Genomic DNA, 143759 nt, shown 5'->3' on the forward strand with positions numbered 1-143759 from the left:
TTAAAGACTATTAATTACACTGTCATCTTTAGACTGAGTGCAGTACCACAGACTAAAAACACGGCAGACCTCAAACAACAGTGAATAAGTTGGATAAACATGAGTAACTATAACGTTGCGTTTGCTCGTTTCATAAGCAAACATCCGTCCTTCGTGACAGCAGACTTGTTCCAAACAAAGTCTTTCCTTTACTGATGTCACGCTGAGCGGAGGAACAATTCAAAATTGAGCAGTGTTTTGTATGAATACTGGAACAGCAGGAACTGTCACTATCAAGGTCATTTTCTCTAGTTTCATTTGATACAGACTCTCTCTGTAAATGCTGCGCTAGGCATCAGCAGTGTTGATGGTGTGTCTGGTAATTTTATCACAAGCAGCTTATTCTTAGTGTTAGTGTGTAACGTCATCAACATTTCAATATCAGGTTAAAGCAATACAGTTGAGAGAAGAAAAAAGCACTGCCTCGGTCAAGTAATTATATTGGTTATAATTTTGCTTCTCCACCATCCTAATAAACTGTATTTTGTTTAGATTTGGCGTTAGATTGTGTTTGGTCAAACTTGCTTTGTAATGTTTGTCCTTGGTTATATTCCTTGGTGGAATGCGACTAGTACTGAACATTAAGTACAATTTTGATGTACTTGTACTTCACCTTTTATAGTGCTTCTACTCCACTACATTTTGGAGGAAAATATTGTACTTTGTATACTACTTTACATTTTTTTTAAAACTTCCGTTACTAGTTACTTCACAGATGGAATTATTAATACAAAATGTTAAATTGCTGTATAAATGATGTTATATTATTATAGGTTAAGCTACCCAGCAGTAAATAAAGTAATTAAAATGAACCCCGCCTTCACCAGCTGCAACATTATTTAACACCTAAAGGCATCTATAATTATAATCCAGTAACATAATATAGGTCATTCAGTATAATGAGATTTACTTCAAGTATAGTTTGTGCATTTTGACTTGAGTATGATTTTGGATACAGGACATTTGCCTGTAACTGAGTATTCTTACACTGTGGTATTGCTACTTATACTTAAGTTAAAGATCAGAGCACTTCCACCGCTGGTTAATGGAGACTTATGTAGCTGCCTGTGATGATAATGTTGTTACTCGTATTACAAGTCATTTCAAATTGATTTGTTCTACGGTTCAAATGTGTTCAATGTTTTATTGATACTAATAAATTGGTCAGAGTCTTAAAGCCAGAGATTATTAAATGACTGAGCTCCTTTGGCTAAATTGAGTCGTCAGAGCGACTGACGAGCTTGTGAAGTCACTGCGTCTGATCACATGAACCCGGGCATGCAGTCTGTGTGTCTTTGTTCGCAGCTTGGCGAACCATGTGATTACTCTGGTGGGAAGGAAAACGGTCATACTGGAGACTGAGGCATCTTTATTTCGCAGTCATTTTTCTGCTGATTTGGAGGTTGGCAGACAAAAGCCCTCGCTGTGAAGAGTTCATCTAACTTTGGCATCAGCATATATCCCCCTCCTAATGCTACTAATACACAGACACACGCGATCCGTCCCTCCTGCTGTCTCACGGTGCCGCAGGGGATATTACGACTGTGCTGGCCCTTTCCCCCATGAAAGATTAAAAAGTGCATTCTCCATCGAAGGTTGTCTGTTTGTTTTTTTTGCTCAGCTTTCTTGCTCTCTCGTGGCAGCTCTTCTCCTTTTGATCTGGCTCCGGTCTACTACACAGCGAGTGGGATGAAAGGAAACGGGTGAACAAAAACAAATGTTTATTTATTGTCAGCACACGGACTTTGACAGGAGGTGGCATGGCTCGAGTTCTTTTGTCGAACATGGCTCACAAAGTTCCTGTGTCCTGAATTATTTCTATGCAAATTAGCTGGAAACAGAATAATAAAGCTAATCTGGGGATTAAAAAAAAGTAACTTTTATGGAGTGGTTGAATAGAGTGCTGTCAGCAGTAGCTTCAGTGTGTGCACTGAGTCACTGTGGCCGTTCTCCCCCCCCCCCCCCCCCCCCCTCCATGCATCTTCCTGTGACATGTTAAGGAAAGGCAGCAATACAACCATGTAAAAATGTACCCATCATGCAGAAAACATAACATTCATTTGGAGCCGTGTTTCTGGCCACCTGTCGAATGTAAGACCAATATTCATTCTACATTTAGCTCTGTTTGTGGCCTCCACCACCTCCTTAATGAAAATATGTGGCTATCTAGCTGCTAAAGCTAAATGCTAAGCTATAATAACCAGCCGCCAACTGTGTCTGTGTGCCGTTTGATGCTAGGCAGGGTGTGGCTACAGTGGGCTTAGAGCTTATGTATAAACATCTTTGCATTGTTTTAATGATGCAGCAGCTTGAGGGATTTAACATAAAAAACGTATTTTATTAGCTTACCATATGTCTGAAAAATACGAATCTGCTGAGTCTCTCAAATAATTGTGGTGAGTAAAATGTAACTCAAAAGGACTGCTGTGTAGTATTTAGGGGGATTTGTTGGCAGAAATGGAATATAATCATAACTTTGCATTACTGTATAAACACCTGAAACTAACTAAATCGTTTTCGTTAACTTAAAATGAGCCCATACACATAGGAAGCGGGTCCTTGTCCACAGCGTCCGCCATGATGCACCAACATGTTTCTACAGTAGCCCAGAAGGTACAAACCAAACACGGGCTCTAGAGAAGGACCATCACGTTGTTCATCACCTGAAGGCCACCGTAGTTCTCCGGCACGCTTGGAAAAAGGAGGGTTCAGCAGAGGGGTATTCAGTGGGTTGCAATCTGCAACCTCACCACTAGATGCCACTAAATACTACACAATGCTCCTTTAAATGTACAGCAGTACAGTAGCAGGACTGTTCACTCAGTTTACCTTTTATTGCATAACTTTCACTTGTGGCCAAAGTGGCTGCTTTTAGGGGGAGGAGTGAAAGTCCAGTGAAGTAGCAGGGACAAAGCAATAAAAAGTGTCAGCTCTCTCTCTCTCTCTCACACACACACACACACACACACACACACACACACACACACACACACACACACACACACACACACACACAGACAGCAAACTTATCTTTTTCTCTAAATCCCTCTAAAAAGAATGAACACATTTCCCACGGTGTATTCATTTGGTATTCTTGGACCAGGCACTCAAACAATCTCGTCCAGTTGTTGCACGTTATTAAAAGACAGAACACCTCGATTCTTTTACACACACAGGCATGCTTCTTTGGATGTGAGAATAATTATTCCGCTGTTAGTGAATACTGTCCTCTGTTGTAACCTGATTCGGCCTGTTCAAAGACTCTGAGCGGGTCTCCTCTGGACAAAAGAAACTTTAATTTTAATTACGGATGCTGCAAAGTCACAGGCAGCCAGGGATGATAACGTTAGCAGGATGAATAATGTTAATAAGTACTACAGTGCTGGTGCAGGCACATTTCTGCTGTGTAAATGAAGATAAGACGAAAAACAAAACTGCAAATAACAAGCAAACCAAAACATGTCCTACACTAATATCAATGTCAGACAACAGTAGGCCATAGCATAAGCTCCACAAAGGATCTTGTGTAACAATATGCCAAGAAAAAGCCTTTGATATCTTTCTGGCATTTCTTTTTAAAGTATACACCGACAATTACATTAGAGAAAGACAATTACATTAGAGAAAGTGCTTCTTTGAAAACCTTTACTTATATAATGTACACAAAGTATCAACATTTGATCCAATAATACATTTCTGGATTCAATCTTGAATAAAATAACCTTGGGCTAAATTCATACTGAGTGACAGAAGGGGACTGTGTTTGCACATTTCTCCCAAATCAGGAATTGAGTCATCTGATTTGGCACCGCTGATTAGCAGATTGTATCAAAAAGGCTGTCAGATTGCTGCCAGTTGCTTTATTAAGATGGTAAAGAGAGGGAGCTGCACACATGAGCCCTCAAACCTATTAGTCATTATTTCAGCAGATTATATTCATGAATCAAAGTTTAAAAGTGGCCTTGGCTTTTTAAAAGTGGCCTTGGCATTAGTGATTTAATGGCAAGGTCCAGTAAGTCGTAACTCATTTACCACAGCACCAGCGTTATCCGTTGACAGTGCTGTAAATGCTTTTCAGCGTGGTCATTTTTGGCATCGAGTCCTCTACAGGCCATTTAGAGTCCTATTTGGCTTAAGTATGAGGACGTAGTGCTCAAACACTAACGCTAAAGTATGATAAAGCAACAATTACGTTTGGCTGGAGGCTTATTGAGATTTAATTTTAATGGGACTAAATTATTCCTCTGTTGTGTTAATTTCGGCTCAATGAGAAGACACAGAAAAGATATTAAACTCAAGGATGGAGACTCCTGGCGAAAAGCATTTCTTTTTGTAAGTTCACCGAGTTAGAAATTGTAGTTAAAACAAATTGTTCCTTAAGTGTGTGCCATAAAATAGGCCCATGTATGCTGAATCAAATGATGAAAGTGGATGCAAATGGACACATTGTCCCCCTGCTGACTGAGTGAAGTTTTAATTTTCCAATATTGTTATTGTCCACACTTGACGCTGCTTCACAGTTGACGAAACGAGCTGTTAATTGAGCATATGAAACAAAAAGTAACACACTAATAATTCCCGTATGACCATTGCTTGTGTTCGACCAAAACATATCATCACCTTGGCTATGGGTTCACATCCTGTCCACATTGCGTAACAACCTGATTCTTAACCGGGAAACTGCTTTGACTCATCCTCGTGGTTTTACTTTAACGTCAGCACCATTTCAGATCTTGTCTAAAACATTGTGTTTGTTCTTTTGGTAGAAACATTCCTGAGAACAAAGCTGACCTTCGAACAGCGTCTCCTCTTGTCAGCCCCTGTGCGCCCAAGGTGTGTGTCTGACCTCGTGTCTGTGTCGAATTTCACTTCTCAATAAATCTTGACACCGTGAAATTTGGTTGACAGACAACAGTGGATTTTGTGCCGCAATGACTGGATTGTGTCGGCACGACATTTGCCCAATTAGCCAATAATCAATTCCATTCCAGTCGCTGCATAACTCTGCTTCAGGTTTTGGCACAAACGGGCTCCAGGAGTCTCTTGTGGATGAGAGCAGGGAGCAGCGCTGGAGATGCTGTAGCTCACACAACCGCTAGAAGACAAACGCCGTGGTCCTCCCGCCTGCCCAAAAGCTCCGGAGCGCAGCCTAAGGAACAGGAACTATTTTTAATAAACCCGATGAATGGGACCTTGCCCTGCGCTGGATCCCGAGCTTGACTCTGTGCTGTGGAAGTGGGGCACATTTGCGGACAGAGGGACAGTATTTTCTTTCGGTGAGACCCGAGGTGGAAAAGACGCAGCAATGACAGAGCAGCAGTCGTGCGCAGCGGCGAGATAGACCAACTATTGTGGGGACGGAAGATTGATAACACGACTGGGCGAGCAGTGGCAGCGGCAGATGTAATTTCCAAACGTTGCAGCTGGTTTTGGTGCCGGTGGTGTGCTGGACGGGCTGTTACTGCGTTCTCCTTTTCATCATTCACGGCGTTTCCAGATCACTCGGGGGGGATCTCGGACGGCTGTCCGCGAGGGAGTATTGCTGCAGAGACTAACGGGGAATGCCATGTGTCTTTGCGCGACATAGAAGCTCTTTGTGGGCTGTTTTGTACCGGGGACAGGTGGTGCCGCGTTTGTGTGTGTGTGTGTGTGTGTGTGTGTGTGTGTTTTGAAACTAGCAGGGGGGGCACGGACACACAACCCCTGAGACAGTTGTCCTAGGGATGTCAGGCCGGCGTACGGGATCAGTTTTTTCCAGAGACAGGTGCGACAGGGAGGAGTAGTTTACAAAGCCCTACACAGGATCTGGTAGCGCACTAACGAGCCTCCTCTCCCCTCTTGATCACTCTCGGATTTTTTTTGGGGGGATCCAGCGGGACTCACAACCGACTCGTACTGCTGTTTGCTCGGTGGCACCGTCCCCCCCCCTCCTCCCCGATTATCAGAGGTAAGTGACCCGAGCTGTCCGGTGTGGAGGTCTGAGGTGGGTGGGAGGGTGGTGGTGGCGCGCTCTGGGGGCTCTATAGGCTCCGTCGCGCCTTAAAGCTTGGGATCAATTGTATCTGACTGTATCTGACAATTGTTTCTCTGATGACATGAAGGATTGAAGTTGTGCGATCTGGTTAAGACGAACAATTGCGAGCTGATCTGTAATCCATTCGCATCTTGGCTTTACTGTATAGGTTTTATTGTATAATTCTCAATTTCATACTGCGTAGCTCGCAGCCACGCACAAACAAGCAGCCCTCAGCTGTCCGGAGCAAGAGGCGCTTCACCATCCATCCATTGATTGGATATTGACAAGGCTCAGATCGTGTGATTAAAATCATGGCTGGCAGTTTATGTATAGTGTATTGGCCAAGATCATTTGCTACTGTACATTCTGGTGACTATAGTACTGTCATCAGTGTCACTCACCCACTTTAATCAAACCGGGTTTGCACAAGAAGCTGTTTTATTTGAGACATTTGGGACTTTCCTTGTTGTATCAGGAGGAATTTTGCCTTTTTGACATTACAATTGTTTTAAAGGGTAATTAGACAAATCTAATTTTCTAATCCAGTGAGTTTCAGAACTGTAGAGGCAGAGACTGCATAGTATGTTCACCATGCATGGGATTGGTAAAAAAATGTGCCCCTCTCCTAATGTCTTTCTCACTGTTGTTTGCATCGTGTGTTGTGTGATTGCATGTTACCTGCTAGCGGTTGTGTACGTTCACAGTCCTACCCGCTGGGCCCCTGGTGTCCAATGCTCCTGCCTTCAGGCTCTGCCGTCCCTCCCTCCCCTCTCCCTCTGCAGTAGCTGCTATCTTTACAGTACATTGAGCTAGTTGGCTGGATAATGTCAGAGTTACATTTTTTTTTGCTTTTCCTGCGCGGACCGCTGACTCTCAATAGCTGCCTCCGAGTCTTCTATAGTTTCTCCATTTTGGAGCTGCGTGTTTTTGTTGTGGCCCCTGTTTCAAATTCAAATTTCCTTTCAGCTGCCTTTTGTCCATCGGCGAGGTTTGTGGACTGGAAAGAGAGACAGAGAAGTAAGTGAAGTCCCTGAGGGTCAGAGCATTCCTATAATGAGCCCGAGTGTGTGTGTGTGTGGGTCGGGGGGGGGGGAGGAGAGGAGAGCAGGAGGACAGTGAAAGACACATCCAAAGAAAGTGAGACGCTGCTCCTTGTCCAGTGCCAAGGTAGAGACAGCCAAGGGGAACACCAGCCCCTCCACTAACCTATCTGTCGCTCTGACTGTGTCAATCAGCCTTGGAGGACAAGAGCCTCTTTAATTCCCCTTCCTCTGCGCTGTCACCCACTCTGACAGCCAGAGCTCAGGGGTGCTGCCACAGGTTACACATAGATCCTTCCACCCTGCTGCTCAGATGCTACCACAGCGGGTGATGTACTGCACCAGGCTCTTCTTCTTCTTCTTTTTTTTTTACGGAAACAATAGTGCAAACAAGGGATAGAAAGTATAGATGGTGGAGGGGAACAAGTTAAGATGAAACATGAAGGGATAGATGATCACACTAATCATCTGAGTGTTGCAGCTTCTTCGGCACGACAGAGGAACAGTGGTGCCCTCTTCTCTCATGTGCTGACATGCTCTTGTAGACCCATCACGTCACCAGTAATTACCGGAGAAGTGCTATCATAGAGAATTAATTAATAGACAACAGAGGAAATACCTGTCTGATACGATCTCTGATCTTGTTCTTGCACTGGATCTAGTTTTTGTTTGTTCCGGGGCAAAACACTTTGTGCGGAGTCGAGAATAGAATAGTTTGGCTGGTGCTTCACGTGTTGAAGGGAAAATCGACACAGAAATAAATCGTGTCTGTATTCTTCTCACCGAGTGCAACGTAAGATTGTGAATAAGACCCCGGCAAGAAACAAAATGAACAAAAGGCAGACCTTGGAGCTGCTGCGCTCTAATTTTACCTTAAGACACATTCTGTAACCACTACAGAAATATTAGCACTTAGTCAAGGTTTAACCCTGTAACAGTGTTGTTATAGTTACTATAGCTGAAGGATTTTATAGTAGGCTTGCTCAAAAGAGTTGAATTTCTCCCTGCAAGCAGAGGGGAAGGGATAAATGTTTTCTCAGTTATAATATAAATAACCAGACTGTAGGAAGCCTTACTCCTGCCAAAAGAAATGACTCAGTTGGGGGGGGGGGGGGGGGGGGGGGGCAGGATTGCACAGACATGCAAGGCAAACATAAGGAAAGCAATCGAAGGAACGGTGTACCCGATGTTAGAGCTGATGTCCTGAACACTAAATGTGATTAGTGGAGAAACCCCAACAGGGGGAAAAAAAGCAATAATTGCAAGTACAATTTTAATATAGGAGCCGGGTTTTATGTCACCGGAGAACTCCGATAACAAGGCTAAATGTGTGCCCATGAAACCAGGCAGGGGGTTCGTACCGCTCCAAGGTCCCCAGTGCTGATGTCAGTTTTTGGCGACGTTTTCCCCCGTCCCCAGTGCTTCTCCTCGCAGCTTAACAAACTGCTCGCTGGAGCTTGGCTAATCCCTGGCTATAGCAGTGCCCAGTGATTTATCATAAAGTTAGTTAATTCGGGGGAGATCTGCAACATCCCACCGTACATACATGCCTTTGACAGATCCCCGCTGTCCTTAACTGCGAAGTCTGAATCGCCAATTAGCTTGAAGAATAGTTTGTGTGTGTGTGTCTAAGTGTGTGTGCAGGCCATTAAGAAATGAGGGAAGACAGAGTGAGAGTTTGCCTATGTCTATCAGAGAGAAACACAGGCACACTGTTCATCACATTGTGTCTGTTTGCCATCCTGTCTCGTATGGACTTTGTGTGTGTGTGTGTGTGTGTGTGTGTGCGCATGTGTGTGAGTCAGTCCGTCTGTCTGTGCCCCCATACAAGTGTGATTCAACACTGTCCGGCCTCGCTTGAATGGGCGCCCTGTTTGTGCCCCGCTTCTGATGCCAACAGCCGCTCTGCACCCCTCGCCTCTGCGCAAGTGTTGCGCCCTATGTGCTGAAACAACAGGTGCGCTTTTACACAATGACTTAATCCCTCTTTCCCACCTCCCCCGCTGCACCCCGCTGGTAGCTGCTGCGTCACCTGTGTGCCCGGGGCTGCTCCACCGTGGAAATAAAAATCATGCATTAGTCAGACACGGCTTGTTTTTTTCCAGACAAGATCACACATACGTCGACAAATTGGGGCTTTTGTTCTCATAGCAGAACATTTGTAGAAGCCTGGATCCAACACTAAAGCCAAGGTGGAGTGGGGGAGAGTTTTCTAATCACTCTCTTATTAGAAAATAACTTCCTCAACCCCATTTATTGTCTAATTTGTGGCCCCTTTGCTATCTTGTACCTAGAGTTAAAGGGGCACTCCACCAATTCTGTCCTGAGGAGTACTCTTCTGTGCCTCTGGAGGGAGCTGTCTAAAGTTTGAAAGAACAACCCTGATGATGTCATCTGGGTTGTCTTTGATTTAACAGAAAGCCTGCGTTACAAACTGAAGCAGTGGAGTTTGAAAGACGTGGGCATTGAAGAGGGTCAGCTGGTGTTTAATGAAAGAGTTGAATTGCATAATGGGAAATGTGGGATCCAGTGTTTTTGAAGATTGACCCATCCTGTTCTAGGGATATCAGGATATCTTGGCCTCTGCTGCTTCTATCTTGATCTGTCTCTCGGGAGAAACAGAAACAGTGACGCCCTCAACAGGTTTCATCAGGACTATTTTGTTGGTAGTTAGTTTTTTCAATGAATACCTCTAGAGGTAAGTGAGAAAGTATGATTTCCTGGAGTTTTAGTGAACAGACCCTTTGAGGTCCTGTTGGCTGACCTTTCTCCGAGGCACAAATGAGTCCTCCAGGTAAACATTTGACTCTAATTACATTTCAACATTGCACCAAACACATGTGCATGAGCACCTGTGTTTCCTTAGAAGTGTTCTATGAGGGAGCAGATCTGTCGCCATCTGCATCAGTCTCGTCTGAGACTGACAGGCTGGTAGGAAATACTATTGAGCTGTCGAGTCTGGGTGTTAAACTTGGCACCCCGGCCTCCTTTTCTTTTTCTCTGTCATTCTTTCCTCGCATTCCCACCCTCTAGTTTCCTTTGCACTTTCTGCCTCCATACCGCTGCTCCCCTTATTACCTCTCTCCTCCTGTCCCCCCCCCCCCCCGTCCTTCGCTATACTCTCCTTCGCTTTCTCCCCCCCCCCCCCCCTCCTCCCTCTCTCCGTCTCCTCTGGACCTTGATGTCAAGGCCTCTCAGGCAGTGTGGTCTCTGTCTGCAGGCTGTCAGGGCAGGGACACTGCCCACTGGGACCCTGAATGGGACAAATTGACCGTAACAATGTTCCCACTTAGCATGTGGAGCCGGGAGAAAGAGAAGGTGAAAAGGAGGGCCTGATGATTGAGGGCCAGGCCAGCCACATTGAGGGAGATTGGTGGAGAGGGAGAGAGCAGGACAGCTCTTTGAAATGTATGAATTGAAGACTTACATTAAATCTTACACCGCGCCTTTTTCAATCCTCTCCTCACACGTTCTCTCCGCACATTTTATTGTTGTTTTTTGCCCAAGGCTAGTGCTGGGGTTGCCATAGCAGCAGGATAAATATGTTTGCCCGTGACCCTGCGGGCCGTTACACACACACACACACACACACATCACTCTCAAGGCCCTTCCAGGGGGGTTCGTCAAGGTGCTACCGCTGCCTCACAAAGGGTCAAGGATCATACAGCCCCCCATTACGATGCAATAAGGGCTATAGCCCAACGGGACCACCTCCGCCATTTAATTACACACCGCTGCCACCCCCCCCCCCCCCCCCCCCATCATCTGGCTCTCTCGCTTTTATCTTTTAATCACTTGTTTTTCCCAGTCCTGTCTTCCTTTCACTCTCATCTCTCCGCCTGCTTCATACATCCAGTGCAATGCCAAGGCAGCCAGAATAGATGAGAGAGTTCAAAGGAGGAAGCCTGATATAGTCAATAATAAGCACTCTTTCATTTTTCTTTCAAAAATTCTCTTTCTCATGGTTGCTCTCATTGGCAGCCACAGGCTAGTCTCTCCTCGGAGTTTGTAAAGTCTATGATTTCAATATTTTCTTGTCTATGCCCTTTAACTGTGACAGAATGTCTTGGAGAAGTTGGAGGGATATCATGTTGTGTAAGCCTGAGGTGGCACAGTATGACAGGAACAAAGAATGCAGCTGCTACCACCAAAGGCCAAGTGGCTGTTGAATAAAGATGCTTCCCGTTGGTAAAAACTGGCATTCCATGTAGGCTTATTGTACCTCCACGGGGGGAGTGTGTTCTTGCGCGTGTGTCTCTCCTATATCTGAATAAGGTAGACACCGGGGATTCTTTCATTCTCTGCAGCAGTGAAAAAGAGACATTTCCATGAGTATAAACTCAAACTGGCAGCGGACCATGAGCGATACTGTGGGAGACAGGGATGAAAAGACGGGCAGACATGACGGAGACGGACAACAACTTTTGCTTCCTGGACACGGATAAACAGTGTGTGAACCGAATTTTTTTCACGGCCTGTTTGCTAGCCGTGATAAAAAAAATCTACCCCCCCCCTCCACATTTCTCTTTCTTTCTCTCACACACACACACACACGCACACACCGTCGTGTCTCTGCCGCTCACACTCTTATGAGGTCTCGGTGTTAGCAGAGCCTCAGTTTGTTAACAAGAGACGAGACTAATGAGGGCCCATGGTCAGGAAGGGAGTGGACAGGACGGTCCCATATACCACCCAGAATACATGAATACACACTAAGGCACATTAAGGCACACACTTGCATATTCCCACACAAATAAACACACTCACATCTAAGTAATAAGCCACCACAAGCCCAAAGCCGGGAGTAACATATTCAGCGCCAGCAGCCATACCGCAGTTATATTATTGTTTTGATAAAAATAGCAACACTTATTTCTGTTATAGCATTCTCAGACACACTCTGCGCACCTCCACAGTTTTCTTTCCCATGCCAGGTTGCTACGATCGCTAAGCAGATAACTATTAAGACTCAGTTTAACTGCTGTATGGTGGGAGACATTGCGTGGAGGATGCTGGTCACACACATCCTGAATCATTTCCCGCATCAGCGCAGCGTGAATCTGAAGAAACCATGCCCTCTGGACCAGACCGGTATTATCCTGCTTCTGTTTTATAGCTGATTCATTTCTTAGGGGAACTTCCAGCCCAAATGGCTCTTTCCTGTAGTTTTATGGTCGCAGAGAAGCTGCAAAAATAAAATGAGAATGTTCTCATTGGCTTTGTCTGTTGTGGACAGAATTGTTTACTACTTCAGCTGCAGCTTTTGCGATTGCTGCTGTGGTCTCTGCTTGTCTCAGTGGCGTTCTGGTTTAAGTTTGTGACTATACTCTTGGAAAAAAAAAGAAAGTCTGCTCATTTTTCTGCCAAGCAACCACTTGTTTTGTGCTTCAAGGTAATTAACAGCTTAATGCGTTCATTGACCTGGGCGAGTCGGTCATGCTGAAACCCCCCCCCCCCCCCCCCAAAAAAGAAAACTGGCTTGTTGGCACCGGTTGCGGGGCAGTTGGCAAAGTGGTGGGACGGAGCCGAGACTGCGACCTGCTCTCCCGCTTCACTCTGCGATGGCCGAAGTGAAGAGAGAGAGAACGGGGAAGGGCTGCGGCAAGAAGGGGCAGCGACATGTTGACGGTTGATGGGTGAAGCTGAACTGTAAGGTAATGGTGTGTGTGTGTGTGGGGGGGAGGTGAGAGAAGGGAAGAGAGGTGGAAAATAGTGGAGGAGTCTTGAGGGGATGCTTGCTCAGCCTCTGTTGCCGTTGGAAAGTGGAAGCAAAGTGGGTCCTCGAATGTACGCGCCTAAATTAACGGCTCAGAAGCAGCAATTAATGTACAGCCTCGCTGTGGGTCTCTGCTGCGCCGAATCAAAGGGGTCTTGCTGTGCAGTGCGTCTGCTCATCTCCTAGGCCCCCTCCCCACCCCACACACACACACACACAGAGGGGATTTTAGCCAAGGAAGTCGAGCCAATGAGTGAGAGATGGGATGAAAGTGTTGCATGGAGCTTAAAGCTGAATGTCAAGGTTAAAGAACAAAAGGATGATGAGTTTGGCTCTGTGTGAGTGGCGAGAGGATGAAGGGAAGGTGACGTTTGACGCTGGGATGAGAAGAAGACGAGATGAAATAAGGAGTGGAGGAGGAAGAGGAGGACAGAGTGTGTTCTCCGAGGGCGGGAATCACAGAACCAGACCCAGGACCCATCTGGAGGCAACAGGTCTGGTGACAGCAGGCAGGTTCCCAGTCCAAGTATCCCAGCCTTGTGTGACAGCCAGGACCGGAGCCAGGGCCCCCCCGGAGACCCAGCCAATCTACCAGCAATCTGTCCCGTGGTACTAACCACTTCACTATGACGGAGAGGCACGTTTGTTCTGTTCAAATTGAAAGTGGATGGCTGATATTAGCGCTGCTAACAGAAATGAGTGGACTCTATGAGAACGGTAGACGGTCTGCATACTGAGGAGTTATGTGGAACTGATAGAAAGGATTTAAGCTCCTTCACAGCAAATCTGTTATTGCTGTACTACATTATGTCCCGGCCTGAATTCATTAACATTAATTTTCACTTGATACAAGGAGCGGTAACAATAGCAGTCACAAACCAATAAACCAGAAAAGCAAAAAGAATTGATATCCTACACACATAACAGCTACTTCTAAAGCCTGCGTGCTGCTACAATAGAGCCGTTGATTGGCAAGTCTTCTGTGCCGGGGGTTTTCTGTCGGTTGCTGTGCATTCAGAATACCATAGCTAGCGTGCTCACAGTAGCTAGTGGGTCATTCGTATTTGCATGTAAATGTTTTTCACCCCTTGGCTTGACTGGTGGGGCAATCAGAATGGCTCTCTGTCTGCATCACTAAGAGGGAGGCTGCAATGACTGACTGTGACATTCAGAGCTCAGGCCAGCCTTCACCCTTTGCTTTCATTGGCTTGTTCGCTCACACGTTTGTTTCTGTGGGAAGGAGAAGGCAAAGGACAGGAAAGGGTGTTTTTTTTTTTTGTGTCGATGTGATATCTCGTCAGTCGATCCTTTAGTGTGCATTCACGCTTCCTTTCTTTAGCGGCTTGATTTGCTCTAAACACGAGAATCAGACCATGTCATCCCACGTCCTCCTACCTCATCATCCAGCTCCCGGTGCCCTCAGCTTGGCCACCTCCAGCGTCCCATGGCGCCACCGCGATTGGGCACTTTGCGAGGCTTTTTCCTTGCTCGGACCAGCGTGACACACACAGACGCTGGCACACACAGATAACACACACACACACCTCCCACATGGCGATGATGGATACATGTGCAATGCGTATCTGTACGACGGAGGAGTGTTTGTACTTGACTCATGTAGCACATCCCATGGTTTGGCAGTCTGTCAGGCATTAATCAGCCTCTGCTATCAGATGAAACATGGTCCTTTTGGTCTCTGAGCTTCACTAGCTGGGTTTCTCTGCTCGCTGAGCGAGGCGGGCAGAGGGGACATTAGGGGACGAGGAAACTCAGGAGGGATTGAATGTTTTGAGTGAATAAGTTCAGTGAGGAAACGGGCGAATGAGTGAGTGAGTCAACGAGGACATAATGAATCGAAATACTCTGTTACTGTTGGAATGTGTGTTTATTCTATGAATATATCCGTTGAACTGACATTATTTCAAACATGTCTGTTTCGGCAACCACAACGCTCCACTAATTCTACTCCGTTTGGTGCTCGTATTTGCTGTGTTCTTCCCAACGCTGATGTAGGTGCATCGTCTTTGTCTGAGTATGTGAGTACGTCTCTGCCAATGTAGGAAGTTGTGTGTGTATTTACAGTCTAAATAAACAGAAAAATTATTTTTAAAAGTTTCCCCTTTCCAGTTTGTGCTTGTGTGTGTTTGATGTGACTGAACTTCAAACATTGCTCTAATCCTCCTCCTTGACATTTGAGCGCTCAGTTGTTTTATCCCCAATCATAGGATGTTACTGTACGGTTTGTCCGCTGCTAAACGGAAACATTGGTTTGTTGCTGTCATTATGTGGTCTTTGCTGTCGCTGTGTACTGGCTGCTCTTGTAAATACAGTCTGAGAAGCTAAGGCACCTTATGGGCTTAAAATGCCGGCGTATTGGCCTTTTAATCATGCAAAAATGTTTGGTTCTAGTTAGCTTGTCTCTGGTCTCGCGGCGCTCTGATTTTGACACCTCATCAGCTACATGTCTCTCAACGACGCGACTCTTGTGGCCACTCCATTTGACCCCGTCCTTACCTGGCTACGTCACGTGTCCGCCTCGACACCGGGTTGTGCACATCAACGCGCGGCTCGCTTGTTACCTGCTGTGGCTGCTCTAACCTTTTCAACAATTATCCGCTTGCTCCGTATAAATAGCCTCGCTTGTTCTGTCTGTTTCATTTCAAAACCAGCCACTCTCTCCGCTGGCTCTCTGCGGCAGCAGCATGTACAGAGAAACTCGATCCCCGAGTCTAAACTCAAGTAATAAACAAGACAGAAAATGCCTGAGAGCCCGCTCTTGCAGGCCTGAGATATGTCATGTACCATGGAGCTTTATAGGGGGCTGTCACAAAGGGAAAGCACTTACTGTTTTTTTTTTATTTATTTTTTTACTTATGCATGTTGGAGACGAAGAGCAATAAAAGCCATCTTGTTGCTGTAGTACGAAGTAAACAGAGGCCCTGGCCAAAATAACCCAAATCATCACAGAAATATGCAGCCAATCAACAAGCTTTCAGATTGGCCTCCTGCCTTCCCAGCATGCTGCGAACTCGTGATGGAGCATTTTCTTTCTGCAACATTTTTAAATTATTGACGACTCTTAGTGAGCGTGTTTTTAATTGTACTATCCTGAGGGGGCGAGCTGAGCTCTCAGTTACAGAAATACTGGTGTGCACTACTCCTGCCAAATGTTAAAGATGGCAGTTATTCTTGAATTCTTTTTTTTTAATTACATTTGTTTAGACACTCCTGTGGTGGACAGTGTTCATTTATTTATTTATTTTCACTCTCTTTCTCTCAGTTTTTTTGGGACTCGGGCCTATTCACCTGGCATAGAGATCCTCTCTGCTGTCATCAGCACCATTAACGGCCACAACAAAGTAGCTTTGAAGCTCGGCAGGGCTTAGGCCGTAATAGGAGGACAGCTCCAGGCGCACACCATAATGGAAGGGAAAGCTCAGTGGCACCACTGTTTGCTCCTTAGTTCAGATTTCTGCCCCTTTTCATAAGATACGGCGCTAAAGACATCTGCACCAATTACTCTGTCTTTGTGTTCGTCCACCTTTCGTACGGCCTCTCATCTCAGTTTTACCAGCCTCTGACATTAAAGCGGAAGTCGACAAATGCAGCGACGCGGATCATAGCTGAACGGGAGCGATGACACTAATGTGGCGAATGCACGACGGTAAAATCGTCGCTCTCTGGAGCTATTTTCAAGACAGAGGTAGAAACTGCTGGAAGCTCAGTATTTATTGCTGTCTCTTCTCTTAATTGGATGCATTATGTTCATTTCCTTTGCCGCTTTTCAAATCTTAATCAGATGGTTAATTTGCAGTCTTGCAGGGTTTTACCAGCTGGCTCCGAAACATCTTCATCTCTTCGTCTCTTGTCTCATCCTGATTTCCTCGGTTTCTTTAGTCGTCAAGCGTCAGAGTGTATGTGTGCCCCTGCCTGTGTGTGAAGGTAGGTGGGTTAACATAACAGACAGTGTCTTCTGCCTGGTCTGGCATTAATTCAATGAGGCCAGTAAAAAATGTGACGGGATTATTTGTCTGCCAGTCAGTCCACAGAAGAAAAGACGAAAGCCGCCGACAGGAGCCTTCATTAATATAATAACCCTCCTCGGTTAGAACAGCTAGCATGCTCTACACACATAGACACCGAATGGCAGCCCCGCTAATCTCTCCACAGCCACCTCTCCTTCTTATTTATGTGTTTGTCACTTTCGCAGAAATTCACAAAATGCAAAGACGGGAAGCTGATTATGCTTCTCCTTGTGTTTACGGGCCATGAGATCAGCATTTCCTCGCCATTCTCAAGTCGGTTCCCTGACGCTGATAAGGAGTAATTGCCAGTGTGTTAGTTGGTTTGCTTCTTCCTTGAGAGTTGCCATCCAGGCTGAAGCAGGCTTTGAGACTCTCTTTGTTCCCGTGAAAAGTCTACATCAATATCTTTGTCTGGAGGTGGGGAGATTTCGTTTGCATCAGATAATCCCTTTTCACTCCTGAAATTAGTTTCTCTCTCTTGAGGCTAATGCGCAGAAGCAAAATTACAAATGAGCCAGGATTACAAATGTAGAAGTGTGAAACAGAACAGATAGGGGAATGAGTGGAACAAGTGTGTGTGTGTGTGGGTGTGTGTGAGTGTGAGTGTGTGGGTGTGGGTGTGGGTGTGGGTGTGGGTGTGGAGGAGGCCTCTCTGCTAGCAGTCAAGGACTCTTGCTGGGATACTCACCTGATTGAATTGAATAGATTCCTGGATAGTGGATGCAGGAGGAGGGGGGTGTGTGGAGTGGCAGCCTGAGGGCTCATCAGTCATCACACACACACACACACACACCTACACACACACACACACGCACACACAGAGCCTGGCTCAGTGGCTCATTAATGCACTTTAGCACCACTGGCTACACCAGGCAGCAGGCCAAGCTAAGAAGTGATGCTCACGACGGGCCACCCTGGGCTGGGTAGAGGGGTGAAGCTGAGTTTTAGGTGTCAGGATCCATGCACGAACTAATGAAGAGCCGGGAGAGAGAGAGAGAGAGAGAGAGAGAGAGAGAGAGAGAGAGAGAGAGAGAGAGAGAGAGAGAGAGAGAGAGAGAATGAGGCTTTAATCAAACTGAATAAAGAAACAAAAAGCTTCAGCATGAGCACTTGCATGCACACGGGCGAGCTCAGCTAACAACCGCTGTTTTTCACCGAGGAGCTGATATTTAGTTAGACTCGAGGCTTAGGAGTGTCTTTGTAAGTGGATGTAGTGATAAATCTTAAAGCAGAACACTCTCCCTGAGCCATCGCTGTGTTTTGGTGAACTAGTTCTCCTTCATCTGAGCGTCGGGGGACAGAGACACACAGGGGAGACGAGGTATTGGAATAGAGTTTTCCTTCACAGACACAACTACTGCCTCATTGAAACATACTCTTTGAGTGTGTGTGTGTGTGTGTGTTTCTAGTTGTGGACGAGAGCACTTTTTCAACCCCCCCCCATGACAGCTTCCATCAGCACGATTATCAGGAGAGCAATATTGCTTTTGTCAAAGCGGTTTCAGGGGCGAAATATTGTTATTTAGTCTGTGTATACGTCAGGACATTTTGTTATTGTTGTCAGGCGAAGCAGTAGCCGCGCTCAGGAGAGCTCAGAGTGGGGTTGCTTATTTTTTAAAGCTCAGCAAGTCTGCAGCCAAGGCAGCTAGTTTCTCTTCCAAGGCCTCCTGAGAGTCAACCCGGAGGACCTGGACTAATTCTTCTGCATCACATTACCATTCTCATTAATGTGACTGATTATGCACTTGGAGAGAGTGGGCCACAGTCGTGAGCCAACCGGCCAAAGTGTTCACTGGCACACAAGTGTGAAAAATCCGAATGCCCACTCGTGTTGCGTCATTTGTGTCTTAGATCATTCCGACGGCTGCGAACAGACCTCTGACATCTCATTCTCCGTCTGAAATGGATTTCCATCTTATTTAGATGGTGGTTTAGTGCACGAGGCTGTGTTTCTGCGTGTTCCTGTGCTTATGAAAGAGAGATTTTGCCGAAGTTAGCTTTAACTTCTTGTTTTGATCACACAATGAATTAACCTTCCTTGGCTTGCTGTTGTAAGTGAAGGACGTTATGTAAAAAGGTTTCCATGGAGGGAAATATATTTTGCTAACACGCGGATCCAATTTTGTAAAGCGGTCGTTGTTTTCATAGTGTATAATGTCTCCTCTTGTGTTTATTGTTCGAGAGAAATCACGACAATGACCAAAGTAGCTTTGCCTCAGGAACGAAAACAAGGCAATGCGTAAACTAGAAAAAAAAGCTGTCTTGGTCCTCTCAGTGCACTAAGTGGTGTCCCTGAATGGGTGAAAAAAGTAATGACACTTAATGCATGAGCCCTTTTTGTGATAATTAGATGTTGTGCAGAGACTGTTTAAAATGCAGACAGACTTCAGACGATAGGAAAACACAAAACCCCAGAGCCATCACGCTGTCCCGACTACATCCATTATTAGTTTCATTGCAACTGGAGCACAACATAAATACCCTGTTATTTCAGACAAGTGTGATTTCCTTCGCTCCCATCAGAATAGAAAAATGGAAATAGCTCTGGCTCTGACTGGACTTCTAAACAGTATGCTCCTTAATCTAAATCGCCCACCACATTATATGTACTGCAGGCTCAGTATAGAACAGAGATCCCATCTGCTTGATTTATGCAAGTCAATCTTTATTTATAGTGCAGGGACACATTCAGCTTTACAGTCAAGTTTAGAATTTAAAAACAAGAAACCCTCCAGGCCTTCAAAAATCACTTAACAATAAAGGAAAAAACGAGCTGAGTGCAGTCAAACATGATGCTAGTAGCAATAGCATAATCATGCCCAGAATAAGTTTTCTGAAACTAGAGATGCCACCAAGAGTATTGGACTTCAAAGATCTGTCATTCCAGGAGAAGGAAGCGAATGGCCCGGGATCCCCATCTCATGTAATGGTGTGTGTCAGCTTGTGAAATGCAGACTGGCACTTTAACTGGGCAATAAGAAAGTCTTTATGTTTTATGAGACATAGATATGATCAGATAAGGCTCGACCACCGTAAGGCTTCACTTCCTTTAGTCGCTGCAGACGTACATACGTGGAGAGTAAATGCCCTGAATCTCCACCGAGATTAGCCACTGATGTCATGCAACATTATGTAAATGCTCAGTGGGACATTCAACTCAACCTGCATTTAATTCGCAATACAATAAACAAATAATATTCTGATAACCAGAAACTGACTTGAATTGAAAATGACATTTATTTGTTTTCATTAAGTTCATGACAAATTTTAACTTTTTGCCATGAGTGTTAGGTAAAGTATTATTCATGTTACATGCTACAGACTACACTGAAATGTAAATAATCATGATGTGAATTTCTTATAAGGTATCCCCAAACTCTTATTTGGCTATGTCCCTGATAGGATCAAAGAGTAAAGTTACATAAAGTAACTCCAGCAATAGACAGATGCACTGTTAACTTCTCCTCCGGTCTTCTCTACAGTGAGATTAGCGTTGTCTTCCTGTCCCACCTCCTGTCAATGCTGGGATGCCATTGGATGGATGCGTGCTATGGATGTTTTGTTCCACAAATTTGCTTCAATTTAACAGAACTCTGACCTAAAAATCCTGCTTAAAAATCAGATTGGAAATTTAAATATTGCATCAAAACGATTGCCCTTGCTCTACGCAATGTTGCAGTTGGGTGTTTGGTGCGAAAGCAGGGTAAGAATCAGCCCCAGTCCTGCACACTGGCCCGGAGTCCTTCCTCTTATGTCGCAGTATCACTGCCCTCTGTCTTTCCCGCCATTGACCTGGCTGTAGCCGCGGGCTATCAGAAACAATTATCTAGATTGTATCAATAAAGTCAGTGGAGCAGGTGAAGGCATCAGTATCCCAGTGTAAGTCTCAGGTCAGTGACAGCGGATGAGGGGTAATGGTAATACTACAGTGTGTGAGTTCAGCTGGAAGGAAACCGGCTCGGGCCAAGAGAAGCTATGTGCCTCTCCACGGGGACCTTTGTATCCAGCTGAGCAGAGTGGTGCTTTCAGAAGAAACAAGGCACACTGTTTGTCTCTGTTTGTGTGCATATGGGTTTGTGTTTCTGTAGCGTTTTCTACCCCACTGTCCAGCTGACCTGGAGCTTGTCCAAAGGCCGTACGACAGCAAGCCTCTCCCCTGCTCTCCTTTCCTCGTCCCCTCGCGTGCCTCTGTGGGCGTCGGCTGGGGCACAAAAAGATGGTGAGCCTGGGTCACTTCCAAAATGATTTCCATTGCTGCATAAGTGCCTCTGGAAGAATGCAACTTGGTACACGCCAGGAAAGGAAAGGAATAAATGACCCTGGAGTGAGAGCTTGAAGTGGGCCAATCGACTTTTTTCCCCCTTTTTTTTTTTTTAGGAAGACTGCGGTTGCATCTTGCCAAGGCCCAGCCGAGCAAATTGAAGAATTTGGAGCAGTGTAGAGAACAGCATGGGGTGGAGAAGGAGAATAAGCCAGAGTAAATGAGAAAGATTGCTGGAGTTTGGAGGAAGGTTGTTGCTACTCTCCATGGCCAAGCCCGGGATATAGTGGGGCTTTTGAGAGGAGGAGAGGCTACACGATCGAGGCAGACAAGGAGATAGGCTTTAAAACCTCCATTTAATTGGAATAAGCCGCTGAAGAATTGAGAAGACAGCAAAACGAGTGGGCGTGAGGATGGAGAAAACACAAGCTAAGGGGAAAGCAATGTTCCCCCTTTGCATGTTTGTAATTGTTTCGGCGTGTGCATGTTCTCCCCCCCCCCAGCCCCCCCCCCACCCCTGTTGATTTTGCAATTATCCTGAGACCAGGGGCGGTCTCCCTGAAGTTAGAGTGCTTGAGACACTTGGGTGGCTTGATGGAGTTTGGCAAATAGCGGCGCGAGGCCTAGAAACACCGCTTAGTTAATTAACCAAAAAGACTAAAAACTGGCTCTCCAGGCGCTGACAAACAGGAATGAGGTGGACGTCTTCTTTCCTCTTACCCTCATGAGAGGAACTCTAGAGAGAGACATCTTCCAGGTAGTTTCAGGCCATTTGCTTTTCTCGCATCAACAAAGGCTGGGATTCCTATCGACCGAGGGAGGGGAGTCATTTTTCGTATCATTCAAGTTTCTTTGTTGCGGAGGGATGAGAAATCGGCCTTATCATAAGCCACCGCATTTACTTTACGTCTACTCACTCTTTGATACACGCTCAGCGTATTTTCTGTCATTTATGGGGCATTTTTCCTCCCATGCTGTGCATTTATAAGAGACCCCCGGCGGCCTCGGTCTGTCGAATTTCCACCTCCAGAATGTGACTGCACCTTGACCCATACCTGTGTGTATGTGTGTTACCACGTTGTTTTGCACATGTTTCTTCCTGTGCGTGCGTGTGTGTGGGTGAAGGAGTTTTTTTGCAGCAGAGGGGGAATGTTGATGAGCGCGGATAAATAAACGTTGGCAGACAAAGCATGCTGGGTTCTTGTAAACCAGTGGTGGAAATGATTAACATCCGCACCGTCCCCAAACGAACCCCGACCGCTTCCCCACCGCCTCATTTGTTCTCACTGTCAGTCCGGGGGCCTCATTTTCACTCGCGAAAGGCAGGCGGTGTATAATTGTTTTAAAGGAAACACTTTGTCTCAATCTACATTTTCTTTTTACATTTTGCCATCTTAATTACTATTTTAATCTTTCATAGTGATTACCTCAAATTCACGTCCTCTCCTTCCCGTCGTGCCACAGTGCCGGCGAATCATGAAATGCCAAAAGGTCTCTCGCTGTCTGGCTGTGTGTCTCCTCCTCCTGTTAGTGTTTTCCAAACAGCGTCCTGCGGTTTTGTCAGATTATGTCGTGTCCGCTGTGTGGCGAGTGACTGCTCGGCCACTGCTGATTCCAGCACACAACCTGCAGAGTTTGCAGACATCCTGTGACCCTTCATCCCTCCGCGGACGTACACAATTTGCCACGGCGGCCCTGTCTATCGCCTGTGCCCTGACATTTTAGCTTTGCCCTCCCATTTGCCCTGTCCCTTCTCATTATGAGACTGCATTCATTGCTGTCACAATGGCTCTTTCAGGTGGTCTAGCCTGCTTACAGCTGTGCTCCGGCTTCACTCTGTGTGTGTGTTTGTGTGTGTGTGTGTGTGTATGCTCTCAACTGTTTTTAATCACATATATTTGTTCTCCCCCTTTTTTTCTCCCCATCCTGCCCCTTTGCTTTTCCACACTCGTGCATCTTTGCCACATTGACCTCACAATCTGTTCTAAAACCGCCACTTTGCTCTTCAGATGTTCAGCTCCTGCCTACGTGACATTGGTCTGTGTCTGCGGATCTAAACATTTCCCTTCATTATCCCGGGTCTCTGCAAATTAGCCTGATGGTAAAGCAGGCTGTGTTGTTCATTGAGCTGCCATGTCAGTAATAGTTGCCTGGCACCAGCTTCTGTTCCCCTCAGAGGTAATTGCTGCCGAGGGGGTTTAAGTAATGATATGTGACATGGGTGAGAGCATGGGCGTGCCAGCCGTCATCCATCTGAGTGTATCAGTCCACAAAAATCTCCTGTGAAGTGAGTGGTGTCGTTTTCTTGACATTTCCTAAGTTAAGACCGCGGGGCTTTAGTGTTAACAACCTGCAGAGTGAGACTGAATGAAAATGATATTCATATCAGGTGCAGTTGAACTCTGCAGTAGTTTTGGTGTTTTGCAGGCGCGGCTGTCGGTCCCTGCCGTCTTTTCCTTCGCTCACATCTTGCCTCTGCACTACTTGTGTTTCGTCTTTCTGAATTTAAAAATGTCAGCGATGCAGTTGGGCAGTAAAACTCTTTATCCCGGGCTTTGCTTGACTTGAATTTAAAAAAAAACTAACAGTGACATTATTCTAGCTTTCAAAACAAGAGCGACATTGAAAAGAAAAAGGAAAAAAAAAGGAGATTGCGTCGCAAAGAATCACAGCCACCACCTCCCACGGACGACTAGACCCGGCTTCCTCCTCTCACAAAGTTCTCTTCTTCTCCGTCCTTGGCTTTTCTCTCCCTCAGCTGTACATTAAAGTGGCATAAAACAGAGGACAAAAGTGGGCCCTCAGTGTCTCTGCACTTGAATGGCTTGATTTCCATTCCGGTGGAGACGGAGTGTCTCGGCCTGCCAAGTTGTGTGCCGACAGATCACGGCCCGGGCCCGGCTTCTATAAAGAAATGTACTGTACACAGTGTCGACTGATAATGAGATATACTCGGCACCCAACAGATCTGAGTCTTTTCGCTTCTCCTCTGTCACTGTGCGGTGACTCCCTTTAGAGACCAGCTCTAAAAAAAAACACATTTAAAAGGTGCCATGTCTCTCTTTCACAAACTCACTGACACACTCACACCCAAAGAGGCATATATCTGCTTACCAGAGCCCTCGGTGAATTATCGCCCCACAGTGAGGCGCTGGAATACGCTGTTGGACTATTTGACTCTCTGATCTCATTTAAGTGCATGTCTCCTGACAAACACGTCGCAGCATCTTGCCCTCTCAGTGGGAGATGAGAGAGGCTGGTATAGAGGGCGCTTCACTACGGGACTGCTTTCTACTCACCAAGCACCCATCGCATACACACATACACGCTCGCCGCCACTTAAGTCCCAGTGCAATTTACAGTGGAAATGAAAACACTCCAATGGCAGAGTTTGACAGGTTGTGAGTGCTTTTAAATATGGGCCCTTTTCTTTATTAGATGTTACTCAGGTGACAAGAAGACATAAACAACCCTTCATAGCGTTGAGATAACTTGAGTTTAGGGTGTTTATAGAATGACATTTTGCTCCTCTATTTCAGCTTATTCACGGCTGGACGACTCATGTTCATGTGTTCCATTGGGCTCCATTAGCCACCCAGCTAGTTACTGAAAAAGCTGCTAACAATAGATGATCTGTTGCCGTGTGTGTTTATAGTTGAACCCGGAGCTTGAATTGATTTGATGTATGCAGTGATGTAGACTCTTCCTGATTGAGTTACAGTAATTGGATTGGAGATAAGATCAGGCATTTACAGCACGTCTAACTCCGACAATTAGGAAGTCTCGACTCAGAAAATCAGATTGACTGAATGCAGCGAGATTGTAAAAGACGTCTTTGAATTAAAAAGCGCCTCCCGATACGATGCTAAATGGGGGGGGCCTCTTTTCCTACAGGCCTCAGCCGTCCTAATCGACCTTTCAAGCGCCACCCTGGGTCCAAATCTGCTCATTTAAACCGACAACTGCCTTCTGCACTGCAGTCCATCGCGTTTCTGCTGCTCTTTATGTTGAACCGCTCTGCATGCATGTGAGCTGTTTCGACGCCGGCAGGCAAGCAGTTCTTCAGTTCTTTTTTTCTTTTTTGTTGCATTTGAAGCAACTAGCTGTTCACATGTTACTCTGAATCTCTGAGACTTGATGCAACAGATAAATGGAGACAGCGTGTGCTTCCTGGAAATGCAGCATAGAAACAACAATGCAGCCGGTAGAGGTAGGGTAACAGCAGGTCAGTTTCGGCTCCATGGGTTTTAGGATTGTGTTGTTTGGCCAGCAGACAAGGATCAGAGGGGCGGGGACCGATGCCAAAGAAATACCAGAGAACATTTAGAGAACTGCCAAAGGACGGAGAACGATTGTTTCACAAAGTTCCCTAACACGTGTTTTGATTGGCCACACAGCCCAACGATACATATGACTCACATTTGTCCTGTTAACTTAATCTCCCTCCTTCTCTCCTCACTTCCTTCCTTTTCTCTCCTTCTCCCTCGCACAAAGTTATAATCACGCCCTACGGCCAGAGTAGTTTCTGATTAAGGAAACTGAATCAATCCCAAACCTCCAGGGCTACAATAGGGATCAGACGATAATACAGGGCTTCAGGAGGGCACACCTTTTCCCGGCCTTCCTCCACCGGCTTTTTTAAGTAAGGTCGTGACTGAAATTTTGGGACTAAGGCAAAGCCTTTCCACTTCCTATCGCCTCCAAAGATAAATAGATTTGGAAGCGCATGAGGATCCAGTCGTCTCCGAGGAGTTGGCCCCAGCAGATGGCTCGTCGTCTCACAGCCATCAGGAATGTTTTATTTAGCTGTTTGTCACACTGTAAGACATGGGAGACCTCAATCTCTTCCCTCCTCCATCTACCGTGAACCCACCAGACCTCCAGCCTGAGATGGCCAAATGGAAACTCTCCTGTTCATGCCGCAAGTTTAAGGGGGGGGGTGTAGGGGGCCGCCCGACTGTCATTCAGATGGAATATTGGATAAACAGGGGTGAAAGGTCATGTTTACGCAGCAAATCCTCCATTTCCTTCACGTCATGCAAGAGATATTTGGCAGCCGGGGGAAGGAGAAAAAGGAAGCCCGACCTGACGCGGCATCACATCGACTTTCACTCTTTTTCTCTGGCTATCAATCAATCCCCCCCCCCCCCCCCCCTCTCTCTGTATGCGTCTAACATACATTTCACACGCATGCAGAGACAGGTCGGGCTTGCAGTGTGACATTGGCACAGTTTGTCACCTGCTAACTACTCTGTCTGTCATACCATTTTGCATAACACCCAAGCTAACCTTAATATTAGCATTTAAATTGAGTAGCCATCGGAGCGGGGAGGGAGGGGGGGGGGGGGGCAATATTTCTGGCCAAACACTTTTTCACTTTGCCTTCTCAAAGACGTATCTTGGCAAGGGGAGAAGTACCATAACCAATAATACCTCTGATATGATAAAGAGCTGTCATGATTGATTTCCGTGCTGCCTCGACTCTGTACCCTGAATTAATTGGGATCTGTCTTCATCCTCCAATTCTGTCGCTCCTTCCCTTTTTCCCCCTTTCTCTTTTCTCGCTTTGGCTCCGCACCGCTCCCAGAGCTCATTTCAAATACCTCAATGCTGTTGGCCGCTGTCCGTGGCCCGCTGGTGGCGTTTTGGCACAAGCAGATGTTTGGATTTCGGCTGCCTCCCAGATGAATGCAAAAAATGTGCGCGCGGTTTCGGGCAGGCGCTCACAGCAGTGGCTTTTGAGGAGTCAAAAAAGGGGGGAACTTTTTTTTGCAGAGAAGTTGCAGTGAAGTACTCTTTTGACGCCGCAAATCCTCAACTTGACTGAGCTCAGCACAGGAGATTATGGAGAAGAATTATTTTTTTTACCCTTTTAATCCCTCTTTCAGGTTAAGAAGGGGAAGAGCTTTATCTTTGCGTGTGAGTCAAAGCGAGAATATAAAGAGAGGAGAACAGTGGAGGTGATGCCTGAGGTGATTGGCCAAAGTGGTCTGTGTGAGTCGTGCAGATCAAGGTCGCATCACTGATTCCCCCGGCTGTTAGGGTGAGAGCGGGTGACCTCTGCTTCATTAACTCCGTAATTCGCTTTTAGCCCCCCCTCTGTGTGTGTGTGTGTGTGCAGAGTGTGTTTGTTTATCTGTCTACAGGCTGATAGAAGGTTTTGTTAATGAGGGAGACAGCATCAGGACAGATTTGAGCGAGAAGAGCAAAGTGAGTAAGAAAAAGTAAAGTTTCTCCAGTCAGCTTCTTGATGCAGACCCCCTCCTCCCTCCTACCGTCATATTCCCTTCCACCAAACCGAAGAGGAGGGCTGCAGGCAGAACAAGCAGACAGGCCTTTGATGCTCAAGTTGATGGTTACCAAGCCCTCTCTTCCTCTATCCCTCTCTCTCTCTCTCTTTCTCTCCATCTCTGCCTCGCTCGCTCTCTGTCTTGACAACCACACCACGTCCTCAACAGAAATGCGCCTAATCACAGTCTAGCCGAGGAGTGACACACCCAGCACCTTTCTCCTCTTTCTTGTCACCGTTTATGCTCCTCCGCCCCGTCTCCTCACGTCGTCTCCTCCCCTCCGTCTTCCTCCACGCCGCGATCGGAGGAGTGGAGCAAACACGAGTTGTCACACACTTCATCCCCGGCTCGTCTCGGTGTAGCCGAAGAAATGCTGCGTCCCGTCGACACGCTCAGAAGCGAGGCGTCGGGCGTGAGGGGCGGTTGGCATGCGGGTGGAATCTTGGGTAATTAACAAAGAGGATTTGGCATCTCTGAAAACAATGCCTGCACTCAAAATCGCTTTAGGGCGTATATATATTGCGGTGTAATATCCCTTTTATTTGTTCAGCCGCTCGGCATAATGGGAGAGTTTCTCCCAAAGTCATGCGCGGTTTTGTCTTTAATTCGTAAAAATCAAACCTGGACTTACAGGTCAGTGCAACTTTGTTTAATTGGCTTAGATGAGGATTTGAGCCGAATGATCACATTAAAGAGTGAGACCTTGCTAACTGGTGGTGGAGTCACACGCTTTAATCACAATTCTCTCTGCAATTTCAAAGGCAGTAGCATTGCTTAGTGAACCCCTAATTTGCCTATTGATTTGAATTAAATGTATCTCTCCCCAAATTCAACCGGCCCCAGGAGGCCTGTTAGTAGATAATGTATTTAATGTAGCAATCATCTGTAAGTAAGCAAGTGTTTGGATGGCTCCCCTCCCAATGAGCGCTATTTCATGTGTGTGTGTGTGAGTGTGAGTGTGTGTGTGTGTGTGCGTGTGTGTGACAGAGAGGAAGGCTTAAAAACAACTGAACCGAAAATGTCACTTGTCACGATTACGGAGGGCTGGAGGCTATTCTGAAACTAATGACTCCATAATTGTAACGGGTCGCACAATGACAAACTTCATTACAAAGACTATTCCTCTGAAGTTGATGAAAACGTCTCGCGCCACCCACTACAGACAGAAACTGACTTAAAAAAATGAGGCGGCGAGAGGAGATTCAACTGTTGATATTTTGCCACGTGCCTTTCTTTCACAGAGCAGTTCACAGTTGATCGATTTTGTGCTCATGTTGACAAAGAAGCATGTGCACCTTCCAGCAGCGACTCACAGCAGTGCGGTTAAGTGCTCAGCGCATAGGTGCGTTTTTCATTGGTATTCTGCCCATTCGCTGCAATAAAAGCAGGTTAGTGCTGTCAGGATTCAAGTGGGCAAGCACAGGGATTATATGGTAGGATGGCGTCTTTTCCTCTCGGCTCTCTCGCTCTCACTGCGCGTACCTCTCTCTACCCCGACTGTCCTCTGCCTCCTCTTCCCTCTGTTCCTCTGTATGCTGTGGGAGTGTTGTTTAGACCTTACAAAGCCCCCGATTAGGGGGACCGCACTGTGGCGCGGCAGATAGCTCTGTTTTTCTTCTTTCTCCGTGGATTGAGACGGACAGAGAGGTGGACGGCCAGACCGACCGCAAAAAAAGAAGGCGGTGGAGGAGACGACGACAGCAGCAGGAAGGGTAACTGGATGAGGTGTGCAAGAGGAGCTGGAGATTCTTTGCTCATCTGCCAAGAAGTGGTGCACTGTGGAGGTGGAAACAACGTTGCCTCTATTGTTTTTGAGTATAATCAAAGTTATTTGCACCTCATCAATAACAACACAAATAGCCTGAGCCAAGTTCATCTTGCTCTCCATAAAATCAAATGCATTCCTTTTTCAAGGAGGCTTGTGGAGTATTTGAAAGCAAACTCGTAATAACTAAACATCAGGAATAGTATGGGACCTCCAAAACCTGCTGCCTCACTTCAAACAAGCGATGAAGCGTGTAATTCATAATGAAAATCACAAGAGCATCTCAAAGCCTACACAAACACACAAACGCTGTCAAAGGTTTTTATTTTTTTATTTTAATATTAATTCCCAGCTGACCGTGGGCAAGTTAAAGAGGCGTTTAACAATGTTGGACTTTATTTTTTAATCAATTAGCTTTTTACTATCGGGAAAGTGAGGTGAGAGGAGGAAAAGTTCACTGAGGTTTACACTGTCTCTTTAATACGGAGCCATTGATTCGCTGAAATTTCATTTGCTCACAGTCAATAGGGAGTGCACAGCGGTCAGCATGGATAAAGTGTAACAACATGAAAGGACCAGCATATTCAAATGTCATTGTCTCAATCAGCCCTTATTGATCGACTGCATCTGCTAAAGAGTGAGTGGAACTTTGGCACCTGCTTCACAGCAGCCCACTGCTCCTGACATGCTATAGGATGGGTTCAATGCTCAGGTCAAATTCCATGTATGTACTTGTATTCATGACCTTCACCATTTATATTTAAGTGTACACGGGTGCCAAATAGATGCAGAAATTGTATATGTAGTTTGAGAAAGCGACCTGGTTTTGGGGATAAGAGACAGCAGGTGAAGTGATGGGTTAGTGAATATGACACAGTGAAGTGAGAGAGAGCGGGGGGGGGGGGGGGCAGATAGTCGAGTGCGGAGTAGTTATGAGGGGCAGACTAGCTACATGCACTAGATATGGAAGTAATGTATCAGACAAAGTGACATGTAGACTGGGAGCTAAGAAACAGATAGGTGTTCATTAGTAAGAGCCGGTGTCTCTGTCTCCCTCCACACACACACACACACACACACACACACACACACACACACACACACACACACACACACACACACACACACACACACACACACACACACACACACACACACACACACAAGGTTTACACACAACACCCTTCAATTTAAAGTTAAAGATAATATCTCCAGAGAGGAGGCTGTGCGATCGTGAAGGTGCTGATTTACCACAATCTAGTTTCACCTTCTCACAGATGAAGCCCATTCTCTCTCTCTCTCTCTCTCTCTCTCTCTCTCTCTCTCTCTCTCTCTCTCTCGCTTGTCTCTTTCTCTCTCTGTCTTTATTCCTTTGTCTCTCCCCGTATGTAACCTTTCCACGTCTTCTCTCTCGGTCTGTCTAAATCATTACTAGTGTTTTTTTTTGCTCTTTCTCAGAAATTTCCTAACTCTGAAAAACTTTGGCAGAGGGCTTTTCCATTCTCTCACAAACAGAGTGCAGTCCAGATAACTGCAGCAGCACATGAACAAAGCATTATATCCGAGTGCAGGGTTTGGTTATGGAACACTTTGTTCGTTTTCTTAGGATAATGTTGTGCTGATAGGGGACAGACAAAGTAGAAGATTACTCTGTGAAAGCAGTAAAACAAGTTTAACCTTGTTTAAGAGAAAACAATCCCCAAACCCGCTGTGAGCCAATTTAACCTCTATAGTGGACCCCAAACTTTCTAAAACCATGAAGAACGCCTTCGTAGTGTGTAGTTTTGCAGATGAATATTAAACTTAAACAATTCAGATATACTAATTGATTTATTGCCTTTCTTTCATTCCTGTTCAAAACTCAAATGAGCTTGCAATTTAGGTTTTTAAGTTCAAAATATTTTCATTAACTTCTTTCAGTGTCTCAGCAGCACCTGTCCTCGAGTGTGTCTCACGCTGTCTCACGCTGACCAAACAAATGTAGAATGAAGTCTCCTTTTCTTTGACTTTATTAAATAACCGCCTGTGGCCATCAAACAGCAGCGGGATTGATACGCGTGTCTCCAAATTGAAAAAGTCAAAATATAATTTCCTCTCGAGAATTGCAATATTGTTTTCTGGCACGTCAAGTGGATTATTAAAGGGAGTTTTCATTTTTTTCCAATGCCCAAGGCCCAGGTATCTGCATCGGGTATGAAAACGTCGGATCAGTGCATCCCTATCTGAAAGTATATTAAATGCAAGACTTCCTGAAAAAAAAACTGAGATAGCAGCGTTTCAAAAACACATCTTAGGTCTAAAAGGTAAGCAACTCAGAGCTGTAAGTATTTTAAAGTAATCTGAATACTTAATCCTTTTCTGAGTAGTTTGGTGCTTTGAGGTTAGACAGTCAGAAACCTAACCTGCACTGTTCGTGATCTGGCAGACAAAAGAAGACTGAATCAAATTTCTGTAAAAAAAAAAAATCTTTAAAAAAAACACATTCCTAAGCAGGTTTGAGGATCCAGACAGGTGGGTGTGTTTAAGGCCTCGGGACTCACTCACTTGTGTTTCCATTTGTGCAACTTACAGTTGATCACACAAAAGCACTGAAATGGATTTGGGAGAGTAATTTGACCCCTGTCAGACGGTGTAGCCCTGGGCTGCGATGCTTTACCAGCTAGCGTAGTTTACCTAAGAACAAAGTAAGCCGGGCCTTAGCCGGCCGGCAACATGGTCCGCCCTGCAATGATTCCCAGGCATGTGGGGGTCACGCACACGAACAACTCTCTCAAAGGCGATGTCACATCGAAGAGGACCATTCCCTTGGCTGAAGAAGAGAAACCTGATACGCGCACATACAAACGCACACTCTCACTCCCCCCTCTGATGGCCGTGAGAGTGTGAAAGGGACAAGGCTGAGTTAAGTGTAAAGCCCCAGTGAGAGAGAGTGTGTGTGCTCAGTATCGATTAGTATTTGATCCCTGCCAGTCGCGCCTCTCCTGTGTCTCCCCGCAGGCTCCACGCTGACCTTCTCTGACTGTCTGTCTCCACACGCACACACACACACACACACAGACCGAGCACGAGTATTGCGTCTTGCCACGAGCGTGATAACTTACCCTTAATGGAGGTGGTGTGAGACGGTGTGGAGGCGTTAGGGGCTGGGACAAAAAAAAAAAAGGGTATGAAAAAAGAAAGAAAGAATAAAGGCACGGGATGCCTTTGGGCATGTGATGGAAGACAAATGGAGTGACTCAATAGGTCCATTATGAGTCTTGGAGGGAGGGGGGGTGAGAGATGGATGGCAAAGACGAGGCTTTGAGAGGATGTGAATAGATGTAGGGAAGCAGAGTTAGATCAGGCAATCTGCTTAACCAGCTCACAGATCCTGGCCCCGTTCCCGACTCTCCATCCTCTCTCACACTTTCTGTATGTCATCAGACGTTCTTCGATAGCAGTTATCATCGTAGCTCTGCCAAGTGGGCTTTAGCAGTCTCCTCTGATATCTTTATTAAGCAAATTCTTCAGTCGTCTTACATTTCTATGTACATCTGTGACTCGGGGGGGGTCAGCGGATTGGAAGTAATCTTTAATACGTTTAGCTGGTCTCCGTACTTCTGCACGTTCCCTCCACTTCTGAACTTCCACTTTATCTCCGCCAACCCCGCCGCACCGTTCTTCTTTTAATCTATGTTCATCTCTTGCCCTTGTCGTCCCCCCCCCCCCCCGTGTCCCCTTTCCCTCTCCTTCTCTGCATTTCCTTAGCCCTCTTCATCTTCGCTTCCTCTCGGCCTTTATAACTGTTAAGTCATGTTTTATAGTTCTATTTGCTGGCTGGCCCTGCTGCTGTAATAGAATCGCTCCTTCCTACATAGACAACAGTTTCCAGGGTAACAGAGACGGGGGAAGAGGAGGCCACGGAGTGCACTGTGGTGTAGTCAGTGTTTTTTTTTTCACCACCAATGTTTTGGCCCATTTCTGATACACTCTGCCTGCATCGCTGGCAACCTGAGGTGTGGAGATGAAGATGTAGGACAGCAATGTGTTTATCAGCCAAAAGCATTACTGCGGTTTTCAATTTATGTGATTGCATTTACTTTTTCCAGAACAAGTGTTTGCTGCTGTGGCTTGTTGTAGAGGGTTGAGCAGGTTGATGCATTGTCCTTTGTTAGGAGGTAACCCTGACTGGCATGTGTAAGGAGGAGGAGGAGGACAGAGCTGGAATGCCTCGCAGACATTCACTGGCATTTCCCTAATCACTCCGTCTCATCTTTTATTACCTCGGAAAGTCATTCTCCTCTTGGGTGCTGGCACTGCAGATGTTTCTACCGCCTGCAGTATTGGACATTTTTGTCAGTGGCAGAATAGAGTAGAGGAGACACACCGTAATATGACTGTCGGTAATATCCTCACTTTTGCTCCCGGGAATTAATATTTGCGCGCAGAATTGCAACAAACTCTCGCAGGTCTGCAAAACACATTAAGAAAATACTCCTCTCGTCAAATTGTTATGTTGCCTTTGGGATTGTGACCGGCTATTCTCCTCTAATCCACATTATTAGTGTTCTCTGAGCAACCTCTCTGATATTCAGGAAAACAAACATCAATCAAAGCAATGGACCATGACATCTCATGCGTGTCACTGACTTAAAAACAGCAAAAAGAGAAGCCATAATCATATTTTCAATAACTGCAGCGTATTAGTTGTTGACTGGGTCAAAAGTGTGGGAGTATTTTACTGTCAGAATGATCTGGTTCTTGGTCTACATGTTCTTTACTTTAAATAATTTAAAGATTTCATGTTTATATGGAGCATTATTTGTTTAACCAAAAGTGCACACACTGTTCCTTGCAGCTTCCAGTAGTCAAGGTCTTCTTGCTGTGAGCGATGTATTAGAATATGCTTCATGCAATAGAAACTGAAAGGGGAAAACTCAAATAGACTGTTGTTTGTGAAAGAATCCATAACAAAAAAAAATCTATTAAAAAAGTGTTTGTCCAAAGCAATGTGTTTTGGAATCTGGCTTTCACTTAGGTTGATTGAATTTGTGATTACATTTCTTTCTCACATCGCCAGATTGAAAGAAAAGTAATAGCCAGGAATAATTAGCCTGCGCTTGATATGGAGTTGGAATCATTTTTTAAAAATGGCCAGCTTAATAATGACCCTCCACTCTGGGATGACTGTTTTGCAGCGGTCCAAAGATAGACATATACATGCAGACATCGCCACTTTAATCAGAGTGGATAATGTGTAATGGCCACCTCTCTGGTGCCAATAGATCTCTGTTTGTCACTCCTGCCCACTGTAATGTCATCGTGTTTCTATAAAAAGGGGGTGAGATGAGGGATAGTGTAACTGTTCAGGCCCTGCCTGGCCGCTGAACCTAGTTTGCTCCGAATGAAGAGGTGGAAAAGAGGGGTGTGTTGATGGGGGGAGGGGGGTGGGGGGTAGTTCGGGGTAGTTCTGCAGAGTGGTGCAGTGTGAGGCAACAGAGAGAGAGACAAAGAGGGAGCACGGCTATATTTAGTCTGACCTGAGTGCCCGTGTGTGGACTGGAGCGGGCCGTGGCAGAGAGACAGGTGCAGCGGCTGGTCATTATGGAAGAACACTAGAGCCTCACAGTCCGAGGCTGATAATGGGGCCTCATTTGACAACTACCTATAGCCCTACTTCACCGCCTATATTTAGCTCCGATTCGAGACCAGTGGTCGCGGCTTAGAGCCGCACATGTCTACGTGCGAGTGTGAAAACGCGTGCTGGGACTGTGGGTGTGTAGCTGTGGATTGGACACTGGCGTGGGCTGTCTCTGGGGAGACTGGCATCTGTTTGAAGACGACATACTGCGTTCAGAGTGTTTGCTCAGGCGACGCAGCCAATCATAAAGGTGCTTCTGACCTGCAGGGTAATGCGTCTCAGGATTACACTAATATGAGCCGCCTTGCAGTTTGTCACATCTCTGTAACATCTGCCGCTCCGTGCAAGTGTGAACTACTTGGTTCTTATTTGCATTTTAAACCTCAGCGATACTGTTTTACAGTCAGACAAATATGTAAAAGTTAACATCAAAACAATTTAGCCAAAGTGTTTTTATTGAAATCCACTTGTGTCAAGAGATTGCATAGAGGACACTGAATGTGTATTTCTTTCCTATCTTTTCCCGTATTTTTTTGCCCCACACTGCTTGTCACTCAACACAAAACAAATATTGGATTGTCTGCCATGTATCAAGTGGAGTCCATCATTTCTCTCTATCCTTTGTCTGTCTGTCTGTGAGGACACAATACTCAGAGGGAGAGACCGAAGAAAATACTATTCTATTCAACCTTGCACCGCTCTCTGGAACAAAAATGCTGTGTCACCATACTGTACCTTATACAAATTACATGGCTTTTAAGTTTTCTCAAGTTAAAGTAGTGCATTTACAAACTGCCTCTTGTCTTTGTAAGGAATATTTCTTAAAGGAATAGTATGCCATTTTGGAAGTTAGGTGAGAAGATTGACACCTACATGTATCATGTTAATATGAAGCTATACCATCAGAAGTCAATTAGCTTAGCTTAGCATAAATTCTGTTAACAAGGGGAAACAGCCAGCCAGGCTCTGTCCAAAGGTAACAATAACAACCTACCAGCACCTCTAAAGCTATCTAATCAACACATTGTATCACCTTTGTGTAAACTGTGCAAAAATGTGTAGTAAAGTGTAAAAGGCATGTGTTTTGGTTTTACAGGGGGTTCATTTGTAGCTCTATTTTTTTGGCCGGGCACTTCCTGGAGTCTTGTCACAACCCTGATGTTGCCAGGCAAACTGATAGCCCCCCCCATGTTGTTTTTATATTCAGTAACAACATGGAGACCTCGACATGAGAGTGGTATCAATCCTTCTTTCTTCGAAACTATTGCCTATCATTTTACAGTATAAGGTTCTGTTGTGGGACTTGTGTGTGGGTAGTGAAGTGGCTACCACTGTACGTCACAGCTAGAGTGACCCGGGTTAGGACCCGGATTAGAACCCGGCCCCTTCTGTGTGGAGTTTGCATGTTCTCCCCATGTCAGCGTGGGTTGCTGTAGGTTCTCCGGTAGCTTAGATCAATTGATGTCTGTAAATTGCCCGTAGGTGTGAATATGAGCGTGAATGTCTCTCTGTCGCTATGTATCGGCCCTGCGATAGTCTGGCGACCTGTCCAGGGTGTTCACTGTCAGCTGGGATCGGCTCCAGCCCCACTCGATGCGACCCTGAGAAGGATAAGCGGTTTTACGGATAATGGATGGAACAATTGTGCTATTGTCTGTGTCATGCATTTTAATGTTTGATATGACTAAACCAAATCAAACTGAAATGGACTATAGCGCCATAGCCTGACTATTCATCTGCATTTTACTGCACTTAAAGTGAAATGAATGATACAGTTAGATCAAGCTGAAAGGTACACTGACCATTCATCTAAGGGCCGCTGCTTCAGTCGTGCCATTGAGACCAACATGAATGAAAGTCAGTCAGGTTACAGGTTGGCACCAGAGTGTGACAGAACGAGTGTCCCGCTCACTATGGTAATCCAAGGCGGGGGGGAGCAGATAGCCGCTGAAAATGATAACATATTGGCTCTGTCGTAATGAAATAGCACCACACGCTCCAATTGCAAACACCCCGTGGAGCAGAAGGAGAAGGTAAACTCCAACTTTGGCTCTTTCAATTTCACAGAGAAAGAGCACTGTTTTTACAGCATAGTTTAGAAGATGAGTTTTTCATGCACTCGCTGGGTTCATTTGTGCATTTTTATGTTTCTATTTTGTTGCCAAACAGTGAATGAGTCAGTAGGGAATACAGCATGTCATTGGAGATACCATTTTATCTGGCCCTGCCTGTTGGCTGCAGATTGCAACAGACGAATAATTTTTCCCTGTTTGATGTCTATGGCAGCGTTTCGAAAACTTGTCTTCGTGGCCGTGAGGGAGGAAGTTGTTGGAATAGATTTGATTAAACTGACGCACCAGTTGTGCTGTGTTTACCGTTGCTTAGTGAAACTTAATAATTGAGGTGCAGGATTTACCGATGACCTTTAGTTGACTCATAAATTGTCAGCTGGACCCTTCACCCCGGCCCCAGCCCGCCCTAGATCTCATGGGGAGCGCACCATTTAAACCATTACAGTGTAATTTGAGAGTAAGGGGCAGGCTGTATGGGGTGTGGGGGGGGGGCCCACACCCCATATTGGGAGGCTGGTCAGTGATTTTTTTTTAATCCGTCTTCTATTTCTGTTCAGAAAGCCAAGGTCACAGTCACTTGAGGGGTTTGAGTGAAGACACGTTGCATTCTGGGTAAATAGAGCTAGTGAAAATAACAGGGGGGCAGTGACGGCCCCTGGTTGAGGGGAAGGCACGGTGGAAGGGTGGGGTGGGGGGTGGTTATGATGTCAGACAGTGAAGGAGATGGAGGTTGGAGGCTGTGGTGGAGGACTTTGGGGATGTGGAGGCCAGTTGAGGTCCAACCTGCCTGAGGCAAAGAAAGAGATGGAACAGAGCCAAGATGACAGAGGGAAGAAGAGGTGTGTCTGTGAGGGGCTGTAATTTAATCTCTGGTCACTGAACTGAAAGTGGGAGTGCTATGGCTGCCAAGCCTGAGTGAGTGAAAAGACAATTGTTCCGTCCAGGGAGTCAATTAAAACCGCTGATAAAAATGTACAAAATTGCATCTGGTTTGGGGCACATTTCTTCTTCTTCCCGATGATTTCCTTTTTGTCTATCTCATGAGAGATGAGAATGGGTCAAATTCGGGATAGGGGAGTTTGGGTTAGGCGTGGTCCCGTGGCCCCAGGGGGCCGTACAATGAGGGGCGAACTCCCAAAGAATGGATTGCAGTCGCTGATAGCACCGTTAATTGCGCTTCACTTGCAACCACCATCTGTCCCGTATTAAGGTCCAATTCACAAAAGATATTGCGCTAATGATATTATAGCGCAAAAACACACCCATAAAGTTTTGCAGCTGTCTACGTTTACCCTTTTTTTGCACTTGATTGCAGTTATGTGATAAACATGGCCATCAGAACCCAACGGGACCCCGACATGCTGAGTCGATTCAGGTTGGTCTCGGGCCATATAGACCGAGCTCGGGTTAGAATCAGGCTCATTTAATTTCTCTCCTTTCAAATGTGCTCATATGCGGGTGGGTGAAATAATACATCATTTTAACCCTCTGAACCCCGAGCAGTGTCAGGGCGTTGTTTTGCTCCCGTGGCCTCGTTTTTCACTGCAATGTATTCTTGCATATTCTTGCATTACTTATTCAATGTAAGTCTTGCAGCTTTATGGAAACAACTAATTCATGGCAGGAATAGCAAGGAAATCAAAAGTGACTTGTGCAGCCAGCATATCGTGGGTTTCAGAGGGTTTATGAGGAAAAGTTTTTTGAGACATTTTTTTGATAAACACGCCTCCTCGTTAAGAGAGCCGCTGTGCGCTTTTAGGCACGAGGCACTGCAGCGTAACTTCATTTATTATTTAATTCTCTTTTTTTCTCGTGTATTTCCAAAACTTGCATAGGATGGGGCTGATTTTACACAACTAACCTAAGTCTGCATATTACCTTTTTATAAGTGCAAATTACACAAGAGCACCGAGACTCTATTTAATTTATAGTGCAGTTGTGGGTGCATTTCACTCTTTGCTGTTCCTTTGAGACTTACACGTTTTTTTATTGTCTCATTTGCACAATCCTCTTGTGAATTTGCCCCTCAGTGGTATCGAACAGTAGTGATAGATGGTTTAATTTCCCTCCGTAAATGTTTTGATTTAACAACGTCACAGCTATGCGTCATAACGTTACCTCGTGGTCCTTTTATCAATTTGCGTCACTACAGTTCACGGCAAACAAAAAACCTGCAACTACCCAACTATTAACACAGCTTGTGTGCCATTTGAGCGGATGATGTACGAGTTGAGTAGTTCCAATGAGCTTGCTTCCCATCACATTAGCTCATTCCTCTCCTAAAAAATCGTTTCTTTCTGAGAAAGGGAACTTGGAGCTAAAAGAAGAGATGGAGTAAAGGCTGCAGGCAAGAGCGGTTATGAAGGAGGAAGGATATGACTAAAGCCTGGTGTGAATAGTAAAAGGAATAAGACTTGGTGCTGAGAGCTGTGTGCAAATGCTCAAAGCATCTCAAGATCTAACTTAATAATAATGTATTTTAGCTTGTTAAAAATTATCCTGAAGTTAAGGCTTTTTTTTTTAAAGAGTTTTATTTTTCAGGAGGAAAACAAGTAAATCCAATCATTTGTTTGCGGGCAGCCAAAATACTCTATAAGAGTTGCCTTAAATTAGATAAATAGATACATCTGTTGATTTAACAGACATAAGAGACCAATTAATGAAGTGAAGTGCTGGAGTTTATTCAGTCTGTGCGTGTGAGTGAGTTAGTGCTGGTGTTTGTTTCCGCTTACTATATTGATTTAAAGCCCCTACAGTGCAGGCAATCAAGATTTCTAAGCTCGCCATAGATTTCTTTATGTAAATCTCTTCACTCACGCACATAAATACACAAGTCAAGCTCCCGCCTCCCTCCTCCCCTCACACCCCGTTCCAGATGTGCCCCCCAGCAGTGGTGAACGGCAGCAGTGACTCGGGTTCTGTATCCAAACTGCCTGCGGCCTCTCCTCAGCCACAGCCAGCACACATCTCCTCCCATTTATCAATCGGTATTAGGCTGTGGTAGGTAGGCAGACAGGTCAATCCACCTCCAGATGGACCCTTATTAGAGACAGCCGCTCCATCCATCTGAGCCCAAACTACCCTCCCTCTGCCAGGGAGCTCACGCGCTCCACTTTAAGAACCCTCATCGGGGGTTCGGAAACACTTTCTGAACATTTCAGAAGTTAATACTGAAGAGAAGAGCTTTTGGCATGGAGATACATGTGAGGATAAATAAATATATAAGCCTCTAATGCATTATTCCTTCTCAAATCAATCACATTTTCTCTCACTATCGTCGGCCTGTCTTTGCAGCCACCTCCTCTTTTCTCTCCCTCTCTGTTTTCCCAAAGCCCATAAAAGTTGGAGCACTTTAATAAGAAGATGAAACGAGGTAGAGGAAGTGTGTGATGTGATGGAGATGAGAGAGATGATGAAATGGAGATAGATTGGATGGGGATGAGAGCCACAGGTGACAGGTCTCATCCTCTCCTCCCTTTCGCCCCAAAAACTGTCTGTGTTCTGTCTCTTGCAAATCCCACATCTCCACTCTGTCTCTCATTCCAGCCATTTTTCCTCTTTGCTGTCTCTTTTTCATCTCTTTCCCCCCCCGCCCCCCGCCGTCTCTTTCCCCTCTCTCTTCCTCCCTTCATATATAGGACGCGCATGGTGTGGCGCAGCGCTTGGATAATTAGCATTAGTTTATTAATTATGAATGAGAGCGGGTTCTGTGGGAGCCAGTGAGTGGGCCTCTCACAGAGACTCATCAATTAAACAACAGAGTTTCCCAGCCTTTTGATTAAAGATAAAGAGGAAATAAGATGATCAATAGAGACCTGTTAGAGACTGGCAGAACATAAGAACAAAATGCAAGGAAGCTAAGACGGAAAAAAGATAGACGGAAAAAACAGTGGAGGAAGGAGCCCCTCTGACGCACAACGACTCCCCTGCTTTGAGGTTACATGTGACAGCTTTGAGAAAAAGCGACTGGAAGGATGGAAAATTGTGGGATGTGTGTGCATGAGACACTGGTGCGTGCGTCGGCGTGTGAAGATTTCATGTGACATTGGCGCATTTCATGTGACATCGGCAGCGCGGTGGGAAAGCCTCGCGATCAGTCTGCATCAATCGTTACTCTGCCCACACAGACCAACGCTTGGATCGATGCCACGGTGCCAGCGCCGGCAGAGTGCCAAACCCTGCTGTCTGTTCTCGCCCTCCTTTTTTCCCTCTGCCTTCCCTTTTCCCTCTCCCACCCTCGCCTGACTCTCCTCTGCCTTCTCTCTTTTGTTCTCTCTCCTTCCTCCTCCTCTTTCCCTTCTGTTGCTCCTCATCTTTTCTCACCTCCAGCCTCCCACTCCCTCTGCCACCGCTCCTCGCTGCGGTCAGTTGTTCGACGTGTCTCCCCCGTCAGCGGGGTCCTGTGTCTCATTTTTTGCCCCCCCCTGAGGAGATTTAGAGGTCTTAAACCTCTTTCAAGTCATTTTATTTTTTTTTGTTAATTTATTCGAGAGTGAAGCTGGAAGTGAAAAGGGTCTGATTTGACAGCAGGGCAGGAATCGCTTTTGAGCTTGAATACTGTTGTTTCAGGTTGATGTCGCCACCAGAACACCCCCCATACAACCAAGGAATTACACACACACACACACACACACCTACTGTCTCTGTCTCTGAGCATATGGGCTTCTCGCACAGTTTCCCACATGTTCCCCCCTCTCAGAGGCCTTGAAGTTCGGGCCAAGTGTGCAGTGAAAGGCCTTGTGATGGACTGCCGGTGCTGGTACTGTTAATTGACGCCATGTCTGATTACGCTTTTACACCGTGCACAGGAGGCTGCTCGGCTTGTTGCTAGGCTCCTGTCCAATAAGTGGCTATAAAAGTGGGCGGACGGTTCTGTCATGCTCATCACAAACACACACACTCACACTCTCCGATGCGCACACTCTCAGATTAAAAACTCACAGCCCGTTTCTCCATCCATGTGAAGGATGAAAGGAAATTAACTTTCGCCCTTATTTCCAGTTCAATTACTTTGACTTGCTTTTGAAAATGACTTGCAAGCACACATCAACTGGGGCTGGTGGTAGAGATGTGTTGGACCAATCTATGAGGTGTGAGGCCAGTAGTGAGTTAGACAAGAAAAGATTTGTAAATGTGAAGGTTAATAAGAAACAAAGCAAAACACCTGAAGGTTTTTTTTAATCTATATGTAGATCATGCCTCAGTTCACCATATTCTCACAGCTGTTTCCCCCGTCTAATATATAGACATTATATAAGAAGTGGACATAGTCACTGTGATGTCACTCATTGGTTTGTGAACTGCCGTTTTGAAGCTTCAAGTTTGATTTTGGCTGTCGCCATCTTGGATTTTGGCCATCGCCATCTTGGCTTTTTGCAAACAGAAATGACACAAGAAGGTGGAGCTGAGTACATCCAAACACTGAATAAGACTTTTTTAGATGACCAAAAAGGTAATAACTAACTTTGACGCAATGAAAACACGGACATGGACCTTACGATGCCGTGGTAGCGACCTGTCAATCACAAGGTAGCCACGCCCTAAAGCATACCCTGTTTTATCATCTAGTTTACTCTAAATGGGACCATAATTGATTAAATCAACATCATGCTGTATTGAAGAAGACTTGTAACTAGAGATTCAGACAATATACTACAATGTTTACTGAGGTAATACATCAAGTGAGAAGTAGGCTAATTTTCTCAGATTTCTATCCAACCTGACTTCTTTTTGCAACCAGAGGAGTCGCCCCCTGCTGGTCATTAGAAAGAATGCAAGTTTAAGGTAATTCCACATTGGCTTCACTTTTCAACCTAACATAAGATGGGTTCTGATTGGGCAGGGAAGATGCCTATTTCACATCTCTTGCTCACTGTGTGTCACTTGCTTCTATTTTGCGCTTTGATATTAATCAAATCAAAAGAAAATCTGAGCCCAACCTGGCTCCTTGTCTCGTTTCTATTTCGCCATCTTTGATCACTATAAACAGCATCTGGTGCCTTTGGACTAACCAGATCCCCTCCCACTTACAGCCAGACCAGCTAATAGCAAATTCATCCCAACATCTGGTCAGCCCTACACTTTCTGCAGCAACTGCATATTAACATCACTGCAGGCTAAAACCAAACATATTTTGGTATCATGCGAGCACATATTTTGTGCATTTTTAAGGTTCCAAGTGCATCCTCTGCCCTCACTGTCTCCCCCCCAAGGAAGCAGCTCTGTTCTCTTGGCTTCCTCTTGTGTAGCAACTTGCCAGGTTACATAGCATTACCCTCATTACTCAAACCCCCTTCAAAGCGCTTCACTCATTGTGGCTTGAGGATAAAAGAGGCAGCCTCCCTGGCCTCTTTAGGGAGCTGAAGCGCAGCCCGACGAGTCAACCAGCCACTGCAGCAAAGAGCAACTTCAGTCGGAGCCAAACTTCCTGGTTTACTTGTGATTGGTTATGGATTTTGGCCCTTAGTGCTTTGCCGTCTTTAGAGGCGCACAGCCTCTGCTTACTCAACATCGAAATCAAAGAGTTCTGACTTTTGGCTTTTTTTGTGCCTTAAGATAAAGACTTTGTTTGTTTTCACATCCTCTCAGATAAGTTTTAATGTATCTTGAGCGCTCTCGCAACTTCTGTGTGGGAAGTTTGCTATCATTAGCATCTACACTACTTTATGAGTGGATGCATTCACAGTGAAACATGGCCTCAGGCGGACACCAGCACTGGCCAGACCATGCTTTGTAATAGAAAACAAAGAGCTGAATATACGAAGGTTTACAACTTATTTTGTTTTGACTTTCTGCTTGTTTTGAATAAAAGATGAAAATATTTTTTTCAAAGTTTTTATCTTTAATGAAGTCCCTTGTGTAGCAGTAAATATAAAGGTTGATGAATCCTGAATCATACATGTTAATAAGGCAAACAGACACTAATATACACAACAATCAAGTCATTTTCCTGACTATATTATCATATCATGATTTTGTAGCTGTGAATGTGGTAACTATGCTGTAAAACACAAATGTAGAAATATAAACTATATGTATAGATTAATCTACCTCAAAATAATGGCCTGGTCACAGACCAGCATTAAAAAAAATTTGGTGAAATTTATTTAAATTGAATCGCCATGATTCACTTATGGAGACAAGGTAAAGAACATTTCTTTCACAATCAACTTTGACGTGTATATTTTTGCCATTGACGAATAGCAAGCCGCCTTGTCAGTGCCCAGTCCAATATGAAATAAGCTATAGTTGTGGCATAAAACGTGTTGTTTTTATACAGTTATTTGATTGGAATTGATGGTACAAATATGTAATATTTCAACAAACGTAAACTCATTGTCATTAGCAATTGAGCGAACAAGTTCATTAGCTGTGCTGCATGAGCCGGGTTTATAACCCGCTCCACAGAAGAGGAATGCTTTTAGACATTTATGAGACAAGAATCAATGACACAAATATGTATTGGGAATAAACTGTATTAGCTTTCTGGACCCTGTTACCAACCGAGCTAACAGGTTTGTTAACTTGCAGTTAGCCCCGCCCCCCCCCCCAAAAAAAAATGCCAAAGGGAATAACCAGCACAGTACAGAGGAAAATAGAAAGGACGTAGCTCGAAAAGGTATTATGTCTAAATCGCTTGGTTGCCGGTTATATTTACTACATCACCAAGCCTCTGGCACAGTATATTTCACGGGGACAATCAAGATTCATTTCGCTGTGCTACTTTCTGTTGTCAATGTCTCTTAATCCCTGAATATAAGGCGGCAGATATGCATGAATATATTCAAAGAGATAGACACACACACACACACACACACACACACTCACATGTTGATTCCCGCATTCGCTGCGACTCTGCCGGAGTCAATGTCTTGTTGCCATAGCGCCCGTTGGCATTGAGGGACACAGCAAGGCCCGAGTGTGGAAGGAGAAGAGAAGCGAGAGCAAGCCATGAAGTAGAGGAAATACAACAGGAAAGGAATGAGCGAGAGTACAGCGAGGGGTGAATGTCGAGGTTAACGAACAACCATATAGCTGAATGTTTGCTGCTTCCTTCGCCCCTTTGTCCGTCGCCGCCTTCACTCTTCTTTATCTCTCTGACAGATTTCCCACAGCATGACTCACTCTGATTAGCATTGGGCAGCCATCTCAAAGCTCACAGAGGCGTTGACATATAGCCTAAAACAGGAGCCCTCTCTGCAATGTAAGAGGAGAGAGTAAAGAAAGAGAAAAAGAAGCAGCCATTACGGCCTCAGACTCATAAAGCCGGCGGCGGCCTAATTCAGGAGCACACAAGTTGATGAACTGTGTCTGTCCTTTCGCGACGGTCTTTAAATTCCATTTAATGCCGCTGTAACAGCTAATCATTTGTGTCCCTCTGTGATTGTGTGAGTTTGTGCGCGCTTTTTAAACAATAGCAGCTGCTGATAAGGGATATAGGGGGGTGGGGGGAGTGTTATTCAGCCACCACTCGGGATGAGTAAAAATGGAGGCTCAGGTTGTGATGGCTGTCCTTATCTTGTCATGAGCCAAACTGTTTCAGCGAGAGAGCACGGCATTACCACACTGCTGGCGAGGCTGCCTTTCTGCTATCTTTCCATTTGTCTCCAGCCGATCCAATCCAACCCTCTATTTTCATCTTTATCTCCCCGTGTCATCTCACTCTGACTCTAAAATTCATTTATGCGCTCTTTCTTTACCTCTCTCTCTCTCTCTCTCTCTCCCCACTCTCTGTCTTTGTTCACTCTCTCCACTTCCTTCTCTTACTTCCCCATCCTCACCTCTAGATTGATATCAATTTTTTCTCTCTTTTTCTTTTTTCCCCCTTTTTTCAATAAGGGCTGCCAGGCTTGACAGCTGTCCTTCAGCTGTACGTGGTGTTTCCGCAGCCATGTCGGCTGCAGATGGAGAACGGTTAGCGATGTAAGAGTTGAGCCCAGAGTAAACAGAGCTACTGCATGCCGTCATCACAGCTTCATCAGTGCACATTTGGTATGCTGGCAGTCCTAGCGTGATACCACTGCGCTGTAGCTTTGAAATGATTTGTTATCAAGCATTCAACGTATAATTGCACTGTTAATACAATTTGGATCTTATTGTCGTGAGGTTTTGACAATTGTTTCTACAGATATTGGTATTTATTCCAAGATATTGGTTGCTGAGATCTGGGAACATGGGGACACATGCAGCTAAAATGTCTGTTGGGGAAAGGACGAGGGTTGTCACTGTTTTAAAAATGTTAGGATTACATCTAACATGTTGTGTCATTTCATTGAGATGAACTGAAACACAAAGGATGTAGCCTAACCTTGAATCATGCTGTACAATGGAAGTTGTCGTTACTTTGAGGCATTGACATTTTACTACATAAGAAAATTGCCCCATGTTTCTTCCTTCCAAAAACGCTTACACACATTGTTTCATGTTAAGATAGTAAAGAGAAATACGGTAGCCTAGTTTACTGATAGGATTCAAATCTCAAATCTCAAAGTAATAGTCTTAGAAGATAATTATACAGGTTTTAAACAAACTGTTGGGTTTATTTATTTATCAGAGAAATCTTTGGTGAACTGGCCCTTCAACTTTGAGTTGCCGTGTTTGTCTTCGTTGTGTGCTGTTTTCCTGTGAAATTAGAGATAACTGACGGATTATCTGGTAAAACTGTATGATTATCTGACTGCTCGTCGCCCAGATGTCTATATAATTGATGATAATTGCTACGTATTTGGAATACGCATTGCATATTTTATTGTGTTTGTGTCAGAAATACAATTTTCCCATCACAAATAATACACAAAGTTATTTTCAGACTTTGTATTGAATTAATGTCAAGCAAGGGTAATCAAATTCATACAGTAGAAGCCACGGTAGACTTTTATCAAACTGCTATACCAGTGCATAATTAAATAATAACATGCTTTGAGGCTGGACTTCTTTGTTAATAGGAAAACCAGGCCTGACATTAGCGAGGCAATATTGAATAGTTCTCTTTCTCACATGGTCACAAAGAACAGGGAGCATGGGAGGGAGAGACAGAGAGCCGGGGCCCAACAAAGTGGCCTCGGGGCATCTGTGCAGCAGTGAAACCCAGGAGATCAGTCAATAAACAGGCAGGTTGTTGTTGCAGGATCAATCCAGGCCTGGAGCATTGCTTCACTTCTAATTGCCATGTGCACCGACAAGCCCATGGTCTCTACGTTCATGTGTGCCAAAATCTTTACGGTACTTCTCACAGTGTTAACGCCGTCTGACATTACTTCTTGTTTTTAGGCAGTGCATGAGGAATCATTAAGAACCACATCCTACAGTACTGTATTCTTTCTCTGAGCTTTTACTTGGAAACATCTATTTTAACTGGACAGCTGCCACTTTGTAGTTTTTTTTTTTTGTGGATCTATTTTCATATGAAGCAGATAAATGATCAACCAACAAAACCATACATGTTAAATATCACCTTGTGGCACATGTTCAAGCCGGAAGGAGAACGTGTGCAGCGCAGATCAGCTGATCATCAGCTGCTACCTTCTGTTAGCTGAAAAGGAACCCACAGTTATTCAATTTATCTGTGGCTTTTTTGTTGCCATTTTCACTTAAATACATGGTATCGGGCATTTGCGCCATCGTATTGTGTGTTGTCATGTGACCAGCTAGCAACGGATGAGATGCCTCGGCCCCATTAACTCCGTTCCCACAGGGTGGATGTTTCTGCTCAGCATGACATGGCTGTCTGAGTGACTATTGGTTTTCCTCAGTAACAAACAATGACGAGACTGTTTCGAACTGAATTTGTGTCAATCGCAATCAAACAGCAAGGAGTTCCTAGAAGTCTGATATACAGGAATACTTTGTGAAACAAGGCCGTTTCTCCGCTGACAGTGGCCACTATAGTCCAGTCAGAAGTGCGGCCTGAGGCCATGTTATGTTGTCGGGGGGGGTTAGTTAGTGTACTACAGCCTTTGCCGTGTCCACCTACATGTCTCAGTGTATCATACTTTCATCCACTGAGGGCTCTTCAGAGTCAGTCTGGAAATTGTAGGAAACTTCAGCAGAAGTAGAGCAAGTGGGCAAAATCGTCGCTTGATGACAAAAAACAGCTCCTGGAACTCATTGAGCATCACAGATTGAGGATATACAACTCTGTAAGAGTATCCAAAGGAGGACTGTTCCTTTCATGCAAAATTGGACAACACATTCCCTTAAGCATTCCTGTCTTATCTTTTTTTGGGGCACACTTAAAACTTTCAGAGTTCTTGTGTGGATATTCCAGCTGGATGAGAGAGTTGTAGGAAAAGCTCTGGTGAAACCAAGCCGGGCAATTTTCCTCAACGCCTTGTTGTTTGTCCTCCTCTCAGTGTTTTTAAATGGCAGCCTCTGTCAACAGCCGCAGCGGGGGGGGGGGGGATTTAGTCTACTGTCTGTTTGGCACCGCTGCGTTATACCCTGTTGCTCAAAAGCCTGGAGAAAGACCAATCAATGAACCAGCCACTTACCCTGTTATTCAGAGAACAAAATAATGTCTGTAGCTACCAATCTGTCGCTGTGGAAGGAGCACAAAGAACCTGTGTACTAGACCAGTGCTTTAATGGGGAGATGAGAGAGAGGGCTGATTGAGCTGTGTGTTGGACTCCTGTTATTGTTATAGGGAATTAAAAAAAAGGCCCAGATGAGCTGCTTCATTCCTCTCGACTGATTTCGTGACAGGTAACGCGGAGAGAAAGGCTCCACTGTAGAGTCCTTCGGCCCTCACATATCCTTGAGCCTGTACAGTACTACGGCCGTCACAATCAATACTACCAGTGTCCTGCACGCTTTACCTGAGCTGCTCCTCTGCACCGTAAATGCTTTTCTCGGGTTAGTTCCGTGTCATATAAGTGAGAGCTCACCAACACATCTCCCTGGGCTCCTTGTTTTCGTCTCTGGATTTTATTGAATTAACTTGACAACCAGAGCGGGAGCTATTGACTTCCTAGGGAAATGGTTTTATATTGATTTGATCCGCTCCATGAGATGCCAGGTACTCAAAGGCATTGTTGAACATCCCTGTGCAATCGTAGAGCGACGAGGATACTCTAGCTCGTTTTATGCAATTAGGACCCGATGGCACTGGGTGACTGAGCAGAGGAAAACCCCATTGAGATGTCATCTCCGAAGTGTGTCATGTGAACGCATTTATTTTTAAAGTGAGATGCGACGGATGAAGGACGGGCCCCGAGAGCCTTGTGGGGTACAATAAAGAAAAGAGGCTGTTAAACATAACGCATCCTCTTCGACCGTCTGCCTGAGTTATTCAGGTCAAGGAAGCAACATCTCTTTTAATTTGTGTCGTGGCCTTGCACCATTGTTTAAGAAAGCTAAAAGGCCTCTTTTGTGCTGCACATGTGGAGCCGTTGAATGGGCCCGCTCTTCTCTCTAAATTGACTGCACTCACCACACTTCATGTTCTCTTTCTCTTCTAATTTCCCCTTTTTTCCGTCCCTCCTTTGCTCTACTCCCTCGTCATCTGTCTCACCATTGTTATCGCTGTCAGCACGGAGGTGACCACCTCCCTTCACTCCCCCACCTCATGACTTAGAACTGAGTGCTTGAGTGGAAATCTCCTTAGGAACCGCCGCTGTAAACACACGATTGCTGTATCTCTCCCCGCACAACTGTCTCTCCTCTCACCATCCTCCCTTCCTCTGCCTCTCTGCCCTTCAGCTCTCAAAGCTCGTACTTTCAAACCCGTCCTGTGAAACCCATCCAGCAAACCCACTGCCACCCACCCTGATCCATTCACCATAACCAAATCCACTTTAAGACCGGCACAAACAGATCCCAAAGCCTCGTAGTGGAGGGCCTGGATAGGAGGGGGAGGGTGACAAGAGGGAGGGGGGAAGGAGAGGGCAATGAAATGGTGAGATGTCTTCAGCGAGCTCTTCTAAATAAACCTTCCTGTCTTAAGTGTTTTAAATCCCATCTGTCTAACCCAGGAAAGCGATGCATTAATATGCAGTGGCAAGAAGAAAAAAAAAAAAAAAGACATGATTTGCTGTGATGTGATGAGAGCTGGAGCAAGAACAGGGGGAGAATGAGAGGAATGTGAGATAAATACAATGAGGTAGAGGAGGAGAAACGGGGTTTGACAAGAGCGAAGACAGATTGGAGAGACTAGATGCAGATAGAGGCAGAGAGACAGAGATGCAGGGAGTGAGAGCAAGAAAGATAGAGACGTATATGGCTGAGCTGGCAGCCTCTTTCGCTGATTAACATGCCTCTCAGACACGGTGAGAGGGATCAAACTTGCACACGGCACAGGCCTGGAAGTTATGCCTGCAATGCAACGATAGAGTGTGTGTGTGTGTGTGTGTTTATTTCTGTTTGTTTGTTTTGAGTTTGGATCTACTGCTCGGCACATATGCAGGCATGTGTCTTTGTTCACAGCTGCCTTGTGTGCACAGTTGTCAACCGGAGACAGCTGTTGATTGACACCTCAGTGTGTGTGAGTGTGTTTGTGTGTGTGTGTGTGTGTGTGTGTGTGTCTGTACACCACATGAGATGTGACATCCAAAGCAACGGGGACAGATAAAGTAGAGACGGGACCCCCAGAGTCGCTGTAACGCGTGAACTCGTTCTCCAAATCGATACATTGGAATGGAATTTATCTGATCGAATTGGACGAGCAGGTGGCTGATTTGTGGTGAGAGAAGACAGAGTGGGAGGGGAAAAGGAAGGTGAGAGGAGATGGTGAGAAGAGGAAGGGTAGAGAGATGCATGTCTGCGTCCAGGATGCTGCTTGCACAGAGTTTGAGTGTGTTTGTGTGTTTGTGTGTGTGTGTGTGTGTGTGTGTGTGTGTGTGTGTGTGTGTGTGTGTGTGAAACGGGGACTTGCAGGTTCACGTTTCTATCTTTGCCAGTTGCCAGCCCTGCACAGTCGGCCTTCCTCTGGGAGAACATACCGTGCCTTCTTGTCTCTGTCGTGAAAGAGAAAATTGCTTTTAGATACTGTTCGTGATGGGGGCTGCTCACAGTGGAGCGTTTGGCGAGATGATTTTCCTGTGAAATTTGCCATTATCAATAAATAATCTGGACACAGCTGTGGGACATAATATCCCTGAATCTGATCGCGTTCATAGAGATTCTGCACAGTAAATTATTTCACCATCAACTATTGAATATGTTGATCTTGACACCAAGCGGTGGCTTCATTTGGCAGAGTTTCATGCACTGTGCAGGAGTAAAGGAAGCGATGGTAAACACCATTAGCACACAGAGATGTTGTCTGTAAAGCCTGAAATGTACAGACCTCCATGTTCCTACTTCTCTCTCCTCTTCGCCTGATGGCTCTGTCTGCTGTTACGGAATCACTTAGACAATTTCATGGTGCCCTTTCACACATTGCGTTATCCAAACGTATCTGTGTGTTGTACTATCTGACTTTCAGGCTTTGTTCAACCACTCTGTGTTGTGTTTTTGGACCAGATCACTTTTTTTAGACAACTTGTCATCAATCGAGATATATGCTGACACTTAGAAGATTGGTTCTGCATTTTGGGAAACACGGTTAAGCACCTTCTGCCTGAGAGTTACATGAGAAGACCTATACTACTGTCATATCTGTCTGATAAGGTATGAAGCTACATGCAGCAGCCAGTTAGCTTAGCCTAGCATAAACTGAACTTCACCAAGAAAAAAAGCATGAAATCATCCTTCCAGCGCCACTAAATCTGACAAATTGACACTTTGTTTCTCGTAGGAGGGGTCACCTCGCAAACTATATCTTGGTCCGGGCAAAGTGACATCCTGAAGTCTCTGCTGGTTGCCTGGCAACCTCATGGTCACGACAAAGTCTCCAGGAAGTATACTGCTCCCGGCCAAGAAACAGTCCGGCACATCACTCCTCGTAAAACCACAATGTGCTGTTTTTACATTCCGGGTTTTGTAGGGATTAAACAAACGAGAGATAGAATTGATTTTTTTTGTGTCACTTTTGACACAGAGCCAGCTGTTCAACCCTTTCCAGTCTTTCTTCAAGGCTTGGCTGACTGTCTCTTGGCTGTTGCGTTGTATTTACCGTGGCCTCATCTGTATTTGCTAATTGAGCTACTCAAATTAAATATCTGCGAAAAGGAATCATCTGGAAATGGGTGGTACTAAAAAAAAATCAAATATAACATGTTTTTTTCCCATGCAGGTTGAGGTATTGTTACAGCACTACATTGTTAGTAATGACTCACTCTGGTCTAAGCACGCTTTTTCCCCATTACGGCTCATTATTGTCAATGCTTTTTACATAAAGAAGAGAGAAAGAATCTCTTTGCAGTTGAACCATTTGTTGCCGTTATTTACTCATTCGAAATGATTTTTCTTGAGACCTTCTATTACCAGAAACGTACATTAAACTATGAGTAGCAGTGCCCTTGAGCAAAGATGGGAAGTAAAGTCTGCAGAGTGTTTTCGTTTTCCCCCAAATGTTCTATTTTTGCCCGCCACCTGACCTCACGCCCCAACTGACAGTCACTTGTTGCCACTACAGTAAATCCACCTCTCCTCCTGATTCACAAGCTAAAAGGGCAAACAGTCTCTGGAAGGGAACATATTGCCCTATTGAGTTACTCCTGAGTATTTACGCAAGATAATACATGTCCTTGGGGGAATTTTAGCCGAATAATCACATCATGAGGGATTCTGTCATGCTGCAGAACGTCTTATTGCCATTAGCAAGGTTTCTGTATTATTTATAACCATGCTAGAGATTATCGCCTTGTGTGTTTTCTTCTGCTGGCTTTATGGAGCCTCCAGCCAGTGATGGATGGATTTGCTTTTGGTCTCCCGTCAGTCTCAGAGTGTGTTTTCTTTTCATTTGTTACTGCAGTGGAGCTGGTTTCCCTCCTACATGGATGGTTTGAGCGTGATTTATGGCTTTGGCCCTTGATCCCTGCCCTGCTAATGATGGTTGTAAAATGGTGGGAAGCCAAAGGTCAGGCCTATCTCCTCTGTTGTGATGTGAGATGAGGTTTCTCCTTGTCTCGTGAAGCATATTGAAGCTTAAAAGATAAAAGAAGCGAGGAGAAGTGGCGTGGAGCGTAGAGAAATAAAAGATATGTGTGGTACAGAGAAAAAAAGATTCATCTCAGCGCTCCTTCTTGGAGAATCTTCCTCCGGAAACACAGACCTATAATTAACCTGCAGACGATGCAAAATCTTTGTTCTACTCCGTCTATATTGCGAGTACTGTTCCTCTGTCTCCTGGTGTCTCAGCCGCTGTAATTTGGAGGACTGTGAAGGTTAATGACAGTGACACAACTCCAGGGAGAGCGCCGGTAATACTCAAAGATATCCATTCATCAACAATAAGCTATTACAGGTATTACATTACTGCTCCGTCATTCAGCGCTCTTTAGTCGGGCTACCTCTCGCTCATTAATGGGAGCACATCCGCTGCAGAGAGAAAGAGTCAGAGATTATCTTATTCCAGCACCAACCTTTAAATCCCCTGAAATTATATATCCATTAGACACATGGTGCTGTGTAAAGCAGATACTGTACCTGGCTTCACTGTCAGGTAGCAGAGTCAGAGGACGTGTTCTCATGGTCTGCTTCGGATAAAAGAGGAGTGTTACAGAAATGTTTTTGTCCTCCTGCACATGCTGCACATATTTCCCACTACATAAATCCATGGTGTCTCTCAGTGCATGGGAAAACCAGTGTTCTGTGCATAAAGGTCACATTTTTCATTTGCCGTGCACTCCCCCTCTTTTCTCTCTCTCTCTCTCTCTCTCGACCTTTTCTCTTTCTCTCCCCCTCTCTCTCTTTAAATATGTGCGCCATTATTGAGGCTCCAGGATTTCATGGCGATGCAAATATCTAGTAAACAGACCCCGGGTCCCTCAAGTCCCGAGCAAAGAGAGGAAATCATGTGTGCATTTTGCGCTAGTGGAGGGGATTCCTGCATCGCTTTTACATTAGGCCTGAGAGAGATAGAGAGGGAAGACTGTGGTTTGGCTTAAGTGAAGGCGTAATACCCAGAAGAGATGTGTGTGTGTCTGTTGTTTTGTTGTGTGTGTGTATGCTTGTGTGTGTGTAGAGTGTATATAGTGCATTGTGCTTATGTATATGTGCATTCATCTCAGGGAGTCAGGGAGGAGCTTAACAGTCTCGGGTCAGCAGATCAGGTTTAAGGTGGTTTTCAAGGAAACAAAACAATGAAATCTTTATTCATATAAAAATTGTACTCGAGGGCAATGCAATGCACAAACAAAGCCATCTATCAGATGCTGTTTAAAATGCAAACACAGCTAAACTAATCAAATGCAGAGGGGAAAACAAATGTTTTCAGTCTGCTTTTTAACAGTGTTACATTTGGAACGCACATAATGCAATCTGGCAAAGTATCCCAGCAGCTTGGGCCGTAAAAACCAAAAGCTACTTTGTCAAATTTAGATTTTACTTTTGAAACAACCAGAGGGCCTGCGCCAGATACCACGGGAGGTCTGACAGGTGTGCATATGGATTAAGAAAGTCAGAGAGGTACTGAAGAAGGACAATGTTGTAATCAGTTCTGAAACAAATTGAATGCCAACGCAGAGATCTGACAAGTGACAGGAGTGACGTGATTCAATACTTCTTTTTTGTTATGACCCTTGCAGAGTCATTTTGATTAAATTCCACCCACAGTCTTTCTAGGTGGACATTTATTAGACAATTCCACACCTCAAGATTTTGATCCAATGCCGATATACAGCGTCAACATGGAAGTAACATGCCCGTTACTGTATGTAGCGAGGCTAAAATATGGGTGTTAAAGTCAACGTTGCACTCTTATAACATTGTTGGACTTTTTCTTTACCCCACACACTTCTTCCTTGTCAAAATGGGATACATATTAACCACGATGCAACGCAATGTTTATTTTGGAAATTTGGGTGTGCTTGCAGCGGCTAATGTAGGCTTAAAGCCTCAAGCAGAGATGAGGAGCGGGCTGCAGAGGTCTGGTAAACTCACATCTTTCTATCTCCACATCACCGGATTTTTTTCATTTCACTCCATAAGCAACATTGTCAGCTTTGCACATAACACTGTGTTTTGCAGCATTTGTCCAATATTCTGGATATTCTTGCATGGTGATAGTGTTGAACCAACACAAAATGAGCTCATGGAAATGTTTCTGCATTTATTGAGAAGCCTTACGTTTTTAAGATGATAAAAGACACGTTATGTTTTATTGGGGATGTTGCTCTGGGACATAGGGCGTAATCAACAATAACAGACAGAGTTATGACCTTTGTGGTCTTGTACTTCCAGGGAGAAAGAAGCTAATGAGAACATGTTTCCTGCCACAGAGCATCAGCACCAATAACAGTTATTTTGGTCATGCCTTTGTTGAGCTGGGTACTGTACAACAATGTGTCATCTGCTCAATTGATAACATGCCATTTTTATGTGGCCTAGAGGCAACGTGTAGAGGCTGAACAGCAATGGTCCAAGTATTGACCCCTGAGGGACTCCCTTTTCCTACACCTAACACAGAGATACAGACAAATGTCATCCCTTTAGATAAGTCCTTCCCACTAGTCCACTCTTGGCTTAGTATGGCTATAAATCTGGCATTGCAAGTATATTGGCTTTGTGCTCTTCCTTTTCCTGTTTCTTTTTCTTTCTGTCTCTCAATCCAGACATTCTTTGGCTTTACTCTCTTTATATCCAATGTGACTCCCCCTCTCTCTTTTGCCTCTGTTTCTCCTCATCACTCCCTGTAGTGTATCTTTTTTTTTTTAGTCCTGCCACGTCACCTCCCCACTCTCCAAACTCTTATATATCCGCTGTGGTTGATTTCCATCTTTGCCTTAAATCCTTCCTCACAGCGTTATTTCTTAATCTCTATTCACTATCCTCCTCACATCCCTGCCACATACAGCGTCTTTTGTTGCTGACTGAAGGAGGTCCCAGCAGTACAGGCTATCACCTGTCATTGATTCTACACACTCCAGAAAGCAGCCTCTCCTCTCGTCTCTTATTTGACAATTAGGCCATCTATCGGGTGTTTTTAAGTCTACATAAAGAAAATGGAACAATCATAAAATCCTCCCCCGCTTACTTGATACACTTTCCCATGTACCCGCACAGTCTCACGTACGGATCTCTGAAGGTCATCTCAGTGATGTGGAACAATAAAAGCAGAGCAAAGTGCAGCTCACCCTTGTGCCTGCGGCAAAGGAGTATTTATTTGAACATTAATTCCTCTTAAAAAGTGTTTTAAGGATCAAGCTTCAAAGTCTTTTGATAGTTTCAGTGTATCTCCTTTACAACAACAGAGGTTATTAGAGCTTGAAACCCATTGGGTTGTTTTTGGCTCCCCTCCAGTTTTATCTCTTTTTACAGAGCTTTATTAGAAACTGGGAAATGAATTGACTCAAGACGAGGTTCTGGTACTAGTGCCGCATCTTCTACTGCTTCTATGTAGCCTCTACTTCTGTTATTTCACAAGAGCAAAAAATGTGTTAGAGATTTTCTCAAGCGGCATGCAGATCTTTTTAAGAATGTCTCGGATTAAATCTTTGTGCCACTAACTGCACAATTTAAACTTGCATTGATTGATTACGTTGGCCACGTTGGGACGGCATCAAAAGCTTGATACGGAAAGCTGTTACACATCCAGCAGACAAAAAGCAATATTAGCTTTTATTTAGACTTGTGTTTTTGGACAGCTGGTGAATGTAAGTCAAATGTTCAACATTGTCCAACATTAACTGACTCTTTAGCTGCTTAATGCTCCACTACGTTTACCAGCTAATTGCTAATTGTCTGCTCGCTGTTTGTGCATTTTCGTGTTTGTTTGGTATTCCTCTGAGCTCTTTCACTGAAAGCAGTGGCCTTCTGCTGCTAAGAAATGTGGTTGATGAGAGAGGCGAGAGTGAATCCATACAGCAAAGTTGTGGACCACGCAGCTTATTAATGATTTAAAAAGAAGGGGGATAAAACTGCACGGTGAATAAAACGTTATTCATTATTTAGACTGTCCCGTATAGCATACAAATAATCAAGTGATTCATTACTAATATAAAGGTACACAAAAGCCACAGGTCAGTTCATCCCCTGCTTCACCATTCAGACAGAATTTGGCTACGCCGACACACTATCTTTACTATGTTTCTCTTCTTGGCTGACCGGGAACCCACAGACGGGTCTGAGGGTTTTATTTGTACTTGCCATCGTTCGACTGACTCACACGCCAATCCCCCTTTGTTGTGTTAACCTCTGCATATGTTGTACTTGCACTTCCACATTGTTCCACATACGTACATCGATACGTGCATCAATCTACATGCAGTGTTTTCCGCGTGTGGCTGCGTGCACTGGAACCGCGAATGTTTGGTGCGAATACACAAACACCCCTGATGATTAGTGCAGATTGAATATGTGCAACACATGCAAATTATATTTACAGGATATATTTATACATTTTTGGTGAGCAAAAATTAATTAATTTACCTTGTAAAATAATGATAAAAGGATTTGAGTGGAAATAGAGCATGTTTGAATTAATTCTTCCTGTGTGCAGGCTTTTAGAAGCTAGGCGGCCAGTGTGAAAAGGGATTATATCAGACTATTGCTTGAGTACTGTGTTACCAGTACTGATACCTCTGTATAATACTTGACAGCCTCTCTGTTAAATATTTTAATCATAAATACCCCAACCACCACAGTGTCCCCATTAACGCTGCTCTAAATCATTACCATTTCCCCTACATCTAGGACACGCATAATCCTGGTTTTCTTTCAACCATTCCAATTTTTAGTGCGAGTACCTCTTCACGGCCGGGTAATGAAAACACATCGAGAACGTACACGTCGTCGAGGATGGGGCTAAGGGAGAGCAGAGCGGAGAAACCAAGACGTAACGTGATGGTGAAAGGGGAAAAAGGTAGAGAGACTGAGGAGAGGTGAAAGCGAGAGCCATGGCAACCATAATAAGTGGAAAAAAAGCATTTCAGAGCATATTAGCACCTTTATTTCACGATGAGTAGCTCTATTTGCATGCAAAATATCCAAACCCCGGCAGCAGAGGGTCACTGTCTCTGTACAACCAGCGACCAATTCCACATCACAGGCATTCCTCACATCTCTTGTCGGCCTCAAACCGTTTCCTCTTCTCTTTTAAGCCTCTGTTCTTTCGTCTGACTCGACTCTGTATCAGAACTGTATCAGCCCTCATTAGGGCTCTGCTGACGACACTAGACGTCATTGATTGATTGGCTGGTGATTCATTATCTAAGTTATCCGAGTTGGCCACAGTGATGGTCATTCTGAGATGGCTTTAATGGGGTCCAGGGAGACATAGCACCCTCCACACCTAAACCCGCCACCCCCACCACCATCTTTTCGGCAGTTAAATTATCTCTTAATTACTTTGTTTAGGAAATTACCCGCCTAAACACCCATAATCAAATTGATCGGGGGCTGTGGAAACAGACAAATTAACAAGTCTGTGTAAATCCTGTAGAAGCGAATGGAGCATGGTGATGAGTTCAGGAGTTCTGTTTAATTAATGGGGATGAAAGAATAGTCAGAGTGGAGGGGATATAAGTGCTCAGACGGATGTTTCACTTGACCTGCAATTGTTTGCATTTTCTTTCTCCACTGTCGTCACTTGTCATGCGTATCGACGTGGCACCCAAATAACACCGTTGGGATGCCGCCGGAAATCCAGCTCAGTCCCTGAATATGTTTGTCACAACACTGGAAACAATAGTCCCCCCGGTGAAAGAACTGACACAATAGTTTTTGACGTTTCATCCCACAGTGTGCCAGCTTCAAAATGACTTCAGTGACATCTACTGCCATTTCAATTTCAAAAAAACGTTGCGCTATAGCACCCTGGGGTTGAATATTTTGGTTTAGTGTCTCCTCCAAATGGGGAAATGTATATGTGACTTGCAGCATGCCTTGTTCAATGATAATGGTGTAAAACCGTACAGCTTGTGCCATGCAGCGAGGCTTCTGAATGGACTTGGCTGCAGCCATTTGTCATAATTACAGCGATGCTTTGGCTCTGAACCATTTGAGGACCCACACACACACAACACACATAGACCCACACACACACACACACACACACACACACACACACACACTTTTATACTTGTATATCTACTTATTCTGCTGTCCCATGAAATTGTGTAGCCCAGGGTGTCTAATTATACTAATCGAATGCGTACCGCCTGACATTTATTCATACATTATTAATAGCTGAAACAATAGAATCTGTGATTGGATATAGTGACTTACTGACTTTTCATCTTCTCTCTCTCTCTCTCATACTATTTCTCACTTATCTCTCTATCTCTCTCTTTCCCCTATGACCTCCTTTCTTCTGTTGGAGACTTTCCCCTTCACCTCCTGTAATTTTGCTTGTGGGTGTTGAGTAATTGGCATGCCTCCCACTTTAATTCTGATGTCAACGATGGGAATGTGAGAAATGTCCCATAAAGATTATGTGTCCTGATAAGGTTATGTCTGGGAGTCCATTAAAGAGATGGGCTGCACAATGGCTGTTTGTATCCTTCGGGGGAGAGAGAGATGGAGAGAGAGAGAGAGAGAGAGAGAGAGAGAGAGAGACTGAAAACTACTCAAAGAGGGAAACTGTTTCCATGGTACTACAAAGAGTGCAGTATGCCAGCATTTGTTATTCTTTTTTTTTATTATTTCTGTTGAACTTTATTCTGTACTTTACTAAAGTTACTGTGAGGAACTAATACAATAGTAGACAAAATGATGCAGTTTCTGAGGTCAGACTCCAGCAGCGCCTCCAGCAGCGACCAGCCCGCCACGGACAGACCCTGATCTGATTTAATTTAAATTTAAGATTAAGATAAACCCATTCCTTATTTATGTTATTGCCATATTTTACTGTATTACTTATAGATTGACACTATATGGACAAAAGTCTGGTAAACCCCCCCCAGTATACATACGTATGGTCATCCGGTCTGTTGCTGTTTCAGCAAGGTCCCTCATGTTCAATTCCAAGGGACGGTGTAACGTTTAAAGAAACACATTGAAAAACACATTGCTTTCCTTACAAATATAATTTACAACTCGACCTTTCACAATTAAGTATGAACTTAAGGTGTTATCCCCAACAGCCTTTCTTGGTCTAGTATGACCAGTAGCTTATGGTGGCAAATGTTAGCTTTTTTCTTAACCAAGATGTTATCCTCTGTTTCCTGCACAGGGTTTTTCAGATATTAATTAGCTTATAGCTAACTCTGGTATACAGCTATATGAAGTATTGCACTGTCCCTTTCAAATACATAGATAAATAACCTTTGGATAGTTTTGTATAACTGACGTTACAGGCAGTTCCCTGACTTAATGACTCTTTTCTACTTGTGCTAATGTTATACTAGCTTATGTTTTAGCATTTATTATTATCCCATAATGTGTTAACAGTGGCCACTGCTTACAAAAAGTTACATACTGCAGTGTTGCTACAGCATACAGTGATAGTTTACTCAACAGTGTACTTCCAAATTCCAAAGAACCTTTAGTGAAGGAGGTTTTCTGATTCAACATGGCAATGACCCTTTGCACAAGGTTTAATCATAATTCATGTTTTATTGTAATAACAAAATGCAACAAAACTCTTATAATCTTTGCCAGTGAAGCTCTTAAACCCACAATACAGTTCAGTGGACTTGAACTGAACTGAAAAGACATGAAGAGAGTCTAAGAGAGACAAAGCCTGACACAGAAAGGAAGGGTGCATCGTGGATTCTGTATGTTCTCGTGTTTCTTTTTGCATCCTTTCACACATTGTGCATCTGTGACCGCAGTAAGTTGCTGAGGAGTTTTGCATAAAGAAATCCCACCTTGACTATTCAAATTTGAGATGTTGCAATTGTGCATGACTGAAAGAAATGTTTTGTGTTTTCAGCAGTGGGGATGGAATGCCTCTCCGCTTGATTTTCAAAACAAATTGCCCTGTGTTGCATTCAATGTTAAGATGACAACAAGATGAAAATCGAGTTATGGGGTTTTGTAAATGATGTGTTTGTGGAATTTCTAGGAAAACACAGTTCCATGCCAGGCTCGTATGGAGAGGGAAACATTGTTAGATAATTACAGATCAGTCAGAGCTCAAGATAGTAACAACTTGAATAATAGTGCCTGTTGGATGCACATTGAATTCCAACCACACACATGCAACAGCAGCCAAATTGAAGTAACAACACGCAGTGTAGCGGCCCGACCAGTCACGCCTGCTGAGGTTTGTGGCTGCAGCCGATATAGCAGCTTTACTCCGAGGAAGAGTGCTTAATACATTGTCTCGATGTATTGTGGAGGGTAACTAAATTTGGGTATCATTTGTATTTCCGCATGAATCACATCCGAGACCCCGCGTGTGCTTCTGTACCTGATGAAAAATACCAACAGTTTAGCTCCGCCGTCGGAGAGGTGATTTGTGGCCCTGGCAAGCATTTAATTTAAGTCAACCACCACTTCTCCCCCTCTCTCAGCCTCTTTCATATCCTGGATAATGCTCGATGTCTGGAGCGTTATTGAGCCTTTCACTCACTCTCTCCCTATACAGATTTTCCATTCATCTATAGGCCACATATTGCCCTCTAGTCTTGCCCAAGATCTCGCTTCTTTGCCTCCGTCACATTCCTCTCAGATGTGTCATAGGTGGTGTGATGCTTGATGTGGTCGTGTTGTGCCACAGTGATCTGGCTGCATTCAGAGCTGACTGGACACTTCTCCCTCAGTGGATGATTTAATCCCATCGCTCCGAGCAGCTATTTCTCTTCCCTCACATCAGGGCGTAGACACAGAGATGCTGTGGGAATATAAAGACAGAGCTTCAGTCAAGAAAACCAGTCAGTCAGTCAGTCAGTCAGTCAGTCAGTCAGTCAGTCAGTTAGACATTATTCTGTGAGTGAGTGTCCCTCTGTCTCTCTGTATGTTGATTTGTCTCACTCCTCTGCCTCATTTAGCAACAACTCACTCCCTTTTCTTCTTTTTTTGTCTTTTTCTTAATTCCCACAGACTCCGCCGCGGTGTTGCTATGGCGACCGTGGTCCCTCCCTTCTTCCTGCTGTGTTGGCTGCTCCGAACGGCGAGCTCGGCGTTCCCAGAGGAACCGGGGCCCCTCAACTTCATCCCCACTGAAGGTACACTGACCTCCCGACTTTTCTCGCCCTCTAGCCGCCTACTCCCCAGCGTGCCTCCCTCCCAGGTCGTGATGTGTGAGGTGTGGGGATCGTGCCCTAACAGGCAGGGTGTTGAATGGGGGGGGGGGGGGGGGGGGGGGCATGGAGGATGCTTAAGGTCACAGTGTGGGCTGTGGAGGTCAGAAAAGCTCTCACACGAATGGTGTTGACTGGTGTCTCGAGCAGGAGGTGTGGGGTCGCACTCAGGAATGAGACCAGAGTGTAGGAAGGGGCTCCGGCGTTCGTGACTTTCCCACAGACACACACACACTCAGACCCTCGAGAGACGCAGCTTCTAACACACTCAGACTTTGAGTCTCCGTATCTGCTTGGCAGTCTCCAGCTCAGACCCGACCTTGATTGATTGCAGTTCAATATTATTGATTGATGGTTTCCCAGCTGAGTCCAGAACCTTTCTCGACGTATCAATACCATACAGAAGAGTTTAGCGGTTGTCAGGCTGCTGAGCGCTACACTGGAGTTTGCTGTGTTTGTCTCAGCAGGTTTGCAGCAGGTCCAAGCTTTAGCAGAAAATACAGGCTTATCTCGATGGTCAGACGAGACAAGCAGAGGAAGGTGTGGAGGTGGACAGAGATTGACAGTGGGTCTCAGGACGGGTTGACGTAGATACTATAGGAGGGAATTACAGGATAGAAATAAAGCAGAAGCACAACAAATTTGAGGTGAATAAGAGGAGGAAACAGATGAATGGACTAGAGGGTGGGATTTAAAGAGGTAATGATGAAAGAGCAGAGGGAAGATGAGAGGATATCTGACAGAAAGTACCCCCATTCACCTCAGTCAAGGTCAAAGACAGATGGGTAATCCATCTGATTTGTATGTAAGTGTGATTTCTGCTTCTCTCTCCATTTTATTTTATTTTTCTCTGGGTTTCAACACATGTTGAAAATGCCCAACCCCCTTTTATGTTTGATTTCTCTCCCTTAAGGTCTCCCTTCCTCATCCCCCGAAACACTTTGAACATTTTGTTTTACCTTTTTTGATGTTTTTGAAAAACTCACCTGTCTCTTCGTGTCTCTGTTTTTGAGTTATCTGAATCACTTGGCAGAACATGTCTTTGCGAACTTGTCAACAAAAAGCAGAAGCAAATGAACAATTTATCAAAAGTGAGTTCCAATCAGTCAACAAAGGAAAACTCATGAATATAACGGTGACATATGAGGTATAGTTCAGACATCCTTCACTTTCAGAAGATTATTTGTTTCTTGTACCTCAGCCTGTGCTCTGCTCCGTGTCTTTGTATGCTTAATGTAGTAGATATGGTGCTATTGCAAATGCACGTCGTTGTCACCCTGGATACCTGTTACTGCTGCAGAACTGTCAAAACAAAACTTCACAGAAAACCAATTGTATGATCACTTTTGTCAAAGATGGATCTCAGTTTGGGAATGAGCCATAATCTGTCTCTGTCTCTCGTTCACCGACAGTGGTGAGAAGACACCCAGTGTTCCTGGGCCGACCCCATCGAACATGGCTGAGACAAGAGCCTCTACACATCCAGAGGATCCTCCAAGTCAATCGGACACTCTACATCGGAGCCAGGTACTACACACACACCCACACACACACACACACACACACACAAACATACCGATAAACTTATAGTGTTAGCAGTTCATTTATGGCTTTATCTACAGTAAGAGTACACTTTAAGCATTCAGGGACCTGTGATGTGCCTTTTATTGCCTGCATCACACTAGTACAATATACAAGTACGATTATAGCTCCGTTAGGGCAATTTTCAGCTTGAATATCTGTTGGACTGTCTGTTATCACTGCATTTGTTGCCAAACAACATTTGCCACTCATTGGACATTATTTTAGGATCAGTATTCTAGTTCGAGGTATTTGCCCAAGGACACTTCAACATGCGGACCGGAGGAGCTTGGGATCAAAACGCAGATCGCTGATCTTCCTTATGCACACAGATGCCATAATGTAAATGAGATCATCAGTAAAAAGATTGGCTATTTCTATATAGTTATTCTTACTGCCTGTCCTCGGTGCCACTGGGTCAGATTCTGGTGAAATCAGACAAAATCATGCTGGGAGCCAACACAGACACCACACTGATGGAGGCCCAAGCCGTATTGCTGGGCCCGCTGGAGGAAAGGAAAGGGAGGCATGGGAGAAGCAGAAGCAGGACAGAAAAGGGCAGCCTGTCAGACCCTGCTGCAGTAAAATTAGAAGTTTCCTGAAGGGACTCTGGGGCTCGGAAACACTAAGTTATAATTAAAGGCACTGGCATAACTTTGTTGTTGGCTATTACGAGCACAAGTTCTAAAATTTGTTGTGAGCACTTTGTAAAAATAATTATGCGACTTATGTGAGACAGCCACAGGACATAGGTTTTTCTTGGTAGCAAATCTGTTACAGTAGCTTCATTTGGAGGCTGATATACGGCCTGACAAATGTTTTCTGGTTTCGGGTCTACACATGATGCTAGTCCCCACCTGCCTGTCAGTCTGGTGAATGTGCTGATACTGGACAGACACGAGCCCTGGTGGTCAGGAGGCCAGACGAGGACGGCCTGCTCAGCTGCACCGGGCTTACACTGTAAAGCTACATCTGCTGCTCGCCGGCCCCTTTCAGGAGCCAACCTGAAACAGACTGAACTAACAAAAAACATACACCTCAAGATTTACTGCCCGGGTTGTCCAAAGAAATGTGTCATTTTCCACATAAGGTGCTGGTTATTTGCTGTAGTGGTAGTCTGAAGAAGACTGAAAAGGTTTAGACAAGAGACGCCACTGTGGTCCAGGAAATGACCCAGTGCCTGGCCTCCAGCTCTAACCTCACTACTGAGAGCTGGTAGTAAATATATCAAACTATGTAACAAGTCTCCAGCCATTTTGTCGGCACTGAGAGGGTCTATAAGCACACACATGCAGACAGCCTGATAGTAAAACTGCGACAGCCATAGCTACTGCAGTCTGCAGGTCTGCTTTAAAATATAACCAGAGCCATGAAGCAGTCTGAGAGACGCTAATTTCAATTTACAGCTGTGGAATTTTTTTACTGAAAAGCAGAGGTAAACTGATATGAATGTCTGAGCCAACCGGATGATAATGAAATGCTAGACTGACAAGCGGAAAGACGAGAAAGGCGAGGGAGGTTCTCGGCAGCATGAGAGATTTACAGAAAGAGCGTTTTACCAGAGTATATTTATATATTTCTTGTACGTGGCTAATAGTGTTTTGCAGCTTCCTGACAGAAAGTTATTTGCCCAGAAAGACACAGATCCCTGTTCAAATGCTTGTGTGAGCCAGAGACAACCCAGCAGGGAGGAAGAGTTTTTAAAATGTGTTATATATAAATAAGTACCTGTGTGGCGCCAGGTATGACTGCCAAAAGCTCCTACGGAGTGCATGGCCTGATAAGACGCCTCGCTCATCCCCAAATCCTGTCACCATTAGCATGGCTGCTCCTCAGACTGCAAGCGCTGCTAAATCCCTGCCCCCAAGCACCTGCTGAGAGCAGCTACCTCTCCCTGTCCTCTTCCCAGCCTTGCTAAATGAAAGTAAACTGTGTATTTGGCTGGTGGCTGGTGGAGTAAAGCGCCTTGCTGTGTTAAGCCCCATTTCATTGCTGCCCAGATGAGCAGCTGTGGATCCTGTGGTCTTCAGACGCATCCAAAAGGGCTAATCCACACAAATATAAACCCATTGGAGAGTGTTTATCTATTGACAAGATGACCAAAGGAACGAAGCCAACTCTTGATTAACTGTTCCTTTCGTGATAAAGCGTAAGAGGGTTTTACCATCTGGCTCGATGCGTGTATATTCGCATTAGGTGGAAAGGAAAGTGTGTTGACTTACTGCCAGGTTGGTTGTTGCTCCGTTTATTAGCATACAGACACTGACCTCAGAGGTCACGGGGGGGGTCACGCTGCGGTCACAGCCGGGTCAAATGCCTCATGGCAGACGGACGGGGAGATGCTCACTAGAGGCGAACACTGGCAAGCTTGGCAGGTAAAACTGCCGGGCTGTTCAGCCGTGGAGAAAGTTTAACATGCAGACGAGGACAAGTATGTGGGAGAGACACCCACATGGACACATACCGCTCTGGACTGATCTTCAAAAGATACTGTTTGGAAGTTGGCGTTCAACAAGTTTGTGCTCTTTAAACTACAACTTTGTAAAGCTGCTGTTTTAAAGTTCGGAAATGTAACTAGGACTGCAACCAATGGTTACTGCCATTATCAATAAATCTAGCTATTATTTTCTTGACTTACCTTTTAGGCATTTGGCCTTTGATAGATCAGTGTGAGGAACAGAGCTGGTAGGCATAAGAAGTCACAGGTTGACTGACGTTCATAAGGTGGGTTTTCTGTACCCAAATGTGCAGGAAATTCTAGATATTTGTATTTTTATGAATTTTTAAATACTTAATACTTCAAAAAGTCTAATTGAATCAATTATTAGCATGTAGTCGCCACTATTTTTTACGTGGTTGTTGCAGACGATGGGTGAGTTTAATGCCTGAAAAAGATCTTTGACCAAAACTCTGCTCTTAGTTGGAACTTACTGGGGTGCAGGATCTTTCTACACACACTATTTTAGTTTTGAGAGAACTGATATTTTTACTTGTCAGAATATAGTATATTATATTGAACTCGGACACGGACACTCTCTCAGGCACATATTTACAGGCACCCAAATACATGCAAACTCACACACTAGCATTCCACATTCTGCTCTCCCTCAGTCAGAAGAAGTGTCCGGGTAACTAGGTGGTCAGCTCAAAACCTTTCCATTTCATTTTCATCCAGTGGAGCAGCTTTTCCTGCACACTGTTTGCAGACTCAGAAAGGCTCAACGCTGCTCACACTAAACCCCAATCCGGCTGCTAGCAAGAAGAGTAGGACGGCTAACAAGAAATAGAGGCTTAAGATGTCTTGGCCTTGAGTCTGCTGTTGTTTGGACGGTCAAAATGAGAAAGTTCATGAGCTGGTCAAGTCAGAAATTTAGGAAATGTTGACAGTTTCTCTTTAGATTCTGTGTTGACTTTGTATTAGCCAGGTCAGAAAAAGGGTCGGAGGCCTTAATGAAATAACAGCTCAGGCACGCGCACATCCTACACACCCATACACAATCACACACACACGGCCAGTCAAAGAGAAAGAAATAGGAGACTTTTGATTTGTAGTTTTAAGGGCTGGATTTTGTGAGTCGAGGCGCCTTTGGGAGTTATGACCTAATGAATCGAGGCTATTCATGGCCGCATGCACGTCCAGCAACATAAAGAATAATGACATTTTACACAGCTCACATGTTTGTCCTTACCCCAACCTTCTACCACATGCTACACACATTAAATCCACCAACACACACATAAACAAACGAAAACACACAGGCCACGGGCTTTGCATCATTCAAACAACCTGGAAGGCAAGAGATGCAGAGGGAAAGAGAAGCAGCAGCATAAATAATTCCCCCTCCTCTGCACTATCAGAGGCAACAGTGCTGGCTGCCATCCACTCTGACTAGGAGGCCTGTTGCTATATTCATTATGTTAATGCTGAGACAACGCTGAAACAGCCTGGATGAGATTATGCCTCACACCATGGCCCACTCCACTGTTTGGAGAATGCTTAAACTCTGACCTGTTAAGCAGGGACGCACCGAGCAAGTGTTTGGTGATTTTGCACTTCTTTGCCACTTAGCCTCCGTGCTTTTCTGCAAGGTTGAGTAAGAGTGGGGATCTTCTAAAACGCCAGCAGGAAGTGAGGATGAATTATTCAGGATCGGAGTAACCTGGTGGCGCTTGGCCTACCTGTGCTGTCATCATGCGCGCATTCTCACAGATCTTAGAAAAGCAGACGCAAGAACACGCATTGATACACACACTTAGGTGGTACAAATACTCACATGAGCAGTCACTTATACACGGATGCACACACTATAACCCCGGCCTCTATTAAAGAAAAGAGAGAAACCAAGACCACATGCAGCACTGGGAGGCAGAGCAGGATGAGAGATGGGATCGATACTGCCGCAATAACACGGCTATGGCAGATTTACAGATTAGCCCGTTCAGAGAACGGCCCTTTGCTGAAATGAAGCCCATGCTTCAGTCCCGGCCCAGCAGATACAGAGGCCTTGATGTGCACATACATATATGCACACTTCAGATGTTACTAGCTGCCTAACCCAATTTCGATGCCATTTTCACAGGAACATCGAAGGTTACTGCAGAATTACCAGCAGATTAAGAGTACGAGAACGCAGTGTGTGGAACATCATGAATACATGCATGTTGTTATGTTCAGGACCACGTGTAGGCAGCATGTGAGGGTGTGCAAACATCAGTAACGACTTGATTAAATCATTCAAAAATTCAATTTCAGGCTTTTTAAATAAGATTGATAAGCTGAATTCTGCCGCCTAGGAGCAAATTTAATGCAGCAAGTAGAGTTTAATGAGAAAAATCAAAAAGCAAAGGGGAAATACGAGACATCATTATGCAGTCAGGTACCTATTTCTCATATATATTGGGAAAAAAATGGAAGACATTGTAAAGCTGTTCCCTAATCTCTGAAGGTCTGATCAAGTGTAAACGAATAAAAGTCTCTAATAAGAATGTATTATAGCCACTTCCGCAGAATTATTTAGTTGTAAAACCACACTAATTTAATATATAGTGGAAATATTCATACACCTGAGTTTGAATTAAGCGTGTTGCTTGGATTTCATCCAAAAGAAAGTCTGCACGGACCTGCACTATCCTGAGCGAGCAATGATATCTGTGCTGCCCTTGTGCTGTGGAAGTGGCATTCATGGTTTGCTTAGTGCAGCGTCTTCCCTTACCGTAAGCTTTGGATAGTGCTGTGTTGGCTGACCGCCACTCTTTCTCTATATCCCTCCCTTCTTCCTCCCGCCAGGGATGACCTTTTCCGCGTGGAGCTGGACATCGTCGCAGGAGACGAGATGTTCTACAGCAAGGTGAGCACCTTCCGGACAGACACCCATAGCATTTACGACCTTGCGACTCAACGTACGACGTCGCCATCTGAAAAATGTAATTTTGTTGTACAGAGAAATGCAAATGTAGCTAACAAGCAGTGCATGTTTTTTTTTTTATGTATAGAAAAGGACATGGGAGTCAAACAAGAATGACATCAGGATCTGCAGGATGAAGGGCAAACATGAGGTGAGACGGCGTCTGCTTCTCCATCTTTTCTTTCTTTTTAAAACGAGGCAAAGCTAATTTATTAATCCAGCATGTTTCAGCAACAAGGCCGTTCAACAGCTTTACATAAAACATCAAAAGATAAAGTGCAAAAGAAACACATTATAAAAGGACATTTAAAAACAATTAAAAACAGTCGTTAAAAATTCAGGAGAATAGAATATGAAAACAAGCCAAGATAGATTAAGACGGGTATAAAATACAAGAATAAATGTTAACAGTGCAGTGTACGAAATGATTTAATGAAAGGCAGCGGCAAACAGAGAAGTCTTCTGCCTTGATTTAAAATATGTGACAGTTGCAGCTGGCCTGCATTTTAGTTCCGGATACATGGAGCATAAAAAAGTGAACGTTGCTTCTCCGTGTTTAGTTTTGACTCTGGGGACAGAAAGCAGACCCGTCCCGGACCACCTGAGAGGTCTGGATGGTTCATAACAGAGCAGAAGATCAGTATTTTGGCCCAAACCATTAAGAGCCTTATGAACCAACAGGAAGCCAGTGTCCAGGCTTTGTCTATCAATTTGTTCTTCATGAACAATATATTGAGGTCCCGGAGGGACCCCAGTTAAGAGACCCAAATCAGCACATGCAGTTTTAATAGATGGATAATTGTTTTGTTTGTTTTCAGAAGGTATTAATAACATAATGAATGTTAGAAGATGAAATAAGATTAACATTTTACAATGTTTATTACAGTTTATTCTTGGGGTCCCCAGGGACCCCAGTCTGTATTCCTTGCATGTTCGACATGTCGGTATAGGATGAGGGTTAAAATACCATCGATAGTACAAAAACTATCGATACATTTCATTTGCATTTTCACTTTCTTTTACTGGAGGCGTTTTCTGAGTTGTTTATCAGAATAGCTTGAATCCCCAAAACAATTCTAGGGTTTTATCAAAAATATCAGAAGCAAAGATAATGTAGAATTCCAGATCAAATGTATTCGATGACATTTGGTTCGTGAAAGATGTTGAAGGCATGTCAGAGCTCTCTTTCTTACGCACGTTATTATGGCAACGTCTTCCCTTTCTGCCTGGAGCTCTGGTTTCATTTTGCCAGTCATCTGACTGTCATGCCCGCTGGCTCAGCCTCAAGATGAGGACGGCTCCGACCGCGTATCATCTCATTGTCCCCGCTCATCTAACACACATACACACCCACACACACACACATCAATCAGAAGAATAGAGCCTCTCCTACCTATACATCACTCGTTCCACCATCATGAGGTAGGAATGCGGCTGGTGCTCTCAGAAAATCCAGGTGGGCGTTGGGAAGCTGAGGCGGCGAAGAAGTGATGGGGTGAAACGTTCCAGCAGCCACCAGCAGCCCACGCCTCAATACCTCTTATTTCTCCAACACACACATCCCCTAGATGCCACACGTAAACAGCCCGTATTCAGTGTGTGTGTGTGTGTGAGTGGGTGAGTGAGGTGGTGACGGTTGGCGGGGGAAACATGGGCTCTGTCGCCTCCAGGCAGAGCGAAAAAAAAAGAAGACTTATTTAACACAGTGAGAGAACACCTGACATTAAATCTGTGTGAGACAGTGCCAGACAGAAACACAATGGAGAATAGAGGGACGGTGACAAAAAGCTTGGTCGAGAGGAGGAGAGGAGAGGGGAGGAGGAGGAGGAGGAGGAAGAGAGAGGCGGAGAGGTGAGAGAGAAGAGAGGGGTAGATAAAGGAGAGGAGAGGGGGAGTGTGTGGGTCCTTGTTGGCCGGCCCAGAGGAGAGCTGCGGGGCTGACTGAGATATGAAAGGTCCTCTTGCCCCTAATGAGTGTGCTGCCTGGTAAGGCTGTGAGTCACACGGCAATGTGAGGAAGATAAGAACACTGCCAGGTCTTCTCAGTCAGCTCTCTGGGCCCAGACGCATATGAATGGATGTACACACGAGCGCATTCAGTCACACACGCGCACACGCACACACACGCACGATCAACCGATATGGATTTCTGAAAGCCGCCACGATATTTTCAAGTCTCTATAATTAGTATGTGACTGAAAAAGCAATTATTTTCATTCCAAATATCAGGTGGTGCCAAATTTGGAGCGGTACACATTCGCAATTCAATGTGATCCTGTACAACAACAAACTACAGCCCCCAAAATGAACCTATATTAAAAAAAATGCAACATTTTAAAGGAACCCTGTGGACTTTTGGTCTCAACAAAGTTTACATTCAGTGTTTCTCACCAAAGAAGCATCGTGGTTAATGCATTTTCTTTCTCATGAAACATTGATGTTTTTCTTCTTTCCTGCATGTTGCTGCTGCATTTTTTGTTTTCTTGGTACATCACAGCCACCTGTCATTCAGTGAAATAGTGTGGAGACAGGAATGCGTACGGTGTCCCTCACAATGCTTGTGCACATGCACGTGCATCCTCGTGCACAATTCAAAAGAATATAGGTACCCACCAATCAAGCAGTGCTCCGTAGCACTATCAAAACACCACAGGGCTCCTTGAAGCTTCATAAATGTAGGGTCACTATTGTGATAGATGTTGTGGTGTAGTACATTTTATGGAAATTCAATTGAGGGACCATTGATAGGTAAATTAATTATATTTGAAAAAGCACTGGGCGATGCTGTGAAACTCAAATATTCTGACATGTTAAAACAAGTACCTCAATATCAATACACAAAAGCTTAAAGCTAGGGTTGCGTATCTTCCTCAAAAACACCAAAATTAGTTTTACCAGCCCCAAAACAAAATATTGAAACAAAACAAAACACAATTTCAGATATATTTTGATATGAATATTATATGATGATATCAATAGCACAGTAGCTGCTGTGTTTACTGCGGGGCTTTTGAATTAAAATGCATTAGATCACTGCAGGTGACCTGTTGCTGTTTTGCACATCATGTTGGAGGTCAAACAGACTGAATATTTAACCAAAGAACAATATCTATCTGACTCTGATGCATGCATACACTCAACAAAACCTGCTCTCCCTCTCTCTCTTTCTCTGTTTCTCTCTCCTATACATACATGAACATAATTAAAAAAGAAAATCACATCCGTCAAGCCGTCATCTTCTGCCTTCTCCAACCCTCTGTCCCCTCCCTTTCCCCTCTTCTTCTCCCCCTGAAAATGTCCTGTTCTGCTTGGGGGACGGTTGTGTCAGATGTGATGCATTCACCACCTCGTAATTGGTTTTGTAATTAAATGCTTCTGCATGGTTGATCACAAAGGACATAGTATTCTCCCTAATTAGGCTGAAAATTCAATATCCTAATTTTTTTTTTCGCCTTTTTTCTTCTCTCGGTGTTGACCAAACGATTGTTGATGAATGCAACAGCCGGGCACGCTGTCACTCACTCTGCATATTCTCCTCATATTTTCCTTTGTCCTCTGCTTTCCGCTGTCTCGTTATCGCTCCTGTATTTGCCCTTTTCATGTTGTTCTCTGTCATTGCCTCCCCCTCTTTCACTTCTTCCCTTTCTCTCCTTATGAAAGCGAAAGAAAGCAAAAAGGTAGAGGGTGAGACGTTCCCCAGAGGTGGCACTGTGCCAACACATCAGGCCATGGCAGCGTGGCATTCGCATGCAAACAAAGGCAATTCCATATAGAGCGCTTTTAAAGAGCGGTTGGGCATCGTTATAAGCAGCACTTAGCGAGATTGTTTGATCAATATTGCGTTGATGTTGCTCTCTGAGGAGCTCAGGGTTTTCAATCGTCCAACTCAAATGCCTTTACGGGGTTGGACGCTCAGAAGATTCAGTTTCACAGCCTATTTGGCTCCCAAGTTAATCAATTTGAAACACCACATGAGTCACTTTCATTCCATGTGGTTGTGTTGTTTTTCTTTTGCTTCATATGAATAAAGTCTCTTTTTTCTGTGCCTTTTAGATTCTAGACAATATCTGTTATTAATTATTTGTGCTGATTTCATAAATTAAGTTATTGTTGTTTTTTTTTAATCAAAGCTGCCCCACACCTGGGACATTTAAATTCAAGGCCGATACCGACTGAAATAACTAGTACGGATGACAATGGGGCCAATCTATTTGATTTTTACAAGCAACCATTCATCATGACATGCATTAATCACATTGTGACACATTAGCCACCTTTTTCTCAGCAGGTTGTCAAACAGAGAGCTGTTCAGGGGTGATTGGGGTTAAGTGTTGTGGTCAAGGATTGAGTGGCGTGTGTGTGTGTGTGTGTGTGTGTGTGTGTGCGTGTGAATGTGTATGTTTCCACCAGGGAGCGGAGCTCAGCCGACCCCACGATCTGCAGGTCTTGCTGCAGGTCGGCTCCACCGCTGAGGCTGCCACATGGCTGACTGGCCTGGAAAAACTCTGGTTTCCTCTGTTTCCTCCTGTCTGTCTCCTCTTCCTTCACCCCTCTCCTTCTCATTATTGCGTCCTCATGTGTCTATTATTTCACTTTCCCTCCCACTGGTGTCTGATGTTTGTTTGTGGCCTGTGGTGTGTTCAGTCAGAATTACCATCAAACTGAGAAGAAGGGTCGCTGAGGGATGCGGATTAGCTTTAACATGCTGAGTAAGAACGCAGCACTCAGAACAGCACATTGCTGCGGATTTGGTGCCGCTGTTAATTTATCCTCCGCCTACATGCGCACAAAACGTACACTACTCTCCCGCTTCCCGTCATGGAGAGTCACTCTGTTTTCAGTCAAAATTGTGAGTCAGGGATTTTTCTGGGAATGACGAGCCTGTTGTTAATGAGTGAAGACGAGTGCTCGCCAAACCCTTTGTGAGTGTGTATTGTGTATACAGTAGATGTGTGTGTGTGTGTGTGTGTGTGAGAGTGAGTGTGTGGGAGTGTTCTGTGCTTGATGGCGGCTCTTGGCAGAGCAATGCTCTCTTCTCCCTGGTCGCTAACATCAGGGGACTAGCCAGGCATGTAATGGAAACTTTGGAGATTTAGAAGAGCAGCTTGCTAAATACGAGCCCCTGATGTACTGCCTTAGATGGCTCCTATCGTACGATCATTACTAAAACAGGTCATCATGATAAATTTAAATATTTTATGAGAGTATGAAACATGCCGTGGTTGCTCTTAAAACAGGAGAATGAGCAGAAGATTTTACGGCGTATGCACCTGTTTTGTATTTTGGTTAGACCAAACAGGGGAATGCTGATTGTAGCCGGAGGTAAAAACCCCGTGTTGGTTTAAGGTTTTTGGATGAAGCCGCATCATTAGGGCAAACAGTGAACCCAGGCTAAGGCCGAATGAAAACGTTTGTTTATCGTCTCAGACTGAAGGGTTAAGTTCCGGACAATAGATAAAAAGCAGATGTAGAATGTGGAGCCTCCTCAGTTTTAATGGTGTCTGACTGCTGCAGGTTGTTTTGAGCAGATGTGTGTTGTAGCAACAGAGAACTTGTTGCCGAATCCTCTCACTGTGTCTGTGTGATCGCTTGCATTTATATTTCTGCGTGTCCATGGAAAATATCTCTGGCTTTGCCGAGAACCCAAGAGGCGACGCGTGCACTCAGCTCGGTCCACATCTGCAGAGTAGAGGCTGGAAAACCTCTACCTTAAGAGCAAGAGACTGATTAAAAACCTGCTGCCTGCGTAGCGTCTAGTTAACAAAAAAAAAGAAGCAGATTCATGGAGGCAAACTTGCTCACAGGCACATATACTGCACACACACTTGTGAGCCATCTCCTCCTATGGTTTCACTTCTCTCCAAACCTTCCCTTCATTCACAAATACGTCCATACTCACACTCGGGGCGCGTGCTCCTGTGTAATTCATCTGTGCTGCAGATTAATTTTTCAGAGCAGCTCTGCCGCTGTCAGTAAGAGGAGCGGGGGGCGGGTGGAGGTTGAGGAAGAGGAGGAGGAGGAGGGCTGCAGTCATCTGGGTCCTGGGAAGGCTTGCCAGCCAGCACAGGTGGCGTTTTGTCTGGAGTCTGCCCAGGGAGCGAGGGAGCAGCGAGAGGGAAGGAGGCAGAGGGGAGAAGAAGGAGGGGAACCTTACAAGATTTGGATTTACAAATAATTGTTTAATTCTGTGATTCAGTACTTGATCCTTTGTAATTGGTTTATTTTTTTTAAATGTGGAAACCATAGAAAAACCCTAATCCTGCTGACTAAATCTGGCTTTGAATTACAAAAAAAGACCCACACCTGGAAGAGGCAGATTGCTTCCTTGAATAGATGAATAAGGGTTAATGAAAAGCATGTATGCAGCAGGGGATACATTTTGTGGATGTCTGTAAAGTGCCACTGGAAATCAAAACTCAATAGTTGAAATGTTTTTTCCTGTCATGAAACGTTTCATTTTCTGTGTACAAGCACGGCCAGTGTGTTTACTGCCCTCTCTGAGAGGCAGTTGGACTGGGTTGTTATTAAGAGTGCTTCATCTGGCTTTGTGATTACAGCTCTGACCAAGCTGACAGAATGCAACAGCATGCAAATGCTGTGCTGTGATTCCACACACACACACCACACACACACACACACACACACACACACACACACACAGACACACACACACACACACACGCACACACACATGAACACATGCACACACACATACCGTCAGCGTCGCTCCGCAATTTGTCACACGGTGCTGCGCCATTAGAAATTTGCACCTCACACTTGACACAGCCCCTGCAACCCGACACACACACACACACACACATACACACACACACACCTACACACACACACACACTCTCTCTTTACACTCACACGAAAACACTTCCTCCTTTCCTTTCCTTTCCTGTTTTTTTTTTGTTTTTTTTGCTATTGAAAAATGAGAACCCAGCAGGGAGTGAAGTGAGATGGTGGAGGGGTAGGAGGGTTGAGGGTGGAGCATCTGGAATAACACTCACTCGTCTCTCATATCGCTGCTTCCCCTCTGATCTCTTCCAAACACACAAACACACACACACGTACACACTGTCATGTCACATACCCGCTATCACCACCACCGCTCCAGCTCTACTTCTCTTTCCGATGAGATCAGTGTGAGTGGTGGTCTTGAAGTAGATCCCATCTGGTGTGTGTGTGTGTGAGTGTGCGTGTATGTGTGTGTGTGAGTGTGTGTGTGTGGGTGTGTGTGTGTGTCTGTGTGGCAGAGCTGGTGCCACCCTGGCTGGGACACTTGTAGTTTGGGGAGGGGGTTGCTGGCTGCTGTCCACCAGTGATCTACAGTACTGTACTGTACAAAGCCACTCACTCCACACACACACACACACGGACGGAGGACTCTGCCTCACAGAGACAAACTGCTGTCAGTATACTTTCGGCTTTTTAAAGTCAAAGGTCATGGCAATTCCTGCAGATTCCCTGTTGATGGATTCTTTGTTTGTTCATTATCATGTTACTTTTTGGTGGTAAAGCATTTGTGCTTCCCAACCTGGGGATCAGGACCACACAAATAGTCCTGAAATAAATGTAAGGGGTCACAAGATGCTAAAAGTAACACACAGCTGTACAATTCTACAAATCAATCAACCTGAGAGGAAAGAAATACTATGTAATTGAACTGCTCACAACTTGTAGCAAAGTTTTTATAAACAAAGGGTAAGTATCTTTCTTTTCCTTTTTAAAAAAAGTCAAATTCATTTTTCCTACTTTGCATCTAAATTATATCTCAATCAGATATATAGGCATACACATGTTGCAATCGAGTGTGTGAAGACTAGTTTGCAAGCGAGCACTGAAGTCTAAACTGTTTGTTCAAAGTATAGTGCTGTATTTCCTGTATTGTGTGATCTTAACAGCAGTGTAAAGTGTTCATCAGAGGTTACATGTGTTAATCATTTCTACCATAAACACACTGGCTGTACTTTTGTCGAGGCAGCAGCTTAACTTGAAAGTCATTTTTCCCAGTTTCCCTCTATACCAACATTTATTACTTTTTGGCACTCTGGGGCTAAAACGGCTATTAAGTCGTATGGTGCTTACACGACTTCTCATTTCAAAGAAAAAGCGAGGAAGAATGAAACTGTGACTTTGGTGTGTTTAGTCATTAAGCAGGCTTCGTGTAGTTGGACGCCTCACGGTGGAGAAATTAGCCTTAAATCTGCTGCTTGTTTGAAAAAAACCCCTGGTTGAAGGCTGGTTTGGATTACCGTCTGTCAATCAGCAGCGTGTGTACCGCGTTCTGCGTGTTTGCATGTGTGAAGAGGGTAGACAGTTGAAGTCTCTGCAGGCTACGTTCAGACTGTATCAATATGATTGACAGCGTTAATGGTGTGATAATTCCACACGTCAGGCAACTGAGAAGCTTCATTTCACCGAGCGGTTTTGGATAATCACTCTGAAAAATAAACTCCGTTTTTCCTCTATTCACTCCATCATTTTGCCTTTATTCTATTCACTTTCACCCCTCCTGCATATTAAGCTCCCGCTCTCTTTATTTCTCTCTTCTCCTGCAGGATGAATGCCGTAATTTCATGAAGGTGCTGCTCAGCAGACAAGGAGGCCTGTTTGTGTGCGGGACCAACGCCTTCAACCCGCTATGTGCCAACTATACTGTAAGTATGTCATAATGACTGGTCTGACATCACTGATAAATGCCTTATCCGTTCTTCCTAAACAGAGGCCTCGCTTCCGAAACACAATCAGTGCGCCTGTTCAGGTGAAAATTTACAGCTTGATTAGAGCTGCTTGTTCCGCTACCGAGGCGGTGTTGACTTCCTCCCCGGGACTTATTTATCCTGGTTGTCTGGCAGTTCCAGCGCCTTGTTTCCCTGAGATACAACAATTGTTATTTGTCGGTGGTTTAGCTCTGCGGTCTGCCGAGCTTGTTACCGATGAGAGTCTGAGGCGGATAATCAAGAAGAACACAAGGAGGTTAGAGGAGGAAGAGGAGGGTGGAGAGACTTCTTTCTTTTACTAGTGGTTAAGAAGGCAAAGCAGTCCCCCCCCCCCCCCCCAGTTGGAGGCAGAGCATTAGCGACACCAGGGTTCAAGCTACAAATGTAAGAGTGATTCAACCAATTAGTCCTCTGAATGTTTCCTCCACTCCAAAACATATCGGTTGTAGTCTGAAGGTTTGTATCCATTCAGCTCACCTGAATTCTCCGCCATGCAGCCAAACGCTCTCCACCTCCCAGAACCCTTCCCTGTCTCGCTCCAGTACAGTAACAATTTCAAACTACATATGAATATCAATCATCGATTCGGCTGATTTCACTCCATTCTGCAGGAATATTAAATGAGCAGATGAAGGCAGTTGAGTTGAAAAAAGGAGAAAGAGAGCGAGAGAGAGAGAGAGAGAGGATGAAAAAAAATCCCTCCTCTATCAAAGGCTTCTTCAGATAAGTGTTATTTTCAGTCGCTCACGTTTCAAACATGGGACACTGAGATGTACCTCCATTATCTGTCAGCCACTAATCACATTCTACAACAGTGCATAACACACCTGTCTCTCCATGATAGGCTGTCTGTTTCTCTGGGGACTAGTTAGCGATGCGAGCTACTCTTTTATTTATAGCTGGTTTTTAATGAAATGACACCTTTTCAGCTGTGAATGAGAATTAGACTGTGCTGTTGAAATTGTTTGCGTTTGACTTCCTTTTAAGTGTATGCGTTTGTAAATGTGTGTGTGTGTGTTATAGAGAGAGACAGATGCAAAAGAGAGATTTCACAGTGTATTTATGTATAATTTTATGTGTGTGTGTGTTTTATTTATGCATGAGAATGTGACTCTTGTTGTTGCTGCTGCTTTCGCTAATTGGCACCAGTGAATCATTAGTTTGCACTTACGGTAACACTCCCTAATTGTCATTCTCTTTGTGGCTTGTTTTCATAAATGCTGCTGGAGATGCATTCATATTGTTTGGAGTTTGCTGATTGATGCGCCCATCTGTGTTTGTGTGTGTGTGTGTCTATATGTGTGTGTGCTGTAACAGGGAGACACTCTGGAGATGGTCGGAGACACGGTCAGTGGTATGGCGAGATGCCCCTATGACCCCAAACACGCAAATGTAGCTCGGTTTGCAGGTAAGGCGCTCCTTTTTGTTTTTGTCGTTACTTCCTCGCCTGCACGTGGATCAATATCATTGTTGAATGTCATTGACTAGCTCAACAAAATGGAGCCGTTTTTCAGTTTCATTCATCAGCTTTGTTTACTTCATCAGATTTAAACACTCCACTATAATATAATCAACAGTGCTCTGTGGCTGAAACTGTAGGGACCCATTACTGCTAAGCCATCACGCCATTATCTGATATTAGCTCAAAGTAAAAATGTGGTTTTTCTGGCGTGGGAGGGCTGCTAAGTTGCAATTAGGTTGCTGCAATTATACTGTTGACTGGTCAGTCATGTTATGTTTATGATGCTGGAGGACTTTCATAAAAACGCAACGTTCGCGCCAGCTTCATTGTTTGTGGTTATGCTGTTGCTTTGGCAGGCTGTCCTACTCACTAGTGTTTCTGTGTGTGTGTGTGTGTGTTTTTCAGAGGGAAATCTGTTTACAGCCACAGTGACAGACTTCCTGGCCATCGATGCGGTGATCTACCGTAGCCTTGGGGACAGTCTCGCTCTGCGCACCGTCAAGCACGACTCCAAGTGGTTCAGAGGTACCTACAGACGTGTGCGCGTCAGGCGCCGGTGTTTTTCAGTGTGTGTCCTCATCACTTAGCAGCACGCCGGATCGATACATGTGTCAGTAGCGGAGGGCTGAGTCAGCAGCACCCTGACAGCTCCGCGTTTGGGCCGCTGGCCACGAAGCTGACACACGTACTGCTCCTTGACAGAAGATCCACAGCACGGTCAAACCCAACCATGACAATGGGACGGGAAAAGAAGACAGGACGTCAGACACACAGGTTGTAGCCGGTCTCGGGTGTAATAGCGCCGAAATGCATAGCGTGAAACCGAGTTCTCGGAAACATCAGGGAGTCATAATGCGCTTATTGTTTGGTGTGAAATCCCCTTTCACCATGTAATGAAATTAAGCGTGGCCTGTGCCTCTTTCTCACTGCCCTCATGTTACCTCTGTGTCGTGGGAGTGAATGATGCATTTGCAAATGGAGACACTGTTTGCTGTATGCTTTCTCATTGTCCGTCTATATTTCATCAGACATTTTTCCCCTTCTTCTTTCTCTCCCTCGCACAATGTAGAGCCGTATTTCGTCAGCGCTGTGGAGTGGGGACCTCACATCTACTTCTTCTTCAGAGAGATAGCCATGGAGTTCAATTACCTGGAGAAGGTATAGAAGTCATTCTGATGAAAACATGTCCTCCTTCCCCTCTGAACTCTCAGCATTTACACGGAGGAGCCGCTTGTCCATTCACAGCGTCGTTTGAATGGACTGTAGAGGATGTGCGATTAAAATGCAACACCATGAAAGCAGATGCCGCTCTAATATCTCTCTGCTGCTATTATTTGAATGTCCCACCGCCACGCTGACCTTTCCTCCTTGTATTTGTTTGTCTGCATATCTAATCCAACAAATCACAGTCTGAGTAAACAATTCATGTCTATGTTAACCTGAGAAAAGCCTTTTTTTGGATATATTTTCTGCCCTTACCAGAGCTGGGGATACATCTTTATGAAAAATATCAGCATCAGGATCTTTTCTAAGGAATTAGCAATTCACATTTGGGGAGAAGTGCTTTCACAAGGTCTCCATCTTACAGAGAGCAGAGTAAATGGTTACTTAAACAGCATCACCGTTGTGTGGATGAGGATGTTCAAAGAAGCAATTTTAAGATGCGCATGACATTTTTATGAATAATCTATATTAGATTTACCTTTTATAAAACAATGATGATGGTTTCCGTATTGCAAATAGCATGCAAATCTGATCTTTAGAGATCAACCTGATGTTGAAAAGACTTTTTAAATATGCCTTTTAGAAGATGAAACCCAAAGCTTGCTCCCCAGCTAATCATTGTTAGGCCGTTATATGTGAGCTTTAAGATGCACCTGTCAGTATGTAGCAAAAGTATTTTGTAATTTTCTATGCCCACACCTGCTTCTCTCTGTGCCCGACCCCCCTCACAGGCGGTGGTGTCACGTGTGGCGCGGGTGTGCAAACGCGATCTGGGAGGATCCCAGCGCGTCCTGGAGAAGCAGTGGACGTCGTTCCTGAAGGCCCGTCTGAACTGCTCCGTTCCCGGTGATTCCCACTTCTACTTTAACCTGCTCCACTCCACCAGCCCCATCATCAGGATGCACGGCAGGGACATTATCCTGGGGGTGTTCTCCACACCGGCAAACAGGTACAACACACACATGCTGACATATACTTGTAAGCAAGCTAAAGAGCACACAAACATGACTTTCTCACTCTCTCAAAAATGTGCACACATGGACAGACATTAAAAATCTGAATCAGTGTTTCCCAACTTTTCTGTCCAAAACCCTGAACACCACCATCTTTTTTTTAACTGTTTTACTTTTAGCTAACTATTTGAACAGTTAATCCATTACATTCAGCTATATTTGACCATTTGTCCATGACTGAAGCTGTTTCAACTGTAAGCTAACTATTTTAACCATTTATTCGTTATTTTTAGCAAACTAACTTTAGTTTCAGTCCATTACTTTTAGCCAACTATTTTAATCGACCTATTTTAACTGTTTATCCATTCATTTTAGCGAAATATTCAAACATCTAATTTATTACTTTTAGCTATCGAGTGCCACATAGTCCAATTATATTTGAGAGAAGGCAGACATCTCTGCAGCTGATATCTCCAAAACTAGTTTTAGGTGAACTGTCCCTTTATTATCAGGATATATTTTTGTATTCAAATTGTAATTTCTCTTTTTTTCAAATTGCTACTCCTCAGACACTACTATTTATTACGACTCTCCAATCTTTTCACGTACCCCAAAGCAAGTGCAGATCCTGGTTGGCAATCCCGACTCCAGATCAATAATCAACCTGTCTGCCTTCAAACGAGCCTTATTGGCGTGTATGTGTGTATATGTGAGACTTTGAGGGCTAAAGTGGAGGGATTTCATTCCCCAATCCTCTCTGGAAAGAGAAAACAAGATTCAATCAAACCAAGAGTGTTTTTTTTCAAGAAACACACAGATGTGGAAACACTTCTTGACATACTTCCCGTGGAGATTGAGATAGACACCCAGTGTGAAGCAGCACTCACACGGCTCACCATGGAAATTTAGTGGACGACCATAGTTTGTTCCTTCACCTATGAAGTTGGAAAGAGCAAGGCCTCCTACGGGCCAAGCAAAGCTCCAGAGAAATGGAAGAAGCTGTGTGGAGGTACATAGGTCAAGATGGTGGGGTACCGAGTAATTTAAGACACATGCAATGCTTCCATTGAGGACAAAAGGGTGATTTATTGAAAGACAAGATTATATTGAAAAAAGGTGAGAGGAGAGGAGAGGAGAGGAGGGATGCTGCGTTGTAAATGGGGGATTATTGAAGACTGTGGGTATTTGCACAGCCAAAGACAACACAAACAGCAAACCAGAGAGACTGAACAACAGAGAGAAGGAAGGAGTGTGCAAAAATATTTATGCGAGCTACACATACAGGATACCTCGGATCCTGTTGATGCATTAGATTAGAGAAGCGCTAATGTCCTGAAGTGAGTGTTGAGTCTTACATTTTCTTTCACTGGGATGAGATAATTCGTCTTGCTGCAAGTGCAAATAACCAAAACAGTTTCCTTGATTCCTATGTCTCTTTTCAGATACAGTTAGAGTAATCTACTTATTGTGCGTCATTGAAATGCTGCTTTTTTTTGTTGCTATTTTCCAACATGAGCCATAAAAACGTGATCCTAATACTAAATGACTTATTAAGAGGAACATTGTAGTGTGTTTGTAGGGGGGGGACATCCTTCATGTATCCTTTGCATTGCACAGGGATAAACATACTCTGCACACTTTAAAATAAGGCATTGCTACAGCATATTGCAGTCTGTGTGGCTCGAATCATATAACATCATTCAGTATTCACCTTAAACTGCCTGATGGCCGTGATAGTCTGGTAGTGCAAGACATTGAAGCAAACATACAGAAATACTTGCCTGCTATTTGACTCTGGTCTGGAATCAATACAGTGTCTCACTTAAACGCAGCCAGCAGCATAGTAATCATCTGCCAGTGGTCCCAGTATAATACCCTCTCTATTATTTTAAGAATAAAGTGCTATACCAGTTGCAGGACAGTGTCTTAAAGCAGTGGGCTCCCGGTAAGGGATGGGAGAGACAGAGGGGAGGAGGAAAAAAGAGATAAAATGAGGGAGTAAATGCGAAAGGAGAGAATACAGAGAGGAGAATTGAGAGGGAAGCGGCGAACAAGAGGGGGAGAGATGGATGTGGAACTCAAGGACGACGAAGTCAATAATGGACAACACGTGCATCCCTCGCTCTCCCTGAGATCTAAAACTGTTTCATCAGCTGCATCTTATCTGCGCGTTTGGAAGGACTACGCTGCGAGACAGAGCCACTGCCCGCAGAGACAGATGGATGCTTCGCACACACACTCCCACTCTCATACACAAACACACACATGCACAAACACACTTACAATGGTTCCCAGATAACGGCATTTGCGGCATGCCACCGAGGAGAACCAGCTGAACACACACACACACACACACACACACACACACACACACACACACCCCTGCTCGGGTAAACTGCCACGGAGTCCTATTTTAAATAACTGCCAGCCAAGAGAGAGAGAAAGGTTTAGATGGATGGATAAGGAGACGCGTGATGGAGGAAAATAATCACAAAGAGAATGAGAGAATGTGTGAGGTGAGCTGTAAAACTCCCACTGGCCCTGTGTGGCCCACTGCGGCACACTGGCTCAGTGCTTGCCAGACAAATTGCTCTGGCTGGCAGCTTGCAGTGAAAACAGCATGAAGCAGGACCTGGGAGTGGAGGAATAGCCATTCTCTCCTGCCATTTGGCCCTGGGCAGCATATAAAGGACTGTAGTATAGGAATAACTGGATGAAATTCAAGGTTTAACAGGGCCCTCCCGGAGTGTCCCCTGGACTCTAAAGTTACTCATCTCCCTCTGTGCCCACATACTCCAGGGATAATTTTACAGCCACATACCAGCTCCTCAAACGTTATGAAGTTGCTTTTGTGGGATCCTTCAGTCTCCACTTCCAGAGTCTAAAATCGCCACCAGTTGTCAGTTCCTTTGTGCATCCACCTCTGAAGCCCCAGGCCCTTCCTCTCCAAGAAGGATGAAAGAAGAGCTCGGATTTCCTACTAGGCATCTCCTGCACTCACACTCCTGATGCTCGGGAGGTCAAGGAGGCGTAGGGAGCAACAGCAAACTGGAAAGAGGGAGAATACAAATATGAGACCATTGGGGAGAAGAAGAGAAAAGAAACTACGTTCTGCCTTATTTAGCAGCTCAAATAAGTGAGTACATGTCGGAGGAGAAGCGGCGAGATGTCAAATGGATGGCTTACATCATGCTGCACTGGACTGGTACTGACAAACAAACACTTCTCATTATTTCTTAGCTGTTGTTTTGGCAGCTGAAAACGTCTATTGATGCTGGAGCAGACTGTCGCGGGCTCATTAGGCTTAATGGAGCCATGCAGGAGTGCAAGGAAAACATCCCATGCAAAGTAAAGTAAATCTAGTGCATCCTGAGTGGGGGAGGCCGTGTTTGACTTTGGCTGTAAAGAATCCCTTCTGACTGGGTCAGACAGCAGGATGTCCCTCTGGGAAAAAACGGCAGTGGAGGAGAAATGAGGAGGACAAGGAGCAGGAGGAGAACAGGTTTACTGTGCCAGGAGATGTGACACTCGGGAGGATGCACAGATATGCAAGCTAGTCTCCCCCCAGGCCTGCACAAGTAGAGAAAGCAGGGGATACATAGGTAGGTATCTAGCTAGAGCTCGAGAAATGGGTCTGGGAAAGGAACACCACGTGTAGTTGACAGCAGAGCCATGTCACAAGGAAAATACAGAATCCCCACAGGGACCTGATGTGAAAAGGCCGAGGGAAAGTAGGAGAAATTGGGTTGCTTGAATACCAAAAAAAAAGAACAGGTAAAAGGTTTCTGGTAGAATAGAATAAAGAAAAAGGATGACTGAATAATATTACAAAATTAAGATAAAGGGTAGAAGTTCAAGAGGTGTAAAGAAAAAGTCTCGAAGTCTTGAAAGGTTGTAATTTGAAACTTTGTGATACAGTTTTGATCGTAGTTATGAGTCTATATTTATATAATTATGTTTAATTTTATATTAAAATATATACAGTATCTTTGATGCCTCCAAGAGGTTTTGACATTTTGGAAATTAATTAATTTGCTTCTGAATACTAATTGTAAGTCTTCAGTGGTTGCCTAGTAATAGCACGACAAGACTTAAACAAATCACTGCTCCCAGCCAAGAAATAAACGGACTGTAATCCCTTGTAAAACTGCAACTTTTTGTTTCTTTACTCCATTTAAATCCAAGTTCATTAGTGTGATATAAAAGTGCTGGTGAGCAGATTTGTTTTGAATTTGGACAGTCTGGTTGTTAGCTAGCTTTTTTCTTTTTGTTACTAGACTAAGCTAAGCTAAGCTAACCGTCTCCTGGCTCCAGTTTTATATTTACAGTTATGAGAATATTCTCATTTAAATCTTGGCAAGAAAACAAAGAAGCGTCGATCCCCAAATGTTAAACTATTCCTTTAAAATGCCAGCGGATTCTTGTTTTACTGAACAAATAAAATACATTTTTGGTTGATTGGTCTAAAGGTCATTAGTTTATTAGTTTATTCCATCGTGGCGGTCAAACTCTATCTGATTTTGCTGGAAAAAAAAGGTAACAAAGTTTATCTGTAACCATTCTGTATCCATAGTAAGTTTGGTTGAAATAAAGTCAAGATAATTAATTAAGTAAACAAACACAAAACCCTTGATAAAAACTTACAACAATACAACTATAACATATACAATGACCTGCTGTAAAACAATAAATACTAAACAGATAATCAGTGTGTTGGATTTCTGACATTTAAATCTATAAACATTTGAACAGAAGGATATAGCACCCATGTGGCTAATTGATACCCTATCTCACAAGGCCTTTACTTTTTATATTTACGATGAGTGTGCAAAATGTAAAGTCTCGACAATGTATCAGAGTTAAACCCCTAATTACAGGATTGAGATTAAAACTTCACTTTTCTTCTCCTCTTCCTCGTCTGCCCCTTGGAGGCATCATCATGTGTCCGCGAGGACCGACCGTGTTATTCCAAGCTCTCAGAGAGCTTGTTAAACAGTGAGGAAGTACTTTAAACTCTGCAGCAGTCCTCTCAAACGGACACGCGATGCATCTTGCCTGGACAGCCTGTCACTCAACCCTAGTGAAGGAGAAAGAGTAAAGGACGAACAAATGCCGATGGACAGGGAGAGAGGGAGAGAGGGACGGGTAAGATTTGAAAGTAAACAAAGGAAAGTTGCCTCGAGTGTGCAAGGCGACTGAAAACATTATGAAAACACATATGGACTAGATAACAAAAGCAGGAGAGACTGTTACAGAGTGAAGATGAAAATAATTAAGAAAATTCAGAGAGAAAAGCAGCCCAAGGCCTTTTGGCTTCCTTCTGCTGGACACACAGCCCTACAAGGGGGAAAACCCAGTGACCTGCAGGGGTTGGATAAGGTAGAGAAAGGAAGCCAAGCTGGCACCGATGCAGAGCTGGCAGACATGTCACACATAACATCTGGTGCCGGCGGTCCTGAGAGAGACACCGTATCGTCCACAGATATGCCTGCAGCTCCCCCACGCTGGCCGGGGTTGAGTCACATCCCTGCCTATGAATGATAAGTACTGAGGGAAACGGCGTGACCTGATCAAATGGCACATCAGGAGAGCACGGCTCCCTGCTGCAACCAAAATCCAGCCTCTGGGCACTGCCTTCCCAAACAAACCCTTTTGTTGCTTTCAAAGAGGCACTCGACAGAAACACCACTCAGAATCCCGAAGGCTGGCTGCACAGACCCTCAAATCACTAGTTGGGCGTTTATTTTGCTTAAGAAAGAAAGAGAATAAGAAGGCCAGGACCAGATTGGTATGTGTGGGATTTCTTTGTAGCAGCAGGTTGCAGGTGACTCAGTCTCTCAGGTTGTTTCAGTACATGTGTATCGCTAAGGTATTAGCACTTAGTCACTAGCTCTCACACCACGCACACCATTAGTCATTGAGGAGGACACATTCAGAGCAGAGTTGAGTCTCGGTGCATGAAGCATGGGATGTTTTTTAAAACTCATTCCTTATCTCATCCTGACACTGCTCCCTTTATTTCTCTGTCTCTGTAGTGCTTGCTCCAGCTAAAACATAAAAAGTAACATCAGGCTGAAAGAAGAGATAGTGTAACTTCTTTTTTTTGCTGTGTGTGTGTGTGTGTGTGTGTGTGTGTGTGTGTGTGTGTGTGTGTGTGAGAGATATGGACACTTCTTGGAACAGATGTTCTGTTCCCTGTTGCTGAGTTCATGAGTAGTTAAACAGCCTCAGAGGTGCACCAGGCTTTTTACTGGGATGTGTTGTTAGGTTTACAAGAACCCCCCCACCACACACACACACACACACACACACACACACACACACACACACACACACACACACACACACAAAGGCAAAAATATTCAGTGACTCATTTCCTATTTCGTTTTATATTCCAGGAATTCCAGCCAAGATCTTTTTATGTGTCAAATCGCGCTATTGCATCCGCTGCCTATCTATTCTTCGCCCACAGAGATGACAGCGTCTATATTATCCAGTCTTTCTCTTCATCTCAGTAACAGTTTCCTTTGTGTTCAAGTTTTGAATGTCAAATATATGAACAGCCCAAATCCAATTTGTCATCTTCGCTGGAAGCCTGTCCCTTTCTCACACTCACAATTGACTTTCTACATTTTAACTTATTTCCTTTTCACGTTTCACAGTCTATTTTTCAGTCTGTGTATTATCCACCTTGTCTTTTCTTGTTCCGACACCTATTCTTTCTGCACTTCTGTCAGAAAGTAAAGCCCACTTGACATAGGACTGACAGCCATCTTGTGTCAGGTCAAAGTGTTTTATCAATTGACGGCCTCTGTCTCAATCCACCTCTGTCTCAGCTCTCTGTCTCACCTCTCTATCTCACCTCTCTGTCTCACCTCTCTCTCTCACCTCTCTGTCTCTACAGTATCCCCGGTTCGGCGGTGTGTGCCTTCGACATGGAGCAGCTGGCCGGGGTGTTCGAAGGGAGGTTTAAGGAGCAGAAATCACCCGAGTCCATTTGGACGCCTGTTCCAGATGAAGTCATCCCGAAGCCAAGGTGCAGATGGCTGTAATCAATTAATGCACCAGTGTTCAGGCTGTTATCAGAGGACTGTATTATGAACAACCTGTCTTCAATTCACTCATTAACTCTTCTTGAGAGGTGTGTTTCGCAGGTTTCAGGTGTGATTTCATGACAAAAGGAAATACACACCGTGCAAGCAACAATGCATTTACTGTACTTTTTAAAAAGTTGTATTTACACGGTGATACAAGTTGATTATACGCACATGTAATGTAGAATGCAGGAAGATTATGCACATGATACTACAGCCTGTAGATACTTTACATGGAGGCGGGAGACTTGTTTTTCACAAGGATTCAACTGCTCTATCTGCTAATCTAAAGACACATCTTCATGAAAATATTCCATCACTTGCCAAATACTTCAAACATGAGGTTCTTTTAACTAAATCAAATCAGCCTCTTGTTGAAAAAGTGGTATGTGTCTGAATGTGAGAAACTCAGACAGTCTAGACTACTTCATTATATAACCATATCTTTGCTGAGGACTGAAGTAGTCATAAAAGAGGATGCCTCTGTACCATCTGCTAAACATGTTGCTGAAACTTGTTGTCCCCAGACCCGGTGGCTGTGCTGTTCAAGGTACCAGGTTTAATTCCTCGAACTCGTTCCCTGATGAGATGCTCAACTTCGTCAAGACCCATCCTCTGATGGATGAGACTGTCCCGTCACTCGGACAAAGACCCTGGATTGTCAGAACCATGGTCAGGTGAGACAGGCAGTCAAACACCGACCCTGTCTCCTAGTGATATGTTACTAGGAGACGGGGAGAGTTGAATATCTGACAAGTTGCAAAATGTTCATATAGAACGTATTTAGAAAATAAAATCATTGTTTTTCCAACAATATAATATTTAACTGAAGTATTATTATGGTTTGTTCATACTTATTTTTAGGTTTCTTAAGGTTGGGGAAAGATTGCGGTCTTGGTTAAATATTGAAAATACTTTATTAACATTTACTGTAACAGAAACCATGATAATACCCTAAATTAGATGTTTTGTATGCCAACCATTCCCCCTGACCACCTCTGAATGACTTCCATCCAGTACTAAAACTTTGTTACATTTGAACGTAATCCAGGCAGCAATTACCTTTCCATCAAGACATATTTAGCAAAACATCATTTCTTTACATAAAAGAAGGGTTTCTGGTAAGTTTTAACTATTAAACTATGCATGCTGGGAAGTCTGCTAAACGTGTTTAATTTGATGGGATAAGTGAAGACTCTACAGTAAGTTAATTCATGATTTCAAGTGATTTTATTAGTTCTGAAAGGGTCTGAAAATGAAAACAAGAAATTTGATTTAACTTAATTAAGGGGACTGTCCCATCTTGGTCAATTAGTCGACTAATCGGTCGTTTTGGTCTTAGTCGATTGACGACTTATTTTGTTGAAACTTGTTGAATTTTTTCCAGTGACAGCATTGCAAACGAACACATGGCCTGTCTGTTTGGGCTGTGAACGCCGTCTGTTGAAGTTAAACTGGTTTGGTGTTAAAGCCCCTGGTAGCAGGCAGCAGCTGTAGCACATCAAGTCTCACATAAATGCACGCATGCCTCTCTCTGTCTGTCTGTCTCTCTCTCTCTCCGCCACCATATGTATTCCCGCTGCCGACCAGCCAGCGGGGGATTATGGGGACTGGATGTATGTGGAATATTAAACAGCCGGCACAACATGGCTTCTATTGTCGTCTACACGGGACTGTGTGTAGTTCAGCAACACTCTGCTATTGTTCCAAGGCCGGCACATTTACTTGACTGATATTATTAATGACTCAACGTTTGCAGTAATTAGTTTATTATGCAAATTTGATGAGCAGTTTCTTCTCTGTGGAATTAATTTAATTTAGCAGTGACTCAAGAGAAAATGGCACATCATGATTTAAATACACAAGAGTCTGTATTTTACACCTAAACCAATCACTTTGTTGCAGCTAAATCAGACATTTGCATCTTAGAGCTACTTGATTACATGCTTTTATCTTTTATGGGAGAAAAGTCCCAAATGAGTCTCGCAGCTCTGTGGCATTAATGCAGTGCCCTATCTCTCCAGGTACCAGCTGAATAAGATCGTGGTGGATTCAGAAGCCGGGCCTTATAGAAACCAGACCGTCCTGTTCCTCGGGTCGAGCAGAGGGACCATCCTCAAGTTCCTCATCATGCCCAACCAGGACAACACCGTCACCAACAGCAACATCTTCCTGGAGGAACTGGAGGGATTCAACCCTGATAAGTAAGACGTTAAAGCTAACAGATAGGAAAACAGACAAATGTTTTTGCACTGTTAAAGGAACAGTTTTTGGAAATATGTGTATTAGCTTTTGTTGCCGAGAGTTAGATGAGAAGATTGATACCACTCTCAAATCCGTCGGTTAATTATGAAGCTACAGCTGTCGAGCTGAGCTTAGCACTGGAAACAAACAGTTAGCCTAGCCACGTACCAGAACCTCTAAAACGCACAAATGAATATGTTATCTACTTTGTTTGATTCCTAAAAGTGTAAAAACGTCACATTTTTTCAGTATTTCCTGGGGTCATGTTGTCACTGTGAGGTTGTTGTTACGTGTTAATTAGAGAGCTTTAGAGGTGCTGATTGATTTGTTTTTATTTTCAGAGCCGGGCTAGCTGTTTTCCCTTGTTTTCAGTCTTTATGCTAAGCTAAGCTAAATGGCTGCTGGAAGTAGCCTGTTGTGCAGACATGAGAGTGGTGTCAATCTGTCCATCTAACTCTCAGCAAGGCAAACAAGCGTTTTTTTTCCCCCCAAATGCCAAACTATTTATTTATGGCACAAACTTGTGCAGACAGAGAGCTTGATATAAAATAGCTCAAGACATACTGTACAGCAGGGGAGGTGAGGAAAGGGTTAACTGACATCCAGGGGTTGATGTATACCCAGCGAGGGGAGCTGGTGGTGTGATACGCCTAGAAAAAGAGTCGCAAAGAAAAAAATAAAAAAAGGCATGACATGTCCTGGAAACATGATGTGTCCTGAATTATGCAGAAAGCCTCACCTATTCTTCGAGGGATGCACATAATTGTGCAGGAGCTGAGAGGGTACAACCCCATGCAGAGAATACAAATAGGGCAAACAGAAAAGAATAAGATTAAAGGCTAATATTCATTATCGGGAGATCTGAACATGTTCTAATGAGGTGGAGAAATACTGTAGAATGACATTAGGGCAAAAATACATCAGAAAGTAATGAAATGATAAAATCACATTATCCTTAATCTTGACCAAAATTACCTCCTATATTCAGTCTGAAGCTAAATCATATTCAATATCTGGATCTTGACAAAAGATTGGAGTGGGCTTCTTGTCCCTTTCTAATTAGCATTTTGCATGAGGCAGGCAGCTTTCAGGTTTCATTGGATGCCCACCACTACGTAATGAACACTGGGTACAATGCCTATTCAATCTTCATTTAAGCTTTTGTTCTCTCTGGAGATGCAGTGTTCCACACGGTGGATGGCTGCAGGGTGGGGGGAAAGACGATTGTCACACAGATGCAGGAAGATTTGGCTGGTGATTATCTTTCACCAAGGCTAATTAGAGGCATTTAAAAAGGAAAAACATGTTTCTAAACACTAGCTTCCTGTCATGGTAATTGTGCCCCCTGATATATATACCTTTTGTTCTGCAATAAGGGAGAATAAAGGATTATTTCTTGAACCAACTAGCTGGAACACACTTCCTCCCTACAGTAGATTTACTCGTACTGTTCTTATTCAGTACTCGACTTCCTTCCTTTCCCAACCCCGCCAACATATGCTCGCCAATTTGTGCCTCAGCTTATTTGTTCAGACTTGACAAAATGAGGGATAGTGATGGGCGGTGAAAATGAAGGGACTGTGTGATGAATGAGCTGGTCTGGACTGGATCCAGTGTGCGAAGGATGATTTGGTGTGCATGGTAAACCCAGCAGGAGGTCAGTGACAGTCCGACTATCACAGCAGGCACCCGGCTAATCAGGAGGCCGAGCACAGTCACATCAGGTCTTTTTTTTTTACCCTTTTATGCTGCAGGCCAGGCCAGGCCAACCTCACCTTACATACACAGACAAAGAGATGCCTTGTGCCCCAGGGAACACAGGAGCAGGGCCACTAACACAGTCATCTTCTAGGAAGGCAGCACAGAGAGAAATCACTGCTTTGTGATTGGCTGGTTGCCATAATGAACCTGGAAACGAGATGGATACACCACTAATAGAGCCTGTTTCTTCTCCTAATGTCTCCATCCTTCTGATCATGGGCTGTATTTTCTTTTCATGAGTCTCCCATCTTTGTTTCTCTTTCCTGCATTAGTTGTTTATTGTATTGTTTTGCTCTCCCTACATATCTCCCCCTTCCTTTCCCCTGCTTTTCATGATATAGGCTGTGAAGAATGGCTCACAGCTTGGCTTTAGCAGAATGATAGATTCTTCCTAATGGCTGTGGGTCCGCCACAATGTCATTACCATAAACCATCCAGATACAACTGGTGCATGAGTGCACATGTGCATAAAAAGGTATAAATCCGCCGCACGAAGGCAGGTCGGTGCCGGCTATCGTAGCTCTAAGTGGCAATTAGAAGCGATTCAGCTGCTGGCTGCCGTTTTTTGATGACCAGCGGACCGCTCGAACCTTTACAATCAGCACAGTGCATATTTGGATCGACAATGTAACATCTGGCTACACGGCTACCTCGCATCTCTTTCACTTTTATCATGGCCTTTATTTAAAGAACTGTTTACGTTTGGTTCTTTCGTGAGGAATTTCTTTTTTTTTCCTGCTGAAATGCTCAGCGGGGTCAGAGGTTTAATGCGCAGTCTCGGTCTGGTTAATTGAAATGACCTGATGCATTTTTTGGCGTTTTGTGTGTGCTGCAGGTGTGCTGAAGACTCTCTGCAGGCCAGGCAGCTGTTGTCTCTGACTCTGGATCGGGTTAGCCACACTCTGCTTCTCGCCTTCCCCTCCTGTGTGGTCAGAGTACCAGTGGCACGATGCCAGCTCTACTCCCGGTGCATGAAGTAAGTCTGCAGCAAACACTGTACGTAGGGGAACATTAAAAGGCTGCAGGGCCGCATAATAAGAAGTGAGGGGACCTTTCGAGAACAACAAGTGTCCTTGAGCATGACACTGAACCTCTGTCAGCTCCGAGGTTGCTGCTCTGTAGCTGACCTGAATTTTTCCTGCAATAATAACCATACTACAACTTAATAACAACTGTCACTGTGCCCTTGAGCAAAGTCATAATGTGTTAACTGCCTTATAATACTGAAATGAGTCTAAATGCAATAAATGTGCCAGTAAATTCTAATAAAAGCTGTTAGTGTAATACTTTACCATTAAATGTAACGCTGTTATTGCCTTTGACTGCAATTTTTATTTGTATTATAGATACACCATCATTTTAACAGATAATAATAAAAGTAGTTTCTGGCAGCGTAAAGCATTATATGGTAAATAAATGACAATAATAAACTATAATGAAGCTTATGACAATAATATGCACGTAACAAATCTTTTATCCATCTAAAGTGCACTTTTGCACTTTAATTGTAACAGGTTCTTTTTGAAGCTGTTGTGTTGTCAAGTGTGTGTGTGTTTTAAAATGTGTTCTTGTTGTTTTTCTGATGATTAATTTAATGTAAAGCAGAAGTCTGTAGCACTGTGAATAAGACCAATTTAACTCTGCACTATAATAGTTGAATAATATTCGATCATCATCAGTTATAGTACAGTTTAAGGCATAATCATAATATAATGTGTTAATTATTGATGAGATATTGTTTAATATAGCAGCTATTTCATATATTTTTTAAAGATATGATATTTTTTCACCTCATCTTGCAGTTATGAGACTATCAGAAGCTCCAGTGGAGTTTTTGTTATTCAGGCAGTTTGCCAGAATGAATTTGTTTAAATGAAACTGAAAGTGCAGCAATACCCTGAGTCCACTAACCCTACATTATTAAACGTAGAAATGCATATATTCAAAGTAATAATGTTTCACCTGCATACACCCACACAAGCGCCACGATATAGAGACTCCCTCGCTGGCACGTTTACTGGGTCTACTGACACACTAACACACACGCCAGCGCATCAGGCGTGCAGTGTGTTCACTGAACCAGGTGAGTCACACAAGCATGTAATCCAGAGCACATTAAGAAACGCTCGCGTTCTTCCTGAGGTGCATTTAGTGTGTGAGTTTATGTGTTTAGATCAGAGACTGAGAGTTAATGGTTTGTATGTTCAAGATTTCTTAGTCGCGCTTCAGCAGCTTCAGGTCTGGTTTTTAACCTTTTGAAGAGTGGTTGTGAGTGCTTCCTTTCCACACAGCTTCCAGTCTACATGGTTGGCTTTTTTTCTTTAAATCTTTAATAATTCAACATTTTACAGTCTGCTTTCCAACTCATACAGTTGCAGGTTGACATTTTAACCTCGTTTAACCCCACTTGCAGACCCGTCGTTAAAAAGTAATGTTGCGCAGTGAACCACGGATATCAGAGGTTTTACATTTAATCAGTCAACAACGATTAATCCCTTTTAGGCTACTTGACATCTCTGCCATCCATCAGGTACTGCAGGTTTTTAGATTGATTCCCTTTTAGGCACACAGCAATTTCTATTCATGATGCTAGCATGGTTTAAAAAATGTATTTACAGAGACATGAATTTGTCTTGAGATTAGTAATCCTAAACAGTGAACATCACTGAGTTTGTGTTTTTTTTATTATCATTCTATTTGTGAACAGAGAGCATTTCATTTTAAAAACTCTTTGTTGCTGCAGTCAAGGGCTTCCTAACATCTGATGTTTAAGAAGTGGAGTTGAAATATACATCATTCATGAACCATGTTGTCTGAAAATCAAACTCAAGAGACAAATGGCCACCAACTTGGACATTGTGAATCTGTTATTGTGAGGAAAATGTGGTGACTTCTTGCATATAACTCTAGTCAAGCATTAACTTTCATGCTTCATTGCGAGAATTGAAATGATCAAAGGGCCAGTTTTAAGCATTTCACAGGCTCAGAAATGGAATATAATATTCATAATTATGTTTTCACTAGTGTTTAATCTCCTGAAACTAAGAATCATTGTGTTTTCTTTAGCTTCGAATGAGCCGTTCATGTCTATATAGGAAGTGGGTCCTTCATGTTGTACTGTTCATGTTTCTACAGTAACCCAGAACGGACAAACCAAACACCGGCCTTTCACATTTTTCAGCTACCAGTAGGCCACAGTAGTCTCACAGACAGGCTTGTGAAACTGTGGTAAAGTGAGCCGCAGAGTGAAAAACGGTGGTGTCGCCAGCCGCCGCCTGACTCACGTTGCTTCTGCAGTAGAGTTATTTTGGTATGAGTGGCCTCTGAGCGAGACGAACGGCGTTACCACAGTTTTGTACCTGGTGGCTCTTTAACCACAGTCTTGGAAAGGCAGAAGAGAGCGGAGGGCTCTTCAGTCGGTTACAATCTTCAACCACACTGCAAGATGCCACCAAATCCTGCACACTCTCCCTTCAACAAACAAGAAAGCATTTGAAATACAATCTGTTTCTGCTCTCAGCTACACGTCCAACCTGCCCAATGTTGAAGTAGATGAAAAAATATTCCCTGTGATGAATTACATCATCGAGCAAGTTTCAAGTCTTTCTCGAAAGTAGGAAATCAATATAAAATTGATTTCTAGTTGATGGGCACAGATGTGCAAAAATAATTCATATGAGATATGACGAGACATCCTGACTTCTAGTATCGACTCATTGACTGATCTAATAGCAAAGAAAATCCCTAATTTAATCAGAAATGAAAATACTGTGAGTTGCAGCCTTTGTGTGAAATACATGCAAATCGAGCAGAAATTTACATTTAAGCTACATTAATACATTTATTAAGCTACATTAATTTAAAGTGAAATAGGGATTCTTTGTGGTTCATTGAGTGTCTTTTTGTGTCTCTGCAGGAACTGTATCGCCTCCAGGGATCCTTACTGTGGCTGGACCAGAGGAAGCACTTGCTCTTTCCTCAGACCTGGGACCAGGTATGACACCTCTCTATTCGCATGTACATCACCACAACGCACACAGTACACAGTACCTGCCCTGCATCAACATACTGCCACTCTGTCTGGTTTATTGGCTGTCTGTCTTTAAGTCCACATGCTGTTTTACCACCTTTCTCTGTTCCCTCTCCTTGATCTTTTTATTTTGGTTTGTTTTGATTTGATTTATTTCCATCTCATATTCCATATCATCGTTCTCAAGGTTATTTTTCCGACGGCACACCTACAGTAGCAGACCACCCTTAGAGACGTCCCATATATTATTTATCTGGTCTGGAAGTCCTTGGTTCTATCTGAGACTACTTGAGCATCTGAGAAACATCTGTGCCCTCTAAGTAACCTGTCACACAGTCTGCTCTTTGTACATTATTGATTCAAGATGTCTGCTGCCGCTGTTAAACACTACGATGTTCTTCCACTTTGCTTGTTATCAGGTGGTGGCCATATAACACTGTGTATTTGTGTGACTGACAGCAGAGTTTTGTGTTTGCTTCTCAGTTGTATAACACTGTCTGTGTTATAAATGACGTACCCAGCCACAGTGTTGTCTGGATGTGTGTGAATGTGAGAGTATCTGTGTTTGTGTGACCTCTCTCTCTCCTCCTGCTACTGAATGTCTGTCGGTCTGTTTTGCTCACCACCAGTGGTGGCTGCCTCCCTCTGGTGAAATCAAATCTCTCTTTAGTCAGGCTGTTTATTGAATTAGGCCTTCACAACACAGGTGTAGTGCCAGCAGAACAGACAACATGGGTCTTTAGACCACCTCAGGCTGCCTGCTTATACTATTAAAGGCCTCTGTGTTGGTTTTGATTTGATTTACCAAGGTCGGTCAACTCTGCAATCGGTTTTGCATTGAGTTACTGCGGATTTCCTCTTTGTGGACTAAATGCAACCTAAATGCAGCCCAGAGGAGAGCTTAGCGGTTGATGTTGTATATCTAATTTAGGCCGTTTTTGAGGGAAAAAAGAAGTTTTGTATTCTGCAAGAAAATAGTTGTTGTGTTTGTTGAACTGGGAGGATAAATGGCTTTATTCTTGTGTCCCCGGGTGTTATTATCGAACTGCTAAACAAGGTGTAACAAAAACATTTGTCACCTTCTTTTTGCTTCTACCAGTGAGAATATTGTGACTGTACAATTGCTTATCCGTTTTGCTTATGTTTAGGTGTTATAGCTGATTCGTTATATGGATGTTGTGGATGCTAATTTTAGGTGAACCAAAACTTGTTGTGTTACACTTCGATTTAGACGTGGTCATTTCGTTTAGTACTGATTAGTTGATCTTGGACAGTTTGAGGAAAAATGGTTTCATTGCTTTGTCCCAGAGTGTTATTATTATACTGCAAACGAGGTGATACAAAACATTTCTCACCTTCTTGAGAATATTGTGACCGTACAACTGTTTATCCATTACTTTTAGCAAAGTGTTAATTGCAACATGTGATGTTAAGGTGTTATAGCTGATTCAACACATGGATATATTTCTAAATCAAACTGTAATTTCTATTTTATTAGGTTAGCTGAGCTACTCCACCATTGTTCCACATAGCCTCTGGCAACTGCAGAAGTGACCCCTGGGGTACAAGTAGTCTTGGTTGGCAATTATTACTGTTAACACACAAGCATCTAACATGAATACACATATGGTCTTTATCACGTTCCTTTTTATCATGAAGTCTTGAAATTTAGGGAGAATTTAATGGAAATTAAAAAAAACTGTAAAAAAAACAACAACACACACACACACACACACACACAGGCAAAGCTAATGTATACAAAGTAAATGACCCACAATCCCTGAGAGGCAGCCAACTGAACACAAAACATTATTCTTTATTAAGGTGACAACCCGCTGTTTGTTCACAGTGCACTTGGACTCATTTGTCACAGCGATTTCTAGGCATTAGAAGCACAGATGTTGGCTGCGATGCTGCCGGAGCCTTTAGCTAATTGCAGAACACCGACTTCTCAGTCACTTTGTCCCAATGAGTTGTTTTTTTTTGCTCCGGTTCTTCAAGGGTTGTTTGGAGGCCAAATAGTGATTCGGTGCAGCAGCGCTATTTGGGGGACGAATGTAGAACTTTAAATGGTCATTTACTTCTGTGTAAAGAATTTCCTGTTGAATCCAAAGTGTTGTTTTGACTTACTCATGAACCAAAGCTTGTTGTATCCATCCATATCAACCAGAATGTTATGCAGGCGAATGCCTCTTGCAAGTAAAGAAAGATGCATTAAAAACATGCTTCACACCCTGAAGGCTAGTTACTGTGAAAAAGCTCCCATTTCTCAAAATGTTCTTTAAATTGGGCTTGCATGAGGTCTCTAGAGCTCATATGCTGCCAAGTGCTCACTGATGGATCCTTACTAAATCAAGTCTTTGATCGCAAATGTGAGTTAAGTCTCAGTCAGTTTAAATCTAGTTCTTTCTAAAATACGATGCCCTGGAAACATCAATTTATAGATCATGCATTAAAGTCAAAATAAGTGTTTATTAAAGGGATAGTTCGACATTTTGGGATGCAAATTTAGTTGAATAAAAACTTGTTGTGTGACACGTTATGTGGTGATAAGACAAATGAGATATAGCGTGTTGATTATTGACCTTTTAGAGGTGCTGGTAGGCAGATTGTTTTTACCTGGACAGATTCTGGATAGCTGTTTCCAGTCTTTATGCTAAGCTAAGCTAAACATTTCCTGGCTCTTGCCGTGTTGATCTTCTCTTCACTTTATTGGCAAGTAAACAAGCTATAGAAGTGTTGAACTATTGAGTGGTTTTTTTGAAGGCACACAATTACCAACTTGTTAATTAGACATGGTAATTATGTATAGTCCTGATTAGTGTGTGTGTGTGTGTGTGTGTGCGTGCAGTTTTACATCAGATACCCAATCATTGAAACCACAATGAAAACCTTGTGTTTGTCTGATTTTGGTACAAGTGGATTGGAAATGTATTACATTATGTAATCGTGATTGTATTACACACACACACACACACACACACACATAGCCTGTGTTTTGCATCTTGGTGCTGTTTTTCCCTGATAAGAGCCATGATTAACAGCAGTTGTGTTTTTCTTTGTGAGCACCTGGTCTCTGTGCTGTTCTCATTTCCTCTCTGCTTCCTCACCTCATCATATGTTTTTGTCCTTTGAGTTGCTTTTGCTCCCCTGTTCCCTGAATGGGAAATGAGTTTTAAAGCTCAAGGATAGAGTTGTAGAAATAAGATATGTGGGAATCTCTGTAGAATATGAGTAAAGTTGGGGGTTTTGTTGAACGTATACTTTCATGACAAGTGACGTTTTCCATAAAGGAATAATGTTTTTCATAAAACGGATACGATGATCTTATAATTTGCAGTATGCTTGAACAGCCTCCCTACCATATTAATGACTAAAACATATTCCCCTACTCTAACTCCTAAATACTTGAAGACATTGAGTTTAAATTTACGCCACAAATGTAATGTGAAGACAAGAATGCTGACCTAGAAATATTGCTCATTCAATGCATTAATTCATCTAATTAATGCCCCTGCAGGCATAAGTGGTTATCTTTGAATTATAATAATGATTATTGCAAGAAATTAAGCCGCTCAAGGGAGCTCTTTTGCTGTTTTAATGATTTTCTTTTTTCTCACTTTGTCAAAATAGAAACAATACAATCAAAGTGTTGTAGGAGCTTATAGAGATATCCGCTCCCTCGTAGCTCGTCCTCTGCTGTAACATTGAGATAGTTTTCCTCTATCGGAGTGGATCTGTGCTGTGTGTCGGCGGCCGTGTCGCCGGGCCTCCGTGTCCTCTGATTAATGACTGTGTCTCTTCTCCTCTGCAGACTGCCGTTCGAGCAAGATGTTGAACAGGGAAACGTGGCCCACTTGGGCGACTGTGACGGTAAGAGGAATGATGAGTCTGTGTGTGTTTTTGTGTGTGTGTGTGTTTGCCTACAAGTGTTAAAGCTAATAGCTCTCTTGTCTGTGCTAAGATCCTTGCGTAACGTGTGTGTCTTCAGGGTAAACAACAATACAGTAAAAGGAGAGGAATAGACTGGTAGTTTCAGTTTATATACAGAGGAAATCCGTAAATAAACAGAGAAAAGTCCCATTCCACCTCAGAGCTCTGTAGTTTCTCACTCCTCCCTAGAGTAAAAAACCATCTGAACATGAAGACGGTCGGCTGGTCTCGTTTTGTCGAGCTGGAAGGAAAATGTATGTTTTAAAGCTAACTTTGTTCTTCCCACTGTTTACTGTCCGTACTTGTATACTATCTTTGCTTTGGTCCGGTAGGTTTTGTTCCAAATGCACGTGGTTAATTATATTCCACTTCAGCTTGAATTCCCCTTGATGTTTCCTCTCTCTCTCCCTCTTTCTCTCTCTCTCTCTCTCTCTCTATATCATTATGAAAATAGAAGTGGTACACAGCAGAGCGAAAATCTCTATTCCAGATACACAGAGGTTTTGGATGCTCCCATGACACCCCCCTCTCTTTGATCTGAGCGCTAATTCCAATGCGTGCAAATTAATCCTTCACTTCTGAAAGTTCCCCGAGTTCATGTGCCGTGCTCCCTGAGAAAAGAACAGATAAATATTGCATAATCAGAACCCGCGAACAGCTCTAATCCTGTTTCAGATGGGCGCCCTGTTTGATACTGCTCTCTCACTTCAGGTCCTCTGACCAAGCAAAACCACGGGGGCTCTGTGATGGTTTGATGCTCACTCTATGCATGGTGAAGTTAAGATAGTTATCTGTCTTCATCACATGTGTAGCCCCTTATAGAACATGTGGTGGCGAGTTTAGTCCTGCTCTGAATAACAGAAAACCCATGATCTTCCAAAGGGGTTATTACATTTTAAACAGATCAGGTTGTGCATGTATCCTGCTTTTAATTCCTGCAAGTTAGTGTTTGAAAAATAACACAAACTGGAAGAGAAATCTGATATTTATTCTCCGCACGGGAACTACACTCCAGAAAATACTGTGTTGTGCAGGAAGCTTGTAATTAAAAATACAACTTCTATGATCATTACTGTACTACACCAGCGGGTGAGAGAAGAACATCATTGCTCTTGCTTAGTGCTAATGGTGTGTCTTACAAGCTCTAGTTTTCTATCCTCTTTCTGCACTTGTTATATGTTGACCAATGGTTCAAGGTCTCGGGGTCAGAGAATGTAATGGCACCGATACTGAAGAACGACTTTCCACTCGCCGCACACAGTAGATCATCGCAGCGCCTTTTTTTCCTGAATGAGCCGTACGCTATCTACCAACCCTAAAGGACTGCTACAGCGATTAATATCACATTTGCATAAAGTTGGGGGACTTGTGGGAAAGATACAGAAATCAAAGAAAACAGAAAGCAAATAAATGTACCTAGTCAACAAACGCTGCCTTTATCGCTCATTTCCTGCATTTAAACTGAAACTTTGTGTGACTTGGAATATAAAAGCTGAGTGTTGTGTAATTTGTTTTGGCTGGCTAATCTAAATTCACAAAATAAATTGCCAATTTGAATGTCAATGTTACATGACAACAACTCATCAGTCATTCACTTCAATGTCCTTGTCCCAAAGCAGCAGACCTACACATTTCTATATGAAAAGGCAACATGCCAGCTCTTAGTTGAGCCTAAATCATTGTTTTCTTAAATGATATCGCCAAAAGACAGTTCCTTTACAGTTTTACAGTAAGATCATTATAATTACATTCACAATAATCACCCAACTGTGGTTTACTCCAGACATTTTTTCCTTGTCATATTTAACTTAATGAAACATGTTCTACCTCAGAGATGCACAATCAATCTTCTCTAAATTATGGACCACGCTCCAAAACGCTGTATCCTACATTTCTCTTGAGGCAACTTGATAGTAGATGTGACAAAGCTCCTTCCAGAGAAACCAAAGACATCACAGAACTGTTTTGCAAGCTGTGTAGTTTTTGCCATGCTTAGTAAATTGGCCTTTAAACTGGCCACAAATGTGAAGCCCGATATATCACTTTTCAGATTTGTGTACGCTAAAGAAATCCGTTACACAGCGATGAAAGTGCCCCCTGGCTGCTCCTCTTGGACCAGTGTCAGATAGAGATGTCCTGTCCTGCTCCCTGGCCCTGCCTTTGACACATTTCTGAGCTCTGAGTTGCATGTGCCTGCGTCTGATCCGGTCATGAAATATACGTAGTAGTTCTCTTGAATACCTATGTTGAATACACTTATTGTAAGTCGCTTTGGATAAAAGCGTCTGCTAAATGACTGTAATGTAATGTAATGTACCCGAGTTGCTCTCTGTTGACGGAGGTGAGACGAGAGAGCCGCTGGGTTGACGTGGCAGGAATGCGAGGCAGCATGTTTCCCGAAGGCTGCCACTTAGACAGCACTTTGTCTCCGATGTTGTGATGACCTCGGCCCATTGGCCCATCCCATCATATCTCTTTTCTTATTTGACACTTTCATTGTCTCTGATACGGATGATCTCCTCAGTGATTCCTGTTCCTAGTTAACGCTGAGATCATCTCTCTTTGACGTCCCGTAAGACAAAGATTCTTCCAGCCGTCTGAAAAGACAATATTCAGTGAGAGGAAGACAAAGAGGCGCAGCTTGAGCTTGTTGTGACAAACTGTCACTGACACTGTCTTTAAAAAGCGGCCTCTTTATACGCGTCCGTCAGCATCTTTCTCTGTAATTCTCTCCCTGTGGCTCATTCTTAACGTACACGGGACACATACTGTACACCTGTGTACTGACAAACACACAGGTGCTCACAGCACAAACTCTTCAGGGACCTGGATCGGTGGAATAGACTGAAGGCTTTTGGTTGCTGAATAATTCATATCGCTATATTAAACTCATTGCACATGTCTGTATCTTGACCCAGCAGATGAGAGGGGAGATAAGGTGTTGGCCTATGTTACCTCTCTTTGGGGAAATTCAGCAAACTCATTTTCACTCTCCCTTTGTTTACCTTTTTCCACGAAGAGGAGTGTTCGTTTTCGATCAAACTTCATACAATCTTCAGCAGTCAGTGATCCTAAAAAAGAGCTTTTTAAATCATGATTTTTAATCGAGATTGTGGTTAGGCATGAGGTAACAGGGAATGTTAAAGGCCCTCTCAACCCGGAGGTTGGGGTGACTCTGCATCACCAGATTGTTAATATGGCAGGAAAGCAGTAACACATTGTTCTTTTACATACATTATTTCAATTTCGATTCTTTATTCTTTCCTTTTTCTCATAAACTACAAGCTAAGCTAAGCTAATTTTACCTCTTCTGGTACCCAAGTTTTCAAATACAACCATCTCAGCCGTTTACAAGGGACAATTCCTCTTTGGTTGAACTACGAAAAACTCAACATATGTATGTATACTATCTGATATGAGGTTACAAATAGACATGTTGTTTAAATATGCGTGAAACATTTTTCAAAGAAATAGTTTCTGGTAAGTTGACAATGATGCTACGACTGAAGCGTTGTACTTATGTCATAAATTGATCTTTTTTTTATGTCTGAACCTCTTCAGAGATCTCACGTGGGTCTTAAAACCTGGCACAATAAAACACAAGTGAGAATTAGGTTGTCAGTAATTTGGATGAACTGGCCCTTTAAGGTTGAGGTTAGGCTGGTTATATTCCGATTTTTTAAAGAGGGAATTATGCTAGTTTTGGCTTTGCAGCCAAGTCATTTTTTGTGCCCTATATTCTTTGCTCCTCTGCTGCTCCAGTGCCTCTCCTCTCCACCATGTTTCATCTCTCTCTCCAGTCCCAGTCAGTGCTCCACAGCAGCCTTGTCGTCAGACCTCAAAGGAAGATGGATGGACGGCCTTACTTAGAGCCCAGCTAACGGCCTCCCCTTCCTCCTTAGCCAAAGAGAAGCGGCTGCTGGAAGGAGAATCGATTTTCATCTCTCCTCTGGCTGATGGCAGTCGAATAGATATCAAGGGTGATTCTGCAAAAGGGGAAAGGAATGGGGCTGAGAAGAGCGGGGATGGGGAGATGAGGCCGGGTAAATCAGATCAAGGAGTAGAGAGCGGAGCGAAAAAGAGATTGAGAGATCATAGGAAGAAGGCAAACTTTGAGGACGGAATGGGTGAAACGGTTCAGAGGATCAGAAGTGTAAAGTCATGAGGGTGAATACGAAAATAAACGGAAAGGGAGAAGAGAAAGAGCGAGGTCAGGGGAGGAGAGAAAGGCGAGGCGGTAGGATAATCACATAGGAGAGTGGGGAAAAGACGAAGGTGAGGGTGGATGAAAGCTTTGAGAATGGCGGGAGGTTTCAGGGAAGGAGAGGGTGCACGGCCGGGCCGGTGTGACAAATAGACTGAGAGTGCCACCGGCGTCTCCTGTGTCACAGCGCTGACACTGGCCTCCTCAGTGGGCTTGTGGCCAAGCTGTAATTCTGCCTAGGTGATGTGAACTGCCTGCCTCACACCCTCTCAATCTTCTCTTTTCATATATCACAGAGCTGCTGCCCTTCTCCTCACTTCACACTAGTATCAACTTTTTTTAATCTTTTGCATCATTCGGTTCTTCCTATTTTGGCATAAAAGTGGATGATGGCACCTTTGCTTAAAATCTAAAGTGGAAAAACTACATGAAGAAGTGGAGTGTAGCTAAGCTAGCTTGTTGTTGTAAAGATCACCCCCAAAACACACACACACACACACACATCAAATATTAGTATGTAGACACATGCCGTTGCTCTCAACCCTCTCTGATCAAAGCAGAGTTTGGAAGCACAACGTCTAATGGAGACGATGTGTTGTGGGAGGGACACTTTGATGAAAAAGATGAGGTCAGAGAAATGACTGGGTTAAATTGTGTGTGTGTGTGTGTGTGTGTGTGTGCGTGTGCGTGTGCGTGTGTGTTTGTAGGTCTATTAGCCTATGTGCTCTACTTTCTCTCAGGCGCTAAGCAAGCTAACTTCCTTGTTGTTCGGTAATTTTGTAGGTCCAAACATACTTACTTGCACTGAGGGGGGTGAAGTGACTCAGCTGTTCTGGCATGTAACTTTGCATTTGCACCTGCTAAGACCACATTTTATTGCAAACACATGCACAAAGAGCAATTGTCAAGGCTTTAGTATCCGCGCAGCATGCACAGAAAATCCCGAAACGTTCATGCACTTTGAGTTTCACCTCTTTAACTTTGATGTCTTTCAAACACACATCAAAAGACATTTTTCAATGTAGTGTTTCAAGGATTTTAGGATGAACTGTGAAGTATTTTCCCTTACCATCATAAAGCAGCTGGAATAATGTTTGTTCCATCTTTAGTCTGTAGTTTGAGCGATGGGATGTAATGCTCACATTCACTCTCAGGTCACACAGTGTGCGTATACTCACACTGGGATATAACAAAAGAAATGCGTCTTAAATTGTCTGAACTTTATGGCAGTATAAAAGCTCTTTCCATTTTGCTGTTAATGCAATTATTTTCAACTCTGTTGATTGTAACTAAAGAAAACTGTATGTCACCCAGCAATGGAGTTTTACAACAAGAAGAAGGATAATGTCATTCTTGCTTATATTTTCTTTGATGGACCTGAAAGGCATTGACTTCATTCATCTTTTTAAGATTTTAAAATCTTTAATTGCCAATCTTTCAAAAGTCTTAAAATGCCTAAACAGGGGAAGTAGGATTCTTTGAACCTTTTTTTTTTCTGACATTGAAATTCTAAATTTCAAGTAGCATCTGTTTTTGAACGTCTCTCGTCTTCGTCTCCCTGAGCAGGACAGTGGAACAAACAGCACGTATAATTTTGATTATAAAGTTGGTCTTAAATTGAATTCTGAGTGGCATTAAGAAACTCTTTAAAAGTCTTAATTCTAACTTGCCTTAAGCTGAAGGAACCCTGAATAACACAAAATAACACCAGTTCAGTTCCCCACTACACTTAAAAAATGATTGGTCGACGGAGTACATAATGATTTGGGATTCTGCACCTCCTGAAGACCATTAGCAAACTGTCAGACCTGACGTGATTAGTGAAGCCTGCCCTGACTCCATGTGCTGATATTGTATTTCTTCCACTACAAAAATGATTAATTTTTGCTTCAACCTCTAATACACTTCCTACCCTGCTGTGCCAGGACTGCAAGTTGCAAAACAATGAGTTGGTCAGAGCCACTTGTGCCCAGAGTTTGAGCTAACAATTCTGCTTGCAGGAGAATAGAGCCATTAATGTCTGTGTGTGAGCAGTTGTGTGCCCTCTAAAGTATTCGTCTCTTCACAGTGGACAACTCAGCCAGCGCGACAATCTGCAGCTAGATTTATGCTGGATTCAGTTTTAATGATGTTTGAGCAGAACACGCCTCGCTGACAGAAATCACCCAACTAACTCTGAACTGCTCTGGCGAGTGTGATCGAGTGTGTTGGGAGAGGATGTGTGAACGTGCATGTGACAGGTAATAGAAACCATTCCTGTAAACAGCGCAATGAGTCAGATTTGGTTCAGGCGTCGACAGACGGTATAGCGTGTCAGATCCACTTACGGCAAGCTATCGCGACGTGTCGATTGGCCGGCTCTCAATTTTTCCAGGTCGTGACCCTTGCTGGCTGGCAGATCAGTTACAGCATAAACGTGGCCTAAATGGTCTGTCAAACCTCCAACGTCTCTCTTTTAAATTGCCATGAGGGTCTCTTACCTCTAAAGGAAAGAGAGTCTTACACCCAAATAGTTTTGTTGGCACCTGAATCTCCCGGCAGTAATGAGCTAAACACTGCCTCACTTTATTTTGCTGTTTGCAGGCCTGTTTGGGGGTAACGAGTCAAATTGTGTTTGCACAGACAGCTCATCAGCTAAAGTCAACTCTGTTAAACCAGCCATCAAATAGGACTAAGAGGTGTGTGTGTGTGTGTGTGTGTGTGTGTGTGTGTGTGGTGCTGTTGCTACAGGAGACACGTCCTGCTTCATCACGTTCCCTCGTTGTTCCGTCTCAACACTTTTCTCCAGTTTCCTCCAGGTTGATAAAAGTAAAAACAGAGCTCTCGAGCGAGCGCACGCTTCCAGACTCACACCGGATCGTTCACACTCGCACGAACACATTCGCCACCCGTTTCGCTGTGAACTCACTCAGCCATAATGACATAGCTAGTGTTGCCACAATGTAGCTACAGATGGAAGCAATTATGGTGCTGTGAAAATATTTCCTGAAGAAAGTCAGTGTTTTGACTGGTGGAACAGCGGGATGCAATCACTCAGTAATTGAGGTCCACTGAAACATCAATGAGGAGAAGGCGGAATGGAGATTCCTTGTTGTGGCGTCATGTTGGAGTGGATGACGATCACCGCAGAGCCGGGGCCGACTCCGTCTGTCTCCCCCGGTGGCTGTGATGTTGCGAGGAGCTTTGAGCAGGAAAGAAAATTTGTTGGCAAATTTACGGCCGTGGTCTCATAGTTCCATCCTAATTGCTGCGGTTTTGGAACGGGGCCTGAGTTGAGGCTTATGAGGGGGAACCCATAAAGCCGACACAGTTCTTTGTATTTACATGGCAGCTAGTTAAAGCAGGCTCTTAAGTCTGCTCATGATAAATGAGTTGCCCTGTAGTTTGAACCCCAACCGAGAGAAAGAGAGGGACAGGAAACGAGAAAGAAAGAGAGGAATTGGGGAGAAGAAAAGCTTTCGCCACAGTAGTTCATTTTTTGTTTGATGCGGTCTCCTCTTTCAGACGCAGAGTGGTCCGTAACCTTGACTCCACAGTCGTCCTTCCTCCTCTCCTAACTCCCTCTGCTGTCACTTCTGCAAGTCAGACACCAGTGGCAAAAAGAGAGAGAGAGAGAGAGAGAGAATAGACAAGTAGAGATAGAGGAAGTGTGGTGTGAAGCTGTGCATCCCCAGACGCCAGACTTTGCTCAAACTCACACATCTCTCCCACCCCAAGGAGCATCTGAGAGGCTTGAAGCACAGAGCTGAACCCCTCGGTGAATACTGAGGCTCGGCTGATGAAATAAGAGGACCTATGTGCCTCATAACAATTGACGTGTGTGTACTTTGGCATTGCAGAGGAATCGCTTTTTTTAGCGAGCTCTAAGAAGATAAGAATAGCAGCCTCAGCCTCTGGATAGCTCGGCAAGGTGCGAGGACTCCTGAAGGGCTTCTGCTCTTTCATCCAACTTCTTCCCTCTGAGTCCTTCCTCGGCTCCTCACATCTCCTTCTCCACAGCGGGAGCATCAGAGAGCGCCTTGGCAAACGCACACTGACCCCTCAGCGAGCCACGGCTCCTTGACGATAGATGTGTGTGTGTGTGTGAGTGTGCAGGGTTGCCATCTTTTAACAGGTTGAAGGGATTTTTTTTGGGTGGGTTCGGGTTGTACACAAATAGCCTGCAGTCACTCATTTTTTTTTTTTTTTACGGATTTTCACCAAATAATTATCTAAACTTTTAAAACAAGCGCTTCAGTTGAAACCCTGTTTTTATGTTTCCACACATGCAAAAGTTGTTGTTCCAAGCTGCTGTGTACAGTGTCCGAGGTCCTCCAATGACCTGACAGCTCAGGAAATGCTTTGGGTAATTAAAATTGAAGAGAATAAATAAGGAGATGCAATGCAAATGAGCTCATTCTGCAACAGAGTCCCTCTGAGTTCTTAAAAAAATAAAAACGATAACATTTGAATACACAAAATAAATACAGATAGATTCCTAGACTTTAGAAAGAACATATTGACCCTTACCTACAGTATGTAACTTAATTCAGTTCCCCTAAAACTTGAGCTGTTGGGTTTCACACAGACACAAACTTTTGTGCCAAAGTTGAAAAAGTTGAGAGATCTCCGTTATTTATTTTTTTCTGTACTCAATTGTAGGAACATAACGTCGCATACTTTTATGCATCTATCAGGATTTAGCAGCATACGAATCAATACGAATCAGTTTTCACTGTCAAATTGAATCAAACCACAAAGTCCTGATGATTTCTTAAATTCTTTACCTTATTCATACCTTTATTATGTTTTTGTTTTTCTTCAGAAATGTAACTTTCAAGAAAGTTTTCAGGGACTTAAATGTCTGATATCAGCGCTGCCGTTTTTTGGGGGGGCAATTAATCAAAAGGCCGTCACCTTGATTAACTGTAATTGTAGAGCACAAATGTTTGATTGCTTGATTGCAAAGATATGAAGTAATCAAAATCCATTTTCATTTTCAGCAAAAACTACCACGATCGACTGTAATAATGATTAAAATTGGACTGGAAGTGCATCATCTTTTTGTCAAAAGAGAAATTCGAGTAAGACAAGTTTCAAATTTCAACTACCCATTAGGGTATGAAGCAGTTAAAATTGGCTTCACCTTGACCGATACGTGTGTACTTATACTCAATACTTTAAAATGACGTAATACATCCTAAAAGCGTGGCGCATTGGCAAGACTATTATGTGTGCGTGCGTACATGATTGGATTTATGTGTTGTCTTATGTGTTCCAGATGCCAGCCTCAAAAAGGAGTGTGTGTGTGTGTGTGTGTGCGTGTGTGTCTGTGTTGCTGGAAATAAGCTGGAAAATAACAGATCGGCACATTAAACATTTTGTGAGGGGACCTGTAACCTTTTAAAACACAGCTTCACGCAAACATACACCAGCTGAAGCCACCGGCTCTTCTCACTACGTCTACTAATTGAACACCAGACACTTGACATTTAAGGAATTTGGCTGAAGCTACAACACACACACACACACACACACAGATACAGAGGGAGCTGATGAAGAATAAGGGCCTCCGGCAGGTCTGTGGCCCTTGCTAATAGTAGTCGTCCAGTAAAGTGAGAGCAGGACCTGGAGGCGTTGTGTAATGCCTCAACAGAGAGTCCTGCAGCATGACATTCACAGCACTGTAACTACTCTCCTCTCACAACACCTGGGATTGTTGTTGTGTCTGTCATTCAGGCAGAAATCGACCACGGTGAGTTCCCCTAACTCTCTGAATCAAACAACACGTTTCCTCCTTTCTGTAACACATCAATAACACGACTGCGCTTTTTCCACACCCACTTTCTCGCTGTTCCTCTTTGTCACCTCTCTGTCTCAATCTCATTCTTTTTCATCTCATTTATGTTTCTCCTTCCTCTGACGCTTCCTCTGTCTCACCTCGTCGCTTCTCTCAGCCTCTGTTTCTCCTTCTGTCTTTCTTCTCTCTCTTTCTCTCTCTCTCTCTCTCTCTCTCTCTCTCTCTCTCTCTCTCTCTCTCTCTCTCTCTCTCTCTCTCTCTCTCTCTCTCAGTCACGCGCAGGTTTGTTGCAGCGCCTCTGTATTGATCACCTTAAACTCTCCTTAGTGCCGGTCAGCTGACAGCTGCGCTGTGATTCTGAACGATCGTTCAGCACAGGATGTCTCCCGATGGCGTTTCCACCTGCGAGGCCTTGGCCCGTGTCACGGCGGAGACATTTCATTAAAGGCAACCTGTAAATTAACAGAGCGGGCGAGTGGCTGAGCGAATGGTAGTTTCAATCAGCCGCCCAGATGGCGTGCCGCCCCGACATAAACCCTGATGGTTTAATCATTCTGTTAAACCTCCGTATATTTGTATCAGGAACCGGTCCAACACTTCAGCGCTGGGGGACTTAACATAAAAACAAATTGGCATGTGTTTTCAGCTGGTGGGCGCACAGTATAGCACCGTACATAGCTCTGAAGTGATATATGGATGTAGCATGTGAGAAAGATTAAGTTGCAATTGCTTGGTTCATAATTTGGGAACTAGAGATATGAGCCCTCTGGGCAGGTAGTTAGACTAATGCTATGCGGACCTGCTCTCCAATTTATTGCCGGTGACATGTTTGTGAATATTTATTCTTGCTCTCCACCGTTTGCTTTTGGCTTTGCACCTAAAATGAAAATATCAATTACCAAAGGAAAGCACAGCCAAGTCCGTAACCCATAAGTTTCAGTACATAGAGGAAAAGAATAAAAAACGCATCCGACGGAGAAACATGTACGTCCACACACACACACACACACATGCACTCTCATGCGTTACAAAACTCTCTGCAAAACAATTTATTTCACCACAGTGTCCGCCACAGCCCAGTTGCTTTGTTTGAATTGGATGCAGCTGAAACTGCTAACAGACTGGCCCTTGTTAAGCTGCCTCTCACTAAAGGTTGACCAGATTGTCTCCTGATTTAATTGAATCCACAAATTCAATGTGGAACATTCCTGACAGCAGCACGTGAGCATTGGCTGTAAAAAAAAAAAAAAGCATTTATGGGCAACGGGAGGGAGTCAGACCCCCTCCCTCTGATGATTTTAACATGCAGTGCTCCCCCCCCCCCCCAGGCTTACATTCATTCACCCCAAGCAGAGATTTTTCTGTGAGCATGGAAAGGGAGACAGAGACCAAGATGAGGGAAGAGGGCGAGAGTTAAAAATGAAGATGCACTGCGTAGCTTAGAGGTGGAGGAGAGGAATGTATAGGCAGCAAGAGAGTCGTGCAGGTATGTGATTATGCAGTCATCATTACAATCCCTGACTCTGAGCCAGTTCAAAAACCTGATCTGCCCTCGCTAATAGACCCGGCTGAAGTCCTGAATCTATTAAGAGTAGGTTTTGCGGTGGAGATTTCATGGAATTTTAATTGCAAACACATGGCCGTTGCGCATAAATGTTTTAACGTATTGATCGGTCGGGCACGTCCGACTAGCCCTCAGGAGCTGAGGTTGTTGTTTTTCTTTAACCAGGGAGTCGTGCAGAACTCTCCAGCAGCAGCCGTGCTCTGAAAACGCTGTCAGGGAGGGACTGTAAATGGCTTTACAATCATCCCGAGAGTAAACACAGTTTACGAGCAAGCGAGGTTTAGTCCGAGTAAGGAGCTCTGCAGAGTTCCTGCTTCTTTTCAAAGAGCTTTAATTCCTTCTCAGCTTGTTTCCATCCTCGCACACGCGTCGGCGTTAGCCTCGCAGCTCGCGCAGCATGAGGCGCACTGTGTGTGAAAGAGTGTGAACGAGTGAGAGATGCAATAGTGGAAATAGAGAGTGAAATAGACAGCGTATGTGCTGAAAGAGAAGTGATGGGGATGGTGGGAGGGGGGGCGGGGAAAAGCAGCAAGACTGCAGGAAGGAGGAAGACGTGCTAATAACAAGGAACAAAACAGTGCCTGCAGTCTTTTAATGGAAGAAAAGGAGAGGAGGATAATGAGCAAAATCACTGAGCCATGGGTGCAGGCAGCGCACGCAGTCACTTATTAACACACACGCATACATATTCATACATCTATACGTGCCTATTCACATAATGGCGCACGTGCTTTGCCACGTGCATCCTTGCCGTCACTGCGTGCATAAACACATTAACATGCAGAGAAATGGTGGATTCTGGAGATGAAAGGCCCTCAGATCAGGGGCGGTACGCTGACAGAGTCGTAACCTATCAAGCTCAGAAGTGTGCGCTCGTGGCATCGACAGGTCCACCGGGATGCTGTGAAGTCTCTTTGTTCTGTTTTGATGTGCTGCGTTTCTAATACATGTATTCGAGCTCTCAAACTGCATAAAAGTTCCCTTGCCTGGCTTTTGATGACGGAACTTATTGAACTGTAGGAAGCTTCAAATAGTTCCAATATTAATTTGTTAACATCTAAACTAGCTGAAACCTGCAGGCAGTGGTCAAAACCCGGTGTAGAGGGCGAGCCGATGAAACAGGCTTTGTTTTTTATCGAATTATTTTTAAATTTATTACAACATGGTTTTGGTAATTTTGGTCATGACGATCAGTAATAATAAGTGTCGTGTTTTGCTATAAATAAAACTAGTTTGTGCAACATGTTGTCCAACCACGTCGTAGATCAACAGTGTGTATGGCTGCTCTGATTCACTCAAAGAAGTCTGAAGCCACTCGTCATAGAGAGAGAAGAGAATCGATGTCATTATGGGGATAACGCTGCACATTTACTCTCCTAGAAGGCATTCACAGTCTTGCACTTGTTTGTACGCATGAAGAGTGACAGAAATAGTTGTGTGAAAAATCCCAAAAGAGGGAAGGTGAAATCCTGTTTGATTTCTCACATCCACACAGTTCAGTTTTGGAAAGTGCAAGAGCAAGTGCAAAAGAAGGACATGGTTTGACTTTATTTTTTGTGTTTCACAGAGCAGCTTTAATTGTTAATTGCGGAGCTCTGGGATCACAACAACCTTCTCTATAAAGAAATCCAACTAGACAAGGAACACGAGGAGTCAGACAAGCGTCCACGCTTTAACTCAAGAGTTGGACAAACTTTTTTGGAAGAAAAAACAAAGGCATATTAATAATTTCCTGTCTGCAGAAACATCCAGTTAGCAAACTGACCTCCTGCCTATCTTTATTGTCACACTTATGTCACACTTTTATGAGCACACACAGTTTTGCTGTGCAATGAGGGATTAAGACCTACATCTTTAAGTTTTACCTATAATAAATAATAAAGTGGTTTAGCTCATTGGTTCCCAACCTTTTGGTTTGTGACCCTTGCATATTATTATGAGTTGTGAACTGTTGAACCAAAGAGTCCCTTTCCCTTCACATTGTTTAATGTGTTCGATTTCTATAGGCATGGGGGAGGCAAAGCTCTCAAATAGTTCACAAGAAGAACATTTTGTTTATTAGAAATATGTTTTTCTTCTTCGCCTTTTAAACATGATCCCTCAGAGGTTCTCCGGCTCGAACGTCGGCTTCTCTGATCGTTTGAACGCTCGCGTTTCTTGCCAGACTTCATTGTAATGATGCTACAGTGTTCCCAGATTTCGGCAATTACTTTGATGAGTACAGTGCACTATCATCCTCGATTGCCAAAACTATGAAAATTAGACCCAAGTTGGAATAAACTGTGATCATCCGTTTGATGGGCGCTTCTAATCAGATAAATGGGTTAAAAACCCTCCTCCCTCCCTCCACTGCGTCTGACTCTCGGTCTTTATCTCACACACACACATGTTCACGAGGCCATTGTCGAAAGTGCCGCCGAATTGTGAGCGAGGGCCGAGCAGATTCACAGAGTCCTCTGCCAGTGCTCTAATCAAGGGAAGTGTTTAACAACTGACATTGAGCTAGCAGGGCTTTTCATTAATTTCCCTTACTCACCGGCAGAACGGAGGGATAAATGAGAGCGGAAGACATGAGGGAAAAATCTAAAAATCACCCAGATTAACATGAGCGCAGCTGTCACATTCGCCGTGTAACGGAAACTTCACTTTGTCACGCAGATGTTCAATTTGATCGTGCGGGAACGTCCTTGATCTGGAAGTGTGCGAGTGAAAGTTTCTTTACTTCTCGTCTGGATTTTTAAGCCGTTACTCCCATGGTGCCGCCACCCCTGCTGATCAAAGGAGTGGTCGGGTATGAGAGAGAGAGAGATACGAGGGGATTAACAGCAAACAGGAGGATTGGCGGGAGGGAAGGATGATACAGGGTGTGAAGGAACAGATGACTGTGGGGCAGAGACAAAGGAAATCGAATACCAATGAGACCGTTTAACTATGTGCAAGCTGCTTTGTAGTTTGAATTCGACAAGTAACTGCTGCAAATGTGCAGTTTATTGAATATTGTTCACAAATATCCAATTGGAGCCCTTTTCCCTCTCCTCTTCACCTCTTTAATCCTCACCAATGCCCTCTACTCCTCTCTACTCTTTTCTTCAGGTGTGTCCTCCTCTCATCTTCTCAACTTTATGTTTTAATTCCTTCTCTGTGGTCACATGTCCTTTTCTCTCCTCACTTCCCTTTTCCACAACCCATAAAAGATCCCTCTCCTCTCCTCTCCTCTCCTCTCCTCTCCTCCCTTCCCAACCATCTACTCTTTTCTTCAGCTGTGTCTTCCTCTCATCTTCTCAACTCTTTTGTTTCAACTCTCCTCTTTTGTCTCATGTCCTTTTCTCCCCTCACTTCTCCTCCCTTTTCTCCTCCCTTTTCCATATTAAATCCCTCACCCCCTCCTCTCCTCTCCTCCCGGCCTCCTCTCTCCTTCTCTCTCCTCTCCTCTCCTCGTGTCCTCCTCGCTACACCTCTCTCCTCTCCTCCACTCTCCTCATTGTTACGCTGTAATTGGAGCTGGAAGCCTCAAGACAAGCAGCTCAGTGTGCGTCAGGCTGACAGGCAGGCCCGTTGGCTTCTATTAAGCTTTAATAAGTGAGCAGGATTGGAAGAGGAGAGAAGGAGTTGAAGGGAGGGGAGAGTGTGCACACTGTTGCTTCTACTGTCACCTCTCGATAGGATGAATGGAAACCTGCCTGCTGTCACACACACACACACACACTACCACATCTATCCTCTCCTTTCCATCAGCTCATTCAGCTTATTGCCACTTGCTACAGATTTCCGTCTGCATCTTGTGCATCCAAGAAAGACAGACATGTGTGGGGGAATAAAATAAATTCACAAAAGAAATAATCAACGTGATCTGAATGTCCGAGTCAAAGAGAAAGAGAGTCGAAGAAGCATATTGAGTGTGAGAAGGCCAGCCTGTCTCTGTTCTACAGCTACACACACAGAATGCCACACCAACACACACACTTGTCAAGTCCTCTCCTGCTGCCTGAGGATGACAGCAGTATTATTGCAGCGTGCAGAGTTTAATCTGAAGTGCCACACAGCAACCCCGGACCACAGTTGAGGTAAATGTTAGAGAAATATCTACAAGCTCTGCAGCTGAGTACAGCAAGAACAATTCCAGATGTGATGTGTGTGTGTGTGTGTGTGTGTGTGTGTGTGTGTGTGTGTGTGTGTGTGTGTGTGTGTGTGTGTGTGTGTGTGTGTGTGTGTGTGTGTGTGTGTGTGTGTGTGTGCGCACATGTGTGTGTGTGTGTGTGTGTGTGTGTGTGTGTGTGTGTGAGAGAGAGAGAGAGGGGATTTGCGGTTTTACGCCGTTATGTTGCAGCCTTGCTCTGAATTTTCTGTTGTTGCAGCAGCGCTTCGTTTTTGTTTACAAAGTCATCAAGGCTGCGGTTTATTCCAAAAAACATCCAGCAATGAATCAATTCATTACCTGACTTTTCAAACTCCTCCAGTGTGCGTGCGTGCGTGCGTGTGTGTGTGGACACTGTAAATGAACATGATGGTATCCTCCAAAATGCCTTTCTTTGCATCTGCTGCTCTCACAAACACCCTTTTCGCCGAGGAGACTGGAGATAATGTAATTGAAACTAGCAGTCTTTCCAAATTGAACATTGTCCTGAAACATGAAAATAAATACGGCACGGATCTGGGTTTTGTTAGGCTGCTGCATGCAACGAAGACGCCAACAATGTGTTCAAGGCGAAAAGAACTTCCAACGAACAAACAATTCAATATACACTTAGAAGTACACAAAATGAAATGAAAAACGCAAAGGCTGATGTAACTGCGAGCTGTGTGACAGCATGAGCGAACGGAGTGAAGAAAAACACGTCGTGAGATCTGAATTACGAGCTGCCATCCGTGTTCAGGGCAATTTTGAGATATTGAGCAATCAAGTTTTTACATCCCGTTGAGCTAAACTAAACGCCTTAATAAATCTTAATACTAAATAAACACTTTCCACACACAAGAACCTACTTCAGGAAAGAAAATGTGTAACACTTTCTATTGCACTGATGTCTATAATTTATTAATAACACACTTTACTCACTGAGAACAATGACTACTTTGAGTAACTTATAATCAGTGAGAAACCAGCAATAATTAAGTATTATGATACTTGACATGTGTCATCATAAAATGCCTTATAATGTGTTATTAATTAAATCGTATTGTTCTAAAGCATTATGAATATGTATGAGTTTATGACTATAATTACAGAGTACTATAAGCAGATTATAACGATTTATAAGTATGTTTATTAAAGACATAAGCGCCATAAAAAGTGTTGACGAAAGAATTCCTCTGAACAATTCCAACATGAATATCCAGAGGCAGTGATGAATTAATGGAAGAGGAAAAGCAAAGAAAAAAGGAAGTTCATGTGAAATGAGGGAAGAAGACGTTGTGCTATCAAGCAAACAAACACAAATTAAAACAAATATGCTTTAAGAGCAAACACAATCCCGCTGATGAAATGTGATCTCCGGTTATTCAGGAGGATTTGTCTGACTGTGAACTGAACTGAACTGTGCATGCCACATAATTATCAGGCTGGAACTAAGGCCTGTGTCCACGTGTATCACCGAGCGTATTGGATCGGTGATAAAGGACTAATTAGTGCTGAAAAGGACATTGATTGACCAACAAGGCCGGTTGATTAATGTCAGGTCTGAGTCGATGGAAACTGCAAAACCTGTTGAGAGTATGGAGTGGCATCGGAAGTGTCGAGGCTTTAAGGTTAAATTGCAAGTGACCGGCAATGGCTGAATGATTTAGTATATTTCTGGTTATTTGTTGTCTGGACTCTTTAGAGTGCATTTTTGCTTTAAGGCCACTGCTGTGGAGCTATGCAGTCTCCCTTATACTCGGTCATTTTTAATCTATATAGTAGTTTACCTTTAGGTGTGGTTCAGGCTTCTGTTTGACAAAATTATATATTTTTTGCCGCATTAGCAACATCTCTTTCTATTTGGATTGCCATTAAACAGAAATCCATGAGTTTGATGATCCTGACTTTTCCTCCAGCGCCACCATGAGGTTGACGTCTGTGATTTTTAGTAAAACGTCTCGACGACGATTGATTCAGAATGATTTGTAAAAACGTTGGTGATCCGTTTTCATTCAGCACCATCATCAGGTCACAATGTTAATTTGTCCAATATTTTGGTTTATGACCAAATATCTGCAAAACTAATGACATCCCCATGAGCCTCAGCTGTACTTTATGTGTGCTGCTAATACACAAATATTAGCATGCTAACAGGCTAAATGTTACTACCTGCGACCTCAATTACCATTGTGAGCATGTTAGCATGCTGACTTTAGCATTTAGCACAGCTTTGCTGAAGTGCGGCCTCATAGTAGGCTGTTAGTGTTTTTACCACATTAGTGGGTTTTTTTCTATTGTCTTTGAAACGATCACGACCACCAAGAAAAATGAATGTACTTACTTTTCATTGAGATTGTTTCTGCCGAAGCACAGTTGCCAGCATCTGGAAAATGTGACTTTTCGAAATGAATTAATGAATCTATTTTTTGTGGTCAACGAACAGGAAACCAGCTTTGAGCTCTAAGCGCTTGGGACGAGCTTAATCAGATGTACCTAAACCTCCAAAAATGATGTGAAACTTGAAAGATTACTTTGTGATAAAAGACATTCAAAATACATTTGAATTTTTTTACAGATTTTTCAATTTTTTAGTTTTGGTAAACTGCTCCTTTTATTGTGTACAATAGCGCCGCAGTTCAGTGGTGTCGCACAGGGTTTTATGCCATTCCCCGGCTTAATGTCAATGTGTAGAGTAACAGTTTATTATACCAAGCCACAGGCCACATTAATTAACCACCAGGCTGCCTCATGTTAGCGTATTTGCACCACAACCAGCTCCATTTGTTCCCATTAAAAATGAATTTGTCAGACAATAAAAGTATGTTTGTTTAAAAAGACGCTGCTGTTCTCAGTATGTTTATTCTGTCTTCCGTTCTCCTTCCCGGTGCTGTGTGGAAGTGAGTAAGTGGCTCCCGATGTCTATTAATGACATCCATTTATTTTCTGTGAGAAAGGATTTATTTCACTGTCCTTGTGCAGACAGTCCTCCCTCTGCTGCTATTTGTGCTGTAATTTAACAACTATTACTATGTTTGTCTAAGGCCCCAAATGTTCAAGTTTGCTTTAGGCAACTTCTCTCTCTCTCTCTCTCTTTCTCGCTCTCACTCTCTCACTCACTCACTCTCTCTCTGTTTCTCTCTCTCTCTCTCTCTCTCTCTCTCTCTCTCTCTCTCTCTGTAACACCCGCCCCTTTCCTTCGTCTGTTTTTCTCCAATCTGCTTCCCAATTCAATTCCCAATGTCATTGTATTCGTTGGTGTTGGTCTCGGGAGCTCACGCGGCAAAGAACAACTTTTCTTCTGGCATTTTCCTAATTGATCCATGGCAGCCCGCGCTGTGGTCTCGCTGTACTCACATCTTCAATAATTCATAAATAATTCTCTCGGGTTCATCATGTTTTTGTATAAAAGAAATACAGAAATTGATGGTGTTGTCTGTGGATATTTTACCCTTTTTTCTAAAAACACGGCGCCTTAGGTTCATCTTTTGACAGCGTTTGGCATATAGATGCAGCACAAGGGAGGAATATCAGTGAAAGCTGACAATGTTACTGCCTTTACTGTGTTTGGGCAAAAAGCCGAGAAGTATCCAGCTTGTGAGGTGTTTTATATAAGCTTAATAGATTATTACATGTACTGTTTTTAATGGAAATACTTATCATTCACAAGTAGTGTATACTGTACAACAGAAACATCTAGGGAAGTATAACTGGTATATATATAATATGAAACCTTGGAATTATTACTCACCGTTAATGCCAGACTTGTCATCTCTCCTTGTAAAGCTAATGTTGTGAAACATGTTAGGGTTAAGAGCTATTCTCAATCAGGAAGACAGTTATTACAGCTATTAAAGCCACCATCCACTTTACGTAATCAAGGCAATTATACCTTAGCTGGAAGGCATACGACCATTCCCACCCACAGAGGGAGAGAGAGAAAATGGGCTATTTTGTCTCGCCGTTTGTTAACTCCCACATATTTAATACAGGAAATATTGATGCTATTTCCACCAGTTGACTGATGGACTTCCTTTTGTGATTGTATTTCTCTCTGTGTAGGATTGCTGCTCCAAGAGAGTTTCATCGAGGAGCCTGATGGCCTGGTGTCTGTAAACCTGCTGGTGGTGTCTGCTGTTTCAGCCTTCGCAACAGGAGCCATCCTCTCCGGCCTCACCGTCTGCTGGATCATGAGTCACCGCCACCGCCACTCTCGAGGCTCCGGAGCCGGCGGCACCCGCCGCAAAAGTGACAAAGAGCAGAGCATGCTGGGGCAGGGCCGCAGCGGGTCAGTAATGAGCGTAACAAGAACCAGCGGCGGCGAGAGGCGGCGCTCACAGGTGGACAACCCCTTCGTCATGCCCAACGGCTGGACTAAAGGAGAGATGGACCCGGGCCTGCTGCCCACCCCGGAGCAGACCCCGCTGCAGCAGAAACGGTCCATGCGCCTCCCAGACGGCGACTGGGACCAGAGCCAGACCTTCCTCACCGCTGTGGGGACTCCCTGCCCCAACAACTCTGTCATCTACCTGAGCTCCAAGTTCCTGCATGGAGGTGGAGGGGGTGGAGGGATGGTCCGGATAGAGGACCCGGGGGAGGTCGTGCTGCCCCCGCACACAGAGCGCCAACGCTACCTGATCCTAGCCACCCAGAGAGGGGAGCACGGTGGCGGTCGGCCCAGCGGCACCCTGAGGAACTCGGCGGGCGATTACATCTACCCCGCCACGCCGCAGGACTCCCCCGACCGACGGAGGGTGGTGTCCGCTCCCACGCCCCACATGGACTATGGGGAGCCTCGCTGGAGTCACGAGGCGCTCAACTACAACAGCAACAATGGAGTGCCCTATCACTCCCAGCGCCCGGGCCTCATCAGGCCAGATATGCACGGGCCTCGAGGGCTGGGAGAACTGGCTGACTTCAGCCATCTTCTAGGGAAGAACATGGGAGAGCGCACCCCCAGTGGCCAGTGAGGCAAAGTACGTGAGCCCCGGCACCAAGCTCTCTCTGAACACCCATTCCCTCCAACAGCAGACTGGAATAAATCAACCCCTCAAGACTCACTGTCCCGGTCCAACCTTACCCTGTCTGTCCTCTCTCACTGTCATTCAATGTTCTGACGTCATTCAGCTGACTGACGAGAGAGACAAAGAGACAGTTGAAAAAGAGGAGCAAACTCTCCTCACGTCTCCGCTCCTCTGCTCTTAATTATGAGGTGCACCCCTCTGCTCTGTAAGTGGTACAACCCGCAGAGCTTGACTTTGGCACCACAGGACAAACAGTACGGCAAAGAGAGGGGTGCAAAGGAAAGGGAATCTTCTCAAAGGAGAGTGTGGAGATTTGAAAAAAAAAGACAATTTCCCCTCGCAGCGCCAAATGTGAAAGGTCTCCCTCCACCATTTTTGTTCACCGTTTTGACACCAAGGTTCTTCTTTGAGTGTGAATTTTTGTTTCGGCTTTTGTTTTGTTTTTGTGCCAGTGGCATCCAGCAGACAACAATGTGCTTTACTTTGGATTTCAGATGAGACTAAAACTGTTGTAGCCGTGCCAGAGGGCAGTGACTCTCAACGAATCATGCAGTGTGTGTGTGTGTATGTGATTGTGTGCGTGTGTGCGTGTTTGTGTGTGAATGTGAGTGGCCACGACAACCCCAACCAGTGTCCTGTCTTAACTGTGAAGTATAACTATATAACGACATTTCTGTACGGAGGAGGTTGACGTTAACATTATTTTCCCTTTTTTTATAAACAATCGCAGAGAGACAAATGGATTTTATTATATGTCTCAGTGTGTTTACCAATCAGAGGTGTGAGTGGTTGGCCAGTGGCTGGTGAAGGGGTGAGACATTATTTTGTGATTCCCAGTACCTCAGAGACAGCGCTGGACAAGAGCCATCATGAAGTGAAAGAAAGCAATAATGAAACATATAAGGACGAAGAAAAAGCCAATTTAATTTGATGTTTTATGATATTATATGTTTTTCTCAACAAAGCAAAGTGAAGTTTAGAGATGACAGCAGGAGATGGGCGCTGGGAAAAAGGAACAATATCTCACCTCCATTCTTCCCTCCCTAGCTGACTCTCAGCATGCCCGGGTCTGCCTGGTCTGACCCGAGGCCCCCATGGGCTCTGCAGTCCATTTGAAGGAGGGAATGTGAGCTGTGGCTGTCTGGCTGTCTGACTGGGGCTGTGAGGCCGTGAGGCCCGGCCGCTAGGGAGCTCCATTCAGCCTCTTCTGCCCGACACTGAGCCTCTTTGTGCCCCAGAAGCAGGAGGAGACTGCGGCAACAAATAGCCGTTAAGAGTCAGGGACCTAGCCCAGCGCCCGCAGCCTCGCAGAATATCAATGAGGAGGACAGCAGCTCCATCCGTCATGTGAGATGTACCTAACAGGACCGGGCATCTCTTGTGCTTCGCCGACTCTGGTGGTTCACTGGTTTGCCAGGACAAGGGAGGAAGGCAGAGGGCTGAAACTATAGGGGCTGAGGCCAGAGCTGGGGCACTGCTAGCTGTCACAATGGTCATCCCTTGTGGCTTTATCCCTTTCAGTGTGTTTCACCACAAAAGCGGGATAAAGAAAACAGATGGGCATGGGTGTACTTGGGTGTGGAGTTACTCTTTCAGTCCGTTGTCTGATCTTTTGATGTTTTCAGTTTTTTTTTTTGTCTGTTCCCATCCGTTCGTGATTCAAATGTAGATCCAGAGATAGCTTTAGTTCAGCTGGGTCATGGTGTGTTAGAGGTGGTGTTTTTTGTGTCTGTCGGCTTGTGTGTGTGTGTGTGTGTGTGTGTGAGAGTCTCTTTGGGTTTGTGTCCATGAATGCGTTACTCATATTGAGTGCAAAAAAACTGCTTTGATCAGTTGTGCTTTCGTTCTCACCCTTCCTCTTTTATTTCACCGCTGTTTCTTTCTCTATTGAGCCGTTAATGTTTTGCAGAGACCCTTTGCCTGACATCCTCAAATCCGGGTTAAAAGTGTCGGAGACCTGCGTGGGAGTGTTTGCCACCATTATAAAGTACACAAAGAAGTATGGCTAAAATGGAGACGCTGGGCTGTGCTTGAATAGATAAACAGTGCACACACACACACAAGCAAATATCAGAAAATATCAGAATGTACAAATATAAGTGCAGGGTATTACTTATGTACTATATGATTAAGACTTACATATTTTTCCACAAATCCCACAAATATTTTTCCAGTTAAAGCAGCAATATGGAGCTTTATAGAGCTTTTAGCTCATTGTTTTTGTTTTCAGGGGCACAACCTCATTTTTTATCACCCCTCTCATCAGTATCGTGTTCAGCCAGCTAGCAGCTGTTTTTAGCAATAATGCACAAAAGATTAACAATACAACACCCAACACCAAACGGCAGAGCGTTTAACAGCTAAAGAGACAGATATGTTCCTCCGTAATTGGTGGAGACCAAAATCAAGCCAATCAAGTTTTGTTTATATCGCACCTTTCAAACTAATCAAATCAAAAGGTTTTACAATTGATTGATAAGATCAAAACAAGACAACAATGAATAGAAGATAAAGAGACTAATGCACAACAAATTCAATATAACAAAAGAATACAACAGTGAATGAATGAATCTTGGTAAAAACATGTTAATGAAGTCAAATTAGAGGGAAATAATATAATTGTTAATACTCAAACCACAGCATTAAAACACATAAGACACTGTATAAAATCTGAGTTAATAAACCTTAAACCATAGAATTATAAAACATTACATAAGAGCCAGACTAAACAGAAGGGTTTTTAGTTTCTGTTGAAAGATATCAGTATTTTCAGCAATTCTCAGATCTTCTAGAAGGCTAAAAAACATGCTTCAAAAGACAATATTATGTCAGTGTTGTCTTTAAAGCTGGTTTCTGCTGCCAACAAGTGGCCAAAATATCAGTTATTGATTGTTTATTGCATATGGCTTAAAACAGAGGCTGGGTGTTGTTTGAAATGTTTCAATACTAAGGTCAATACAATAGCAGACACTTTTGTCGATACTAAACTTGGCGAAATATTTGACAACAAAAGCAATTTGAATCAAGGTCTGTTCGATCACGAGTAAACAAGATTGTAAATCAGACCAAATACCAGCTGACAGTTTTTCACGACTCAGTGCCACGGACACATTTTACTAAAACAGCATTGAGGTTCAGCACCCAGCCCGAAAAGAAAATTAAAGAAAATACACAGCCAGAGCTGTAGGTACTGCATGAGACAAGCCAGTGAAAGAGATTTATGAAAGCAAGGACAGAGGAGGAGGTCAGGCGGGCGAACATGATGTTACTGCATTACCGCCTCAGCACATTAGTACAGTGTATTCTTTACACATTCCACCCTGAAACAGGTCATTAGTACTGAGGATACGGAGCCCGGGCCCTCATCTCTGACTCTCTTTATCTCCCTCCGTCTCCATCTCTGCTGTGACCTGAGTGCTGCGTGTCTGTGTGCGTGTCTGTGTGTGTGTGTGTGTGTGTGCGTGCATGTGTGTGTGTGTGTGAATGAGGCCTCTCTGTCTCGGCCGGCTTGCCCAGCCAGCCGTGTCCTTGCTCTGCATCTCACTAAACATGCTTGATTAGGCAAAGTACATTCCCGAACCCTCTAATGGCCTGATGAGCCCTTGAGAAGATTACTACAGACACATCAGCCCTGAGAGGGAGGTGCACGTTTGACCAGCTCTTTACCCGTTTACTAACCACCAGCCTCACGCACTCGCAGGCGCACGTACAAACACTGTCGTCCCTTTAACCAAATCCGGGACGCAATTGAATTAAGATCAGAAAACAGAGCTCAGGCTTGAAATAGGCCAACACTGACGGGTTCTAGGAAAGGTACTGTACATGATGTTATTTTAACTGACTGGATAATTTGATTACATTTGTTCAACATTACAGGGCAGCTAAGGAATTCAGGTGTAGCCTTGTTAAAGTCAGTCTGTTTATTAAAGCCATCATCCTCCCGCTTCCTTACATACTTCATGTCATTCCCATTCCTCCTCTTTCTACAGCTGCACTTTGTCTCCTTCTTTCAAAGCTCCGTTTTTATTCGCAGACTCACACTGCTGCATCTTTCTACACACACACACACACACACAGATCTAATATCTTTACCCAATTTATGTCCTTGCTGTGCCTTCATCCTGTTTGTCACTGTTAAAGGTTAGCTTGTTAATATAATGAGTCGGTGACAGAAACAGAAATCAAAGTAATTCACAAAATCCGGCTTTATTTCACATCAAATCCTTAACGTGTTAAAAAAAAATTAGACATTTTCAAACCCTCTCATGCAGTAAATTGCTTTCCTTTCCTTAGAAATATTTTTTTTGTTGACACATATTGCCTCCAGTCCAACACACACACATTCTCCCTCTTTACCTCTACGCTGCACATATCAGCACACACACACATGAAATTCCCACCCAGCCCTCATGACCCAGTCTGTCTGTGTTCTTATTTATCAGGTTGTGTCTGTGTGCTTGTTAAAGTGACCATGCCTTTGTGTGTTGGGGTTGTTTGTGCCCTCTGGCCCAGTGATGCGATGCCCCCCCCCCCCCCCCCCACTCCCCCTCCCCCTCCCCCTCCCCCCAGCCAATAACTGCCATCTTACCCTACAGCGCTCCACTGTGCTGTACATGCTCTATGCCCCAGAACGAGTGCAGAAATGGAGGCTAACTTTTACTAAATCCACCGTCGCACTTGAGAGTAGTGACATGAAACTGCTCCCTTCCGAGCCAACGTACGAGAGGGAGAGAAAAAAAAGCACAAAAACAAGGCGTAAAACAAAATCCACATTCGCATTTTCGTAAAGTTGTAGATGTATTTAGTCAGCACTGATCATTTCTGTCATGTTTGTTTTTTCTATAGTTTGTTTCTGTGGTAGATATTTGGTTTGAAATGATATGGAATATTATTGTATATGATTTCAATTTCTCTGGTGTGCCGGATTTGAAGACGACAATGAAGATGAACCCGAAGACTATCAATGATTATTATCGTATTGACAGTGACAATGAAGCAGTACTGTGAGCAGCACTGAGGTGTTGTGTTTCCTCTTCGGATGCTGAATCTGAAAGGAAATGGAAGAGTAAGAGGCGGAGTGAATGAACTCATACAGACTTAAGTTCTCCTGCGAAGCGGATTCTCCTGCTACTGTGAAGGACCCCGTCATCCTGTGGCCCCCCCACCAGAGGCTGGCTCCCCCCCCCCCCCCCCTCGGGGTCACGCCATCATCCGATGACAACACATGTCCCTACTACGTGTACATAACCTTGATGCTTACATGTAATTTAAGTGCAGTAGCTGCATGACGACACAGCCTCTGTGTGTGTACAGAAGTAGCGACGTGTGAATTTGTACAGTACATGCAAGTGTGTGTGTGTGTGTGTGTGTGTGTGTGTGCTTGTGTCCGCGAAGAAATCTGTCTGTCGTCACACAAAACGAAACACGTGCATGCACCCTCCGACAACTGCCCAGTACACACATCCCCTCTACACACACGCTACACACACACACACACACGCCAACACACTCCAGCAGCTGTTCACCATTCTCCACATTGTCCTGAGCTCTGCCTGTCACTCCGCATGGAGACTTTGCTCTATGTCAACTTTCTTATTCTAATAAACCACTCAGACATTGATCTTGAAGGTGTCATCATTGACTGCTGTGTGTTTGATATCCTCAATTGATTCGTATCATTTATAATAACATTAAATAACCTGTAGCGCAGTGATTATTGCAACATGGAATACGTTGTTTTCAGATGAGACTCTGGTCTGTTACCTGTTATGTGATTGAGTTGCACAGTAGTGGAAGAAGTGTTCAGATTGTTTATTTAAGTAGCAATACAACATCGTGAAAATACTTTGTTACTGGTAAAAGTCCTGCATTAAAAGTTCTACTCAAAATGTATTTAAAGTGTCAAACACAGGGTATTCATAAATAAACCCTTTCAGAGCGTTAACTTCCCAAAGTCCACAAAGATTATATTTTATCAGTTCATCACTTTTTGTAAGTAAAATAAAAGTTACTACTGTTGTTGGAGAGATGTATATTTTCCTCTGGAATGTAGTGGAGTAGAAGTGTTCAGTAGCTCTAAATGTAAATACTCAAGTAGAGTGCAAGTACCTCAAAATCGTACACCTGTTTACCTAAGTAACCACCTGTGTGCATTTGACAACATGTAGTTCTTTTAAACATAAGAAACAAAAGAAAATGAAAAATAACCATCACCTTTTACCCAACGTTGCCCACACAGACAGAAATGTATTTTACTAATAAGTAGTTTTACTTGAATCAATCAGAGATAGTTCACAACCCTTTTAACCTGGGCAAAGTTGACATGTTAGATATTTATTATAGTTTGCTATTTAGAAAATAGAGCTGAAGTTCAGCAGCTGCAGCCAAAGACTGTAAGTAAGATTTATTTATAAAGCTCTTTTTACAAACATAAGGCACAAAGTGCTTAACGGGCAGAATTACAAACATAAAAAACACAACTTGACCATATAAGGGCCAATAATTTACATACACACAGAAAGTAAAAGCAGGCCTAGGACATGAGTTTTTAGTGAAATGCCAGTCTAAACAGGTGTGTCTTGAGCTGGTTTGTACTGTATGTATATATCTGCAGCAGAGAAGAAGCTGCAGGTGTACCTGCGGGCGCAAGAGGGCGGAGCGACTCCGGAAATGATATAGCCTACGTTTATGTTTGTGTTCACGGGCCAGGGCCGCACTGGTTCAGGCTAACATGCTAAATGCTAACATGACCCGATGTGATGGTAGAGCTTCATTCAGCTGAAAACGTTTAGAATTTGAGGAGCACAGTATAGACGGATAGAGTGAACTGGTTATACTGGGATAGAGGGACAGAGTGGACCGGTTGTCCTGGGATAGAGGGACAGAATGGACCGGTTATACTGGGATAGAGGGACCGAGTGGACCGGTTGTACTGGGATAGAGGGACCGAGTGGACCGGTTGTACTGGGATAGAGGGACCGAGTGGACCGGTTGTCCTGGGATAGAGGGACCGAGTGGACCGGTTATACTGGGATAGAGGGACCGAGTGGACCGGTTGTCCTGGGATAGAGGGACCGAATGGACCGGTTATACTGGGATAGAGGGACCGAGTGGACCGGTTATATGAAGAATTGGAGAATGAACGAGTAGAGAAGCTGAACCTGGAGCAGACTGGACTTTGCGGTGCCGTTCAGACAGAGTACGACAACAACACACTGCTGAACTAGCTTGAACTCTCCAGATGAGAACGTCAACACACACTTCGTTGCGACCACAGTGTTGCCTAGCAACATAGTGGCGAGAGCGCGCTACCCGCTGTGTAGAAACTAGTTTCTCCTTTGCTGTAGCTGCAGCCGCTGTGGAGTTTGTATTATACATGCATGTGTACGTTGTCTGCTTGGTGATAATTTATTCAACTGTTTTTTCTAGTTCTTTTTTAGGCCAGTTGCATGTTCATAATTGATAGCAGTTGTAAGCACAGGCTGCATAGTGTCCGTGTCTTAACATATTGCTGATGTAGTTCCACTTGTGTATAAGCTGACATTTAATGCAATCTATTGTTTAGCCTACTCTTTAATTCAACAATAGTATCATATAAATGAACCTACCATCCTTCTAAAATGTAACGCAGTCACTGACCTACTTCATCCTTTTTATTGTGCTTTTTAAGCACTATAAATTACTAAAGATTAGATTTATAGGAGTATATAGTAGTAGGCTACTCTTTCCACCTCTGAGAGCTCTGAGCAGCATTACAGCTCGAAGCTGCACACAGTGTTGTAGTGCAGTACCATCAGTCTTCATTAGAGGGCTCTAAAGGACACTTTTTTGAGCGTTGCAATAAAATGCCAAAAGCCTGGAGCAAGACTTCTGCATATTCAGTAGAACAATCATAAAAAGGTGTAAATCAGTGACAGAAATTGTCATTTACCTGTCAGTTCATATTGCCGGTGTAGACAGACATTTACTTCACCCCCCCCCCCCCCCCAAACCAGCTCCTCTTCCCTCTGGGGAGCCTATCAGGCCATTTCACATCTGTTGAGTGGTGGAAGACTGTGAGGACCTGTCAGGAGCTCTCTTTCGCTGATGTTTTATGGGCCTGAAGCCCTCCTATGCTGCAGTACTTGATTGATATAGGAATGAAGGAGGAGGAGGAGGGAGGTGGACAGTGACTGTGTCACACCCTGTGTGCAATTACACTGGAGGATTTGGGGCATCCTTGTTCACTCTCCTCTGCAGATTTAAGGTGACTGCATGTGCCAGCTTTTGGGATAATTTACAGCTTGTTTACACCCGGCCCAGATCTGTGAAGAATTATGAGGGAGTGTACCTGACACTATGCAGTCCCTCATCCATCTATCTACCTATCTACCTATCTATCTCTCTATCTATCTGTCTGTCTGTCTGTCTGTCTGTCTGTCTGTCTGTCTGTCTGTCTGTCTGTCTGCTTATTTCTTCCTCTCCTTCCCTCCTGCATCCTCCACACACACAAACACTCACACACACACACCCTCTCTCTCTCTCTCTCTCTCTCTCTCTCTCTCTCTCATTATGATGAATCTGATTAATGAAGAGGCTGAAGTAGTGCCAGTGGGTATACTCTCCTTGATTTCACTCCCTACTCCACAGCTGAGCTCCATGTAATGCCAGCTGGCGTCTCAATATTTGGTCTCCAAATATCTACTCTTCCTCAAAAACTAGACATACTGTTTGTTGGTGTACAACAACTAGACACATTTAGATTTGACCAAAAACAACATGTTGTGTGCGCCAGAGTGGTAGATACATTTTTTTTATATGTTATTGTGATCAGGGTGTGTGTGAGGGAAGAAGCTGGTCAGCAGCATAATAACAAATTAAGGGTTTTATTTACCCAAAATGTACGTCCAAACCACGAACAAGCGCGTTGATCACAAGGAAAAGTGATGCACTAATCAAATCATTTAATGAACGCATTAACTGAAACTTTTATATCTTTCTGGTCAGACACGAACACTAAAAGAGGGGACAGGTGGACATAACATACATTGTACTCCACTATTTTACTTTGCTCTATAATTTAGCAAGAAACTATAATTGAACAACCAGGAGGCCGACGCCTTTCAGGTTGTGGCCCTGATGACCCTGAAGATGAAATGTGTTCGGTCTCACAATAAAGGGGTTCTTTTGAAAGAGAGAAGAGCAGGTTTTGACCTCTCAATCGCTATTATATTATCGCAACAATGTAGCTGTTTACATCGCCTCTTGACAGAGCAGAGGTCAAATGAAACGGTTTGGGGAAACACAACTCAGCCTGTGCAGCTAGTAGACTGGGCCTTAACATTGTGTCATGCAGACACATGGTGGAAAAGTCATGATGTGAACTCTCATTTGTACATTAATACAGGGATGCTTAATTGATAAGAAACCTTCCTACACACACACACACACACAAAAGAATTAGAGTTATGTAGGTGTGATAAACCTGAAAACACTGCATCCCAAAAAATATTTTTATATGTAAACATATAAGTATAATATATCTAATCAGTGTCTTTTCTCTTATTGTTTCTTTCTATCTCTAACGTGAGATGTTGCTCTTAAATCAGACAATATTCCTCACACAATAACTGCTGTATCATATTGCAGGAGCATTGCGATAACAACCTTGACCACCAGGGGGCGGTGTTAGCTGTTAGGAAAATAAACTAAAAACAGAGCTGAAACCACTCAAATCGAGAGTCAATTTAATTGTTTCGTCTCCTGCAGTGTTTATTCCCAGTTGGCTCAGAGAGAGATCAAATCATTCCAATCTAAAGCACATTTCGTATATATGTTTTAAATATATTTACACAAAATGCTTGGAATGTAATAATGGATTGAGAACTTCATGGGGAAATGAGCGGAGAAAAGCATGGCAGTATGAGAAAAGTAATGAAATAGGAACTACAAGGGGGGTGAAATGTATGCAAAGGGTAGAGATGAAGGGGAAATGCAGTGGAGTCGTGTTTATGGACAGGAGCTTAAATTTAATTTGGCAGTTAAAGTGGGAGCAGAGAGCCCCCAGGTGGACACACTGTATATCTTTTACATTTTTTGACCACATGGCAGCATGTTACAGATTTGCTCGTGGCATGTTGTCCGTACAGGATTATCCACAGAAGTTAACCTGACATATTTATTCTTATTTGTGGGGAAAAGTTGTTTTGTGTAAACTGAGATGAGCTCCTACACAGGAGGTGCTCCTTTCGTGATCTTCTAATGTGTTGGTTTGGTGAGATGTCTCTGGAAGTAGAGGTCAAACTCAAGGTCCAGTAGCTTAACGTTTTATTTCATTATGTGTTAACTCTGCATTCTTGTTTATTTTACTGTGTACAAACCTTGCCCTTAGTTTAGTTAACTGCAGTAAGATAGGTACCACATATTTAATTCACTTTAATCATCTTATCATTTTCCATCCAAACGCATCTTTCCACCTTTGTTTTGTCTAATTTCTAAGTGGAGTCTGATAGCCGCACATTACGAGCAATAACCCCGTCAGCAGCAGTCGTACATGATATGCACATCTGTGAGTCGCCGAGAGCGCTTTAGGCCTAATTACAGTCAGCAGCATGTGTGGCTGGGTAGGTGTAATTGGAAAATCAACAGGGTGCGTGAGTAAATGTGTGGAGGCCTAATTGGCAAGTCAGCAGGGTGTGCAGCTGCACCCTGTGCAAACAGTGTGGGAAGGACACGACAAACATCTTCATGAACACAAACACCTCTGAGTTTGTGTTTTTGTGTCTGCCGTCTCAACACTGAAAAGACATGCCTGAAAAGCAGATTTTTTTTCATCACCGCAGGCTACAGTATGTGAGCTGTAAGTAAACTTGTTTTTATCCTTCCAGTGCGTTATGGTGTGTAAGGCCTCAGGCATCTTTTGTCGTCCATCACACCACCGCAAACAACATGCCACGATCAGGCAGGGGATTCTTTTCCCAAATCATTCCTCCTCTCTCTTTCCTCTTGTTTCCTGTCACCTCTAAACCACCCACTATCACTCAAAGCTTTTTTTTTTTTTTTACATAGATTTAAAATGAAAGCAAAAGACATTTACGCCGATGATGACATAACAAAGCCACTTTCTAACCGCAGCCGCTTGTCTGCACCCTCTTTGTTTCCAGCAGTGTGATACCCTTTGCAGTAGTTTGATCGTTTTCTCGCATGGTGCAGTTTTGCCAGGGCGAAAAGAGAGTAAAGTGAGCAGCTTTTGAGAGAACAGAAGGTTTTGCATATCAAAGTGTCTGTGGCAGCAACACGGTCCCAGAGACTCCTATTTGAGTGGCAGACAATACTGCATAGTGCAAAATTGGCCAATTATCCTACAGTTTGATATCATGTCATTACTGCACTGCAGTGTTCAAAGAGAAAGTAAAAAAAAAAAAAAAAAAGTCTTGATAGTTCTGTTAAGTTTCACCATTTATTTTTCAAAATAACAGTCTTTATCCTGTCACTGGGGCAAAGACAAAATGAGATTTTTATATACTCTTGTAGTCACAGAGATTAGAAGAAATAGAGACACTATTTGGCACCACATTCAATCAAAATGTCATTAACTCCTATAATTCATTGCACACTCCTTCACGGTGTTAAACAAATCTCTGTATGTGGGGCGATGTCTTTTCTCAATGAATAAAGCCAAGATGTTCTGCTGTTATATGAGCTGCCTGTGTGACAAGGCTGCAGGACACATGGATTTAAACTTGATGAAAGAGTTTATCGGGGCAGTGGAGCAGAATACTCTTTTCTTGATGGGCTCTTTTGTCCCTCTTTAATGCAACCTTCATTTTGCCTCAATCTCTTTCTCAATTTTCCAGTAAATTGTCCTCTTTTCTTTTTTCTTTTTCTTTGCTCCAGCACACAAAGGTGTTTACCTGCTTTATGTGATGCTGAGATTACCTCTGCCATTGTCCAGCTTTGCTTGTTGTTGAGGCAACCAATGCGTTTCCATGGAAACCCGGTTCAGGGGTCAGCACGTTGCAGATGCACTTTGCGAAGCAAGATGTGAAAATGCAATAAATTGAGCAGTCGTGACTGGACTTTGAGTGAATTCTGGGTGTTCATGCTGTGCTGTTTCCTCTTCATGTTAAAACATAAATATTGGTGTTTGTCCACCGCATCCAAACCTACTTTTCTTATTTGTAAATCAAACAAAAGTGCAACAATTTCATGTCCCTGAAGCCCACACGTGTGTATCTGCATTAAAATGTTATTTTATCCGATTGTATTAGTATTCATTTAACCTTTCTATTTAACCTTTTTGTTTTTGTTTGTGTCGTCTGTGCGTTCAGTCAGAGGTGTGTGCATGGGTGCGTGCTGTGCTACACGTGTACTTTTGTATTGTGGCTATATATTTGTGTTAGTGTGTCAGGCCTGGTCCTGGTGATTATCTGTAGTACTGATGTGCTGTAACACAATACCGGCTGGATTAATTGAAAACCGAGCCTCCTCCGAGCTATTATAGATCATTCGCCGCGATACGTATTATCTTGTGTCTTGTCTTACTGCTGTCAATGAACTGAAAGCGAGACCAACGGGACTGATAGACAGTACTCGCTTTCTCTGACCTGGTCAGCTCAACTCAACTCGCTCTCCTGAAAGTCAGAGAATAATTTCTCGATCACCGTTTGTTGAGGAAAGATCCAAAGTGAGGCGCTTTTTTAAGTTCAGGCTTTAGTGAGTAAAAACCAAAGGTTTAGACTACTGTCACAGCAGTAGGCCTCGAGATAATGTGTGCTAAATTCATTTCATGCAGGATATTTCACGTTCCATGTTTAATCTGATTAATTAATTAATTATAGAACTTATTGTTTTATCTGGATAGTTAAAGGTTCTCAATGTGGAATACAGAGCAGGGATTGCCTCCGCACGGCTCTCAACATGGCGACAACTGAGCCGGCAGCTAACAGTGCGAACAGTGGAAACTGCAAACAACAGCTAACAGTGTTAACCGTGGGGAGAGGGTGTTTCCATAGCAATGCTGTGGGTTGGGATGGCGTTATCAGCGGGACTGCAACACACAGAGAAGTAGAGCGACTTCATTCTCTGCTCAAGTAGACATTACGCCACCATATCTTTACGCAGCAAATAGTGGATTGCTGCCTCATTGATGCTCTGAATGCCCGATATGGAACCTTTAAGGACTACAAAGAGCTGTTTGCTCTGACTTGTGCTCTAAAGGAATGGTTCGTTATTTTGAGGAATACGCTTATTCGCTTACTTGCAAGTATTAGATGAGAAGAGTGATACCACTCTTAGACATGAGAGTGATGTCAATGTTCTCGTTTCCCAAAATGTCAAACTATTGCTTTGAGGTTAAGCTTAGAGATCGGTTTAGGTTTAGGAAGAGGTCGTATAGACTGAAGATAAAAAGTGGACGTTGTCGCCGTGACGTCACCCATTGGTTTGTGGACTGCTGTATTAAAGCATTGAGTCTGGCATTTTGGCACGAGGGTGGAGCTAATTACAACAGAACGCTGAATAAGACATTTTTAGATGACCAAAAAATGTTAAAATGAACTTTCATGAACTGGGAACACACTGTGAAAGGGTTAAAGTTCTGAGACAAAAACACAGACAGCTCCCGAACTAGACAAAGGTATCACAAGGTAGACTCATCCTAAAGTATATCCTGCTTTATGGTCTATTTTATACCAAATAAGAGCATCATTTACTAAATGAACATCATGCTGTATTGAAGAAGACTTGAAATTGAGACCATAAACTCATGTGTACAATGTTTACTGAGGAAATAAATCAAGTGAGAAGTAGGGCCATTTTTTCATAGATTTTATACAGTCTGACTTCTTTATGCAACCAGAGGAGTCGCCTCCTGCTGGTTATTAAAAATACTGCAAGTTTAAGGTAACTCTTCATTGACTTCATTTTTCAGACCTGGAGGTTGCCGCCTGGAATAGTTTTGGGTCAAGGTTCATGTTCTTATGTTAATTTTATAAAATATCTTCAAACAAACCACCTGAGAGTCCACTCTTTGGCTTTATGCTATTATGTTATGTAGAGGTAAGGGTAACAAATACATATTGCTTCATTTTAAGGGGCCACAAGCCCAAAACATTGAGACCAACTGAGCTAGGGAACACTGTGTCCACACAAATGATGGAATAGAAACATGTGTCCTTCTGCGTTTTAAACCAATTGTTGCGCGTTCTTTCGGTGTCTAGTTCCCTGGTTGTGCGTGTTCGAATGCACAATAGCTTAAAATTGTTGCGTCTCCATTGTCATGTGTCTTCACCATCCTATTCACTCCTCCATTCATCACTGCTCTGTTGTACAAATAACAGGATGAGAAAGATCCCGGCCTTGCCCTGTATGTAAGATGGCGAGGGAAATATGCTCTTAGGTTCAGACTTCTAGAAAACAGGTTTGACTTCCCCTCCTTTTGTTTTACATCCTGCATCATGCCTGCTCCTAATATCAATGTATTCTTCTCGCCTCGCATGCTTTAATAGTAGGAAAGGCAATTAAAAACCCAACTTTTTATTAGCTTGTCGGTTGTGATCAGATAATGATGGTGCATATACTAACACATTGGGACCAACATTGTTAACAGCCAGCTTCTCCAAATCCAAAACGCTGCAAATTCAGCTAGTTTTACTGTGTATAGAGTCAGCTCTGTTGATATACTTATTTTTAAAGAGATTAAGTTACTTGATTACAGCCGTTGGGACTTTTTATTATCTCCAGGTGTCATTTTACAATTGCCCCCTGATTGCCTCTGTTCAGTCACATCCAGTTAGAGCAGATGAGTAACCAAAACATCACCTCATCTCTGCAGCTTTTGTTCACACACACGCAGAGAAAGACCCAGTCTTCCTTGTAAACACGCCCACAGCAGACTGCACGAGAACATTAGTCTCCATGACAATATATTAGCAGATATGTGTGCATGTGTGGATGCATGTTTCACCCTAGAACGTTGTGTTCAATTACATAAGACTCTTTATCCTCTAATAACCCAATGAGAAATTGAACATTTCATCATCGCTTTCATCGGCAAAGGACGTCGAATAATATGAAACGAAGGGAGCGTCACCCAGAATGCCATTTATAATTAGCTTATGTACAGGAGAACAGTTGTCCTCCCATCTAACTAATGCATTTGCAATTGCATTTTTTAAGGATATAAAGCAGTAACAATGTAAAATAGTCCTCTTTCTTTTCTTCTTGGGTATATGTTAACATTAATTATAAGAGTATAAACCTTAAAATCTCTCTCTCTCTCTCTTCTCTCTTTCTCTGACTGTCCTCAATCCATTTACTTCTTTTATCCACAGATTGCACAATTGATCACAAGTTGCAATCACAAGATGTGGAACAATCACAGTGTTTGTGAAACTGGACGGGAAAACACAAATATCTTTGTTGTCTTGTCTGTGTCCTCATTTCTGAAACAGTCATGCTGCGACACATTTCTTTACGAATTAAATCTATTCCCAAAAACAGACAGATTAAATGTCCCAGTTGTGTGTGGTCTGTCTTTAACAGCCAAGAAACTACAGGGAAAAAAATGAAAGATTTGTTGAATTGATAAATTAAGAAATCTGGATTTGGGTCAGTTTGTCCCGGGACAGAGTGTGATCTATTATTCACAAGTTGTGGCAGAATTAGCATCAGGTCAGACTAATGAGGGATTGTTTACTGATACTCTGTAACGTAATGAGGAATCCTACACACTACGAGAAGTAATTTATGCCAACATTACATTATGTGTTCCAGCTAATAATAGACGCCGCAATTACTGTGTTACCGCACTGCACTGCTCATAAACAGCCTGGCATGTACAATTCGGTTATAGCAGGCAGCAATTGAAAGTAATTCAGTTTGATATAATGTTTCAAATACCTGATTCAGTCAATCACTTATCAATCTACAGCAGTTTCATGTAGGAACTATTTTCTTTCGACCATAATTCCTACACGAAACTGATGACAACAAGGTTATCTTGAATAACCGCGTCATTATTACTGGAAAGAGACATTGCCTTTGAGAATGTCAAATGTATGTATTTGGTGCTTTGAGCGCCACAAGCCAAGTGCCATATACTGTAGTCCTATTATACAGGAGACAAGGCAAACATCTCTATGGCGGATATCTCCTAAACTAGGCAAGTCGCACTAAAACAATGTAGATTGATAAACAGCACTATAGGTCAGAGGAAAAATGTGTATTTTTGATTCAAGGGTGAATTAAACCATTAAAATCATTAAACCTAAACACTATTCTCACTTCAGAAACCAGATTTGTGTTTTATAATATGTGTAAACTTAGCACTTGTGTGCAGGCACAGGCATTAAAAAGGCCTTACGTTTTTCTCAGGTAACCAAGAAACTCTCATGAGAAGAAAGAAAGTGTTGCTCAGATCTCACCTGACGTCTCTCTATATTGAATGTGGCCAGAGATTAGTTTTGAGCTCCTGGGGATGTCTCTGAATATGATTGAGGGGTTTATGAGCAGGAAATAATAAATCCATGGCTGAATTCCTCCAGCAATCCAATTTGTGCAATTGACGGTATATATTAAAAAAAATGCCTGGTGCTATGTTGTATCTTGTTGGGCTTTTTTTCAACACAATGATGCAGCTATATTGCTCTTCTCACAACTGTATTGAAAGATTGATGGCGTCACTTACAGAATAACAGTGTTACCACCACAGATTTGTCACATGCCTTCATTCATCTGTAGAAACTAATGAACTGCACACTGCTGCTGTCCAACTGCCACTTACAAGAAAAGATATTGATGCTTCAGGTTATTCAAGCAGTAAAAACAGACACGTTGAATGCTTCACTGTTGTGAAACGTGATGGCTTTGTGTCTGAATTACAGCCCTGAGCTGTAAGTAGGTCCCGTCTCTTCCCGTTGTCCCTCTCTTTTCACCTCCCCTCTTCTCTTTCTTCATCTTTCACCTCCTGTCTCCTTTGTTCTCCCTTTTCTCCCACATATGAGTTCTTAGTCTCTTTGGTGTTACCTGTCAGTGATCAAATATGATACCATGTTTACTGTGTAGGAGTGCAACAACTTTTCCTTCATGTGCAAACAGGAATGCCAGTCATATTAAAGGCACAATGCAGTACGTATAACCTATAAACTACATAAACATTCACACACATGACGTGTGAATGTTTCTTTCCAATAAGACCCATCGTTCACATCTTATTTGTAAAGCACTTTTCATACCAATTTGTGCAATTTAAACCCTAACGGAAAAAAACAGTTGGAGACTTTTGCAAAAGAGAAATAGAAAATGATAGATGTGAAATTGTAAAGACAACGAATTATATAAAAGGTAATAAGAATTCAATTAAAGGCAATAAAAACCTTTAGAATGGCAAAATAAATGCTGAAAAATAAATTGAGTTATGAGCCCAAGGTATTTTATTATTTTAGCAGGGCTAAAAGGATAAACATTTCTAAGTTATCAGCAGTTTTAGCGACAGATCTGCTGAAAGAAATATAAAGCTGGGCTAAAAGACACATGTGTCTTTCTTAAAAGACATGTTTCAGAGAGGCCCACCTGGTTCACACATTGCATACATCAGATGAAAAGACCATGCAGAGTTTTGTAAACTAAAAAAGAAATGAAATCAACATGAAAACTGTTGATGTGATGATTTTTAAATGACTGAGTATTCTCACTGTGCCTTTACGGTTTGTCTGAGTCCTCCTCTCCTGCCTCATCTCCTTTATAGTCTTAAGGACAGAATACAGCACGAAGCTGCTTGATTCTCTGATTAACTTGTTTTGCATACTGGAGATTTGTCACTAAGACCTGAATAAATGTCAAACATCAAATCACTCTTCCAAAACCTGTTTGGAGTTGAGACAAGTATCAAAATGAAACACTAAGATGTCACGACAAAGATGCCCCAGGGCACAAAACCGACCCGTAAAGCCTCGCACGGAGCCCTCTCCACCAGAGCAGTTGCATAATAGGAGCTACTTTATTTGTGTGTGTTCAATTGATTAATCCGGCTTAGAGAGAATATTAATGCCCGAGTTCCCAAACACACATGAACAGAATCATAATGCTCTCATTATAATCATTGGGCGCTCATTTACATCTGATGCAGAGAGCAGCTGTGCCAAAAAGGGCTGGTGCTGGTGATGTCAGTTATGTAAGGAGCCCAAAGTGCCTTCACACTTCTCATCACCGGGGGTTGTAGTTTTGTTGCAGTGGGTGATTATTCAAAACAATCCTCACCACATGACTCTAATAAAACCAGAGAGGAGGGGGGGGGGGGGCATACATAAACAAAGACATGTCTCTCCTGCTGAGAGAAGAGATTGTTTTAAACTGGAGTAACCAAACAAAATAATCTAACAATCTACTGTACCCTAGCAGGCCTAGTGAGACAACATGTTTGTTTTTATTCTGGAGGGGGAAAAGCATCGAGGCAAAAGAGAGAGTGTATTGTGCTTCAAACAATGCAGTTTATTGTAGACATGTCTGAAACACATAAACAAACACACTTACACATAGAAGTTGCAGAAAAATGTGGTCATTTTAGTTCAAACCCAGCCTTTTAAGGCATATTAGTTTTTTTACTGGACTATCCAAAGTCAGTAAACAGAAACTGTGTTATTGAAAATATTTATATATAATTTTTTTAGTGAGTGATTTCATGTAAAGACAAGTTTGAGGCATGACTATAAGTGGATGACCAGAGTTTGTGTAACATGCTCAAGGATGGAGGAGAAATGAGGGAATGATGGACGGACATGATGGGGTTTGAAGAAGTAGGCCACCAGGCCGGAGAAAAGTGGACACTGCAAAACAATACAGAGAAAGAAAAGTCAGGAGATTCAGTGAAAGCAAAATAACATTCATTCAACTTTTTTGAGCTCATTTATACAAAGATTTGCTTTCTTATATCGGGCTCTGGTGGTGTGTCAGAGCAGGTGGAGGACAGATGGAAAGAGACAGAGAAACATGTGACAACAAGATGGGCAGAGATTTTAGATTGTAACGTCGATGAAAGGCGGTGGGGGGGGATGCGGCATGTGTTCTGGTCCGACTTGTTAAGCGTGTGCATGCAGCTCATGTGGGTTCATGTTGACATGGCTCATGTTTTAGTAAATAGGCCAAAACACATGGCATATCACGACGATTCATCAGGGATAAGCAAATCCTCAACAGCATGGCGGTGGCCCATCTTATTTGACCTTTAAACGGTGAAATAGAAATTTGGGACACAGCCTTCTGTGTGTCTGGAGGACTAAATGGCAATCGCTGTCTCAATGCTGGACTCACTGTTAGCGAGCTAATTATTTGGTCACTTAGGTGTTATTTAGGTCACTCAAGAGGTCAAAGAAATAGCTCCTTACACAGCTTTCTAAAAAAATTGGAGATGGACTAGTGACAGCGTTTTGTAGTCTCATTAAGACACTTGTTAGCAGAGGGGTACTTACTGACGTCTTTTCTATCTGGAACAAAATGTTAAATTACCGTAAGCTTGTGTTATTTCAGGCATCTAACCAAAAACCCATTTAAAAATCCCACTGAGTTCGAGACGAGGGAACCGGATGTGCAAAAAACGCAAACTCATTTGTGGGTTTTAGGATGCATTACTGCAGCACACTATCTTTCTCTGCTCAGAGAAATAGATGGAGGATGTGTGAGAGGAATGGAGGAAAAGATGATGATGGGGGGCCGCCTTGTCGGCCCTTAAAAGCCCTTGAGTGATGGATGGTTTGTCAAACACTCTGATTGCCACAGGTCAAGAACACAGAGCAGCCATGGGTATAATTTAAGATCTGACAAGTGTGTGTGAAATTTGAAACTTTTCAACGTTTGATGGCTCGGACCAAAACACATGTCAGCCATTATAAAAACCAAAGGCCAGCGTTTCCCAAAGGTAACACAAGCGCAGGATTGTAGGTGCTCCTTCAGCTGCTTCTTTAAGGTGTCAACGACTGTCCTCATACATCCTCGTCTCTTTCTCCGGAGCAGCTGTTGACGAGCAAATGGATCACACATTTCTTTCACAGACGCACACAAGCATGCCAGGCTTGTTACATGACACACACACGCACACACACGTACTCACACGCGAAGGCGCTCCTACATGTAGATGTGCATGCACACATGAACACGCAGATTCCAGGTGTGGCTCCAAAGCAGTAATCAGGGTATAGGTCATTAATCACAAAGGTTTGTTAACTGCTCTTATGGTTGAGCTCACAGTCCGCTTCTCTCTCAGGTCAACAGGCTCTAGCTGAAAAACAATCCTTTTTCCTGTCGGTGGTAAACAAGCGTCCTCTGAAAGCCAATCTGTCCTAAGAGGAGAATATCGCTGTGTTTGTGTGTGTGTGTGTGTGTGTGTGTGTGTGAGCGTTTGCATGCATATATGTGTACATTTGTGGGTGTTACCACACTTTCAAGGCAGATGATTCATTACAGACAAGCCATGGGGTCGGGGGCCCTGTCAGCGACTGTTGTCATGGAAGCGAGGGTTGGAAGCGGCAGATCTTCTTTCAGTATCATCTTCAGTTTGTTGGGACATCGACCGGGCTTTTTCTCTCTGTTTCACTCTGTTTCTCTTTGTTGCTTCTCTCTGCTGTCGTGTCTCTCCTGCTCACGCTTTTTGCTACTCTGAGACGACTTCTTGTTTTTGTTAGTTTTCATTCTAATTTATGTGGATGTATATCATATTTTGTGTCTTTAATCCATGTTCAGACTACTACCTCTGCTATGCTAAAATATGTGCTAGATCTGTGCAATGTAGCATTTTTCTATTGTACAGTGCAAGAAGCAGCAAGACAAGTTAAAATGGCTCCCTGGTAGACACACACCGGGTCAGGCTCCTGTCTTCCTTTACTCACAGAATCTGCAATCACAGTAATTTCCACACTGTAGCACACAAGCACAGTATGTAACCACACATACACCCTGTGACCCAGCTGTATCTGTGGCTGCCATACATACATTATCTATCGATCTCTCTTCTCTCCTTATTTATGTTGAAACCGAGGCCTGCCTCGGTAAACTGGTTGGAGAGGAAATTCAGAGGAGACATCTGTCGGATTGTATTTGCCTATCTGACAAATAATTGTATAAATGTTCTGTGACCAGGGGCAGGTTTAGAAAGGTCCCTTTGAAGCTGTTTTGCATCACTTTATAATAATTTTTCATCTGTTTGTTGTTGTTTTGCATCACTTTTTGCTAATTTTGCATCTCTATAGTTGTTTTTGTGTCTTTTTGTGGTCGCTTTGCATCTCTTTGTGGTTGTTTTGTGCTTCTTTTTGTTTGTTATGTGTCTATTTGTGGCAATTTTGCATCTATTTATGGTTCTTTTGTGTCTCAAGATATTTGTTTTGTGCCACTTTGTAGTAATTTTGCGTCTCTTTGCAGATATTTTGTACCTGTCTGTGGTTACTTTGCATCTTTTTGCAACTGACTTTCCAACAAAAAATGTCAACTCAACAAACATTCACCTCATGCTGGTAATCCAACTTCAAAGCCTCTGACTCTGGTCGGGGGAGACGCCCTTCTAGTCTTGCCTCTGTATGTGGAGGCCTCATTGGACATACATTACAGCTTGTGCAGACATGTACAGACATTAGATGATGTTGACAAAGCCCAGTTTTTCTCTTTAGTTAACATTTCAGGGCTCATTCACATGAATGCAAGAATGAATGATGACATCGCTCCAACGACATGTGTTGTAACTTGTAACCATAGAAATGAGGACAGGATTTGCACTTAATTAGCAATGAGAGGAAGGGTGGGGAAAATAACAGCAGATGGTAGGAATGAGATATGAGGTAATGGACTTTCAGGCCTAACAGAGAGAAGCCACACAAATGCTTTTGGCTCTTCGCAGCTGACTGGTTATCCAAAGATAACTGTGGAAATGAAGGGACTTGTCTTTAAAGGTGGGTACCTGTGTATTGCAGTGAATACATGATCTCATCTGAGCCTGGATCAGTAATATCATCCTGAGAAGATGAATATTCAGTCCCAGTACACTGGTATCCCTATAGTCCAGATCCGTTCTTATTTAATATTCCTCTAAAATTCAAATTTTTTTTATCTCACAGATATAATCTCTGCAATAATCTCTTCTAGGTCCTTGTGTTATCTATTCGGCTGTCTAAATTTATGTCTATTCCTCTATTCTTTTATCAAACCCCTGTCACGACTCTGCAAATGCCTGTGGTCGCTTCTTCCTGTCATGACTGTCAGATGCGATATTATCTAGAATGGAGGCAGAGCACTATCGACAGACAACGGGACAAACACTGTGTGCGGAAGCAGCACGGGCAGACACACCATGGTAAATGTCAACTTTAATTGGATGCCTATCGTTTAGATATTGCCCGTCAAAAGACCAAATAAACAGCGTGACTCCCGATGACAGGATGTGAAGCTAATGTGTACCTGAGGGTATTAAATTCAGCAATCTCTAGTATCAGCAGCTGCTGACGGAGGACAAATACCAAGTCAAAAGTGAACTGAAGGGCACTCCGACTTGCTCCTTGTCTGTTTGTTTAGCTCATTAGCTCATGCTAACTATGTCACATCCAGTTCACCTTGCAACAAGCATAAAACCATATAG

At 43.7% G+C, this 143759-nt stretch overlaps 1 protein-coding gene across 1 annotated transcript; it reads left to right on the forward strand.

Moving 5' to 3' along the window:
• Positions 1–61886: 61886 nt before the first annotated feature.
• On the forward strand, positions 61887–121354 carry sema6bb (sema domain, transmembrane domain (TM), and cytoplasmic domain, (semaphorin) 6Bb; the record flags this gene model as incomplete). Its single annotated transcript, XM_079158227.1, has 16 exons — positions 61887–61992; positions 63480–63594; positions 68936–68996; positions 69142–69204; positions 77618–77716; positions 79097–79187; positions 79647–79766; positions 80311–80399; positions 81197–81414; positions 88323–88454; positions 89040–89189; positions 90537–90716; positions 93353–93493; positions 96434–96511; positions 100362–100420; positions 120204–121354. 16 exons carry the CDS (start codon positions 61887–61889, stop codon positions 121109–121111), a joined length of 2610 nt encoding a protein of 869 aa, XP_079014353.1. The 3' UTR covers positions 121112–121354.
• Positions 121355–143759: the final 22405 nt, after the last annotated feature.

The sequence above is a fragment of the Pholis gunnellus genome (assembly GCF_910591455.1).
Source record: "Pholis gunnellus genome assembly, chromosome: 4".
NCBI classification, from domain to species: domain Eukaryota; kingdom Metazoa; phylum Chordata; class Actinopteri; order Perciformes; family Pholidae; genus Pholis; species Pholis gunnellus.